The 144,179-nt window shown below is 43.0% G+C and overlaps 1 protein-coding gene across 2 annotated transcripts; it reads right to left on the bottom strand.

Annotated features, from left to right (window-relative positions):
* Positions 1-68,132: 68,132 nt before the first annotated feature.
* Positions 68,133-135,230, bottom strand: PLPP3 (phospholipid phosphatase 3). 2 transcript variants are annotated; one of them, XM_035121564.3, is made up of 6 exons: positions 134,525-135,230; positions 100,445-100,602; positions 88,696-88,979; positions 87,584-87,641; positions 77,563-77,739; positions 68,133-70,123 (listed from the first exon to the last, which is right to left on the bottom strand). In XM_035121564.3, the coding sequence occupies exons 1-6, from the start codon at positions 134,661-134,663 to the stop codon at positions 69,998-70,000; spliced, it is 942 nt and encodes a 313-aa protein (XP_034977455.1). In that variant the 5' UTR covers positions 134,664-135,230; the 3' UTR covers positions 68,133-69,997. The 2 variants fall into 2 exon arrangements, 1 of the variants encoding a protein (XP_034977455.1); XR_015951037.1 differs by lacking the exon at positions 68,133-70,123 and adding an exon at positions 75,671-76,314 and having other exon boundaries at positions 76,692-77,739; positions 134,525-135,180.
* Between the last annotated feature and the right edge of the window lie 8,949 nt (positions 135,231-144,179).

Here is a 144,179-nt window from a genome sequence, read left to right as displayed (position 1 = left end):
CTTTGGCAAGTCAATACCCACTTTGGCTGAGGATTCATTGAAATGCGGCTTGTCCTCATTTTGGTCACCTCAAAAGTAAAATAAGGCACAACAAAAGTTCTGTACCCCACCAATGAGAAATTTGCCTACATCGTCTCTCCCCTTTGCTCATTTTTTAATGCAAGGTGGGGAAGGGACAGTGGATATCGGGGAGGAAGGGTTAGCTAGTGAGTTGCAGGGAATGGTGCCTTGGCATTCTTTTTTAACAATCCACAGGAATACACATGTGCTGCAGTAAAACGCTGCACAGAAACGCTGGTGCAATTATATGTACCATTTCCTCAATATTGCTTTTTTGCAGCGTTTATCACTGCAAATGCACACATTAGTAACAAAGAAGAATGGAAAAGAACTAAATTAAAGGAATGGAAAGTGTCAGTGGATTGTTGCGGCTACTCTCTAGTAAAGATGCTCCAGTCTGCACTGTCTTTAAGAGTTTTATTGTGCATACTATTTACATTGCAGAGATAACAGAAAACGTGACCGCCTAGTCCGATTCAGAACCCGGCAATGGCTGCCGCCTGCTCTTCGGCCAGCATAAAAGCCTGGGCACCCCAAAATGCCGCCCCTTTGACCTACGTGTGGGCGTGTGCCTCAATTCGGGCACCGGAAGGAGAGGTCTCCCCTCTTGCTGGCTGGGGCGGCGCCTGGGCTCTGACATCTCGCTGAGTCCCTCATCCGCTGACCCTCGACCAGAGCAGTGCCAGGGCTCTGACACGTCTCTGAGCCCTTCCTGCACACTCTGTTCTTCATAGCGTTGCCAGGGCTCAGACACCTCAATGAAACCTCTCTCCAAACCACTCCATTCCTCATTCCCTCCTCCTGACTCGCTACTTGTGCTGTCGCTGGGCAAAGTGCTGGTCAGGATGACCGGGGGGGGGGAGGCTCCCTGTAGGGAGTCCCCCTGACAGAAAGCAACAGCAAAATGCACATTCTTCAATTATGGGATTAATTTTACCAATTTTCCTAGTTAAATCAGAATTTTAGAGCGGTGGGATGCAGTATCATAGAACATTTCAAGAATGAAACAGTGGAAATGTACTCAACATTATCACACTCATCTCCCTACTTCAGACATTAGATGGGAACCACAATTTAGCTGTGCTTCCTGCCTCACTTCATGTAACATCTGCAGCCACTTTGACTGAGCAGTTTGGTTTCCTATTTCATGAATGCTTCTGGGTTTGTTTGTGTTTTTTAAAAATCCAATATCAGCCCCATTTAGTCTCAGTTTGAACTTTATTCCAAGTTATCAAACCCATGCCTGATTCATACATCCCTGGGTGACCACAATCTCCGATAAAACGTAGCACTTTTGTATCTCCTCACCTCACATCCCCTCAAAGAACACTTTTTAATTGAGTGGATATGCAAATGTAAACTGGCATTCTCTCCTGAATCCCGGGCCTACCTGTCAGCAAGTCAGTATGTCAAGTCCCAAGTTCGACAGTCAGGAAACACGGCCTGGTGTTAATCCGCATGCCCAGTGTCTAAAATCTGGGAAACACAGTCCAGAGTCAAACCCGAAGCACAATCCCATAGAGGTTCTGAAGCGTCGAAGTCCCTCAACATGGGCAGTTGAACAAACACAACACAACACAGCACCTCAGCTCCGCTTCCCTCTTTGCATGCTGATTGCAGCATCTGGGCTTAACGAGGCATATGACCCTCACCTGTCCTGAGCCTACTCCAGCTGAGGAATCACATACAGTACCTCTTCCCAGAGCTAGTGAGCCCCATCTGACAAGTTAGGGAGCTGGGCTATGGGCCCTTTGCCTGCCACATTTTTCTAGAGCGGAGTTTTCCAAACTTGGGTTGCCAGCTGTTTTTGGACTGCAGTTCTCATCATCCCTGACTACTGATCAGGCTAGCTATGGATGATGGGAGTTGTAGTCCAAAACATCTGGAGACCCAAGTTTGGGAAACCCTGTCCTAGACAATCTCTCCTGCTGCTCCTTATGCCTCATAGCCCACTGTGTTTGGGAAGACAGGGGCCCTCTGGCTCTGGTGATGGGTCCTGCTGCTCTGGTTCCTGTGCACTGATCCCCATTCCCTGTCACCCTGCGAGTACTTCCTTCCCCATCCCCAGCTTGCGCTGGTGTGTCGCAGTCTTGGCTACAACCCCTTGCCAGGATCCTCTTCCTCTTCTTCTTCCCCTCCTCCTCCTCCCCATCACCCTCCAGTTTAGGGAAGTTTTTAATCTGTGATATTTTAATGGTATTTGTTGGAAGCCGCCTGGAGTGGTGGGGGCATAGCTGCCAAGTTATCCCTTTTTAAAAGGGATTTTCCCTTATGCTGAATAGGCTTCTTCGCGAGAAAAGGGAAAACTTGGCAGCTATGGGCGGGGGAAACCCAGCCAGATGGGTGGGGTATAAATAATAAGTAATAAATAATAATAAATAAATAACGACACATTCAGAGGATGATGCGATGTTTCAGAGCAAGAGCTTGAAAACCTGGACTCCTTTGGGTTGAAAGGGTGGGATATAAACTGAATAAATAAATAAATAAATAATAAAAGAGCAAGTAAGCAATGTGTGATGAAGATTACCCACCTATATCTGATGGGATGGTGAATTTTACCTGTCTGTCACAATATCTACCTAGATGTACTTCTGAGCGATTATACACACTTACCTTTTGCCCAGCTCTTTCCTAGCAGAGGTCTGTACTTAAAAGTTCTGGATCCGAGCATGTTTTTTTTGTCCCACAGCTTTCCCCACAAAAACACGCTCTATAGAGCTCAATTGGAGAGAGAAAAATCAATTCAGGTAGGTGTGTGTTTTGCAGATTACCATTTTCTCCAACTGAGCTTTAAACAGAGGGTTTTCATGAAGGAAGTTCCAGAGTTAAAAAACCTGACACTCAAACATGGAGCTTTAACATGCAGACTGTGCTTGGAAAGAGTGGGGGGAGAGCTAAGTGAAGCTAAGCCCAGACTTTAAAATCTGGAATCATAATACAGCTATGTTTTCAGAAGTTTCAGTACTCAGGTTTCATGTCAAGTAAGCAAGTTTTATATTAAGAGCAGATTTCCCCCGCCCCCAGAGCCACAAAAAAACCTTTGCTTACTCAAATTGTTAAAAATGAAGAGTGACCCAGAATAATTATCCTATCAAGTGGGTTAAAGTTTCACCCAAGGATTTCACAGAATCATAGAATAGTAGAGTTTGAAGGTACCCTGAGGGTCATTAGTTCAATCCCCTTCAATGCTGATATCTCAACTAAAGCATCCATGACAGATGGCCACCCAACCTCTGCTTTAATATATCTAAGGAAGGAGAGAGTCCACCACCTTCTGAGGGAGTCCCTTCCGCTGTCGAAGAAGCTCTTAATGCCAGAATGTTCTTTTGGATGTTTAGTCAGAATCTCCTTTCTTGTAACTTGAATCCATAGGTCCTACCACCTGTAAGTGCTGCCTTCCTGCCTGTTGGCCAGGTGCGTTGGAATGTGTAAGCAAATCCGAGGATGGGCATCCCTCTGACATCTCACATTTTGGACCAATACTGGAGGAAAGCCACACATGGTTTATTTTAACAGGAATACTATACACTGAATGGATGCGCCCGGAGGGGACTGCTAGCCTAATCTTGAAAGCCAACTATTACTCCCCTGATTTTTTTCCTTCATGAAACTACAGCGAATGCAGCATCCTTGGGACAGCATCTGCACAGCTGTCCTTACAAAGATAAGAAACCCTACTACATTTGCTGTTTCTATCATTGTTGACATTATTGTTTGTATTGCAACTATTTTCTGCTGCTACTCTTACTATTATTGTAATAGTAAGCTGTTTTATTACAGAAAAAATTCAGGAACAGACTGGAAAGAGAAGTTGCTGAATTGGAACTCATTACCAAGCTTAAAACCATGGAGCCACCTGGGATGAACAAAGACATTGGATTCTTATCTCATTATGCATGATCAAGCTTTCTTTAGCACCTCAGCCCTTGCTTTCCCCCCGCAGGACCAATTGCAGTCATCAGCAGTCGTTAACAGCCATCTACAGGTTTACCACTCCCATCAGCCCATCACCCATTCCCACCCACCCTCTGTATATACATAAGGGTCTGACTTCTGTTTCAAGTGTATCTGAAGAAGTGTGCATGCACACGAAAGCTCATACCAAAATAAAAACTTAGTTGGTCTTTAAGGTGCTACTGAAGGAATTTTTTTTTATTTTGCTTACTCAGACCAACACGGCTACCTACCTGTAACTATTATTGTCCCCGTCTGCTTCCCTTCCCTTCTTTCTTAATGGCTTCATTTCACCCCTTCCCCTCTTTCTAAACCTCCCCTCAACTATGAACTAAATTCCCTGATGGCATCTAAGACCTTGATGGAGGAGCACCATAATTGGACTTTTTGAGCCCTATTGGTGGCCAAAAGACACATGTTGCAACTAGAAGAAGTCCCTGTCCCACTTGCCTCCTCTACTCCTGCAAAATATGAGAAATCTACTTCCAGTAGATGGCTGAACACTCAGATATATTGGAATTCATACCTGAAATTGTTTGCATGAAGTACACGCCCAGCAGGCTCTGCCAGAGCCTATACCCACTTTCCGCCCTCCCTCCGTCCCCCCATCTAACTCCCTTCCCTCTTTCGTTTTTGTTCATAATGTATTTAACTGTATGATACTGCGCGACTATAGCTATGATCTACTGCTGATCTTTCTCTTTAGTTTTATTTTATTTTATTTTTACACTCCTTGATTCCTAAAAGAAAAAAAATGTATCAGTAAGATTCTCGGGAATGACTTTCGATATTCTTAACGCTTCCTGACATCTCCACATTTCAGCACCATCTCAAAAACAAACCAGGCATAAGGACGGTTCATCTGATAGTCAAGCAGTCTCTCTTTCCAGTAGCACAAGAAAATACAAGCACCTCACAGCTGAAAATCCAAGATAATCACTCATTGGCTGAGGATTTGGAAAAGTCAAGAAAGGCAAATAAACTGTGGCTAAAGATTACTGGAAAAGACATAGGTAGAGAAGAGGTTGGATTATATGTTTTTAGGTGTTTGCTAAGCTTCCCTTGTTATTCTGAGTCAGCATGCTGTGACTGCTACTGAGCAAATACCCCCAGACACAGCTGGGTGCCTTATTTTTACATCCTTGCTACATCCAACAATGATACAACAGTTTATTATTTCTGCGGAAGTGGTACTGAAGCAGAGCCATTTTAAACGCCCAATACTTTTACCACCTGGGGTCGCCAACATAATGCACCAGCGCACCCACAGGGACCTACCAGGATGCCATCCATGCTCTCTAATCCCCAACATGTAGGATGATTAACTCATCCAGTGTGAGTTTATCAATAGTTCTCCCCTGCACTGCCCACCTTGCTTGCTTAGGTGCTCACCATTCTGACTGGTCCCGCAGACTTGGAAGAGACAGAACAGTTCTCTCTGCTGCTAGCATCCAAGTCTCTCTCTCTCACACATACACAGGAGAGAGAGAGAGAGAGAGAGAGAGGTTTTATTTGGATGCTGCCAGCAAGATGCAGGGATTCTGATAGCAAGCAGCTATCTAAGGCTCTGCCTTAGTGCAGGAAAAGAAAGGTAGATATGGGGGTGAATTAAAAATGGAGCAGCCAGGACCTTTCAGCCTGGAAGAACAAGGAAAAAAAATAGAGCAGTCCACTCCTGAAGAGCTGGGAGTTTGTGGGGTGGGGATGGAGCTGGAGCTGGGAGAGAAATAAAAAAGAAACTGCCGGGGGGCGGCGCGGGAAAAATAGCAGATGGGGATTATTAGGCAGAGAAAAGTTGGGTATAGATAAAAACACAGCAGGGGAGAGAGAGAAAGATGGGTGTGAGCTGGCTGGTTCAAGAAAGGAAAAGAGTGTGTTATGAAATGGGCACCCGCAAGGGAATTTTTAAGGGTGCCCATGGGGCCAAAAAAGGTTGGGGACACCTATGTATTTAAGATTTTCTAAAGACAAAAGGGGGCTTAGTTTGTGCCAGAGTACACTATGCTTATTCTAAGTCTATTTCCAGCCAATACCCCTAGAATATGTGAAGCGTTTAATAGTGGAAGCATCCCTGAACATATTCAAAGTGCTTTTTGCATCACCACTGAAGGAGAGGAAATTCCCATACATCTGGAACAAGGGAAGGGTTTTTCATATCAGTGTTTTTTGTGTTGCTGTTGTTGCTTCAGGTGGTTTTTGACCAGATATCTCTTTTTCTAATGGGGGAGACAAGCACTGGGCACTTGACATGGCTGAGGGAGAGATCACTCTTATACCAACTCTTGAGTCAGTCAAACAGGAAAGATCCACCCAGCTTTAGCCCCTAATAGGGCTCAAAGAAAAAAAAATCAACAAAAGCAATGTATTTCACAAGGATGGTGATTTAACTGATCAAGCACTAATGATGATTTAGTGCTATGAAACAGAAAAAGCTCCTTTTACAGTGATAACAGAAGCAGGAAATTGACTCCACCTCTTGGAATAGGATGCATACAAAAATCTGTCAAATGAATGACTGAACGAGTGACTGAATGAAACATTCATGTGGTCAGATCCTGCGATTTCACCCCACACTACCCGAGGGAATGAATAAGTGTGGAAGAATTTAGCTAATTCGAAATGGGTCGAAAACCATGACAACGTTAATTGTGAGCAGAGAAATTAATTCAGCTCCAAAAGCAACCATGTATCTTCTAGATTGTCCTGAATATAATAGTGTCTCATTCTAAGCAAGGGAAAAGGGGTGGAAAGACATTGAAGGGAGGAAACGGGATTTTTAAAATTTCAATAATACCTCATTTTTGAATTACTGGTAATGGAGCCTGCTTACCATCACACAAGAATGCAAAGGCTTCTGCTTTCTACAGGATTATTCATCATTGCATAAGTGGGCACTTAAATACTTACCTGACCACCCACCACATAAGACAGAGTACAGAAAGACAGCCTTTGGGATAGTCAACAGCAATTACTTTTCTTAGGTTGATGGAGTGTAATTCATCACTGAGTCAGCATTCTTAAGGTTCTCAAGATGTTGATACACCTTCTTCTCAAAGAATGATGCACTCACAAAACATTCCACCTCAGTTTCTTCCCAGCATCATTGTTGGCTGTAACACATCAGTGTGTGTGTGTGTGTGTGTGTGTGTGTGTGTGTGTGTGTGTGTGTGGAATTATTAATCACCCTGCTTTTGTACAAAAGAACACTAAATCAATGCGTCGGAAAATAATTTAAAAGTACAAGCTAAAACAAAACAAATTAGCAAAGAAAACTAACGCCTATTAAAAACCAACAACAGCAGTTTCAAGCAGGTCACACAACAGAAGATTGAGAGATGCGAAACTGCACTCTCTTCTCGTTCTCTGGCTCCAATTTCTCCTGCCGTCCTTAATCAGGGGCCCCTCTGAACCAAGATTTGAAACCAGAATTGGAGGCTGCTTCCACAGTTACACGATCAGTTATATCATCCAAGAATGATTGTCATTTGTTTTTATGGGAGGAAGAAAATAAGGTATGTATGGCATTCTTTCCTTCCCCCTGCTCCTCTAAGTAGGGTGCACAAATTACAAAGGGAAATGAAAGTATCTTGACACACCTCTGTCAAACAAAAAAGGTGATCTTTTCCAGAAGCTCCAGATTAAACAGTGAGTCCTGCAGTTCAGCAAAACCATAGCTGCCAAGTTTTCCCTTTTCTCACGAGGAAGCCTATTCAGCATAAGGGAATTTCCCTTTAAAAAAGGGATAACTTGGCAGCTATGGCAAAACTGTAGTTTTACAACTTATTTATTAAATCAGGTATAACTCTTCAGCAGATGCTTCCCAAAATGGTGCATGTAACAATCACATATTGAAATCTCAATAGGAAAGCAAATAACCACTTCATTGAAAAAAAATCTATGTAAAGAAATTCAAATATTGAATATGAAAGTTTCGATCTGAATTCAAAATTTATATTTCAACATTCAAGCACACAAGACATGTGCATATCTGAGGGTTGACATTGGATTATGAAAGGTCACAATCTACTGAGCAACTTCTTTTCTTGCAGATGATGCCGTGTGAGCCCTTCCCCACATGCTCATTAAAAAACTTATTTTTCAACAGTATTTGCACTGACATCTTTCAGGACATTTTGCCAACAAAAGAGTTGAAGTTTCAACTTCCAAAGGTACTTCCAATATGTGCAAGCAGCAAATCTGTTATAATCAGACTTCGGAGGGGGGAATTATTTTTCAAAAGCAACTTACAAATTTAATTGATCAAGCACTAATGTTCATTGATGTAATATAACATTGCAGATTAGGATTGCTTTTTATTGGTGTACTTAAAAAAAAAGATTCGCAGAGCCTTGAATTCTTCTTAGAGTAAAGGAGTGATTTTGCAGATAAATACTTTGACATTTGCAGTTCTGTCATTCTTAAGTATTTGGCCATGTTCCTTATATAAGCGATGTCTTGTTAGTGGCATCTTTTTAGTCTGCTGCAGAAGTCTGGAGAAAGCATGGGTTACCATGCTGCCCATTTCCTCTGGAGGAAAAGTTTAACATATCACCAGTAGCGGTAGTAATAGTTCTTATTTTTACTGTTGTTAATTTCATGGAAGTGAGAGATAATTTTCACGTTATGTTCTGGGCAAATCATAATTGCCTCTTTGCTGCATTTTCCTAATGGTGGCATGGCATTGGTGTAGCCCCTCTCACATCTTTAAGCAGCAGGCTACACATGTACCAATGCCACTTTGTATAATCTGAGTGAAAACAGACAACCATAACCTGGAAATAGGTGTCAGCAGAACTTCCAATCATCACGATCCCTCCTTTCCACATGGTTTTAATTGCCTCTTAAAGAAAGTAGAAACAGTTATGAATAATCTAATAAGGATCAGCAGGCACCTGTAGAACTCTGGCCTACAGCTGTACAGAATCAAATTCAAGAAGCAAAAACAGAGAGAACTAAAGGAAGGCAACACATATGTGCATTATCCACACATCATTTCAAAGCCACAGCAAAGGGAATGCGCTAATGCCATTTTTGGCATAAAAGGTGCATGCCACTCTGGAAAAGGATCTCACATGAGTGTTTGCTTAAGGAACTTTCAGGATTCGCTTTCAAATGAGATGGTGGACCAGGAGGAGCGGCTTGTTAAAGCATAACATTTAAAAAAAAATACACAGGCCGTTCATCTTAAAAATGGCCAACAGAAAGGCAAAATTATGTAGCACTGCATGGCAAACGTATGGTGTTCAGAGTGTGGTGGAGAAATTCCTAATAGTTGATTTCTAAGCCCTGCTGGCTTGTGCCAATCAGGGCAGAAGTGGTAGGGAGAGTGGCTTGTTCTCTCTTTGTTCCCTTCTTTTGCAAACCATTGTGTTCAGCCAGTTTGGGAGTATATTGGAGGAACCCTGTGGATCCAGTCTCCTCTGATCACCTGATACTACTGCCTCTTCTGCTGTCAGAGCAATGGCAGTGGAAAACTATCACAGCAACAGGGATCCCTGATGAAAGACCTCCTCTTCCGACTGTAGACCTTCCTCTCTGACCACAGAGTGAGTTTTTGGCGCATCTTCCAGCCCCTCAGCCACCCTCCCAGGATTTCCCTTCACAAAATATACCTAAATACATTCTGGTGCAATATAAAACTGATCTTTGCTTCCTGAGTGACTTATAGTTTTGGTAAACGTTGCCTTACCCATGCCCCAGCCACTTCCTTGTGATAAATTGCCACCACGATAACATAACCACGTACAAATGTCACGTGTTGTGGCATCATTGGAGTAAGTTTCCCGGCTGACGCCAACAGCCACCATTGACATGGTTTGCGGGGAGGGAAATGCTGTACATTGTGGCACCACCTCTTGAGGACTTGGAGACATTACAGCCCAGAGGTAGAGAAACTCATCATGTGGAAGCAGGTGGGACATCTGGACCAGACACTTATTCTCAGATAATCTAGAAAAAGGAACCTGTAAAATATAAAAGCCATGTTTTTGTTTATTAATATATTTGTATGCCACTCTTCAACCAATTAGTTCGCAGGCAAATCTACAACAATATAAATAACCATGAAACAAAACAAACCCATAATAAAAACAAGCAAGGAAAGAAAACACCCTAAAGTGTTCAAACTCAGAATTTAAAATATATTTTCCTACCTTCTGGATTTTACCCATTTCACATCGGGCAGCAGGGGTGCCTCATTGGATGATCTCAGTTGATGTTGATGTCAAACAGGCATTCATTTATGTCACTAGATCTCAAGCTTTGTAGGGCTAGACCCTAGACCCTGAACTCAGAGATGTGCCTGCAACCAGCAAAGCTCTTTAAGCACTAATGTGATTCTAACACTTGGTCCCAGTTAGTAGTTTGGAAATAGGCTGAACTAACTGTAGTTTCTAAGCAAAGCCAATTCCTTGCCCCTCCCTCATTCACTTATCTCTATTCACTTTTGGTGTCCTCTCCTCCCAATATCAGCATTCCACAAGTGCCCGGGAAAACAGGTCTACCATTATGCGGCACCAAAATGCCAACAGTGTTGGTGCCAGTTGGACTTGGTATACATGGCTCTCCCTTCTAAACCCTTCCCAACCTCATTCTCAGTCCACACCTTCTGTGACAAATCTATCCTATCACTACAGATTGATCAAAATCTATAAGAGCATTTTCCAACTTTCAAACAAAGTTATTTCAGGCAGTAAATCATTGGATTGAATCCAGAGGACAGACTCCTACAAATTACCTGTATATTGAGCATTCATCCTGATTTGCTTTCACAAAATTTACAGAGGTTGCACTACATTGGGCCTTGCATTGAGTATTATTCCTTCTGATTATGGAGGTTATGCAACAATGAGTGTTTACCCTAAATTTGTCCTGATTTACTCGTGCAGTCTTAAGACAGCTTCCTGTTAATAATAATAATAATAATAATAATAATAATAATAATAATAATAATAGTTTATATCATTTATTCACCCCATGTTAATTCCTGTTAATCATTTATTCATCCCAAATGCAACAAGTTTGCTCTGGATCCAACATATTGTCCCGTCCCCCCAATATGTTACATATCCAGTAATAAATTCTTAAGAAAAACATTTAAAAAGACTGCTTAAAACTGCAGAGCTATGTATACTTACTTGGGAAATAAGCCCAGTTGAACTCAGCAGAGTTTATTTCCAAGTCAATATGCGTAGGATTGGGCTGCTAGTACTTTAAGCGCAAATTGCTTAAAGAAGGAATTTGCTTTTGTGTGGTGAAAAGGAGGTTATGTTCTGTAGCCACTGGGTGCAGCTACATTTGTGCAGAGGAATTCGTAACAGGAAATATGCAACACCTTTGGATTTCAAAAGAAGAAAAAGAAGCCATCTACGTTTTCAGTGCCCTTTAGACATGTTTTCCTTCTATGCAGCACCTTCAAAAACAGTTTCTTAACAAATTAGGTGACCCGTCCAATGTGCCCCCATCCCAAACAATATTTAATAAGGAGCAGGAGGCTGAGAAGTAAAAGTTAACAGCTGTTAAAGAAACCAATTTGTTTAGATAGTTCTGAATCACTGGTGTACAGGACATATTACAGGGTACGAACGGAGGGGAAACACTCCTGGTTTTGATTTGAAGTAGCCACATCAAACTGACTTCATTAAACTGGGCTGCAGTACAGTATGTAGGCGGTGGAATGGGGGAGAAATACAGGAGTGTTTTAAAGATGTCAGGGAAACATTTCTACAGCCCCCCCCCCAAACACACACACACACACACACACACACACACACACACACAGGTTTGAGGCAATAGACAACATCTGGGGGAAGGGGACCAGCTATATAGTGTAACCGATCCTTAAAAGCCAAGTTACAGGGAACCAGGCAGAGGGCCTTCTCGGTAGTGGCACCCACCCTGTGGAATGCCCTCCCACTAGAGGTCAAAGAGAACAATTACCAGACCTTTAGAAGGCATCTTAAGGCAGCCCTGTTTAGGGAAGCTTTTAATGTTTGATGGATTTCTGTATTTTAGAATTTCTGTTTTTTTGGAAGCCGCCCAGAGTGGCTGGGGGAACCCGGCCAGATGGGCGGGGTATAAATAATAAATTATTATTATTATTATAAATTATTATTATTATTAAAAGAAATAATAAAAGTGTGACCATCTCCTATATTGTTTCATACTACAGCTTTGTTTCAAATGTAAAGAACATTTTAATTTTTTTTACCCTCCTACAGTAAGGAACACTGTGTGACAGAAATGCCAGGCCTGAGCTTCCACATTCCTACATCATAGGAAACCATAACAAAACAGGCTTCCCTGAAGACACAGAGGATGGTTACCTGTAAGCTTCCACAGAACATTCTTTAGCAGGGCTTGCTGGTAGCACCCAGCAGTCTTGGGCACTGTGGGTAATTAAAATGGAACTCTCAGTCACCTGGGACTGCTTGGAGCACTGCTGCTGGACCCACCAGCAGGTGTGAGAGTCTACCAGAGAGGCTTGAGACCTTCTAAAACCTTGTGCCAATCCTGTTATCCAGGTCTGTTTGTTTGTTTTTTTTAAGTTGTATTTTCCTTCAAAGTATCTATTTACCTCCAGCTGTATCTGCTGCCATTGTTTCTCCCATCTTCAGCACCATTTTCACCCCTGACTGGTGCTGCTTTCCGTTTCCAGGATTTGCCACAAGGGTGATCCCAAGCTAGAGGACATGATTGTGGGATGATGTCTAGGGCAGCAAATGGACACGGTTGTGAGGGCAGAACTTTCTTCATTGGGCTGTCCCACCACGTTCACCCGCCCAATCAGTAAAACAAGATGGGCACCACAATGCCTGCTTAAGCAATCTGTCTGGGGATGCGATGTTTGCATTCCACAGGTGTGAACAAAATACTTCTGAGTACTTCGTACCCACAGCTACTGCTTCCCACTTCCCTGACTCCACCAAGGGCCCATGAGATGTCAGGGCAGAAGCAGGGATGAGCTCAGCTCTTCAGCGGAGCTTCCTTTCTTGCACCTGAGGAGAGCACCGGGATGATAAATCTTCATGTCCCTGGTGGGGAATTGACACTATTCACCTCAGCTAGTGGAATTTGGCACACACGTGGACACTTTCCTGCTAGGAACACTGGTACTTGCCACCTTTAGTGAAAAAGGATGTTTTATCAGAGTTGAAGGACACATTTCCGCCAGGCAAAGGCACTTGAGGTGGGTACAAAGCAGGATTGGTGAAACATGTGGGAACAGGGGAGAGCCCAAGGGGCCAGATAGAGGGGTCTGGAGGTCAGCATTTGGCAACCAGTTCTGAGGTTCCACATTCCTGCGTAGCATTTCCTTGTCATGGGAAACCATAAGAAAGGGTTCCCTGAACTCACACAGAGCCTAGTTCTTGAAGGGTGGTTGCATTTCAAAGGGAAAATCTTCAAAGTGCAGCCGGCTGCCATTTCTATCTCATCTTTTTGAACTTTGACCATCTTATCATTCTCACCGGGTAGACAAAGTTTCTTGAAGCTGAGACAGAGGAGTTCAGATGATACCAACACACACACACACACACACACACACACACACACACACACACACACACATTTACCTGGAAAGAATGCATAGGAAGGATAATGGGGTTGCGTGGCCTATTCTCGCCCCTTGTAATACCCAGTGACCATATCCCTGATGTTTACACAACTGAAGCATGTCAGAAGGAGAAGGAGCTTCATAGGCAAACTGATGATGGAAATATAGTTCTTCCATATGACACCATTAGGGCTCTTTCAAAGTGTCTGTATCTGTGACTTTATTGTTGGAATGTGCAGGCATTATCATCTATTTCAGCCCATCGGGCTGGAGAACTCAGAATCCCATAGGAGTCTGAGTATCCCTTGGCACCACCTGGAGCATGAATATGAGTGACTTGCTCACGAAAGTGTGGGGCTGCTACATTCAGAAATGAAGCCAGAAAATCTACCCACTTGAACTTTCAGTGGCATGCCTGGTGACAATAAAACATCACATCCCTCATTCGAAGCTGCTTCATATGTGTAATGCACTTGCTTACACATGTTTACTTTGAACTGATAACTTCCAGAGGGGTAGCCATGTTAGTCTGTTTCAGCAGAAAACAGAAAATATTTTAGTCTTTTAAGATGCACCAAGTCTCTTTGTTGCTGCTGCTGATGATGATGATAAGGAGCAGTTGACAGATGGGGAGGCAAGCAGCTCTTCAAGGCTTCAGAAATGCAGGCTGCCAGCATCAACACCTTCCCCCTTCCAGTCCCCTCTACCCCAAGAGGAACATGGGGCCCAATCCCACTCATGTTTGCTCCCAAATCATTCATACTGAGTGCAGCGGGGCTTACTCCCAGGTAAGGGGGCACAGGAGTACAGCTTTAACAGGCAGCAATTAAAAAAAAAAATTTTTTTTTAAATGATCCTCTCACTGTTATTTAAAACCAAAGCGCTTGAGCAGCCATAACATTTTCCAGATCACATTCCTACCTCCCCTAGTTTCTAAGCTCACAGGAATGAAGGTGGCTTATATATTTTGTTTAATCTGGTGCTTTCAAAATTGTGCTTCGTTAGTAGCTGGTGACCTGCCACATGCACTAACACCAGAATTGTAGGAAGGCGAAGTGATTCCCTCCTCCAAAAGGGGGGCGGGGAGTGGGCTCCCTAGGACTTCAAACAGCTGATTATAGTAGCATAAGGAAGCATTTTTATGACAGGTTTAAGAGTTGCTAAGTAACTGCCTGGAGTATTTTGAATATAAAAGTTTGTTGGGGGGGATGAGATTAACAGATAAAGCTTCGCAGGAGAAAGAAAAAGGTCACGACTATTTATTTTCAATGGAAAAGTTAATAAAGAAAAAAACAGCCCCTGCCTTCATATTTTGCCAGGGGACGGGAGTTTATAAACTTATGAAAGACTTATTAAGGAGGCAGTATACCGCTGAATGCCAGATGCTGGTGAAATCTGCTTGTAGGCTTCCCAGAGGCATCTGACTGCTCACTTGTGAAGTCGCATACTGGACCAGATAGGCTTTTCCTCTGATCTGGAAAGGCTCCACTTATGGTCAGCCAGAATGTAGGGGTACCACAAAAGAGCTTCTCATTTTCATCCTGAGACAAAAGGTATTTTGGAATCAATGCCAATGGAACTCAGCGGAACTTATTTCTGAATAAACATTTATGGGAGTAGGTTACACACCAATCATTTGCATCCAGTTGTAGTATACTTTCTATCGCACAGGCTTGAGGATTGTTCTCAGGCAGGCCTAAAAATGCTCTATCAAATCAATTTATATATTTATTCTTAAGAAGAAGGAAAAAAAACCAATCAAATTTGCTTGTAGAAATAAATAAATCATGCTCTGCCTTATTAAACGGCAGTCCTTAACGTACTGGCAGCGGCGCAAACCCTTTCTTCTGGCATTGCAAATCGACTGAGACAGAAAAGGGACTAGCAGAGAACAATCCTATCATTGATGACTAAATGTCATATGGAAATAAAAAGGACACTTGAAGCCTTTCTCTCGGCTGACAGGGAGACAGCCAGCCTTAACCCCAAGTACTCTGAATAGCAATTAACTTTACAATGGCCATGTTAGCAGTATCAAGCACTGGTACCCTGTGAGTCAATTGTAATGGAAAGAATGTATTTATATCTCTTTAGTAGAAGCCAAGAATATGCGAATCACATCACTGCGGATTCTGCATCAATTTGTTGGATTAGGCTTTTACTCTTATGCGCTTAGACCACTGTGGTCCTAAACAGACCTTGCAAAGGCTATGTTTGGATTTTGTGCAATTTTCAAATGACACAGATTTGGGCAGATTCACTTATGTTTCAAGGTTTGGGATCAAGAAGCCCAGTAACTTGAACCTTTTTTTCAAAGGGTTACAAGAATGTTCTTGTCAGACGGCAAGTGATAACTGCAACTTTCATTGTTTCCTGGGAACAGTCTGGTTATTTGCAATGCAGGTGGGAAAAAAAGCAAACCATTTAGAAGATACTGCATTGGAGTGGTTAATTAATAAATGAATTTATTATTATTTTTCTGTGCCAAGGATATTAGAAAGCTATTGATATGTTTTGCATAACAATCAGAACAGCTGGACAGTCTATATCAGGAGTAGCTAACCTGTAGCCCTCCAGATGTTGGACTCCCAACTCCTATCAGCCAATGATGAGAGATGATCAGACCTGGAGTTCAACAATATTTGGAGGGTTCTGGTTAGGGCCATGGGATCTAAAATAATTGAAATCTACAGGTGAAAGAACTACCCATTGTGTTCTGTATTGGCAGCCACTTAAGAGAGATGAAGAGTGTATCATGGAGGAGTAAGGTTTCAAAGCACTTTCCCGGTTATAAGTCGCTGATACACTACCATATTAGCACAATCTGTGCATCCCTACTTGTAAATAAAGCCTATGCAGATCAATCTGACTTCTGAGTAGACGTGTATATGATTATACTGTTGATTATGCCCAAGAGTTATCATAAAACTCTCAGTGAATGAGGTCTTCACAAAAGGATATATATATATATCTCCTAATGGAGAAGGTACTTTGTTAAGACAAGTCACCACTATGCTCTCAGTGGCTCCATTTCTTGCCAGCTATCTCCAAAACAAAAACAAGCAGGAAAACACCATTACAGATACCTACAGAGATAAGCTGAAACAACATATTCTCTGAGCAAAAGTGCAAGATGCAGAATGAGAGTTCATGATCTACATGTGCACTTCGCTGTGTTCTATTTATTTATAGATTGGCTCTGATGTGTTCCATCAAAGACTAGTTCAATGCAGCAGGCAGCTAAAGGATGGGAATAAACTTTGGTGTCCATCGAGTGTCAAATGTTTTCACAGGGGGACTTCAGATGGCCTTTTGCCAGAAGGTACAGACCTCTTATTCTTTGACTTGCATCCTTCAAGTTAGCTCCAGATCCAAGCTACAGATTGGAATGGGATGAATAGAGCTGAAGATACAGATTTTCTGTGTGTGTATTCAGAGAACTGGGAAGCCCTCGGCAGCTGCTTAAAATCTTAAAATGTGTGGATCCCTTTGCCACGTGCAGAGTGGTTAGTTGAAGTCTCTGATAATGCCTCTAATACCAATATGCCTACTTCCAAAAATGGCCACCTGACAGTGGAAAAGGATAGGGAAGATGATATCAATCACATCAGTGAGAGTTACAGATAGGGCCATTTGAGGCAAAAAAGTGTCACCCTGCTCTGCCACACTACCTGCCCTGTTGCCGCCACTACCGTGCCACACCAGCACTGATTTCAAGAAAGATCTCACGATATCTCACCAAAACCTTGTGAGATCTCTCACTCTCCTTGAGAATTCATGAGATTTCAGTGAGCAGAAATCAACACTGATGCTGACGCCACTTCTCCACCAGCAGTGGGGCAAATGGGGCCCCCACAGAGGTGCCATTTTGGGTGCTTCCATGCCCTGAGGTGGCTGCTTCAACCCAACTCATGGGTGGATGCTGTTGATCACCATCTCACCACACAATATCAATGCTGTGCAATATTGCAAGTGTGGCATTCATGTGTGAAGATCCTTGCACCACTAGAATGAGTTAGTTTATCTTCCCCCTACCGCTGCTAGCAAAAGCAGATCAAATTGCGCAATATAGCAAATATAGCAGAGTGTGTTCTCCATAATAAACTTAAACAATCTTGTTTGCTCAATTTCCAGAAATTTCACCAAGTTGCGGGATATGCTTCACTGGTGCAGAATTCAGATTGTCAAGCCGAGGAATCCTTTTTATTTTATTTTTAACAGGTTTGTGGATTTACCCAAGGTTTTTAAACTTCTCCTGCACTGTTGAAGAACTTTAGTCCTCCCCTGGAGAATACAGGAAAACGGCCTCTCTCCAATTCCATTAGTCATGAATGTTGGGTGCAACTATGGGTCCAGATTTAAATATTGTTTCTTGTTATTTTAATATTGTTGGCCAAAGCAACGGGATTGGACCCCATCCTCCTCAGAAAGGCCAAGGTTTCCATCATCCACCCATGTTGTTGTTGTTTAGTTATTTAGTCGTGTCCGACTCTTCGTGACCCCATGGACCAGAGCATGCCAGGCACTCCTGTCTTCCACTGCCTCCCACAGTTTGGTCAGATTCATGTTGGTAGCTTCGAGAACACTGTCCAACCATATTGTCCTCTGTCGTCCCTCTCTCCTTGTGCCCTCAATCTTTCCCAACATCAGGGTCTTTTCCAGGGAGTCTTCTCTTCTCATGAGGTGGCCAAAGTATTGGAGCCTCAGCTTCAGGATCTGTCCTTCCAGTGAGCACTCAGGGCTAGTTTCCTTCAGAATGGATAGGTTCAATCTTCTTGCAGTCCATGGGACTCTCAAGAGTCTCCTCCAGCACCATAATTCAAAAGCATCCATTCTTCGGCAATCAGCCATATGAACTAACAATAGAGTTCCACTCAACATTAAGTGAGCTGACATTTCTCAGAAGATAAAATTCTGAGAAAATTTCCCTGGATAATTTTCCCTCCCCCTCCCCCTAGCCACCCTCAAGAATATTCAGCAATATGTCCCCACTCAGTTTTACTGCCCATGAATAGTGTGGGAAATGGGGGGGGGGCATTTTCATTTATCCCTAGTTTTAGAATTGCTTTAAAAACAGTTTGAGTTTATGTTAAAATATAAAACGTTATTCTGGAAATTTTGCAACCTGCTTCTGAGAATGAGGACTTTTGTTTTTTCCGAAGTGAATCTTTATAGACCATTTAATAATCTTAACCAGGGGAGTTTATACAGATGCAGTTCAAAGAAGAATTCCTGGGAAAAACAACGTTCTTAATAAAATATTATTCCTTGAAAATCAACAGCCCTCTTGTTTTACTTTTTGCAGTGCAGGGCATGTTGGGATTTTAACATATTAAGAGTTTTTCCTTATGATGATACATAGCTGCCAGTCAAGTACATAAGGTTATGTGTTGGAGCAATCAGCTTTGACACTTCCATTTATTAGATGAACATTACAGGCCAATCACTGATACTTTATTCATTCATATTTAAATTTCTACATCACCCTTTCTCCAAACAGAAGGCCATGGTGTCATAAAATAACATGATCACCCCAGCACTATTACAAAATGTTCCATAATAAGTAGATAAATAGGTACTGCTCTGGTGGGAAGGTAAATGGCGTTTCCGTGCGCTGCTCTGGTTTGCCAGAAGTGGCTTAGTCATGCTGGCCACATGACTGCGGACAAACTGTCTGCGGACAAACGCCAGCTCCCTTGGCCTATAGAGTGAGATGAGTGCCACAACCCTAGAGTCGTCCGCGACTGGACCTACCGGTCAGGGGTCCCTTTCCCTTTAGTATCTCTCTAGTGCTTGCTACATTGTATGTGCAACACTGTATGTGCAACCCTAAGCTCTCTTATGGCTCTGCCTCTAGTCTACTGAACCCATTAGGAGGCAAGAGGGTAGGATGACAGACATGCTGATCTGATGCCATGCCATAGTAAGGCCTAACCCTGCCAACTGTGCCACTTATGGCCACCACGGCTTGCCGCTCGTGGTTCAGCACATACCTTTAATGATTAGTGGTCGTAATTAGAATAATAGAACAACAGCCCCGATGTGGTGCTCTCCAGATGTTTTGAACTAAGATTGACTAGGGCAGTTGAGCAGAGTTGCAGTCCCAACAATCTGGACCCAATCCACATTGGTTAAGGTTGTACAGAACCATAGATTTGGAAGGGGTCTTGCAGGCTATCCAACCCAACTTCCTGCTTGATCCAGAAAATCCAGAGCTAGAGCATCCGCAACAGACCTAGATGCCCAGGCTCTGCTCAAAGACCTCAGGTGAGGGACAGCTGCTTCCTCCCCTGCCTCAGTAATTGGTTCTGCTGCCAGACTGATCTTACCACCAACAGGTTTCTCCTAACATTCGACAGAAATCATCCCTCCTGGAACGTCAGCTCATAAAACATACAGTTAGATGAAGGGGTAAACCTCTGCAAGAAGCGACAATTGTAAATAATGCAGGATTAGTAAAATGTTTAGTTTATCCATTAAGAAGCTTTTCCTTCCAGAACAACATCAGCAGCATTTATTGTTAATAACAATGAAAGATTGTTGTTGTTGATATTGGAAAGAAAGTCTACTACTTTCGCATGGAGAAATGGAACATTTTACCAAGCCAGTGTAATTTATAATGTATAGAAAATATTTATATAATGGCTAGTTAGCCTATTCCACAAATGTGGAAGGGCTCTATAACTCAGTGGCAGAGGACATGGATCGTGTGGAGAAGTTCAATCCCTGACATCTCCAGGTAAGTATGGCTGAAAGAGGCTCTTACCCTGGAGATCTGCTGCCAGACAGTGTAGGCCAACAGTCTGGCTCATGGAAAGCACCTTCCTATGCAAGCTGTGGGTCTGAGAATGGAGGTGTCTTGGAGCAGCAGCAGGGATCCAAATACTGCTCTGGCAATTTCACAACCCCAGTTTCAGGAACACAGTATGTGAAGCATTTGCCTACATTCCTCCCCATGATGGATTAGCTGCATGAATACTAAAAATCTAGGTATTATTAGGGTTAGCCTTCCTTCATCACTTCCCATCTCTGTACCTCTAAAACAGGCATAGGCAAACTCTGGCCCTCCAGATGTTTGGGACTACAATTCCCATCATCCCTGACCGCTGGTCCTGTTAGCTAGGGATGATGGGGATTGTAGTCCCAAGCATCTGGAAGGCCAGAGTTTGCCTATGCCTGCTCTAAGATCATTAACTGTTGAAACCAGGGAAGGCAATATGATAATGCTGGATCCCCACCCCCACCCCTCAAAGCAAGTACTACTTAAAACAATGGAAAAAGATGACCATCAATTACAGCCTGATAATCCAGTCCATAACCAATTAGAAATGTCAGTCATGTTGTTAACACTCAGATTGTCATGAACTTAGCAGCAGCTTTATGTATTTTTCTAAATCCAATTTAGACTCAAAATATGTTTTATTAGCTGCAGACAAGAATATTTAAAATCAAAATATTTTTTTTAAAGAGTTTCATCTTTTGAAATGGCAAATGGCCATATTCAAGCCACATGTTGGCTACTTGTTTTTTCTTCTTCTTCTTCTTCCTGTTCACAAAAAGGAGAAAGTTGACACGTCTCAGTACAAACCTTTCTCTGTTTCTTGAGAAAACAACAATAAAACACCCATTGCCTTTTATCCACATCTGGCTGCAGCAAAAACAGTGACCCGTAGAATTCAAAATTTCATACTTCACTGCTGCAGGCTAGCATCCAGAGGTTATTCTTGCCCATGTTTATGAAAGATCGAGCCCTGTCAGGAGGAGAAGTGCTTATTGAGAAAACACATGGAGTTTCTGCTTTCAAAAAATCATGGAATTAGGCAGTGATAAGAGGGTTCCCTCCCCCTTATTCCCTGTGGGGGCTTGTAAGATTTAATGAGGAATAGCTGTTTGGTTAAATGCAAAAACAAAGTAAACAGACTTAGACTGAAATCCTGTGCAGACCTACCAAAAAACTGTTCAAACTCAGTGGGACGTACTTCTGAGTAGACGTGTAGATGATTGCAATGCTAGTTTTGAACACCACTAAGGGACAGCAAATGTTTGGTCCGAGAGATATTGGTGGGTGGTAAACTCTCATTATAATGCGAGTTGAGCGCGCAACCCCAGAGTTGGTCATGACTGGACCTAATGGTCAGGGGTCCCTTTACCTTTTAAGGGACCCAGGTGGCTCTGTGGGTTAAACCACTGAGCCTAGGGCTTGCTGATCAGAAGGTCAGCGGTTCAAATCCCTGTGGCGGGGTGAGCTCCCGTTGCTCGGTCCCAGCTCCTGCCAACCTAGCAGTTCGAAAGCACGTCAAAATGCAAGTAGATAAATAGGAGCCGCTACAGTGGGAAGGTAAACGGCGTTTCCATGTGCTGCTCTGGTTCGCCAGACGCGGCTTTGTCATGCTGGCCACATGACCTGGAAACTATACGCCAGCTCCCTCGGCCAATAATGCGAGATGAGCGCGCAACCCCAGAGTTGGTCACGACTGGACCTAATGGTCAGGGGTCCCTTTACCTTTACCTTTTAAACTCTCATTAATTTGTTAGAACTCAAAGAAATAGAGGTTGCCAACCCTTTGGGGCTCAATGAACAGGACTAACTTGGGTCCATTAATTTCAATAGGTCTACTCTGAATGAAAAAGAGATACAACCCACTTTTCTTCTTTCCCTCTCCAGGAACAATTGTCAAATCTTCCAGTTTCAGACACACAGATGAATAGACCTGGGTCCTAGCCAAGAAAGACAGCAGTAGAAGGCATTACCAAGGAGGCTGATGCTAGTTCCAATGTCAGAGAGCTAGTGCCCAGGGTACAATTAGTAGCAGTAAGTAAAGTGAAGTCAAAGTGAGTAAAATGCAGAATCCTACAACTCTGGGTATTTTGCTAAATAAGTTAGTTCTTATTTACAGCATCACATAGTTTTGTTTTTGTCTGAAATAAACTAGTCAACCATTGACTACCATAAAAAAACACCCAGAATGCACTTCCCTTTCAGAATAGGCTCCCCCACCCCAATCCTCCCATGTATATGGATTATATGAATGACAGTCCTGGTCACAAAGGATCTATTCTTCCTTCATAATTTGAATATGTTCCTTGGTGAGCCAAACTGAGTGCATGACACAATGTGAGCAAGTGAGCTTCACTAATACTCCCTAGGAAACTATTCAGACAACCCTACAACCCATTTAAAGCAGAGAGTGAGGCAAATGAAGAAAGGGGGGGAGAGACGGCTTCTTTTCAGTTTCTTCCTGCATTCCTGCATCACATTTATAATTGGTTCAGTCCACAAATTGCTGAGAAACTTCCTGTTTATGGTGCACATAACAAAAAAACCCAACGACAATATATCAGATTCATGTAATATCTGACCTCGCTTAAATGACTGGTCACATTCATGACAGTACAAAGGGATTTTCCTATGCATTGCATTGAATTAAAACACTGGACTTCAATGGCTTCAAAATGTTTTGTAAGCAATAGTCACTTTTCAGCTTCAGTTTGAAAACTTGGATAAGTATTTTGGCCTTTTTAATGTTAAAATTTGACTTTCCTCTTGTATACCCTTTCCCTCTAAGATACGGTGGCATTATGTGTGAGGAACCTCAGACCCAACGAGCAAAGGCAGCTCTTCACAGGCAACACTCCTCATTTGCCCCACTTCACATTTCCGGGGAGGGATACATCCTTGAACTTTGATAACACCTTTTGCTTCTCTGGACAAGGGGTGTATGGGTGTGTGAAAACTAGCCTAGTGCGCATAGATAAAACAGGCATTTGTTTGTCCCTCCCCTTTTGCTTCTGGCTTTGTCTATCATGGGCATGTGGCCTTTGGGAGGTTCCCCAGAAGGGAACGCGGCTGAAAAAGTTTTCTTACTCCTGTGACAATGCATAGGCCCAGATCCTGTCTCTTAGCCTATAGTTATGATGTGAGGGAAGTGGGGAGTGAGTGTAAAATAATGAATTCTTCATTATACTGCTTACCCCTGGGGGCGGGGAGTCTAGCTAGCTCTATTGAAATGTTTGGTTTTCCTTGGAATTTCTCAGATGTTTCTGCAGAGATGGGACTTCCTAAGTTAATTTTGGTGGCAACTCTGAGGAAACGGGGCTGCACTGATAGAGGCCTTCCTTTGACCTCCAAGCATTGAGGACAAACAGCAGAAAAGGGCCTACATGAACTTGCCTTAGATGGCTACAAGTTTAGATTTCTGACTATAAGGATACATAACAAAATAATTATGCTAATGTGTTATTTTAATATTTAATTATTGAATGATTATAATTACTCTTTTTAACAGTCAAAAGACTTTTAGAAGGCATGAAAGCAGGCCGGATATCCCAATGGCCTCTGTGCCTTGCAGGCTAACACATCCACATTTGGTATGCATCAGTTTAGCTGTAATGGCCCACATTCTGCCTTTCCCAAAATTGCCTTCCAAAACGTTAGCATCCCCTTCATGGGAATTTCGTTAAAACAAAAATTCAGACATTTATCAAAACAGAGTTCATCTTTTCACATGACTTTATTTCCTGGTAAAATTATTAATGAATCTCCTTTTCACCATCAGTTTTGATGATGATGATGATGATGATGATGATGATGATAATTGTTGTCTTGGGGAGACCTATTTGACCAACAATGTTAACTATTAGTGATCTAAATACTCCACCCTAATTTAAAAGGAAGATTTCTCCCCTGAGACCGGGACCTGGGCATTGTCCTTCCACCACCTCCTCCAAAAATTTAGGAGATGCCTTTATGAAAGCCTAAAGGATTCACACCTTCCTTGTTCTCAGACAGGCAAGCATATATAATCAGGTTTCCCTTTCCTCCTCAATTGCAATTAACCAGGCACTTTGCCAACAGCCCTGGAGCTCCTGCCTGGTGTGTTCTTTCTTCTGCTTCTGTGGCCTTTGAAGATGCCCTGAAGTTTAATCTTCTGACTTGGCAATTACCTCTTGCCTTCTAAACCTGATCTAGATCTAGTCTATCCATGATCGTGTATATTGCCTTTGGCCCAGCTGTAGTCCATCTCAGAGCCAGGTCCAGACCAGAAAACCCATGAAGTGAAGCCATTGGGTATTTTGCAACTCTCCCTTCTATTACGACTGCACATACATTCCTTATTTTTGCAAGGTGGTGGGAAAACACTGTTTATATGATCCCCCACCCCCTTTGGCTTCTTCTTCTTCTCATGGTAGGTGGTAGAGAGAACATGAGACACAGCTAACAGCAGGATTTCTGTGAAAGGTGGAAGGGAAAAGGATGCTGATGAGTGAGCACCAAATATAGACAAAACGTTGGTGGGCATCAATAGGTTTCTTCTGGTGGCAGATTTTCAAAGCAAAATTCTGAGTGGAATCAGTTCACAAGGGCAAGCTCTTTTGGGAATCCTCAGTTTACTGCCTACATTCCTCTGAGCCTTCGTTCCCTCTTGATAATATCCTGAGGCATTTGATAAGGAAATGCCTGTCTATTTCCTCTCATAACACACCCAAATGGTTTATATGAACTAATAAATTATCCAAAATTGCTGTATATTTCCCAGAACCTCCTGTTATCTGTAACTGCCTGCCTGAACTTGCAAGCATTGTGCTTCAAATTATATCAGACACCTTGCAAGTGTTAGAAATGGGTAGAGCACCATGTAGGTCAAGGATTGAGAACCTGCAGCTGCCAAGATACTGTTGGTCTTCAGGTCCCATCAGCCACAGCCAGCATGGCTGGTAGTCAGGGATTATGGGAGTTGGAGTCCAATAACAACTGGAGGGTGAAAGGTTCCACACCTTTGATTCCACCATTGATAAAATGACAGATTTACAACTTCCCATAACCACCACATCACTGATGTGTCCTTTAAAAGTTAGAAGAGTGCTGTGGGATGAAAATAGGGCCGTATCTTGCAACTAGGGTAATGTTTACAGTTCTGCAACTGGGGCATATCAGATAGGTCTTTTCCAGGAAAAAACTGGCATCCAATAAAACCCAAATGATTGGCCCCACTTGTGATTGAGGTACACTAGCACTGTGGCAAAGCCATAGGCATCCAATTGGCCACTGTGAAAACATGGGCCTTTGCCCTGATCCAACAGGGATTTTCTTGTGTTCTTATATGTGGTCTGAAAATATTGTTTATTTCAAATACAGTGGTACCTTGGTTTAAGGACACAATTGGTTCCGAAAGTCTGTACTTAAACTGAAGCGTACTTAATCTGAAGCGAACCTTCCCATTGAAAGTAATGGAAAGTGGATCAATCCGTTCCAGACAGGTCCGCGGAGTACTTAAACTGAAAGTACTCAAACCGAAGCGTACTTAAACTGAGGTATGACTGTATTTCAATCCCATTCTTCAGCCCAAAAGGCTTTTGTAAGAGCAATAACATGTAAGACACTCCCTGGCCACAGACAGGTTACATTTTTTTTACCTGCTTTCAACAATGTCCCAAATTCCAGCTTGTTCTTTTTAAGAAGTGCATTGAAAATACATGTGGCCCACCTAACCTTCCCTGTTTGGCTGTGATGCTATTTTACTACGGTGGTCAAGAGAGAAGAAAGAGGCTCCCTTAGGGTCGAAGGTTGTCAGAGCATATGTATTCCCTAGTCTGGCAAGCTCCGCACACGTCTGTGGTTAGAAGTGTGAATAAAAGGATCCAGCCTTCCAGACTGAAAGATTAGTGGGCCTCTGCTTATTTACACAATATTATACAGTCCTTGTTTCATACTTACATTCATATGAAGGCCAACAAATATTTGAAACGGAGGCCAGCTGTTTCGCATAAGCGTCCAGCGTCCTTCCCACTTGGTGCGGATTGAAAGGGATGGAAATGTCTCGTTCCCCACAGAATTGCAACCCACCCAGAAGTTCCAGATTCCTCAACGTCCCAGGGATTTGTTTTTGTTTGCTTTTCTAACATTCCCTTTTTTCATGGGCTCTGTGTGCTTAGCAAAGAGACTGAAAAATTGCAGGCAAGAGGTATGCAGTGCTCTTGAAAACCTTCACCAATTGAACTCCTCCTCAAATGCAGGTTCTTTTGCATCTAAATACAGCAGCTCCCCTGCCATATTGGTCAACAGGGGACCAGGGCCAAAGAGTGGGTCCTCTGACAGATTCTCCCTCACTAAAGATATGAGCTGGGTAACACGACTGATTTCCTGGGTTCTTAAAAATTTTCAACTCTCTCTGTTAACAAACGCTAGAGAGCTCTGCTTTAACTGTATGTGGTAGTGTTTCTTCCTTATACCACAGCCAGGAGTTTTACTTGTGTGAAGGATGCCCTGGGTCCAATTATCATCATCATCATCATCATCATCATTTGTATAACTGCCCTTCAACTGAAGATCTCAGGGTGGCACTTATTTCCCCAAGCAGAGGTTCAAAGTATGAGGAGGCAGTTCTGGAACAAAACTGGTCTTTTTATGTAATTACATGCAATAATGGTTTTATACTTGATGGCTACTCATGAGAGGCACAATTCTTAGTTTTCTGCTTACTATGTAGACATGCAGCTTTCCTATAGAAATCAAGGTATTGCTACTTTATAGGTGCATAAAAAGGATTCTTTATTAGAAAAAGAGAACAAGATACATTGTTTTTTCACTTTTAGAAATCAGGTTGGTAATTTCATAGCTACTGTAATTTGCAGAAAGCTGCCTTCCTTCCTTCGGCTAGGTTGTGACTACATCGATGAATACCCTGCTAAATCAATGCATATTGAAAGCATTTAGATGCTAGATTAGTTGGCCTGGCAATGTGAATTAAACGTGTGGTATCTACAAGAATTATATTGGCTTGGCACGATTTTATGAGATCCTTACATTGTTACTTATGGGTCTTAGCCCAATTTTATAGTATACATCTGTAAGCATTGGTGGTTGGTGTATCTGGCTCTTTTATTTCTGCCAAGTTTCTTACCTCCATGCCAGATAAATGAATAGATGTGTCAAAATTCTAAGTATTTCTGACGTTCTTTTCCAAATCTGGTCTGCAGATCAAATTAACTTGAGTCATATCATGTCATGGATAAATGTTAGGTGCACAGTGACAACAATATTTACCTTGTATCTGTTTTCGGAGTGTTTTGCACATGCCTGATATGTTTTGGATCCACTTTGTTTCAGTTCATATATGATCTATTAAATCTGAACCATTGCAGGCATGGTTAGCCTTTCTGAGGGGATGCAGCTTGCCAAATTTCAGAAAATTAGGTGCAGAGGATCTCCTTTAATAATATATATATATATATATATATATATATATATATATATATATATATATATACACACACACACACACACACACACACACACACACACACCCCGCCCATCTGGCCGGTTTCCCCCAGCCACTCTGGGCAGCTTCCAACAAAATATTAAAATACAGAAATCCATCAAATATTAAAAGCTTCCCTAAACAGGGCTGCCTTAAGATGCCTTCTAAAGGTCTGGTAATTGTTATTCTCTTTGACATTTGGTGGGAGGGCATTCCACAGGGTGGGTGCCCCTACCGAGAAGGCCCTCTGCCTGGTTCCCTGTAACTTGGCTTCTCGTAGTGAGGGAACCGCCAGAAGACCCTCGGTGCTGGACCTCATTGTCCGGGCAGAATGATGGGGTGGAGACGCTCCTTCAGGTATACTGGACCGAGGCCATTTAGGTCAGCACCAACACTTTTAATTGTGCTTGGAAACGTACTGGGAGCCAATGTAGGTCTTTCAGGACCGGTGTTATATGGTCTCGGCAGCTGCTCCCAGTCACCAGTCTAGCTGCCACATTCTGGATTAGTTGTAGTTTCCGGGTCACCTTCAAAGGTAGCCCCACGTAGAGCGCATTGCAGTAGTCCAAGCAGGAGATAACTAGAGCATGCACCACTCTGGCGAGACAGTCCGCGGGCAGGTAGGGTCTCAGCCTGCATACCAGATGGAGCTGATAGACAGCTGCCCTGGACACAGAGTTGACCTGTGCCTCCATGGACAGCTGTGAGTCCAAAATGACTCCCAGGCTGCGCACCTGGTCCTTCAGGGGCACATTTACCCCATTCAGGACCAGGGAGTCCTCCACACCTGCCCGCCTCCTGTCCCCCACAAACAGTACTTCTGTCTTGTCAGGATTCAATCTCAATCTGTTAGCCGCCATCCATCCTCCAACCGCCTCCAGGCATTCACACAGGACCTTCACTGCCTTCACTGGTTCTGATTTGAAAGAGAGGTAGAGCTGGGTATCATCCGCATACTGATGAACACCCAGCCCAAACCCCCTGATGATCTCTCCCAGCGGCTGCATGTAGATGTTGAAAAGCATGGGGGAGAGGAGAGAACCCTGAGGCACCCCACAAGTGAGAGCCCAGGGGTATGAACACTCATCTCCCACCACCACTTTCTGAACACAGCCCAGGAGGAAGGAGCGGAACCACTGCATGACAGTGCCCCCAGCTCCCAAGCCCTCTAGAAGCCCTAAGGACTGACTTTACGATTTAGGCATTGCTATTGGGAAAGTAAGATTTTTCTCTCACTCCACCACCCCTCCTAGATGTTCCCTCTGTGAAAAAGAGAGAGAGAGAGAATATGGGGAAATAATTCAGTGTATTTGAAAGCTTGACCTGTCAAACAAATTGAATGATTTCCCTGCCTGTCCACCACTCCCCTCTTTAGCTTTAGACATTCCTCCAGTCAGTTCAGTTTCATTTATCAAGGGGGGAAACCCAACCATTCCAACTAACACCACTGATTCTGCATCCCAGAACAAAATGCAGAGTGGCACCATTTTGAAGGAAAGAGTTTTTGCTTTCCTAAGTTGATGACCACTTTTTAAAATATATATATAACTCCTGTTCTTTGGTCACAAAACAAAACAAAACAGCTGTGCATTTATCTTTATGGGTAATACAAAGCAACAGAGCTACAGTATTCAGAAGTTTGGGCATTTACATAGGAAGAGCCTGCTGGACCAGGTCTATGGCTCATCCAGTCCTGGTTACAAGCAGATACAAAGAACAGAAAGAAGGATTGGGCCTTACAACTTATTTTGGCTTCCATTCTATGCATGCTTACCTGGGAGTAAGTCTTCTTGAACTCGGGGGACTTAATTCTGAATAGCATTGTGCTGCTAAGTAGATGGATGCTTAGAACAAAAAGCTTCCATTCCTCCCCTCCACCAACACAAAAACAGCAACACTACTGCCTGTACTGCGCTGAAAGAGACAATGGCACTTGATTTCTGGCTCCATTCAAGAGAGGGACAAAGGGAACAGAAAAGGTACGAGTCCCCTTCCAATCATCCCCAGCTCCCAGTCACACACTTCTGAGAACCAACAATGTCTAATCTCACTCGTCATCAGTCATTTCCTTCTTTGCAACTGTTTCACATGGTTCATATTGCACTTTGTTTTTATAGAGACAGGCACTACATAGACAGAGCACTACATAAGAAACGCAGCAGAGGTTGTTGGAGAGTGCTCTGACAGATGTCTGTTGATGATAGCATTGTGTTTGCTTTCATATTTGGAGGATAAGTGCTTGGCATGTGGTCCTTTTTTTGGATAAAGGTATCTGGGTGGCAGCTGCATTTTTGTGTTTGCTTATGAAAAGCCAGTGGGCTTGGAGGTAATATACCACACCACGGGGATTTATTTAACTATCGTGGGAAAATATATATGCCATTGGATGGCCTTAAAAGCCCTTGTTTTCCTCACCCCACCTCCCCAGTCATTCACAAGTTCCCAAGAATATGGTTGCTGCAGCACATCACTTGTCACCTTTGCTGGTTATAAGTGGGGAGATCTATCCATCTGTCAGTGGGGGAAGAAGAGCCTCAGTCGGGGTGCACTGGAAGCAACTGTTATCCCTGCCTTTGCCAAAAATGGCAAGTGCCACAATGGGTGGCCCTTTGCAGCATCAGGGAGGAAAAGGACATGTGAAGGTTAGGAGAAAGCTGCAAGGGATTGCTGTCACCTGCTGCAGTTGTCCAAAAGGGTCCTCACTTGCCACCCTGGACTCCTCAAGATATTTGGACTGCAATGCCCATCAGCCACAGGCAGCATATAGCTAAGGAAAGTTGAGGATACCATGTGGGCAAATAATATTTGAAGGAAAAGGTGTCTATCAGTGACTAAGAACGCTTTCTCAGCTGTGGACCACCCTGTGTTCAATGGGGCTTGCTACTAGGGAAGTCCTTACTAAAGATCTCAATGGAACATGAACTCTTGAACTCAATGAATTTGCTTCTGAATAAAATATGCTCAGAATGACCATGTGAGATTCAGAATGGCCAAGCCTTGTAAAGATAGACCTACAAGGAGATGATTGCACCTTTGTGCTGCCATGTGGAATTTCAGGCATGTTCCTTCCTTTTGTTTAAAGTAATTTTATTGAAATATGGATAAGGATATGGATAAGCTCCTGGAAGTTTTGTCATCCATCTGGAGTACAGTCGGCTATAGTCTTTATTGACTTGGTCTCTCTCCCCCCCCCCTTTCCTCTAACCTTATAAAAAAGAAGGTGGAATGGTCAACAGCAATAAGTAGCAGTTCTGTTGCTCACTCAACCAATCACTTTAGAAAATGCCTCTTTATTTTGATATCATAGAAATGACCCCTGTAGGATTTTAAAACTAACTAACCAACTAATCTGCCTGGTTTAATTTATGTCACTTGGTTTTCAGACTTGCTAACTGTGTTGATCCTGATGTTCTTATGATTCAGTATATACTTCATACTAGGCACACCAACTCCTAGGGGCTGAGGCAGTTTTGCCCCCCACCCCAAAGTATTTTTGAGGGGGTCAAGCCCACACAATATTCAGGGGGACATTCAGCACCATGCCCTGGCTCCTTGCAGCATTGCACACATGACATCATGACGTTGCATGGTGTCGCGCACAGGCCCCTTCAGTCCCTCACACAGTGTAAGGGTAGGTAGCATTAGCAATGTTTATCATATTTCAAGATGAATTCCTCAAATGAGTGTGCCCTTGTTTCTTTCGTTCACTTATCTGAGGTACCAGTTTACACTGGAAAGAGTGTGTTGCTTCTGGTGGGAAATACCATGAGCAGTCAAATTTGATTTGTAATGTTTTCTTTCACAGAGGACCATAGGGCCTATTTATAAGGCACCACATGAAAGCCTACCAAGGTACCCAGCAGTTGTCAGGCCCAGGGAAGCCACCAGAAGATTTTTCATGTGGCTTTTAAGCAATTATTACCTCCCACAGCATTTCTATTAATTTGTTCTGGGAAATAGTATTTTTCTTTCTTTCCTCATGGCATGGAGTATCTTCAAAACTCAGCAGATTCCTCTCTCTTTCTCTCTCTCCGTCCCCAACTGTTTGAGCCAAAAGCACTCAAGGAGCTCTCCTTGTTTTGATTTTGGCACCACCAAACAGAACATAGTTCAAAGCCTGGTTCAAGGATGAGGGACTTGGTCCAGGATAAAACACTCATTTTAAGCAGAGTTATGTCCTGTGGTGACAAATTGCAGAAGATTTGTTAAATGACGAATGAAGGACAACAATGTAGATTTTATTTTAAATTTCCCTATGCATGTGCAAATGTTGGGGCTGTGCTATATATAATCTCCAGGAGGCAAAGATGGAATACTGTGAGGAGAAATACATCATTCGCAGTTTGTAAAATATGGATATTGCTAAAAAATACGCTCTTTGTGATGCAAAGCCAGGCATAAATTGAAGTAGACCACCTAGAAGAAGAAGAAAATACCCTCAGCTTGTGTTACATTCATTGGCCAAGTCCGGAGCTGCCGCAGGTCGATTATCATGGGTTTCTGCAGAAATAATTCTGGGGGTGCCAGGTCTGTGACTTGTAACTACAGGTTGTTTACTTATGTCTGAACCCCATGCACTATTATATGGTGCTGAAGAATTAAGAAACAACGGTGATTTACTGTATTGTATGGGATTATACTGTACATTTCAGAACTTCTAACAAATCGCTTTGTTTGTCCATTTAACAGTAACAGAGTATGGCGCTAAAAAGACATACAGCTTCAGTTTGTCCACTGAACAAAAATACCTCAGGATTCTGAATCACAATACAACAGGATTCTGAACCAAATTAAAAACTGCTAAGGCTGGAATCTCATCTTTTATGAAGCACCTGCCTTGGCTATGGTGAACGCCAATCATAAGGTCTGAAATGTGTGAGACCTTTTTGTTAATGCCTGTCCATCCATAATATAAAGGAAAATATAGGACAAAGCGTGTCCTCCCTAAAAGAGGGCACGTGTTGCAGTGAGACCTGGAGACTGACCACCCGGTTGTGGGTGGGTTTATTGATCAGCCACAACACCCGATTGGTAGGTCCCTCGTTGCTGGGTGTAATCTGGCCAATGGGGTGCAGTCTAAACGGGCTGAGGGACTTATATAAACCCATGCATGTGACCCAGAGCTTCCTCTTTCAGCTTGTGCATCGGAACACCCACCCACCTCTCCGTATATTTAGGGCATTTTGTGATTGACCTTGCTATGCCGTCGTGTGTTGCCTGTTGTTGGGACAGGGGCACGGCAAGAATTTTCCCCACTTGGCTGATTGGCTGTTGCCATTTAGGTTTCGCCTGCCACGTAGCAAATTGTCACAACTTGTAAGGCTGTGGATAGGCACTGGTTTAGATGACAGGGATGGGAGAACAGTCTAACCAACCCTATGTGAAAGGTCTTCTGTTAAAGGAATCCAGGGACTCAACTTGGTTTGGTCAACCCCCGAGAGGGGGTTGTGCCCAGGGCCGTCTCTAGGCCTGGGCTGGGTTGTGCAATGCGCCAGGGTGCCTGGCCACCAGGGGTGCTGCTGCACCCTCCAGACAGCTGATGTCTGAGCCCTATGGCTCTGCCGCCGCCTCTTCTTTGGCCGCGGGAATCCCCTCAGCTGCTGCCCGCCAAGCCACTGTCGCCTGTGGGAGCAGTGGTGGTTGGAGCGGCTCCCGAGGTGCCTCCTCACATCTGGTGCCCGCCGCCCCACCACCACCACTCCCGGGGCACAGGCGGTGGCGTGGCAACTGCCTCCTGCTCCTTGGGCCGCTGGGAGAACAGCGAGAGAGCGCAGGTGGAGGCAGTGGTGGACCGGTCAGCCGGCCGGGGAACATGCGGCGCACTGCGGGACCCAGAATTCACCGCTCACGCTTGTTTCCTCCAGTGCGGTTGGCGGCCACTGGGCCATGCGGCCTCCGGGCCGGGGAGGTGGCGGGAGGTGGGGAGCTGCGGAGAGGGGTTGGTGGCATGACCTGGCAGCGTGACAAGCCTGGGCTGGTGGCGCTGGGGACCCTGAGCCAGGGCGAGAGAGCGCAGCTTGGGGAAAGGGAGGGGCGCCGAAGGGACCTTTGCGCCACGGCGCTAGATTTGCTTAAGACGGCCTTGGTTGTGCCCGTGCCTGAGTCCAAGGGAACATCTGGGGAGTGAACAGAGTCTGTTCCCAGGCTTTCCACCTACCTCAGGTGTTCACCCTTGGCTGACGTGTGATAGAGCTCTGGGTCAGCGCTACCTACAACGGTGTAGGGAGCTAGTTGAACCAGAGCCTATGCAACCACTCACTTTCTGTAATCAATAAAGTTGCAGCCTAAATTCTGCCAAAACCGAAAACTAAAATTTGAGTCTCTGGGTCTTAACATGCAAATGAGATTATGCTTTAAACAGGAACTGGAATCTTTCAGGGTCTTGGCCAAAATGGTCAATGACTTCTACAAATTTCTCTTTGGGATAGGTCTCCACCTTTTTCTCTATGGACATTCAGCAAACACAAACCAGACTATCAATTGTAGAGTATATAGTTGTCCTCGCCCTGCACAAAGTGCTACAGGATAATTCAGGCGCTTCAGGTTTTGCACCAAGTACCCATTGCTGGATTTTATGCTGTTCTTAAATTGCTTAAGTGGTTTCTGCTGCTGTGTTTTATTCTGATTTTCATTGGCTTCTTGCTGATTTTCTTGTGATTTTATTTTGGTTAGTGCTTTTATAGTGAATTGTAATTTGGATTTTATTGTTTACTAGTGGGGAGTGTCCCACTCTTCCTGAGTATTCTTAAAAGGCAAAGACTTTTTTAAAAAAATGCATAGTGCAATTTGTGAGTTTGGACCTGTCACATCAAAAATCCAAAGTCCCTTTTCAATCTGCCATCTTGATTCAGAATGTCACCTAGTGTCTAAATGGTGATTAAGTCTGCTGCTCCACCTCAGGAGTCCTCATGCCAAGTTTTGTGATGATATCTTGAGAGGCAGCCAAACCTATGCCAAAAAACAGGTGAAGTCACACAAAAGTCATGTTTTGGTCCACCATCTTGATTCAAAATGGCAGCTGGCATCTGAACATTGAGGAAGAGCGCTGCCTCCACCCCAGAAACCCTCATGCCAAGTTTGGTAATGATATCTCATCCAAACATATAGAGGACAAACAAATGGATAGACAGACAGACAGACAAACAAACAAACAAACCACTTTACAAAATATATAGTAGATGCCAATAAATAGTATAATAAATAAACAACACTCCTTTCTAAATGCTTTGTTTAAAATAAAACAAAACAAAAAACAAGGTAAAATAAATAAATAAAATAATAAGGTGTACAAAAGAGTTGGATTAGATTGGACTGAAGATTTAAATTCATTAAACTCAGTGATGCAGTGTGCTTCTGCTAATATAGAAGCAGTCACAGGAAGCATCTATTAAATTTTCATCACAAATAAATCCCAGCATCCAGAAAAGAGTCTGGCTGGAGGGGCTGGAGGAGGAAAAGCTGTCATTGGGTCAAGACAGCACAGGTTTTGAATATACGTAACCAATTATCTCTTCCTGTAGACACTTAGGCAACTGAAGGGGCAAACCCAACACACCCCAAATTCCTTTTATATACAGTATTCCTTATGGCTCCAATTGGAGAGTGCTTCAATATTTCTGATCTGAAGGGGGCAGGGCATTCTGCATCAGTCAGCTTCTTTATGCCTCATGCAGACATACAATACCAACCCCATTAATTTTACAGAAGCTGAGCAGGGCAAAGAGAAGAAAGGGAGCTCGTTCCATCTGGATACACTGTGATGTTCATCTTTGGCACCATGTACAAAGATACCAAGGAAACATAAAATGGTAACCACAACCATTTAGCATCCTGCACTTGCCAAACCACTTCTATATCCTGGTATGAATATTGTCGCCTCAAAGTTAGCAGGGAGGAGAAATAGATTAGAAGGGTTCTTTGCATCCATTTCCCAAATGCAACTTCATAACGTTTTTATTCATGTGGGACGGCGCTGCCATGTGCACCACATGGTCTCGTTGTTTTAGCCACTATCTAACGTGCGCCAGTAATGACTATTTGTGTCATTTCACACCCTTCTTCCTCTTTTTAATAAAAAAGGATGCCATTTAAAAACAACAACAACCATCCAGGAAATTGTCACAGGATTTAAATATTCTTATCTGGTAGCCTTGAATATTAGACTACGCCTGAGGTTTTTCCACCAACACACTCTGCTTCTAATAAACAAACCAAATTAGCAGGAATTCAAGATTATATCACAGCTTAGGGAAATGCACTTGTGGGCTTTTATATATATATATAGAAAAGTCTCAATGTATTTATAACAGATGAGTCAAACTTTCTACAAAATTTGGCTCCATTTCAGAGCCTGACATGATGGGTCACTGAGTTTGTTTCCTGTCTTAACTTCTACCATTCATGACTTATAAAACTGTGGAGGGTTTTACTAGTATAAAGGCCCCAAGGGGGCAGTTAGGTGCTGATTCATCAATGGAGCATTTTAAGGGACCAATCCTGCAAGGAATTAGATGTTGATGGTCTGTGCAACAGGGGAGAACAAGGAGTAACCAAACATGCACAAGCCAACCAAAGTTAAGACACAACATGATTTGGTATCTCACTTGGAATCAATGCAGCCTTGGTGTCAGCTACATCTTCCTGTTTGCTTCTTAAACTAGGAAACCTGAGCTATGTATTGAGAAATATATGGAAAAATTGTTTTGGCTCTTTGGGTTTGGCAGTACTAGATGTTCTGCCACTGGTACTACTTACAGTCATCAGTGGGCTCCTGCTGACACATCTGATCTATCAGCAATGGGCAGATGTCCTAATGTTTGGTACATAAATCACTTGCAGCGACACCCTGCTGTTAGTGCATGCATCTATTTTAATTCTAGTGCCTGTGCATCTGTGTGTGTTGAATTCACAGCATGGATCCACATTTGGGTTGCCATATTTCAAAAAGTGAAAATCAGGAGACAAAGGTTTAGGAAAATCACAGTTTTTAAAGAAAATCGGTAAAAACGACACTACCAACATGGATTGCCAAATGTCTGGTTTCCCCTGGACATTTTGCCGATTTTTGCCCGGACACTGCAGTACTGTATTCCGGGTATGTCCAGAAAATTCTGGGTGTATGGCAACCCTAACATTCTAGATCAGAATCTGGTGGCACCTTATGGACAAATAAATATATTGTGGCGTAGATTTTCATGGACATGAGTTTTCATCAGATGCATCAGATTTACTTCACAGAGATAGGGATCATTCCGATCATGTGATAGTAGTTCATCAGGTTCATGGCAGCAGTGCAGGCACCTAACAGGAGGGGGTTCTGGGCAGGGATGGAGGTGTCTGGTTTGGTTTGGGTTTTAATGTGAACCTTCCCAATGGTGGCTGCTGCCCTTTGGAACTGGTAGGGATACCAGTCACAGGTGGAGCCAGAGTCAATGGTAGGTGAAGCCAACTGATTCTGGTTTTGTCCCCATCCTCCTCCCTGTTGAGATTTATCCCACAAAATTGTGGAGATTGGAATTTAAGAATGGGAAAATGAGAAATGGAGAGAAATCAAAATGGGCAGATTCTTCCAATTCTTCCTTTTGAGGGCAGATTCAGAGCTTTGCATCCCAGACCTAATACAGCTCTCCTTCAAGCTGCTTTGGGTTTCACTCAAAGAAGTCATATGCAACACCGTGAGATCTAGTCTTTTGAGACATCAGAAATGGTTCCATCTGAAAGACTTTTAAGCTTGAGACTTGGCCTGCAACAGAAACTTTATGTGCACCATTGATATATTGCAAATGATTTCTGAGCTTTGCAGATGTGTCTTATAATTTTATACTATCCTTCAAACAATTTTATGGGTGAATTTTACATGCCATTATGCCGTATTGCCTTCTTAAAGTTGTGCTGGCTGGGTGAATTCGACTGTTTTTATTTCCATCTGCCCTCAAAAGGTGTAAGTCACATTCTGTAAAAAAACAACAACCAGTATTTGCCTCAATCTCTTGAGGTATCACAACATAAAAAGCCTCCCAAGCTCAGAGCTAATATAATTTGCAAGTCAGGTGTAGATAAATCATCCTAAACATCTTATGCTATAATACTTCCTACTCCTTCCCACAAGCAATGGAAAAGTTCACGGCAGTCTTTGCAAGGTCAATATCCTCTGCAGAGAGATTGCTGGATAGGATTTTGCGTTAAGTGCAGGGAGCAAATGGGCAATGAAAATGGTCAGTGGTAGGGAAAGCAAGCCGTATGAGGAAAAGTTGAAGTAACTAGGTATGTCTAGCCAGGAGGAGAGGAAACTAAGGCCACATTTAAAGCTCTGTGATACCACTTTGAACAGCCATGGCTTCCCTCCAAAGAATCCTGGGAGCTGTAGCTTGTTAAGGGTGCTGAGAGTTGTTAGGAGACCCCTCCCAGAGCTTCAGTTCTCGGAGGTGTTTAACAATCCATTCCTTTTCCCAGGGAACTCTGGGAATTGTAGCTGTGGAAGGGGAATAGGGGTCTTCCAAAAACACTCTGCACCCTTAAACTACAGCTCCCAGGTTTCTTTGAGGGAAACCATGACTGTTTAGAGTGGTATAATAGAGCTTTAAATGAATGTGGCCTGAAGGGAGACCCCAACAGGCCTGCAGGGCTAACACATAGAAGAGAATGATTATTATTCCCTCTGCTGCCCCAAAGGGCTTACATTCAAGGAGGATGCATCTTGAGTTGAACATTGGGGGGGGGACTCTTGGTGCTAAGAGCACTTTGACAATAGAAACAGATCTCATTGCTGGGCTTTTTGAACAGGGATGCTCTAGCTCAGGCATCCCCAAACTTCGGCCCTCCAGATGTTTTGGACTACAATTCCCATCTTCCCCAACCATTGGTCCTGTTAGCTAGGGATCATGGGAGTTGTAGGCCAAAACATCTGGAGGGCCGCAGTTTGGGGGTGCCTGCTCTAGCTCCTCACTGACTAGACACCCTCCATGATTTTATATGCTGGCAAGGTGAACATTGACCAGTATCCCACACAAATCTGTGTGTTGGTTCTAAAAGAAAACCAGTGCTCACCCCAGATCTAAGAAAGCACAGAACCCATCAGTCTGCCCTCACACAGCCTCGGCTTCCAGCATTTATGCAGCCTTAGGAGCCAACCACACTTTGTTCTCTCCCTTCTGTTCTGGGTGTGACTTTCAGCGAAGCCCTCTGCCTTCGCACTGCACTCTGCACTTTTTACTGTACTGAGGACTGTTTCCTTCCAAACACCCTGTGCTAGAAAGCAGGTCATTGTGCCTGACCTCTATGTGGGGTTCAGTCTTACCCCAAACAAAGGTGCAGCAGAATTCCCCGAAATAAATCCTCTGCTGTGTCTCTCTGCAAGAGTCCCTGCTCTATCTCTTTCCAGTCACGCCCATGGTCCTTACATTTCCAGGCTCTAAAGTTTGCCTCCAGTCTTAGTTGAGAAAAAGATGTGTGCTGAACCTAGAAGTTGCATTTTGTAACACAATCTCCTATATTTTTAAACTGGAGGGCGGTATGGTAATTCATGCCCCAGTGCTAGGAGCTAGCCTAGAATGAATGTTGACTTTCCCATTCTAACTCTACCATTTCAAAATGGAAGTGGACACAGATCCAGGCCATTGACAGTCCACTGCCTTACTTACACCATCCAGTTGTCTTCTCAAATAAAGCATTGCTATCCTACTGAGTCAGGAAGAAGCCTTTGGGAGCTTTTGGGCCATCTTGACTTGTTTGCATGAGTTCACAGCACAGGACTCTCCCCCCCCCCCCGCCACCCCCTTGTAAGTTGGGAGAGTGCCAAGTTTTCATTAAACCTCTTATAAACTCAGAGCTCCTGTGAGGCTCCATATGGCAAAGAAGCCATCTGTGATTCGTATAGTCTTGCTCCAACAAAACGACAACAGTGTGAAAAACTCTTTTCTCTGGTTGGCAGTGAACTGTAAAAGTAATGTTAGTAATAGCTTCTGCAGGCTCGGGGATGACATAATTGACATTGGCTTATGGCACGAGCATTAACTGCGAACTCTTGCCAAAAGTTCTGGATTGATTAATATCTTCATTTAAAAGCGTAGATTGTAATGGTCAAGGACCTTCTTAGCGTTAGCTTTCGTTTGGAGCAAGGGAATTTCTAGGTTGCTGTAGATGGACAGTGTCTTAAAAAAAAAAAATCATTATAATTGTTCCCCATTTTGCTGATCTCTTGCACTGCAAGAACACATTTGCTTTATCCATAAACAGGGCTTGTGTTTCTAATTGTTTTGAAACTTTACTGCCAGGCCCACCTCTCAGTCATATCTGTAGCACTTGACCCAATGTCTGCTGTTTAATCCAGAGCTGCAGCAAAAAGTAATAATACTGGGCCTGGAGCCATGTCCACATATGTTTCTTGGATGCCTGATATTTTCATTTAGCATCAGATGCCCTGAACTTGGAGGAGTGTCTGTTTACAGCATCTAGGGTTTTTCCAGCGGGCTTTGCTTTCACCCTCATCCCATCTTTTCTCCCCTCCAACCAATTCCGCAAATACAGAGCTCAGAAGCAGAGACCTACATTTAATTTTAACAAATGATTAAGGAGACTGATCTCTTAAAAACTATTCATGCTTGGAGGCAGGAGGGAGGGAGAGAGAGAGAGATCCTTTCCCAATCCCTTGGAATTTGAAAGTTGGAGGTCTTTGTTTTTTAGAATTTCTCGCTGTGCAATTTAAATATCTCAATGGGACCATAGAGCATGGAAAGGCTGCCTGCTTACTGAAGAAAATGTTTAGAAAAACAACACCTAAGAACAGCAAGGCTTCCTTTCCCACCTCTCCTAGTCTACTGTTTTTATAGATAGGCTGAGCTGAACTGCAGAAGCATTTCATAGTTTGTTTAGATAAGTAAGTGGCAAAACAAATTGGACCAGCTCCTAGAGGCTTTACACATGTTTTGGCTTTTTTCTCCCCCTCCCTTCCTTTTCTTTCCTTTTATTTAAACCCAGATGTCACCTGGAATTCTCCCAAAGAAATGGAAAGAGTAAAAGCAAGTGTGACATTGGAATAAAGGCTGACAGGTTTCCATTTAGGGGCAGTTTGCATCTTGCTCTGGAAAGTGACTCCTCTACTTGGGCTTCTTTCTACAGCACAGTGGATTTGTTTTCCTGACCAGTAGGTATGTCTTGATTCACCGGATCTGATTGACTGCTTGTTTATACTCATTTACAAAATTGTAGTGACTTTAGTTGCCGCAACATCACATAGGAACTCATGAGATTGTAAGTCAGGCATGGCCAAACTTGGCCCTCCAGATGTTTTGGGACTACAACTCCCATCATCCCTAGCTAACAGGACCAGTGGTCAGGGATGATGGGAATTGTAGTCCCAAAACATCTGGAGGGCCAAGTTTGGCCATGCCTGTGGTAAGTCATTCATGAGCGCTGAGAATTCAGTTAACTACCCTTAACTAGAATTCCCAGGATACCCTTGAGAGGAGTTGTGATTTTTTGAAACTGGTTTACGTATATGGCTTTGACCAGGCATCCCCAAACTTCGGCCCTCCAGATGTTTTGGACTACAATTCCCATCTTCCCTGACCACTGGTCCTGTTAGCTAGGGATCATTGTGGAGTTGTAGGCCAAAACATCTGGAGGGCCGAAGTTTGGAGATGCCTGGCTTTGACCCTGATCTCAGTTTATGGTGCACCGTAATGAGTGTGATATGAACTAAAATGTATGGGTTGCTGGGAGACTTTCCTTCCCTTGCTACATGAGGTATGGCTCATTCCCATGAGTCATCCAGAGTGTTCTGCTCATGGATTCTGCGATTTCAGCACACTAAGGATGAATCAGTTGTTGTCAATAGCATGCATAATAATAATAATAATAATAATAATAATAATAATAATAATTATTATTTATACCCCGCCCATCTGGCCGGGTTCCCCCAGCCACTCTGGGCGGCTTCCAACAAAACACTAAAATACAGAAATCCATCAAACATTAAAAGCTTCCCTAAACAGGGCTGCCTTGAGATGCCTTCTAAAGGTCTGGTAATTGTTGCTCTCTTTGACCTCTGGTGGGAGGGCATTCCACAGGGTGGGTGCCACTACCGAGAAGGCCCTCTGCCTGGCTCCCTGTAACTTGGCTTCTCGTAGCGAGGGAACCGCCATAAGGCCCTCGGAGCTGGACCTCAGTCTTCTGTGCAAACATACTCTTTACATTCATTTGTTCTTCGGTAATTTTCTTCAATGACCCAGTTGAGTTTGGAGAACCAGGCTGTAACTTGATTTTTCTTTTCTTATGTTTGGGGTATCAGGACTTCCAGGTTAGATAAGTATGGTCATTGGTGGACTTTTTGTAAAGATCAGCAACTATTTATTGTTCTCCACGAATATAAGAACATCAAGCAAAGAGATGTGTGGATTTTCAATGGTGCTACTGAATGTAAACTTGATTGGGGAATGAATAGCATTGATGAAATATTTAAATTTATCGAAGCTGCCTTTCTCATCTGGAGATTCCTTAGGGAAATTCTCTCTTCTTTTTCTTTGCATAGTTGTCAAGTATTCCAATAACAAGAAAAAAATGTCCGTTGATATAAGGTTTCCACGTTTTTGGTGGCTGTAGAAGATTTCTGTTGCAGAAGTCTGTATTATCCTTGGAGTCATCATGAAAAAACCCTGTATCTCCTTTCAAGTGTATCAATGCCATTTTTCATTTGTGCTATATTATTGTATTTTCTTGGTGCTGAGTAGAAGGTGAATCTTTGAATGGTAGCATAATTTTACTATGTGGTATTTTGCCCACAGTAAGTAAAATCTATGACTGTTTTGGAGTTACGCCTGTTATATCAGATGTTCTTCTTAAGAACATTGATTATTTCATGGTAAATCTTTTGAAACTTCTATTTTCAGTTATGTGTATTGCTATCCCTACTTCTTAATATAGAGTTAATAATTGGGGGGAAACGGAAATTTGCCTTCTCTACATGTCTTGAAATCAGCGTCCATTTTCCTGATGATAAGCATGACAGAGAATAATGAGCAGTTCCCTTGGAAAATGAGCTATTTCATTTTAGGGCATTGAAACATTTTGTTATTGGGTACTGGAATAAACAGGAAGTTCACATTGAGTCTCAAATGACTTGTGTGTGGGTTTCTAATAGCAAAACCTTTTGGTCAGCTTTTCATGGGCAGTGGCTCCCAGTGATGACACAGATTACATTTCAGCTTGTCCATGTCTTTCCTTTTCTCTCTGTCTCTGCAGGATAACTACAGTTTTGCAGAAGAACAAGAAATGAAGGGAGAAAATTGCCAAGCCAGACACTTATCTGCTTACATTTTCTGCTTTAGCTGCTGTTGGGATCAGAATACAAAGTAACCTAACTCTTATGTCATTACTGTTGTCACATCTTATTACGGCGCTAAAGACGGTGGTAGCTTTTGGGCTTTCTGCTAGGGAAGTTGATGCTTGAGAGCTCCTGACATAGCCCCAGATGATAACACACAAAGCACGTTGGTCAGTAGACTGACTTCACTAGTGAAAAACATTTAGAATGTTTTGGGTTCCACAGAGATCTTGCTGTTTCAAATTGCAAGGGTATGGCCACTAATGCAAGGATAAATGCGCGCAGTCAAGTTGACTTTCTGTTAGCATGGTAGTCCTGGTCCATAGAATTACAGAATCTAGTTCAAACCCCCTAGTTCAATGCAGGAATATGCAGGGACCAAATCTGCAAAGTTGGCATTATCAGCACCATGCTCTAATCAACTGATGTATCCAGGCTATGTGAGCATGGTATGAGTGTTTTGAAACATGGTAGGTGTGTCCTATTTCACTGCAATCTGGTTCAGCCCGGAGAGTTTCTAGTGTAAGCTAATGCATGTACTAGGAGCTCTGGGATGTCTGCTTCACAACATCACAACAAAAGGAACAAAGCGGAGTTGCTTGGCAAGGCCCTGGAGTTGCTTGGCAAGGCCAGGAGTTGGCTGATTACATCCAGGATGGGGTCAGCTAGAATTTTTTTTACGCATTCAGCATTCACAAGAGCAGCTCTTCTCCTCCAGCTGAGCCTGTGAACTTGCCCTGACTCTGACTCCAGTCAGTTCTTAGAACACACAACAATAATTATACACAGTAGGTGAAATTTCAGTCTGTCTCTGGGTTTCTGTAAACGCAGCAGTGGTAACTTTATGTGCTTACACATTGGTCTTCCTGGAAACTAGGATAGCTAGTTTAAAAAAAATGAGGAAAACAGAGATGACTCTTAAGAATGAACACTGAATCCTCTCCAGGTTTTGATTCTGGATTCATGCTTACTAGCTTTGATCCATTGTCTGCATGGAAACATCCAGTCGTGTAGCACAATTCTGATTCTGCGGCAAGCCTTGTCTGCACCAAGCTGCTGTCGCAGGGGTCTGAGCACCGTAGCAAATGCACAGATAGCAAATACTGGAGAAAGAACAAATACCAGAGAGAGAAATAAAAGTAGCAGTAGAAGGGAAAACAGAGAAATGGAGAGGGAAAGAAGAAAGCTCGGTGGGAGAGCCTGTCAAAATAGAAGGCTTTCAAAAAAAAATTATTCTTTTCCATTTATGCTTCTAGATGTTCACACATTATATTTTGCCAGATTTTTCTTGGCCTCTCTCAGCTCAGGTGCAACTTTATGTTGGTGGCCATCTCAACCCTTTGATGCTGCTCCACCATAAACAGCCAAGCGCTGCCAGAAGTGGCCAGACACCCCCGTGCCCTTTTCCCCAGGGTGTTACCTAGAGGTGTGGGAGAAGTGAGATTTCTCTAGCCATGGCAAGGGCTCAGGAATGGTGCCACAACTTGAGAGGGGGGTTATTCTCATTCCTTTGCAGATCATTCCAGAGGGGAAGGGAGGGAAGGAAGATGGTGCAGAAAGTGTAGCCACTACTTTTCTATGGAGCAGTTGTTTTGAAATTCCTGGAAGGTTATGTAAATAATTCTTTTTTAAAATAATAATAATAATATGCATGCTGTAATCCTTGGGAAGGGAATCAACACCAAGATTTGTGCGGTGGGTGTTCCTATTTTGCTCCTAAATTGATACGTTCTCGCTGGAGACATCAAGCGAAAACACCTCTGTCATTTCAAGATTCTTCTTCAGTTTATTGGCATACATCCAACTCATCACTCCCTCTAAGCACTGGTTTAATGCCTCAAATGCCTCCTCTGGTTCAGTTGGAACAGAGAAATAGAATTGGGTGTCATCTGCACATTTATTAATTTATTTCATAACATTTAACCACCACATGAGTGGTGGGGGGGGTGCAAGAGGGAACCCTGCAGGACACTGAAGGACAACTCCCCTGGTGTTGAACACTACCCACCCATGACTCCTTTCTGGAAATGGCCCTGGAGGTAGAAGCAGAAGCCCTAAAGCAAGGTCCCCCCCCCAACCTCCACCTCGCTAAGATGCTCCAGAAGGATACTGTGGTCAGCAGTATCAAAAGCTGCCGAGAGACTGAGGAGATTCACTCCTCCCATATCTCTCCTGATAAATGTCATTAGCAAGGAAGTTTCAGTGCAATGAGCAGGCCAGAAGTTAGGCAGGAATGGATTCGTGTAACTCCATCCTCCTCCCTTCCACTGCAATTTATTTGGTTTGTTTGTTCCATGGCATTTGCAAACCACTTGATTCTAATAAAATGGCAAAAGAATTAATGGCATTATCGTTAAAAGCAAGTATTTAAAACACTAAAAAAAATTAAAACAAACAATTAGCTGTGTCACTACCTCTGCCACGTACACATCATGTGCCTCCCTATATACACCCTTGTCAGCTCCTGGGTCAAGTTATCAGGAGCAACCCTGCCCACTTTCTTTCCATGAGTATTAGCAACCAAAGAAAAGGACCATCCAGTTATGGACCCCTCCAGGCACCTCTGGGTTTTTTGCTCTCATTTGAAAAATCACCCACCCCGCCAACCATTGCTAGTTTTATAGTGGAGTAGTGAAACGGCATTAGTTTCTGTTTAAGCCTCTAAGGGGTTTGCCTTTTTTATTATTTCACTGAACAAGGCACATTACTCTCGAACCAACTTAATGGTGGAGAATTAATTAACGCGAGGCACGGCTTGATAGCTGTGGTCTCTCCACAGCCGTGATGAGACAGGGGCCAAGTCAACTCCAGCACCACTTTGAGCTATTTCCTTCTGGGAATGTTTCAACGGAGCCAAACGTTTAGGCCTAGAAGCCATTCCCAGTCTACCTCCTATGGCTTGCCTGAGCACAGTGCCAGCCAATTAGTGAAACTGGAGAATTAAATAAACCATCCACCTGCTACAAGGTCATTCTCTTGGCCTTCTTCTTTCCAGAGTCCTGTTCGTTTTAGTACTACCCTGCAGAATCCCCAACAAGCTTCCAAGTCTAGCTCTGGCAGGTGTTTAAACCTGAAAATTCAACATGTCGGCTAGACATGTTCACCAATAAAAGGAGTGGGGGACCATTATGTCTGCTTCTCAAGTACCCAGGAAAATAACTGACTGCGACAAATGCTGCTGGTGGCAAACAGCATGTAGAGACATTTGGAAGGATGAAATCATTCTAAGAAATTAAAGAGCTCTTCATCAACCTGCTTCCAAAAGAGGAATCCTATCTTTCCCATCTACCTTAATTAAAACTACGTTATGTGCATTATAAAATCTTTAGCTTAGAATTCTGGAATTGCAGGGTGCCATGACACTAGCAGGACACCGAGGAAGGGGAAGAGGATCCTGGCCAGGGGTGTAGCCACCACATACCAGGGCAAGCTGAACATGGGGAAGGGGAGGTTGGGGACTTAGGAGGTACTCAGAGGATGGTGAAGGGGCAGCTGACAGTTTATAGGAGCCTGGAGGGAGGGATACATCACCAGAACCAGAAGCGCCCCTTTGTCTGCAGACATAGGAGAGCATCAGGAACAGCAGGAAGTGCTCTCTAAGAGACTGAGGCAAGTAAGTGAACACAGCCCAGCTCACTAGTTGTCTAGGAGGAGATCATGAGGCTCATTAGGTCTGGGAGGAGTTTTGTGGTCATGCAGCTGGATTGGGCCCTCAAGTGGAGAGACACAGCTGCTCAGCTGGAGGAAACCCAGATGTGTCAATCAAGTTTGAAAGGGATAAGAGGGACAAAAGGCAGAGGCTCTGTGTCTGCTCAGCTTTCTCTGTTGATGCATCATGGCTTGGCTGCTTTGGGGACTCAGTTAGGTTGTGGCTTTATGGCTGACCTCAGGTGTTCTGATCTTGGATCTATTGCAAAGGTGAGAACCTGTTTGACTTCGGACTTTACTTGTTATATTGGACCTGGGTCAGTATTTGACCTTTTAGACTGACTACTCTCTGGTGTTGCCCTTGGGACTGTGTGCACCAGCAGCGGGACTTGCCTCCAGGTACACTGGGGTTCAGGACATAGAGGTGAAATTTGAATACCTGACCCTGCATACTTTTGCATATGCATTAGCAGGTGTCAGAGGCGTCTGCAGCTACTCTTGAGTAAAGACGCTCCACTCGTCTTGTCTTTCAGAGTTTTATTGTGCATATTATTTACAGTGCAAAGATATCAGCAAACATGACTGCCTAGTCCGAGTCAGAATCCCGCAATAGCTTCTTCCGCGATCTCGCCCAGCATAATAATAATAATTTATTATTATTATTATTATTTTATTATTATTATTATTTATACCCCGCCCATCTGGCTGGGTTTCCCCAGCCACTCTGGGTGGCTTCTAACCGAATATTAAAAAAAAGTACAGCATCAAACATTAAAAACTTCCCTAAACAGGACCGCCTTCAGCTGTCTTCTGAAAGTAGAATAGTTACTTATTGCCTTGACATCTGCTAGGAGGGCGTTCCACAGGGCGGGTGCCACTACAGAGAAGGCCCTCTGTCTGGTTCCCTGTAACCTCACTTCTCGCAATGAGGGAACCGCCAGAAGGCCCTCGGTGCTGGATCTCAGTCTCCGGGCTGAATGGTGGGGGTGGAGACGCTCCTTCAGGTATACAGGACCGAGGCCGTTTAGGGCTTTAACTTTGAATTGTGCTCGGAAACGTACTGGGAGCCAGTATACCGTAGATCTCTCAGGACTGGTGTTATGTGGTCCCGGCGGCCACTCCCAGTCACTAGTCTAGCTGCCGCATTCTGGATTAATTGCAGTTTCTGGGTCACCTTCAAAGCACCACCCCCTGGCCCTACGGGTGGGAGCATGCCTCAATTCGGGCGTCGGAGGGAACAGTCTCCTTTCTGGCAGCCCTGTGTCCGACATCTCTCCAGACTCCTCCTCCCCTGGCCCTCTTTCATAGCGGCGCTGAGGCTCCGATACCTGACAGAGCCCTCTCTCCTCCCCGCTCACTTCCTCATTTCTTTTTCCTGACTCGCTGCTCGTGCTGACGCTGAGTGAGGAGCTTGTCAGGATGATGGGGGGGGGGCTCTCTGTATGGCATCCCCCTGACATCAGGGTTGGTTGTTTTGTTTGTTTTGATTTATTTATTTGCTTGCTGCACCACTTGGGGATTGCGAGACAGTACAACTGTTGATGTACACACTATAGTTTTAAAGTACATTTCTCCTCCTCAAAGAATTCTGAGCACCCGTAGGATGCTGGGAACTGTAACTTTGTGAGGGGTAGACCACAGTGGCCAGAATTCTTATAATCTTATAAGATATAATATGCTTGCCATGTCAGATCCCTTAGGCTCTGCCCCTGTTATTAGTATCCCTGGAAAAGACAAGTATGGATCCTTGCTCATGCAGACGTTACATTAGTATGCATAGTGTGGGAGGGGAATTTGTGGACCTCCAGACACTGCTGCACTCCGTCTCCCATCAGCTCCAACCAGTCAGTTCAACGACATCTGGAGGACCACAAATTCCCCTCCCACCCCTTTCCTTGTACAGTTTGTATGCATGTTGTGGGTGCCAAAAGACCTAGCTAATGCATAGCCTCCCAGATCTAGCTACAGTGGTGCCTCACTAGACGAATTTAATTCATTCCACGGGTCTTTTCTTATAACGAAAAATTCATCTAGCGAATCCCATAGGAATGCATTGAATTTTGTTTGATATTTTTTTTTGCCCATAGGAACGCATTAATTGAATTTCAATGCATTCCTATGGGAAACTGTGATTCGCTAGACTGTTTTTTTTTTCGTAAAATGAATTCTTCTAGCGAGGCAACCTCAGCTCGAAAAATCCTTTTGTTAAGCGGAAATTTCGTTAAGCAGGGCATTTGTTAAGCGAGGCACCACTGTATATTTTTTATTATACTTATTATCCATCACATTTTTGTACCCAAATGCCTCAAAGCAACTTACACAGAAAATAAATAAATAATGGGAATATTAAAATAATAATAATAATAATAATAATAATAATAATAATAATAATAATAAACAAAAACTAAAATACCCATCTGACAACATATTTAAAAGGAACATAGTGGCACTAAACCATAATCCTTCTGCACTGGTGAAAAATTGGGAGAGAACAAACCATCCAGCCATGTAGAAAAATACTATTGGGCAATGGATCCCTTCCCCTAAATCTGGTCAGAAATAGTCATCTGCTTCAGAATGTGAAGTGTTCAGAATATGAATAATGTTCCCAGCGAAGTCTTGGATGGTGCCATCTGAGTTTTGAACAGCTATTTTGTTTTGGGATGTGTGGTTTTTTTCAGAAAGGACAAGGGTTTTTCTTGTATTCAGAGCCAGAAGCTTCAACTTCATGTGCAGAAAACGCACCTGCTTACCATTTTAATGAATTCGAAAATCTTCAGATTCCCACAGAGTTAATTGTTTCAACCAAAGAAAGGCTGTTTTGTCTTCCCGTGGTCAAGAAAATGAAATGCAGGATTTAGGTCAATTTGCTAAATGAAACTATGTGAAAAGCATACCCGAAGCAGAGGTATTTAATTAGAGTTTCATTAATATGCATGGAATTCTCTGGAGGTCTCTTGGAGCTGAATCTACTCTCAGGCAGAGAGACTTTGGTAACAGAGTGGATCATCCCAGTGAGCTGGACAGCTCCGTTGGTGAGGAAGGCCTTGCTTGCAATGCATCCTTTTCAGACATTAACTTCTTTTTATTTATTTATGCACACTTGAAACCATATCTTTTTACAGCAGTTTATTTTCAGCTAAGTCAGAGAAGTAATGCTGCATTGTCTACCAGCTGTTATGGTTATGTTTTAAACAAACAAACAAAGTGATTGGGAAATGAATTTAAGGTTTGGAAAATTGGAAGCGGAAATTGACAGGTTTGTTTATATGCCGCCCATCTGACTGGGTTGCCCTAGCCACTCTGGGAGACACAGGATACGGTCTGTCACATAGTTGGGACCCCCCCCCCTTTTCATCACAACTTATAGCCCAAAACGTAGCAATTGCCAAATCAGGTATTTGCTAATTAATGTGTGGAGCACGCAGCAAATCAGCCCTGAGATGCAGCACACCAAAATAAAAGCATGAACATTAACCACAGACCTCTAATAATGTAGGCCACTGCGGTTCAGCTTAAGAGTTGAACAAGCTGCCTTCCCTTGTACTTCGAAATTCTGGAGTGAACCTGAATAACCTTGCTCCGACTCTGAGAATGTAATGTTTTTCTGTGTATAACAAACATGGTGTTGAGCTAAACTGTTTTGTGTTGCACTTTGGGAAAGCTCTGGCCTGCACTGCATCCTCCCTTTTAACAGCTTGTTTCCCCATTAGACCTATTTTCAGGCATTGGCAAAAGACACGGTACTGTAAACGGCAATGCGTATCTGCCTTCTGTTGCAAGGCTGCCAATGTCCTCAGTGCTGTAATTTTTGCGATTACAGCTGACGGAAGGCTAGTGCTGATTGACATATCACTTTTAGAATCATGGGACTGTAGAATTTGAAGGGACCACTGAGGTCATCTACTCCAACCCCCTGTAATGCATCGGTTTTCCCCCCCAATGTGGGGCTCAAACCCACGACCCTGAGATTAAAAGTGCCATTCCCTTCCGACTCTTGAATGGCAGATCTGAACACTTTGAGTGTTTGCAGAAAACCCAAAGCTGATTCATGGGGCACTTCCAGGTGACCTGTTTATTGAGCATCCATCCTAATTTGTTTACAGAGATCTTGGACAACACCGACCCTTTAATAAGCATGCAATTCTGATTTGATAGATGACGTTGCATCAAAACAAGCATTATCCCACACTTTCCACTGCATTTTCTCGTCACTTTCCTTATTGCAAAAGTCTGATCTTTTGGGAAGCGGGTTTGTTGTGCAAGAACTTCAAGTAGGTTGTAATTCTGCAGCCTGAATTTGCCAGTATGCGATTGAATCACACCTGAAAACAGTCTGCAAGTACCTCAGAAGGTTGATGCTGAACAGGCTAACCACATGCCAAGAACAAGACTCTAGTACCTTTCAGTAGTTCTTTAAAGAATGTGGCAATTTTTTTTCTCATTCCTGCCTGATAAGCTGCACCACCTGTGCAAATCCCCTCCTGGGAAAGGGACAAAAACCCTGTATTCTGCTGCCACTGGTATTATGGTCTGGGTGTGAGACACTCCCTCATCCCATACTTGCCTTATATTATTTATAACTTTTATGGCAAACTCCATTTTCCTGAGAAGCACTTCAGCAGAGCTTGTAATGTACAATCCTCCCTTTCTTTGTGTTGGCTGTGGGAGTTCACATCCTCTGCCTCTTCCTCCTCACACGTCTGTTCCCTGAGAAGGCAAGGCATACGAAAATAACATTAAAATGAGAGAACAAAGAATTCTTCAAGTCTTGTTTAAAAAAGAAAAATCAGCATTCGGGGGGAGGGGGGAAGAGCTACAATGCCAAGCCAGTAAATGGAGGAAAGTAAATTTTGCCAAACTTCAGGAAAGAAGAAAGTAAAGGTCTGATCATATACTCACATTCTTGAGAATTTTGCATCTACCAGATCTAGCACAGCCTTTGCTAATCTGGGGGTCTCCAATTGTCTTGGGTTACAATTCCCAATGCATGAGTCACCATAGACTGAGGCTGATGGGAGTTGTAGTCCCAAAGATCTAGAGGGCATCAGGTTGAGGATGGCTGACCTAGCAGTTCAGTGTCTATCATTTCTGTTACTGCTACTAAACTAGTCTACTTCCAGCTTCATCTTGGCTGGCACACACAAGGCAACCTGAAGCCAAACACAGATAAAAACTAAATAAAAAAATTCCTTCCAGCAGCACCTTAAAGACCAACCGAGTTTTTATTTTGGTATGAGCTTTCGTGTGCAAGCACACTTCTTCAGATACACTGAACTAGAAGTCCGCAGGCGCTTATGTAGAGAAAGGGTGGGGAGGGGGTATCACTCAGGAGGGTGGTGGAAATGGGTGATTGACAGACTGATAGCTGTTGACGACTGTAAACGACTGCAAATGGTCTTACATGAAAAAGCAAGGGTTTTGCATGAAAAAGTCGTTTACAGTCGTCAACTGCTATCAGTCTGTCAATCACCCATTTCCACCACCCTCCTGAGTGATACCCCCTCCCCACCCTTTCTCTACATAAGCGTCTGCTGACTTCTATTTCAGTGTATCTAAAGAAGTGTGCATGCACACGAAAGCTCATACCAAAATAAAAACTCAGTTGGTCTTTAAGGTGCTGCTGGAAGGAAAAAAATTTAATTTTGTTTCGACTACGTCAGACCAACATGGCTACCTACCTGTAAACAGATAAAAACTAGCATATTCCCTTCAAAATCTGCTGCTATTTGACATGTTGGTACTGTTTCTCTTTCCTCTTAATCCACTGCCTCTATTCTCAGCTGTCCAGTGGTGAGCTGGTTCATCCCTCTGTTTTGAAATCTTAATCATAAACAGTCAAAGCTGAGACTTTTGGGAGGGATTCACACATGCCATCTTGCCCCCATGATTGGGGGGGGGCAGGGTGGCCCAACATCAGCATGCCCCTTGGTGTGCCACATGACATCAGCATGCCCCGTGACATTCACGTGTGGCCACTGTGGAACTTTGGGGGACAGCCCTTTCATTGGAAATATTGGGGGCCCTGCCCCCTACTTGACACCCTTGGAGGGAACACCAGCTACCATCTAGGTCAGCCTTCCTCAATCTCGACCCTCCAGATGTTTTGGACTACAATTCCCAACTTCCCCAACCACTGGCCCTGTTAGCTAGGGAGCATGGGAGTTGTAGGCCAAAACATCTGGAGGGCCACAGTTTGGGGATGCCTGGTATACATGTGCAAAAGTATAAGCTGCTCTGTCTGAGCCTGCTAATTCCTCTAGCTTTCTTGCATGCTTCACTATGAAATTTCCAGTGCCTGATCTTTCCTTTTTCAAATTACAGAGGTACGTTGTGCTGTCCTAGACAGGAGCTTCCAGTCTTTTTCGATTCAGGGAAGCACACCAAGCTCTAGGTGAATTCACCTGGTTTGAATAATATGGGTTCTGTGCAGAAAACTCCAAGCATGAAGGCTGCTGGAGAGCTGCCCAGTATCTAGCTCCTGATGTTCATGGTGAAGTAGCCTTTCCTTCCTTCAGCTGTTGTCAAAGAGCAGCTCAAGGACCAGAGAGCAGGAGACATCTAGGCAGGATGCATACCACCCCCTGAAAGAATAATGGGAACTGAAGTTTACCCCTCACAAAGCTACAATTCTCAGCACCCTCAACAAACCACAGTTCGCAGAATTTTTTGGGTGGGTGTGATTTAAATTCATGGTGTGTACACCTCCCCCTTTGCTTCTGCTGTCTTATATTGTTACAGATTTGGGGTACCAGAGTTTGTGGGTGAAAAAGCACCCATAATTGGAGTATGTCAATGGAATTACAAAATGCTTGGAGTCTTCACTTGGGAGAGAGATGGCTTTGTAGTGTTAAAAATGCAGGTTAAGCTTGTCTCCCGGACCAGGGCATCACCTGGGGGGAAGTTGCTAAGTGTGACAAAGGTGTTGATGACCCATCAAAGGAAGATGTCTAAGTCTGTGAATCAGCAAAAATGTTGTCCTGTTAAGAAACAATGATCTGGAGCTGGGAGGGCATGTGATCAGATAGAAAGGGGGGGTTGTGTTTGGCAAGGCATTCTGGGAACAAGGAGGAGGAACGTGGCACTGGTGGGAGGAGGCTGCACCAACAGACCAGGGGCCATGACTGGCTGCTGCTCTGGACCCCAGCTTGCTGAAACTATGAGAGGAGCAACGAGGGACACTTTTGGTGTGTAATGTTCTGTGCCCCCTCTACTGAAGGCAAACTGGACTTTTTGTTAAAATGCACTGGCATGTTTCACACAAGACCGGAAAAGCTTCCTAGAAAAAAATCAGAATGGACACTCCCTAGCCAGCTGGTGTCATTCAATCCACAAATTTTGTACAAACAAGTGTTCCATAAATAGGTCTTCTGGGAGTGGACTATTGCAGTTTCATTTGCCCTCCCCAGCCCTCTTCCTACTTTGCTTGGCCCACAGTGACCACAGAGGAATAGCTACCCACCCACCCCCCACTGATATCACTGGCTTCTAGTTCACAGAATTCCCAGTTGCCTCCAACTTCTCCCTTGTAGCTTCCCAAGAGACTCCCACCCAAAGGTCAGGTTGATTCAGAGGTAGAGCAATTGCAAGTTGATTCAGGGGTAGAGAAATAACAGTTCAGCAGCTTGAACTGTGTGTGTCTTTAAGAAAGCCATACACCGTCTGCGAGTTCTCTTGAGTTTTATCAGAAACAAGCTCTCTTTCCTGGCCATAATCAGACCCATCAGGCAAGGGTGGAGCTTTCAGTTCAGAGCCAGCCATGGTATATAAATCACCTTGTGCTAAAACTTAGAAACTCTTGCTAGGCTCCAGGAGTTCTTTTGCTGTTTTTTTTTTTTTGCCAGAGCTTCTTGTCAGAGCAACCTGCTGCCCTTGATCCAATGCTGCTCCTGCCTGTCCAGATGAAAACCACGACACACGCTTTCAGCTTGTGGCAAACTGTACTCGTGCATTATATATAGACTGTGTTTGCTAGGGCAAGCAACCTAGGGAAGCTCATTATTCCAGGTCCCTTTCATCCCTCTATTTTGTCATTAATTCTGGTACAATTATATGCTCACTGCAAATACTAAACCACTTAACGGAAACAAACTGTGCACTGTTCTTCTGTTCTTTGAGAAACAGCAACTAGGAAGAGAATTAAAATTTGCTACATTACCAAACGTCAGAAATATGAGCGCATTCAACTAGAAACTGCTGAAAAACATGGATCCTGTCAACCTAACCGTCCACTGTTTTCCAGGGGAGTTGGAATTCCATGAGGAGTTCAAAAGAGGCCTAGGAATGGTGTAATTATGGAAAGAATTCTACTTCATGCTTTTACCCATATGTGTGTGAGCCAAGTTTTCTATTGTTTTCTACTTCGTTTTGAGAACTGCGCTCCTCCCAAGGCAATTAAAAGTGCAAATCTGTTATTCGTTAATGCGTCCTAAGGGCTGAGAGTTTAAACATGCAGCAAATTGAAAACTTAAAAAGCTGTGGTTCTCATTAACTTTGCCACGTTATACATTCTATATTAAGGCCTTCAAAATTAACACCACCTACAGGCCCCCAAACACAAAAACCCCAAACGCTATCTGGGTACACACAGAGCGTCAGCGATTGTTGTGGAAATAACAGGGCTACGTAACTTTTCCAGAATGTTGGTGTTGAGATATACAGGCTAAGCAATAGTCAAGTAGGCAAGCAGCTGGGCCTGTGATTACTTTTCTGACAGAGTGACACATAGTCTGGGCAGACATCATAACCATTGGATATTAAGTTGCTGGTGGTGCTGGTGGGCAGTCCAAGGGACTTACTGAGAGATAGGAAAAAGAATTAATTGTCCATAGCTACTCAGCCCTTATGTGATGGAGTTATCAGAGTAGCCCTGTATCCTGTCTAGATGCAGCACTTTATGGGACGTAGACCCACCCCTAAAACTAGCTTTTCCCCTCTCCTGAACCACCAGGCACCATGTAGCCTGAACATTACAATTAGAATTTGCTGAGTGAAGATAATTTACTGAACCAGGCTGCTTTCAGATAGTCACTTTTTTGTGGGAAGGATTCAAACGCATACTGGAAATTTAGGTTTGTCCAACTGAAGTGGATTTATGTGTTCTGCAACAAAGCCATTACAAAAATAAATAAAATGAAAACCCTTGACTTTTTGCTGTTAAGAAAGTGATGGGGAAATGTGCTGAGAAGTATGAGGTGAATGAATGGTTAACAGAAAGATGTGTAAACACCCCACAAGCAAAATCCGGATGAATGCTCATTGTTGTATAACTGCCCTGTAAACAAATCGGAATGAATGCTTACTACAACGCACAGAGTAACCACAACGTAAGCTTTGAAGTAAGATGAATGAATCACAGAATTGTAGAGTTGGAAGGGGTTTCCCAAGGGTCATCTATTCCAACTCCCTGAAATGCAGGAATCCTGCCCACAGCCATCCCTGTGTGGGCTTGAACCACCAACCTTCTGGCTAACAGCCAGACCTCACCTGGAATACCGTGTCCAGTTCTGGTTACCAGTAGGTTACTTTGCACTATCCTTGATCTAGTGCCGGCATCAAGCACCTGAGTCCTTGAGACTTCCCCCCTACATTCCAGAGAGTCTGATAATGTCTCCCGGAAGATGTTAAATGCTGCTGGCACCTACTTTGATAAATTCCCATGCGCTATTCCCCTGAAGCTTGTAAACAGCCCTTCTTCCACCACCCTTCTTTCTATCTTATACCTCTCCCAGCATTGCAAAAGGTGTTTGTTTTGACTTGGGGGTGCTAAATCCCCAGGAATACACCTAATGCAGGCCAACAGTTCTTTATTTAATTTCTCCTTCCACTGCGAAAGCCCTGAGAATAACTACCATTTCCTGCTGAAGAAGGAAGCAGTGTTTTCCTCGACTGTTATAAATATTACTTCCTTGCTTATATGTTTCCCAGTAATGGAAACAGGAGAAGAAATCTTCCCAGCCATAAAGTTTGTTGGCTTAAAAAAAAAAGTTAAACCAAACTACGCCCAGCTTCCTTTCGACAAATCTGGAATGTTTATGGGAAATGGGAGACCGAGGTGTAACCACCTCAGTCCATATTGCCACATGTGTGGTCAAGCAATATAAATAGGAGGAGCATAATGTGGCAAGACTTAGTTGCCACAAACATCCACTGAAATCCATGGGATAAAAATTAGTCGCAATTTTGCCTCTTGCCATTGCTGGCACTGGGTTGTGTTATGCTGGATTTGAGTCTGAAGGGTCCATCGCAGCAAATTCATCAGGTCACAGAGAAAATGATGATGCTGTGATGCGTTCATTTGGCTGTCAATTTTTGTTTCTCCCCAATTTTTTGTTTCTCTTTTCCCCCACTCTTAAGTTCATTTCCACGTCAGTTCACTTTTTTAAAAAAAAAAGTCTTCACAAACATTTATCTTCATAGGCACATTTTTCTATGCAATGTGATCTAAAACACACATTCCTGCAAAATATTTCTATCCCATGTAATGTGTGTTATGTGATTTCCGCAAATATATGCATTTTTAATGCACATTGCCTGGCTGGAGAACTACGTGGCAAAATTCAAAGAAGTGCAAATTTCAAAGGATGGCTATGTCCCAATTCATCCTGGGGGGGATGACAAGTGGGGTGCCACAGGGTTCTAGCCTGGGCCTGTTGTTATTCAACATTTTTATAAAAGATTTGGGTGAAGGAATTGAGGAGATGCTCATCAAATTTACAGATAATTTGTATTTTAATATTTTGTTGGAAGCCACCCAGAGTGGCTGGGGAAACCCAGCCAGATGGGCGGGGTATAAATAATAATAATATAATATAATAATAATTAATAATAATTTATTATCAATAATTATAATAACACCAAACTGAGAGGGGCAGCTAATGAATCATAGAATCATAGAGTTGGAAGAGACCACAAGGACCATCCAGCCCAACCCCCTGCCAAGCAGGAAACACCATCAAAGCTTTCCTGACAGATGGCTGTCAAACCTCTGCTTAAATACCTCCAAAGAAGGAGACTCCACCACACTCCTTGGCAGCAAATTCCACTGTTGAACAACTCTTACTGTCAGGAAGTTCTTCCTAATGTTTAGGTGGAATCTTCTTTCTTGTAGTTTGAATCCATTGCTCCGTGTCCGATTCTCTGGAGCAGCAGAAAACAACCTTTCTCCCTCCTCTATATGGCATCCATTAATATATTTGAACATGGCTATCATATCACCCCTTAACCTTCTCTTCTCCAGGCTAAACATACCCAGCTCCCTAAGCCATTCCTCATAAGGCATCATTTCCAGGCCTTTGACTATTTTGGTTGCCCTCTCTGGACACGTTCCAGCTTGTCAGTATCCTTGTTGAACTGTGGTGCCCAGAACTGGACAAAGTACTCCAGGTGAGGTCTGACCAGAGCAGAATACAGTGGTACTATTACATCCCTAGATGCTATACTCCTATTGATGCAGCCCAGAATTGCATTGGCTTTTTTAGCTGCTGCATCACACTGTCGACTCATGTCAAGTTTGCCTTGTTTCAGAAAGTGCAAATTATGTTGGTTTGCCTTTAAATTGGGGACTGGATCAAATTTCTCCTGCATTCCTAGCCATGTGTTTTGCATTACCCACCCACCCACCCCACACAAATATTGTGGCATGCAGGTAACAGTGCATTTTGCAAAGCCTTGTTCTATAGGAAAAGGAGACCATTCCAGGGAGGTATCTCTCCTGAGTTGGTGAGAACCACCCTGTCTTATTAGAATGTATCTTAACTTGTTAAGGGCGCTGGAAACTTGCAGAGACAGCTTTCAAAAGATTCCAGGACAAAAGCCAAAACGTGGTGCTTTCTCCCAAAATGGTTTCTCTTCCAAGCAGGGCAGGCTAAGGTACATAACGTTCAGTGCATTTAAGAATCAAATATATGTTACATCATTTTGGATTACTCCAAGAAAAGTCTCTGTTTACTACATTACCTCATTTGACAGAAGAACCTTTCCCAGCCCTCTGAAATGCAGTTTCCTCATGACATTTGGAAACTGTCCATCTTTGGTATGGTGCTATTTGGTTTTCACTAAAAAAAGAAAAGAAAAGTCTGTCTATTTCCCTTGTAGTATTTTTCTTTCACCCTCCTCCTCCCTCTTTAACACAAGGAATTCTGTGACATTTATCAAGTTCCATGGCACATTTGCATTAAAATCAAAATCAGGCTTGTCTTGAATGAGTATCTTCTGTGATCTTCAAATGCTGAAAAGAAGAGGAGGAGGAGGAGGAGGAGGAGGAGGAGGAGGAGGAGGAGGAGGAGGAGGAGGAGGAGGAGGAGAAGAAGAAGAAGAAGAAGAAGAAGAAGAAGAAGAAGAAGAAGAAGAAGAAGAAAAAGAAGAAGAAGAAGAAGAAGAAGAAGAGATCCCAGATTTGACTCCTAACCCCATGGCTCAGGGCCTGTTCTATGTGCTTCAGTGATCCAGGGAAAGCAACATGTAGTTTCTTCCTGAAATCCAATTACAGCACACCCAGTTAGATCCGGCAGTACTGATGGAAAGCAAAGAGGAGGGGAGGCTGCTTCCTGCTAGGATAGAGATGCAACTCAAACCAATTTATAAGTGGAATCCTAAACCTAGTTGCAAGGAAGTAAGACCCAAATGAACTCAATAAATGAATGAACTTAATAAAAAAAACCATCAGCAGAAGCACTGCTCAGGGACTTCCACTTGCAAAACAGGGCTTTATCCACTCTCCATGTCCCATGTGCACCCCCCAACAATTGGATCTGGGGGCTCAGGAGAACCCCCAGTGCAATGCATGGGGTAGGAGAGGGGGAATTGTCCCACACGGCCGTCATCACACAACATTGAATCCGTTAGTTCTGAGTAAACATGCTTTGGATCGAACTGGAAGTATAGCTCCATTCACTCATTCAGGAACTGGGAGAATCAACTCATGGGGGAACATGTGCTAGCTCCCCCACCCCATAGGCTTTGTAAGCTGAAGGGTGGCTGCGCAGAGCAAGCAATGTAGAACCCTGTGAAATTAGTCTGGTAGTTTGCTGAAGTGGATATTGTGGTCCTATTGATCCTATTTATAATGGCACCATCTTTTATTGTAGCATTGCCTTGAGAAAGTATTTGATTTTGAAAGGCAACAGAGAGATTGATTAAATAATCTCCCTCTCTCCCTCTCTCTCTCTCTGTGTGTGTGTGTCTGTATGTGTGTGTGTGTGTGTGTGTGTGTGTGTGAGAGAGAGAGAGAGAGAGAGAGAGAGAGAGAGAGAGAGAGAGAGAGAGAACACACTGTTCCTTAATTTCTATAGGATGACATAAAATTAAGCAACACTGACAAAAACAAAAATGGTTTTGGAGTAAAATGCACACTGGTGGGTGCTATTATTAAAAGCAACCACTGTGCTCCATTAGCTTTCAGTGTTAGCAGCCTGAGTCTTGGAGCTGATGAAGAAAGATCTAGAAACACAATGTTCAGTTTCATAACACCCTTAATTAAACTTATTCTTGCTTTCTCTTCTGGGTACATATGTTTTTGCTTACTAATTATAATGATATACTGTCAAAATAACATAAATATTTAGACTGCCTTGGTGCACTAGAAACCTATATGCTGCTTCATGGTAATATGAGCTCAACCAGTCTGAGGCTTTCCAGGTTGTTCATTGCATCAATTTAATGCTTTCTTAACTTCCAGACGCACAACATTTTTATCAGGTCTTCCATTACAACCACTGTGTGGTCACTGTGAGATTGACAACATGAGACAAATGTGGATTTGACTGCAAAATCCACCCAACAGCAGTTGGGATTAGCAGTTGAGATCCCAATATTGAAAATCACTCCCCACCTTTTTACAAGTCCTGAATCTTCTTTATGCTTCTGTTAATTTTTGCTTAATCTGATACCTCTATACAGGAAGAAACACAGGACACAACAAAACACAAACTACAAATCTCATGTTATAAACTTATCTCCAACGCCGATCTGAGAACTATCCACAAAATGTTTTTAACTGTGCTGTGTGACTACTCTTGTTCACCCATACTTCTATTGTTTCTTGTTAAAAGAATAAATTGAATTGATCTTGATCTCTGATAAAATATGAAGCGGTTTGAAGCGAAAATGTACAGCTTATTGATATGTTTGTGTGTCACTGAAAAGACGCCTTCAGCATATATTTCTATAGATTTCTTTTTTCAAGAACTGAAGTTCTTTACTATTGTTCCAAAGGTCCTAGCATCAGGAACAACCAATTTCACCATGCCTCCTTTCATTTTCAGCAAGTGGACACAGGAAAGAACCCCAGAGATATTGAAAAACGTGCTTCCGGGCACATCAGTCCATTTGACCTCGCATGGCTTGCTATGACTGGAAGTAGCTTTCTGGGGCCATGGGCAGAGGTGCTTCCCAGAACCTGCTCACCTGATCCTTAATACTGATAAACTAGTGATTGAACTTCTGACCTTCTGCAGGCATAACGTGTGCTCTGTCACCGAGCTGTTTCTGCTCTTTAGTGAAACTTGTGATTATGCGGTTGCGCAAGCATAGGGTCAGGAACTGCCTGGGCAACATTGCCGTGCATGAGGCAGAGGCTGCCCTTCCCTGTTGACCTATGCACCCTGTACTTCACTGCCATGGCAGATCTGCATCCACCCTTCATATGGCAGTATCTTCTCCAGGGCTGCACATATAGACTGCTAGCTTGCAGAAGGGCCATAGCCCAGTGGCAGAGTGCATGTTTTAAATGCAAAGGATCCAAGTTCCAGGAGTGACTCGCAGGGCTGTGCAGGTGGACCTGCATTGCGCTCCTGACTTTCCACTGTTGTACCTCACTGTTGCTGAGACGGGGAGGGGGAGACAGCAGGGAGCTCAGCATGGTGTGGGTGCAATGCTGGGAGTGTCAGATTGTTTGCACCTCAAGACCCCACATCAAGCTGAGCACCCCACTGAATTGCCTCTCTCGGTAACCAGCAGCAACACATAGCATTGGAAAGTCAAGAGAACAACACAGCCCCACCCACACAGCTCTGTCAGATGCCACTGTCAAGTTCAATCCCTACACAGTAATACTTGGTTTAAGTACGCCTCGGTTTGAGTATTTTCAGTTTAAGTACTCCGCGAACCCATCTGGAACAGATTAATCCACTTTCCATTACTTTCAATGGGAAAGTTCACTTCAGGTTAAGTACACTTCAGTTTAAGTACTCCATGGACCATCTGGAACGGATTAATCCACTTTCCATTACTTTCAGTGGGAAAGTTAGCTTCAGGTTAAGTACGCTTCAGGTTAAGTACAGACTTCTGGAACCAATTGTGTTTGTAAACTGAGGTACCACTGTATCTCCACATATGGCTGGGAAAGACTTTTGTCTACGGCGCTTCAAATGACTTCAACTTTCATCCAACCCTGCCAGCTTGGCCAATGGTCAGGGATGGTGGAAGGTTGTCCCGCAACTAATTGTAGTTTCCTATACCTGCCTGTCCTACCTGCACACAGGTAGGCAAATCCATCCTGCTAATTAGGAATAATGGCAAAATAGTCACTTTGAGGCAGCTGCATGGTCCTATTGGCACTAGGCCCCGAAAGCAGAAACAAGGATCATAGAGGTGAATCTTGGGGAAATAAGATTTTTAACATCTCTTTTTGTCCTGGTTGAAATGCCAGGTGTTTTAAGACCTTGAAATAAAAAGACCCTGTTTGCAAGAGGAAGGGAACCTTTGAATCTAACTATATATATTTTAAGTTTCATTGTTGTGTAACAACAAATCTACATTCATAAGCTTAAGATGGAGATAGCTGGCAACAGAAGGATTGTAAATCTTCTCTGATTGTTCTGTATTTCTATGGCAGGGAAGACCAGTTGAGGATGAATTAACAGAAGCATTTCCCATGATCTGAAAATTAACAAGGCTGGTTTAGCTAGGCTCAAACATTCTTTTCTGTTACTATTTTTTCTTCCAGATGCTACAGTCCAAGGAAATTATTTATGAGAGGGAAAGGATTTGGGGAACAGCTAAGAAAGTGAGTTGTAATTGAGAAGCTTGAAGAAATGGAATGCGCTTCATTAACAAATTAAAAATGACAGCTACCTGTAGTTAGCCATTGTTTTTCTGTTGGCTCCCATTGTGTGTTTGATTAGAGGCTGTTTGTTTTGTCTCAGTTATAGTTTTACCAAAACGATGGTGCAAATAATAACTAAGGGGATGTTCCAAACCAAAGATCTGCCAGGATGAGCATGTTAGGATGTGATGAATCTCTGGCACCACCCCTCTCCCTCATCCCCGCTCAGCTGGATCCTAGCTCCATTCTTCTCCATCACACAACCTGGAAACCCAGCAGAACTTAATGCTGGCCAAAAAGGGTGGTGTAAGTTAAACTCTGTTTTAAAGGTTTGTTCCCCCTCTGACAAGCTCGGGCTGGCTTAGCTGGCAGTAGTCTCACTCCTAAATGGGGTTAGGATCTGGCATATTTAATACTACCTTAACTTAAAGCGCTGGCTTCCCATGGTTAGGATTGCCCCATTGTGATAATGGGGTATTTGGATTAAGCGTCCTCCTATTCCTAAAAGGCCATGAGATTCAATCCATCTTCAGCACTCCCACCTTCAAGAGGTCTATGATTACCTGTTAAAAGTGTATAATTACAAAAGAATCTCTTTACCTTGCTTTGTTCCTAAACCTGTTACTGAGAATTAATAGCAGTGCTCTTATTAACCTTTAACGTATTTCCTTTGTGCTTAGCAATCTACCAAAATAGTATCCTTCTTTTGTTTCTGTTTACTTCCTTTAGAATTCTGGTATGGAACTCCTAGGCAATTTTAGGTCCGTTGCCTACGTTGAACAGTCAAAAGATATTAAAAGTCTTCTAGCATTTCCTCTTCCCCCATGGAGTTATATCTACTATCTAGGACGTGACGGGCTCACTCAGCAGTAAACAATTTGTTAAGCTTCTTCACAGTAACGACATTGTCTGTCATTAGTCTCCATCTCTGTTTCCAAGTAGACCTGCTGACTCCTTGTCAGTTCCTTCATAGGTATTTAAAGACCATCTTAATGTTCATCTTGATTTCCTTTGCTATTTGTGGTCTGTAACTATGGTCGTCATTCTCACTGCCAACTGCCTTCTACTTTATTTAACTGCACAGTTCATTTTCAAGGTTGCAGCTGAAGAGGGTAATCAGGAAGGACCCATTCTGTGGGAAGAGTATAGACAGACGTATCTTCAAAGGCAATCATTCTGAAGATGGTGACAAACTAAAATCTGTCCCCTGGTTTCAATAACTTTGCTTCACCTTGGGCCCAACCTCAAAATATTGCAAAATCTTATGGAACGGATATGTTTTTATACCGTAAGCCCCTATCTATTGCATAGCCATCACCATTTTTGTACTGTGTAAATAACTTTCTGCTTTTGTGTGTTCTAAACCTGTTGCCAATCAGGTTCGATTTTAGAAGAGGCAACATCATTTTCACATTTCTTACACTATCCATCATATTATTAGCTTCTGTATGCGCCTCTCTCCTTTGTAATTCTTTCCTCAAGTAGTCCTACCTCTTAAATATATCCTCCTCACAGGAAAGATGTTCGAGTGCTTTACATCTTAGCCTCCCTTTTATATATCTGCAGCTCAGCAATGTCTTTTCAGCAAGGTGGGGATAAGAGCCACATTTGGTATTCCACAAGTGATATACAGTGGTACCTCAGGTTACAGACACTTCAGGTTACAGACTCCGCTAACCCAGATATAGTACCTTGGATTAAGAATTTTGCTTCAGGATGAGAACAGAAATCGTGCTCCGGTGGCGCGGTGGCAGCAGGAGGCCCCATTAGCTAAAGTGGTACCTCAGGTTAAGAACAGTTTCAGGTTAAGAACAGACCTCTGGAACGAATTAAGTTCTTAACCAGAGGTACTACTGTACCAATAGTTAATAGAATGGTGTTTTGATACCTGCTGCTTTACTTTCAGTTCCTTTCTTTACCTTCATGTTTTCTAAATTGAATTTTCCCCTTTTCCCAACACTAAACAAGTTTTCAGTGAGTGTTCATTGTGAACCCTAGATCTGTTGCAGCCAGTTTAGTGTCTCTGTGGGAGAGATAATTCATTTGTGATTCCACCTCTTGCTATGCTTGTTTTTTATTGAATGGAACATTAAAGCTAGCACCTCCCTTCTGCAATTTGAAGCAATACAGGCCCTAGTGACAGTCCAAAAGTAATTGGAAGAAAATATCTAGCTCAATCCTGTAGCTTTTCTTATGATAGCATTGCAATCTCTGAGCAATGGCACATTTTGAAACATATTTAAAAAATGTATTTTGGGGGTACATTGGTACCCATAACTATTTCCCCCGAGTATTTCTTATTGTGTGTGATTTCCCACACTCATCCAGTTTGTATACACGGGGAAGTGTTGGGGGAGAAAATGGGTGTTCTTTAATTTCCAGGGTAACACTACTGCATGTCAACCTCACATTTTGACTGTTTTCATTAATGACTATAAGAAATCAAAACGATTAAATGTTTTAGCCTTAATAGAACTGTTTGTTTTTGCAATCTTACTTGTTTCAGATCTCAATCAGACCAAATAGTCATTTCACTTTACTGTTATAATATTGCTTCGGCACAAATCTGGTGCAAGTATTAATACAAAATCAAGTTTCCTGTAGGGCAGTTGTTGGAAACGATCTTGAAACCAAAACCAAAATAATGTCAGTTTTCACTTCTTTAGGTTCAATGTAACATATACATATCTGGCAGGCTGATGGGAGAGACCACCCCTTGCGCGTATCTGTGTGCCAGGAAACCGGAAACCATGAGTTTGAATCTTGATTTTTATATAGAAGTTTTCTTGGATGCTTCCTAGCTTTTGACTCTTGCATTCTTAATGCCTGTTTGTGGTTGAGAAACTGGATTTGCAGATATTTGCAACAGTACCCAGATGAGTAACAGAACAACAAACAAGGCGCCAACTTCTAGTGTTATTTGGAGAACCTGTAATGGATGGGGCAGCGGGGGGGGGGGGTCAGCCTTCCTTTCTTCTTTTGCTTAAGCATTCCAGGGTTGATTAGTGCCCTTTCCTTTAATGAAATCACCTACCCTTATTCTCTGGTTTGGAGCTAACAACAGCAATTACATTAGTGCCTTATAGCCTCAGTGTTGAACAATGATCATGAAATGTATACAATGACATATTATTCTGCTCCAGCGTGCACAGACTACAATGATCCACCTCCTCGCTGAGGATTTCCTAATGATTTCTACTCCATATGCAACAGGAACATAGCATGTTAATTTTCTTTTGCTAGTTTAAAATATTGTATTGCTAAACATTGGACTAAAAACAGGAGGACTAACCAGCTAACCAAGTTTTAATCAGTATCAACCAATGTATATAATGATGGACCTAGAAGGTGCTGGAGAGGCAAGGGACACTCCAATTGCAGGCATGCTTGGGGGAAGCTGACTATCTGGCCCCATTTCAATCCAGCTTTGGGCTCAAGTTCAGCATCAAAACTACCTCACTCACCCTGGTTGACCTTTGTTAGGAGAGCAACAGAGGAAGGGCAGCCTTATTGTTTCTCCTTAACCTCTCAACGTTGGATGCCTTTGACCACTGTGTCCTCCCAGAGTGTCTTTGAGGGTTGTGAATTGGGTTTTACCATGGTTCCACTCCCACCTCCAAGGCCAATTTCAAGAGTAGCAATGGGACACTACTGTTCAGCATCATGTGAGCTTACTTGTGGGGTGCCCCGGGGCAATCTTGTCCTCTGTGGTTTTTAATGTTTAAATGAAACATGTCACCATGGATTTGGTGTGCAGTGTTATCAGTATAGTGATGACACCCAACCCTCTCTCTCCATTCCATCTCAAGTCTGGGAAGCAGGAAGAAGTCCAGTTCAGGATGACATTGCACACCTTTGGAAGAAACAGGTGTGTAGCTTAGGGGGTACTCCTTGATCCATCTATATTGGAATCAATCCATCAATTGAGCCCCAGGTGGCCTCTGTGACCAGCTTTGGTTAGTTCATCAATTATGCCCTTTGCTAAGGTAAAGGTAAAGGGACCTCTGACCATTAGGCCCAGTCGTGACTGACTCTGGGGTTGCGGCACTCATCTCGCGTTATTGGCCGAGGGAGCCGGGGACAGCTTCCAGGTCATGTGGCCAGCATGACAAAGCCACTTCTGGCGAACCAGATCAGCACACGGAAACGCCGTTTACCTTCTCGCTTGGAGCGGTACCTATTTATCTACTTTCACTTTGACGTGCTAGCAATCCATGTTCTGATAATGTTCAGATTGGACTACATGAGAGCTACCTTTGAAGACAATCTGGAAGCTGCAATTAGTGCAGAATGAAGCCATGAGGCTGCTTGTGGGTACCTCTGCCAGACACATACTATGCGCTCTTGAAAGTTCTCGAATTTGCTACTGAACCCAATTTAAGATGTTAACACTGGCATACGAAGAAGAGGAGTTTGGATTTGATATCCCGCTTTATCACTACCCTAAGGAGTCTCAAAGCAGCTAACATTCTCCTTTCCCTTCCTCACCCACAACAGACACCCTGTGAGGCGAGTGGGGCTGAGAGACTTCAGAGAAGTGTGACTAGCCCAAGGTCACCCAGCAGCTGCATGTGGAGGAGCGGAGACGCGAACCCGGTTCCCCAGATTACCAGTCTACCGCTCTTAACCACTACACCACACTGGCTCAGTGACTTGGGCCTCCAGTGTTTGAAGAAGCAGCCCCTTCCACATTGACCTGTCTGGGAGCTGATCATTAGGGGAGCTCCTATTGTGCTAGACACACACACCTCATTCCGTGGTTTGAGGACAGTGGTGCATGCGGCCTTCTCTGTGGTTGTGGAGGTGCATCTAGCACAATTGACGTATGCTTTTCAATGATTGCTCAAGACGCGCCTCCTTGAGTGCATGTTCCTGTTATTCTGCTATTTTGTCATTGTGACTTTGATTTTAATGTCATTTGAATTGTGATAGTTTTGTAACCCACCCTGCAACCATGGGGACAGTATAAAAGTTGAGCTCTTCTCTTATGGAGTCTCCTGCACAAACCTTGCATGGTGCTGTCTAGTATACCACTAAAGAATTGGCTCACCTTCCTCCATGCTGTTGAGGCCAATGCTCAAAACAGGGCATCGTTTGGGCTATACGTTAACAGCTCTGCAAAATATTCAACAGGTACTACTGAACTGTATTCTCCATAACCTTTCATCGCCATTGGTATGTAGATATGCACAGAACACTAAACCCTTTTTGTGTAAAAATTTCCAAGGAAATATCAGTCTTGCTATAATCTTCCATTTCATTTAGGCTCCAAGGAATAGTCAAAATGGAGAATATGGGTGCACAGCATTATTAACTTGTGCCTGAAACATTTATTTATAAAGCACATTTATACAGCATTTTTTTGTGTTTTTTTTCTTTTGCAAATACAAACTTTAATTTTGTACTCTACAAAAAGTCTCGCATATTCCTCTTTTTACAAAAAAAAGAAACATTACAAAAATACAGACAATTTAATATGGTTTTTATACAATTGTCTTTAGTTGTTACTTTCATTAAAATATTACTACCACAGACCTACAATATTTTAGTCGACTATAAAAAATTAAGTCAATGCTTTTTTTGTTTTAAGCAGCAACATGTAAATAACACAGGTCAAAACACAGTTTATGATCATAGTGGATATATCTAAAATTGTTTCAGAAATAATATTTTACATAGTTAATTTTTAATGTTTTATACATTATTTATATAATATTTATATATATATTTATATATATTTATATTCATAAAAAAAATCATAGCTTGCTAGAATTGAAATGATAGGACGGCGTTTGCATGACAAAGATGTGCAAAGGTCAGTCTGCCCTGGTTAGAATCAGCAGTTCAGTCCTTTTAAGGTATTTAAGAACTGTCTTTTGGAATTGCACCTGAGAGCCTAGAAGCAGGTCTCTTCTGGTTTGCTTTCTTCGCGTGCCCTTGGTGTTGCTGAGAGCAGCATTTAGCCTAGTCTGTAATGAATAGTTGAAAATGATCCCTTTTCAAGCCACGGGAATTACAAAAGGGATTTGACCGAACATCAGGCTAAGGCGGTCCCGCCCAGCAGTCCGCCCATTAGCTGGAGGAGTTATGTTCTGAGTCTCAACCCCAGAGCCAATAGTGCTAATGTAGATGAACAAGGCTGACCACAAACAAGGTATCCATATGTGAATCCAAAATGAAGTGACCATTCAGAAAATACTTTTGTTATTTGAGTCAATGGTAAAAGGGGATTTATTTTTTTTAATTAAAAAAAACTAGGCCACCAAGCATAATACTATGCAGGCTGGACAATTCATACAGTACTGTTGACATTAGATACTAGAGGCATGGGCCCCATGTTTCTTGTGTTGTCCCTTATTTGGCACATCCAACCTGCTTTCCAAAGTATTAGTGATGATAATAATTGTGACCATGGAGAATGTCATATAGAAAGTGAGGGATAGGTGAAAACAAATATGGAATGACTCTTTACAACCAGGGATACTGGTGAAGCAGGCTGGGTTGCATTTAGAAAGTGGATTCTACACCTAACTGGATATAGAAAAGTACTGTCTTGCAGCATTTGTGTAGTGGAAATAGGCACTTTTCGAACATTTTACTGGGTATACATCTCCGAAACCAAAAGTAAGTTCCGAATTGGAATGGAGATAAAGAAAACCAATAAAATAAGAGGTTACACTTAGAAAGTGATCACAAATCATGAATCAGTGCTTATTTTTCATAGATAGTGCTATAATCTAGTTGGCAAGGATTTTTCTCTCCCGTCTCTCACTTAATAGGAATTGAAAACTGTCATAGCAAATAAAAGAAGCAGAAGCAGAGATGGCCAGTTTCCTAGAAATCATTTAGTGTTCATTAAGCTATGAACAATTCAGCATTCACTACAACATGAACACTCAGCCAATTGCACATTTAGAATTCCTGCATCGTGTTTTGACTTATTTCGTAATTGTTGCCTTTGACTTACTTGAACAACACCCATTTTATGCAAATGTTGTGAGTGTAAAAAAGGCCACAGAGTCAGACCTTATTGGTCAGGCAAGAGTCTCTCCCTACATTCTACTGTCTGATGAGATTGAGAGCAGCAGGTAGTTGCTGTCAGCAGTCATTTTGCAAAAACAAAACAAAAACAATATATATATATATTTGTCAAATGTCTACACCATGTTGTGATGATTGTTCCGATCAAGGATATCCACAGGTGAAAGTAACTCCTTCCGGATTGGAGGTGGGGGCAGAGAAATCTTTGTTTTCTCCTTGAAGAGGTCTGAGACATAGAACACCTGTAAATAAAACGAATATAAGCATTCAATATAAATATTCAGATTTTTATACCTGCTCCGGTTTATGTAGAGGAAATCTGAATCCTCCATTAATAAACATAACAGTTCTGAAGTTACACTATCCTGCTACAATGAGAACCAGACTGAAGATCTTCTAGACTGGTCCATCAAAAAGCAAACAGTTACTTCACAGGAGCCAAGCACTGCTAGTTACCTAGCAGGGACAAAGGCCCAAAGCACAACTTTGCATAAATGTCTAGTGCCCCTGGTGAGGATCTCACTGGTATCAAATTCGCAGCATGCCCTGGCATTGCAAAGAAAAAATAAATTATGCTTTCAAAAAGGGGGAAAGGGACAAGAGATCTATCTGGAATCTGGAAGAAAATACCTAGAACTTGGGACGCCTGGGATGCCTCTCTTAAGAGTGCCCCAACAGGAAAGCGAATCCCAATTAAATGTAATTGGACAGCGTGATTGAGCATCACTTTCTCACCTACTTTTTACTTATATGGAAAATGCCTTTCCCTGCCTCTCCTTTTCCACTGGATCTCACCCAACACCCATTGGTTTCTTTCACTATTTTAATTCAAATACATTCACTGTTTGGAAGGGAGATGTACTGAGGGGATGGGAATCTTCTTAATACAGAAGTCTTAAAAAACATTATTTACAGTTAAACAACAACAACAACAACAACCCGGCACACAATCAATAAGCTGTCAACATGCATACCAAGAGTTCACACAGCTTCACTTCCTCTGGTGATTTAAATGGACTAAAATTAAACTTCCCTTTGGAGTCAATTCTCCGTAATTCTTAGTCAGTCAGGGTAGCTTGATATTTCCTTGCCTTCCCACCCACCCGCATCCCCTTCCCTACGCCCTTTCCTCACAGCTAGAAAATTAAAGCTTAGTCAGGATGACTGTTCTGTCATTTTAAAGAAATAGTGTCAAGGAAGAGATATTCCCAACTACCTTTCCCTGAAATAATCAATGACGTATCCGCTCTTACGGATGTGAAAAGTCTCCCACTTGACAATTCAGAGAGGCAGCCACACAATAGGAAAGCCCTGGGAGGAAACTTTGACATCCTCCCTCAGCCAAAGTCGTATCAAGTCCAGCATGACTGATGTACTTTCTCCCTTGCAAAATTTAACTCTGAAGCCAGAAAGGAAAAGGGCCAGACAGAACACAGGCTCTGCCGACAGGAGAGTAAGGCTCATTTCTGCTATTCAGTGCTAGAGCCTTGGTACAAAGAAATCCCAGCTATTAAACACTTATAATATTTGTATACAACAGCAAACACACAAGCTGCTACAAACTTGTTCACTGGCTGGATTACAATTGGTTTACTACCAAATTTCTAATTTATTGCGCATTGTGGTCAGGGCCAGCTCTAGGTAGATCCCCGGTGGCGCGGTGCGCCAGGGCGCCAGGCCAGTAGGCAGGTCGCCGCGCGGCGAAGCCGCACGGAAACCATGCTGCGCCGTGCGAGGGCGGGGCGCCGGAGCGATCTCCGCCCCTCAGCACCAGGGCGCGCGACCTGCTCAAGACTGCCCTGATTGTGGTGACTGGGCCCAGTGTCAAGAAGTGACAGCAATGGGCTGGGTCAGGATACAGTGAGTCGTGGGCTCGCTCATCCCCACCCCCAAAATATCCTGTTTTCTGCAGGCTACTGCCAGTGTAAATCCATTGGTAATACTTTGAGTGTGTGGAACATACTGGACGAATGATGCCAGTGTCATTTGGTAGGCAGACTGGAGATTCGGATTGCCGTCTAAATACTGTATATGTTGACTGGAGTCAATGGAAAGCCCAAGGCAATTCATTACCAACTAACAACTACCTCTCCCTTTTGCCCACCAGGAATCTCAACTCCTCTTCTGTCTCCAACTGGAGTTTTGAGGACAAAGTTCCCCACAGCAGTAAATGAGGGTGGTGGCTCACCAAAAAAGGGGGAAAGATCCCATGCTTCATAGCAGGACTCCTGTACCTCCTCCATTTCCATCTAGCAGTATTCACATGGTCCTTTGTGGTTGCCAATGTGATGCCCTCTAGATGTTGCCCAGCAACTCCCATCAGCCCAGCCAGTTTGGTCAATGGGTAGCGATGATGAGAGTTGCAGTTCATCTTGGAGGTACCACATTGACTATCCATGTACTAGATAAGACTGTTAAATTGGTACTTTCTTTTGATATGAGTAGCTAAGGAACCCCCAAATTCTGCCATCCGCCCCAAAAGAAAACAATTTTCTGGGCTGTCAGTCAATAACTACTATTTTGTGATTTCCCCTCTTAATTTTAATACAGAAATATCTGTGATAACATGTTTAGGATATCTGAAAATAGCCTTTTTGGTCTTGGTTAAATAGTAGACTAGTAGACACCAGGGTTAAATAGTAGACACCAGGGTTAAATAGTAGACTAATTTTTTTTTAAAAAAAATTGACTTTATATAGTGGTTTCACATATAGTTTCATGTAATGTCATCTCTCCTGCAATTTATGAGACTCCTGTCATTAAGGGTTCTAGGAAAATCAAAGTGTTTGGCAGGTCCAAGTTGTTTCAGGTTGCAAACAGAGCCACAGGGTTGGAACTAAGCTCAGTGGCCCTCAGTGGCACTTGCTTCTTAATAAACCTGCATACAATGGTGCTGTCGCTGCAGCAGTGCCTCAATGACCCTGCCTGTTCAACTCCCATAGGCAACCCAAATCAATCAAATGGTTATTAGATCTGCAGTTACATGTTAATACCATTATACTATCTTCCTTGGAACAAGAACTTTGTCCAAATGAGGAGGTAAAATACTAACTATTTGTTGAGGTTTGACAACACAGGAACTTCTATCTCAGGGAGTGTTTTCTTCAAATTGTACTAGTTTGTGGGAACTTGCAAAAACAAGGTACAGAAAGGATAATGAGTTAAATAAAACAGCTGATCCATGAAATATGCCCATCTATTGACAAATGTAATTCCGCGAAAATCCATCACTCTGCTCTGCAGTTGAAGTAACCAATGTGTGAGAGGCTCTTATTCTACTGGCGAATGTGTCCAGCAAGAGCATTATTGTTTATATGTTATGACCAAAAGCACTGCTTTTATACTGCTTTGAAGCTCTAGCAGGGTTAGAGAAGTTGTGCTCCCAATTCAACTTCCCGAGACTTCCATTAGTTAGGCTGCTAGGCTTCTCAGAGTGAGAAATCACAAAGTATTTGATTGTTTAAAGAGACTGCTTGTTTTACTGGATGCAAATGTTTGCATTCAGGCTTCCAATTGTCTTGCTATGTTCCCAGATCGGTTAGTTTGACATCTAAATATTAGCATTGAAGCAAACAGTTATTTCTTTGAGGAAACAGAACTCCACTCAGGGGGAAAAAAATAGATGGTTGGCTGCAACCAAAGAAAAATAAATAGTGTACCAACCTCTTTCCCTAGCTTATTTAAATTTCATGTTCTCTTTGAAGGCAACACTAGGGTTCCTGAACCAAAACTACAGTTCCTTTTCCTAATTGTCAGCATATTAAGTCTCCTGTTTCAAATGAAGCTATATTAGAGATGGATAGGCATTCTAGACTTTCTTTTGGTTCTGGAGAAAAAGGTGCATTTCTTACCCATTATAACACTAGCCCTTCATAACGAGAGGAAAAGGAGCTGTGAACTCCTGGCAGCAAATGTTACGTCTGACTGTCCTACTGAAATCAATGAGATTTAAATTAGTCAAAACCACTTCCAACTACTTGCTTTTGTTGGACGGTGTGCAGTACTTGTGGTTCATGCTCATATTCTATCACTACTTGTGATGGAGAATTGTATTTTTGGGGGGGGAATAGGCATACTTGGTGTTCTCTGTGGGGCTTCTAGATTTTGGAAATATTTAAATCTTCATTTAATTTTAGCACAACTGCTAAATGTCTGTACCCATTCATCTATAGTATGGCAGAAGCAAGGTTTGGAAGGCAATTTTGATGCCATGCCTCTCATGTACCCACTTCCTAAGACTGGATTCAATCACGATGATATCCACATTCTATACCGAGAGCTCCATGACAAATCAATTTGTGGCAGGAGTGAGTAGCGGTTGCACGGTGGAAGTGGCAGATGGGGGATTAGGTTCAATCTGGCCTGTATTTTCTAACTGGATAAATTATGGATGGAGCGTCATCTTGGCTTTCTTAGCCTTTGCTCCGTAGTTCATGGCGTGTGTGGCTTTAAATCAGATATTTGGGTAGTAGCCTTAATTCCCATTTAAACTGTATTTCACTTTTAGCAAGGTTTGAGGTTATAAAAACACTTTGAAAAATCATGAAACATGATCTCCTAAGGTTAGAACAGTGTGTTAAACCTTCCTAATGCTTCAGCTGCTTAACACAAAAAAAGAGGTAAATGCACAGAGTGTTTTTGCTTGGATTTATGCCACTTCCTGTGGAAGGTGCTCTCCGCCCATAAAGAAAACTCAACAGCAGACAACAGGGAATGTGCTATATGATGTTGTAAGCTGGTAGCTTAGCATTTCAGCTGATCGATGCCCTTCTTAAATTCATTATCTTAGAAGAGACTTTACTTGGATCCAGAACATTTTAGCAAACAACTTAACATGAGATTAGGTGAATAGGAGAAGGAAATGGCCCCTAAGATTTGCATCTTCCCACAATTTGCCATAACACAATTATAGCCACCACAAAAGTGGTTCATAAAAGACATTTTGATTTCAGCCATTCTGATTGCATCTAAACTCCAAACAAAACAAGATCTTGTATGGTCTTGGATGAAGCAAATACTGCAAACCCCTTAGAGGCTAGCCTCAGCTACCGGCACCTATTGCCAATAATCAGAAGAACTTAACCGCAAGAACGTGTCCGGGTCAAAGGACGGGACATAAATTTTAAATAAATTCATAAAAGGATATAAAGTACAGTGAAAAAGGTGACGCTAGGGCCTTTCTAAATCTAAGACTCATAAGCAACACTCAGGTTGCTTATGAACATTTAGGGCATCCCTTAGGAGCAGGAAATTATGGGAAGACGTAGGGAAGCAGTAGCCACCCCTCTCTTAGTTTCCTTTTCTATTGCCATGTCTGTTCCCCACCCCCATGGCTGGACAAGGGCCGGACTAAAAGTGACCAATACCCTCTGCACATCCTGATGGACTGAAGCATACAAAAGGGCAGCAGCCACCGGAGGGAGAGGGATAAAAAGGAAGGGGCGTACATGTGTGTGGTGTTTCTCAGGCAGCTGCTTCCTCCGTGGCCTTTATCTCGTCACAGGAAAGTCAGCCTATAGCAGCCGAACTCTCACCCCTCCTCTGGCCTAGTAAAACATGCCATCTGTTTACAGGTCAGGAAAACAGGGCGAGATTTGTAACTTGTCATTGGACAGGAAATGGTGAAAAGTGTCCTGTTCACGCATCGAGACCCTTATTGTCTGTCAGAACCGTTTTTGCGGCGATGCATTGAATTCATCTGCATCCTACTGCACCCCAGCATTGCATTGCATTGCATTCTTCTTCTTCTTCTTCTTCTTCTTCTTCTTCTTCTTCTTCTTCTTCTTCTTCTTCTTCTTCTTCTTCTTCTTCTTCTTCTTCTTCTCTTTCCTCTTCCACCCTTTAGCAAAGTTTTTAGAGCAACTAACAGGAGAGCTTAGTCAAAGCCTTCCATATAGCTACCTCTAACACCGGGCGATAATGTCTAGAGCAAAGCCACATGACCCAAATTGAAGCCTGAGCTGAAAAGAAACTGTTTCCTTGTGCGAAAAAGTTGCCCAAAGTATTTTCTGAATATATCCAATACCTCCTTCCAGGGTGATCTTTTGTTTGTTTAACCGCCGACAGAAATAAATAAGAACAAAAATGCCATGGAAGCTTTGAAGAATGTCGTTGCTCTGTCTCTTCAACTTAGTGGCGACTATCACTTCTGCTACTAAGTAAAATGTAAGCAGGAGATGTTCACCCACTGAAATTGCAATTGAGGTTCAATGTGTATGTGGGAGATGCAGGACTGGGGATGGAGCGCTTGCTGGAAAACAAATTGATGGCCTGGGGGCATGAAGGCCGCTTATGCATTCTCTCTCTCCCCCCCCCCCCCAATTCTCTGGCAGTTTTATTATTATTTTTCTTTCCAGCTAGGTTGTGAAATTGGAAGAGAGGAGGGCAGGGCATTTGTAGGGGAGAACTGGTGGTTTTGGGAAGAAGTAAGCACCTGCCCTCCCATATAAAGGGTAAAGGGACCCCTGACCATTAGGTCCAGTCGTGACCGACTCTGGGGTTGCGCGCTCATCTCGCATTATTGGCCGAGGGAGCCGGCGTATAGCTTCCAGGTCATGTGGCCAGCATGACAAAGCCGCTTCTGGCAAACCAGAGCAGCACATGGAAACGCCGTTTACCTTCCCGCTGTAGCGGTTCCTATTTATCTACTTGCATTTTGACGTGCTTTCGAACTGCTAGGTTGGCAGGAGCTGGGACCAAGCAACGGGAGCTCACCCCGTCGCAGGGATTCGAACCGCTGACCTTCTGATCAGCAAGCCTTAGGCTCAGTGGTTTAACCACAGCGCCACCTGGGTCCCTAGAAGTAAGCACCTGCCCTCCCATATATGTGCTCCCAATTCATGTTATTGCATAGTCAAACTGCATCTTATGTGGGAACTCAGTGCTTGGAAATCTCCAGGTTTATTTACTTCACAAAATGCAGCTGGCCCTGATTCAGAGCACTGCATGGTGCTGATTGTGGAGTTGTGACCCTTTATCCCTATGCTGTGAAGCTCTGGTACCGTTCTCCTGAAAGTTGCAATGTCTCAAAAAGAGACGTTAATCTGGGCATGTTTTCTAGAGCTAAAAACATTTCTGCTTAGCTTTTCAATCTGTACTTGGGTACTGAGAGACTACATTGTTCACAGAATGCAAACAGTGGTTTGGAATCAGTGGAGAAGAAAGAAAATACGTATCTATTCAGCTGCCTTTTCAGATGTTTCGAAACTCGGGATGGGTGGGGGCTGCTGTAATGGTTTATACATTCACCTGTGTGAACCACCCTGCTAATGTGTCCAGTCTAGTATGCATTAAAGGAGAACTCTTTTCGTGCACTAAACATCACCAATCTAATACTTAGAGGGAAATTGTTTCACATGAACTCCACATGTTACATGTGAAAGATACTGTTTGCTGTGCATTTATATTTTAGGTTTCTAACACTGCATTCCACATTTATTTTCCTTATTTAAGTCTCCATCCCTTTCTCCCTTCTTTAAGTCTATCCTTCCTTGGTTTTAGTGCCAGCAACACTCTCCCCAGTGAGGTCCACCTAGCACTGATACTACCTTTCTGCTGCCAGGGTAAAGCTTTTCTCTGCTCTTAGGATGGGCTTTAACACTCAAATAGTGCATCACTGCCTTAGGATAAGATACATGTGGTTGTTTAGTGAAACAATTCTATGGTATGGCATGTCACTTACTATGCAGTAAGCCACCAGGGCCCCTTGTGCGAAACCAGCCAAGACGTCTGTTGGATGATGTTTGTGGTCAGAAACACGAGAAAGCCCTGTGTAAAAGGCCATCATAATCAGTGTGAACTGCAACAGGGGACGCAGCAGGCGGGCTCCTCTCCAAGTGAACCTGGCTTGCAGGTACAGCTACAAAGGGGGAAAAAAGGAAGGAGAAAGACATTAGGATGCTGTCCTCGCAGCAGACTGCAGTGGAATAGAATTGGTGCCAGGTTTACAATACGGCAAACAGAAAACAAACCTATCTTCAGGGCAGAGCAAAATAGCAGCCAAAAAAAGAAGTGTTGTGTAGCAGGGAGGACCTCTGCTGTCACTACCAACACTCCGAAACAGGTGTCAGCAGTAGGCAAAAGGTGGTAGATGAATTTCAACAGCCACCTTGTCAACCAAATTTGGGCCCCAAGTTCCAACCTTCATCTCAGTCTTCGTAACTTCTTTTGTCTGTCATGGCATCCAACTTTATTGAGTGACCCACAGTCCTATGATTACAATTACTGGAGAATGGTGTGCTTTCTTTTTCAACTTTTAACACACTATTTATAATTGTATAAACCTTTCTTATGATGTCTTTCCTTGATCATTTTTCCCACCTCCAGATTTTCCCAGAAGAAAAGTCTCCCCCCCCCCCCACTTTATAATTTTGGCTTCCCCACTTCTGAACATTTCCCAGATCTTGCAACCCCCTTTTTATGATGAGGTAACTGGAACACTGCTGAATATTATTGCAAGTGCAGCTGCAGCATGGTTCATAGCATTAAGATTCAGACCATCTTATGGTCTTTTCCCTAATTTGCTTTTGAATCCTAGCAGTGTTTGTGACCACTTTGTGACTTGAACTTTAAAATGCCTTGGACCTAAAATTCAGAGTTCGAAATGATACTTTTGCTTCAGCAAGGGAAAATGAACAAACAAATCAACAGCCAACCAAGGACTTGACCTGAAATAAAGTAGATGAAATGATGTCAAACGGGTATTGTCTCCTGCCTCACCCCTCCCCACTTATCCTGGTCTGGTTTCCTCTTGAAAGTTGTGGGCACAACCTATTCCTCGAGTTCCTGTGGGAAACTTGGGAAGCCAGAGAGAGAGAGAGGAAGAGGCAGCAGGAAAGGCAGAACCGTCTGCCCACAAATCAAAGGAGCTGGAGGCTAACCCAATCGGAAATGCAGGGTGAGGGTGAGGGGAGTCTGAACACGGCCAAGTCCTCCCACTATGGCTGCCTTCCCATAACACAAGGCAGGGAAATGAACGTGACAAGGTCACAGCAATGTCTGTTTGTATAATTGATGCAGTAAAAGTTTACAGTTGGAGGAAAAGCGAGGCACTGTAGTCTGATCACTGCTTACAAATCAAGACATGAATTAGGATAGACTCATTCTTAAGCCAATAAACCATGGTTTCTCAGTCCAAACTGGGACATTTTTATATAGTTGCTTTGTTGAACCTGCCATTGGCATAGTGTTCAACTGTCACTAGACAAGACACTGCGGAATAGAAGTTAAGGGAGGAAGACAACTACCCCCACATTATGGACTCTGAATTAACTCAACTGTGATAACACCAACCTTTGTTTCTGCATTTGTGGATGTAATTCTTAAAAATTAAAATTTACCCATCTATGCTTTCATGAATGCCTGGTAGCTTGTTTCTATGGGTACCCACATTGGACTATTACTAGCACAAGCACTGGTACAAGCCACTCTGTATATTTTCAGAAGAAAACAGTGCGTGCCAGTAGTCTGAGAGAAGAAAGGTCGGGTCTAAACTTAAGAGAGCTCCTGAAAGCAAGAACTGCAAGCAAGGCAGAGCTTCAATAGATACAGCTGTTTCCAACATGGCATTTCAGTTCTGAAAGAGGCTGTAGCTATTGGAATCATAGATATGTTTTATCTAAGCCTGAATGTCTAAGAGCCCATTCAGTCATTAAACAGTGTAGAATTATCCTTCAACATAATGTCAATTATTTCCCTTTTGACGAAACTTTAAATCACCATATTTGCTGAACAAAATTTAGTTGAAGCATGTGGAAGGTGAACTAGCCCGGTTTTGTGTTCCTTTTTCATAAAACCCACCCAGTGCTGTCATCTTCTGCCCTCTTTACATCCGAAAGGTTTTCATTATAAAGTGAAACCAAGCTAAAGAAAACAAACACTTAATGTAAAAAAGCAAAAAACAAAAACCAACAACCCAACTGAACTGAAGTTGTTTTTACAGCGGACAGAAAGAGAATTACAAGTGGTTTTTACTAAAGTCTCTATATGCTGCTAACTCAGTCATGGGAGGTTTACGGAGGCGCCAGTGTGGTGTTTATCTAGTAACATGAAATGAACAACTGCCACTTGCAGACCAATAAGCTGCAGTAGGAAAAGTAGCGGCCAATAGCGCTGAGGAGATAAGTGTGACAAAACCAAAGAGGGAGGGAAGAAGGCAAATGACCTCGTGGCCATATGTAGCCGGGGTTGCTGGAAAACTTCTCACATATAAGAAATCTGGCAGCGGCAACATCACCACAGAGTAGACCGCACTCAGGGCAATGTGCAGCAGTTCTGCGGCCAGGGGACTTCCAGTGATGTTAGTGGGAATGTCTGTGGTTAGTCAGGGATCCCAAGCAAATAAAAATGAGGGGCTTGTGTTCCCTCAACAAGTGAGGAGGAGAAAAAGATTAATAGTCGCTTACATTTTTTACTTTTCAGAAGGTTTGAACAAATAATAATAATAATAATAATAATAATAATAATATCACATACAACATATGTTTGTTGTAAGAAATTTCATTCCATTTTCAGACAGTGGCTCAAAACAGTTAAATCCACCATTTTCAACATTTATAATATCATGTGTGAATGAATTCATGTCTCATCAGTGCTGTTTTTCTAGAAAGAGGTGCTGGAAGTCACCATGAACGACTCCCTTGTTCTCTTATAATGGCAATGGCACCCACCCGAGAGGTGCCGGAACTGAGTTCCGGCAAGTTCCAGCTGGGGAAAAAAAGCTCTGCGTGTCATGAAGTTTACCTGAGTAAACTCATGCTACCAGTACCAGCTGTGTGAAGGCATCTTTGTTACTTCATAGTTCTGCTCCGGGGTGATTTTGCGTAGTTTGACAACACTTTGGGAAGTTGGAGAGGCTACTGGACAATCTGTTTGGGGTGGGAGAAGATGTGGTCAACCACACACACTCCCCTCATAAGCCCTTGACAGGTAAGCTCTGTTTGACACAACTGTAACCGTGACCCTTCTTCAGACTCTAAAGTGTTAGCTCTAAAGCTGTCAGGGTTGCCTAACCTACATCAAAAATTGCTGTGGGGATGAGTAAGAACACACTGTAGAGTACATTGCTGATTGAGAAATGCTTACATAAATGATTAACAGTTTCTGAAGTACAGTAGGAAATTTTCAAATGAAGGAGTACCTGCTTCTGGCCTCATTTGAGCAGATGGGTTAGAGACACACAAAAGAGAGTAAAGGGGGAAAATGTTTCCCTTTTGTTGAGTCTGGGGCTTTGAAATCAGTCACTGATATTTATCTAATGACTAACAGATTGGCCATGATCCCACTGAAATAGAGTCAGAAGTTTGCTATTTGGTGCTCTTGCAGACCATCTGGCTGTTCATCTGGCTGTTAGAGTAAGTAAAGCACAACCCCGGGAACTAAAACAAGTAGCATTTAAGGTGGCCACCTCAGGAGTTTATTTCCTAACCCCGCATGGCCCAACGACATAAATGTCAGTGAAGTTATATAAGACATTAATCCAGCAGCTGTTTTCAAATTTGGCTGGCACAATGCAACACCCTGTGGGCAACATTACCTGGCTTATTCTAACAACCCCTGGAGTCGGGACACATTTATTTAGAAAGCTAAATACTACCTAGATCAGGCTTCCTCAACCTCAGTGCTCCAGATGTTTTTGGCCTACAACTCCCATGATCCCTAGCTAGCAGGACCAGAGGTCAGGGATGATGGAAACTGTAGTCTCAAAACATCTGGAGGGTCGAGGTTGAGGAAGGCTGACCTAGATGGTGGCTGATGTTCTTCCACATAAAGAGGAGAAAGTAAATGTGTGGGTATTGGGGGACTGGCCTTAGTAGTGTCTGGACTGGGCAGAGAGAGCAGCAGCAGGAAACTAATGCAATTGCTTAATGGAATATCATTAAGTCAACAATGAGCTTTGGCCCAGCACGTCTGAACACTGCTGTGAAGAAGCTTCACTACGCCATTGTGGGTTTTCCTTTCTCAGAATTCCCTAATTCAAAGACTCTGTCATCATTACAGTGAAGTAAGCAAGGCACCTATGCTCTGAATTCACAGGATGCCAGAAAGAAAGTGACAGTTCATTTTGTCATCTCTGCTCTCTTCCTTGTCAAGCCGTAAGCAGTCTCTTAGGCTCTTCAGATTACATATGATTCTCCACAAACTCTCCTTAAAAAAAACCTGATTGCTGCAACCCACCTATCTGCCCACCTGGGAACGCAGCATACAGATGGGGGGGGGGGAGACACTTTCTATGTTGCTGTTCCCAATTATCTTCACCTGAAGACCCATGTGGTTTTCATATAAAGTGTCCTAGCTTCATAGCAATACAGTTTAGGTCAGCCAGAAATCTTGTCTTGTGCTTTACTTCATTAATATCTTACTGTTTTTCTTTCTCTGAATCTTTCCACCCCCATTTTCTTAATAAAAACATTACTAAACTGCGATCCTGGAGTTTGCCATCTCCCTTAAGGGCAGCTCTATGAAAGCTTTGGACTACAGCAAAGTGAAAAATTACTTCAGTTCTCCTCTCTCAAAGCATGGTGATTGGAGATAAAACGTTCCTTCTGATCAGAAGCTCTTTAGTGATAGTCATAAAAGAGATCCCCCTCTCACCTCTCAATCTATCATTTTCCAAATATGAGACACTTGGGGGGGGGGAAAATATTGCATTTTTAATGCCCAGGTTTCCAAAACATTCCAAAAATCCTTGGAGGTCCCCACTTTGGTTTGGGGAACTTTGGTGGGATGGCTACTTGAAGGCAATTGATATTAAAGCCCTGAAGCAGGTTGATGTTTGGCAATGGACCTGGCAAGGCTGCAGCTGGTGGATGGTTGACTTTCAAAGCAGCCCACTTTAAGTTTGGAATTCAGGATTCATCTGAATCCAATGCACACCCCTAGTACACAATGCAGATTCCTGTTGTAAATCAACTAAAACCATAACACACAACTTTTCTTACCTCCTGTGAACTAACCATGCATTAAGGAACAGAGACCAACCCACGGCTCTCCAAATAATATACGAGACTTAAAGTAGATGCGCAATGCATATGCTTCAAATGTTACAATTTTAACTGGAACAAAACAGGAGTCTATAATAGAGTCATTCAACAAACAAACCAACCAACCCCCAAATGTATCAAGCAGTATGAAGAGCACAATGCTGAACTTTTAGAATCCAAAAAAAATGCAACCCTGGCAAATTTAATGAAGATCCACTCCCTACAGGACTGGAGTGCAAGAGGGAGAACCCTACAGGCAAAACTGGATCAACCGTGACAGCTTCTTCTACCTGAAGTCAAATGAGAGTAGAGGAAAATTAGCACCTTGTGGGAGAGTTTGACATTAGTCAGCACTTCAAGGTGGTTTTTTATTGTGTTTTTTTGTACGAAAGCAGCAGAGCAGGTTTTTATGATATGGTGTGCCAGGCCCACAAAGCCTGTAAAATTGCTTCTCTGCAGGTTCAGAATCAGCAATTGCCTGGGTGGGGGCAGTAGCGTACAGCGGTAGGGGCAGAGAAAGAGTCCCATTTTCAGTAAGTTGAAACTCACACAGACAGCCTCCAGTTTTGCAGAAATTACATGCTTGTCTGCACATGCCATTTTCTTTAATGAATCCAAAACTTATAGTGACTCATTTAAGTCAAAGGTGACTTCTCTGAATGTTTGGGGAGCTCCCTGCCACATTCTAGTCACCTACTTTCTGCAGAAACCATTTCCAAGGATCAAATTGGAACATTTCTGAGCCAAACTAGCTGGGCACATTTCACGAACAACTTTCCCCCTATTGCCTGCGCCCCTCCTTTTGTTTGACCATTATTTGGTAGAAAGAGAGTGAAAGGTGTTTAAATGATTGCAGATACCAATCCCAAATGTACTCAGGACTGCGATGCTCTCCCTTGACAAGTGCCCCTTCCCAGTACAGCCAAAAATAAAAAGAGCCTCTTCCAAGTACATTTTTGGGCAGATATGCCCATCCTATTTCCTCAGGTCAAAATACACTCAGAAAAAAGGGGGGGAGAACTCTTCACAATCCCAATGGCAACTTACTCTCATATCAGCCATCCTCTACTAGAGCAGTGAAGCTGTCATTTAGCCAGTGAGAATTGGCTATATGATGATATTACCAATGTAAAATGAAGCAAATTCAGAGTGAGGACATTAAAAAAAAAACTGTGTTAGATTTTGTTTGTCCTGAATGACATCACCAACAAGCTAATTCTCATTGAATACATCGGGGGGGGGGGAATGGTGCCAAATAAGCAATTGAGTAGCACTGTGAATATAAGCAAAGGAGCATAGCACAAAAGATGCTATGTCCCCTCACCTCAACACCCTCAGGGGCTAAATGCTTATAATGACAGCACCAAGTGTAATATTTCTGAGGAGAGCATTCCACAATTGGGGAGCGACCAGAGAAAAGACATGTTCTTGTCTAGCCACTCTTTGCAGCTCCCTTGGAGTAGGGACTCAAAGAAGGGACTCAATATGATGGCGGGGTCCAGATAGGTTCATGTGGGGAGACGTGGTTCATAAGGTATTCGGGTCGTGAGCTGCATAAGGCTTTATAGCTCGAAACCGGCACTCTGAATTGAGTCCAGAAACTAATTGGCAGTGAATGAAGGCGGATCAGGATTGGTGTTATATGATCAAACATCCTGCTCCCCGTCAACAAGTTGGCTGGTGGATTCTGCACTGGCTGCAGTTCTGAACTGTCTTCAAAGGCAGCCCCACGTATAAGGCATTGCGGTAATCTAACCCAGAGCTTACCAGAACACCTTCTAGGTTAGATTACAGTTGACTTGCAACTGCCCTTAGCTCAGACTACCGGCCATGTTGTTTGGGATTGCTGGATGTTGCAGTCCAACAAGACTTGCAGAGCCACAGGATAGGCTCCCCTGCTACAGAACATTCAGCTCAGTCCAATACATTAATAGAAGTCTACCATTTTGTGAATTCTCCATGAATTGCTTTGGTTACTATACTATATAGGGACCCAGGTGTGGCTGTGGGTTAAACCACAGAGTCTAGGGCTTGCTGATCAGAAGGTCAGCGGTACGAATCCCTGCAATGGGGTGAGCTCCCGTTGCTCGGTCCCAGCTCCTGCCCACCTAGCAGTTCGAAAGCACATCAAAGTGCAAGTAGATAAATAGGGACGGGAAGGTAAACAGTAGGATGGGAAAGTAAACGGCGGGAAGGTAAATGGCGTTTCCGTGCGCTGCTCTGGTTCGCCAGAAGCAGCTTTGTCATGCTGGCCACATGACCAGGAAGCTGTCTGGGGACAAACACCGCCTCCCTCGGCCTATAGAGTGAGATGAGTGCCGCAACCCCAGAGTCAGACACGACTGGACCTGATGGTCAGGGGCCCCTTTACCTTTTTACTATACTATATAGTGCCATATAATCACTATTTTGTTTTCACCTCAGTCCAAACAGTACATGTGGTTTTCATACTGTTCCTCTAATTTTAAAATCAGTGAACATAAATGGTCTCTAAAGAGGTCCTGGAGAGTTTAGCGGGGTGTAGACATACAGGGTGGGAAAAGGTGGAACCATTTCATGGAAAATGGAAGTGGTGATAGGTAAAACAAACCATTTATTCTGAAGTCCTCGAGACCAGCTCCATTGCTATAACCAAAGGACACACACACACTCTACTGCTATGATCATTCTTATTTTTTTTAAGGAGGAGGGGGGGGGCAAAAATGAGCTTTAGCCTTTTTCATGTTGCAAATCCACCCACCTCCAGTTCACTGGCAATGTTATTTTACCATCACTGAGAGGAAATAGTGTAAATGTTTACGGAATAACTTTGAAACATTTAAAGAAAAGTGAGAGAAAAATATGGGGAAATAAATTCATGCAGACTCCCAAACAGTCTGAAAGGCATGGTAATTAAATTGTGGAGGCTGCTCCCATCATAAAGAGTAAACGGGAAAGGGGAGGGGAAACAGCAGGGAACTGTGTGTAAATTTATGTTTTGGGGCAGCAAAGAGAAGCAATTGTGTTGCAGAAAGCCTACACATATATCTACTTATGTTTAATGTTTTTATAAGTTCAGGCCTGGGTTCTCCTCCCCCACCTGCCCCCCAATTTCATATCTAAAGTTACAGGAGATTCAGGGCCCACAGATCTTTTGAAATAGTCTCAGAAGAAGAAAAAGCTTTCCCCTAATTACATTTACCACAAATCACTCCCTAAATCTCTCTCCCTTTTCCTTCCAGAGAGCTTAGGGTAGTTCCACCCATAATTGACCTGTGCCGTGCTCTTTTCACAAGCTCTATCAAGCATGCTTCCAGCAGCTACAGTCAGGAAATACTCTGGCATAACAAGCTGAGGAAAGGAAGGGCAGAGCCATTTTTCATTGACAAAGAAAAACAAGACCAGCCCCATAGTTTTGGATGAAACTATGTGGGCTAGTAAGTCCACCTGCCCTGCTTCCTGAAGTGCTGCTCAGAAAGCAGATAATTTTTTATTTTTATTTTAAAAAAACACACTAATGAAGCAGATAATTATGATTTTCAATCAATGTAGGTAAATGACAAATAAAGCAGCCTAACATTATCTCAATTATGTTGCTTGGCCAAATGAAATACACGCAGGCTTACATTCCTTGAGCTTTGCTTGCGCTTGCTTTTTCCAGTGAAACTGAGATCGAAACAAGTAATGCAGATGTGGTTCTTTTTTTGGCAGGATAAACATTGCAAAGGAACAAGAAGCTGCTGGTCTACGTAGCTCATTATTGCTTACACTGCCTAGGAGCCTTTTCCAACTATACCTAGAGAGGCTGGGGGATTCAATCTGGTCCCCTCTGCTTGCAAGGCAGATGCTCTGCCTACCTCTCAGCTATGGCTGTTCACACCAACTTCTTGAAACCACAGCATCCGCAGCACACCTGTTTTATAGGTCATAATCCCATTTCATAGGTCATAATTCCCAACTCGAAGATGAGGAACAAATCAGGCTGATGTCTGATGTTACTCTCTGGTGCACATTCAATACGCATTGCTACCCTTGTAAACAGGGCCGTCTTACCCATAGGTGCTAGGGGTGCGGGGCACCCAGGCACCGGGCTGTCAGGGGCACCAGGCCGAGAGTCCGGGGCCTGAGAGTTGAGTCCGGGGAAGAGCCCGCCCGTCAGTCGGAGCGCCACAGCAGGCTCTTCCGCTACGGGAGGCTCTGCGCCGTGAATTAGGGGATGATCGAGCCAGCCAAATGCTGAGGCAGCCGGTCAGCTCTGCCCTCTTGCGCACCTGGGACTGGGCAACCTGAGGGGGAGGGCGCGCCAGGTGGATCTTTGCATCCCAGGGCCGCATATGCTTAAGACAGCGCTGTTCATAAACCATGGCTTATGGTAATGTTGGGCAGTAGCATTCGGCCCAGCGATTTTCACATTTTGGGGAAAGGGGTTTAAAGAGAAAAAAGAAAAGAAAAAGAAAAATTTAAAACCTCCCAGTCACCTTTCATTAAGGTAAGCCAAATGGCCAGATGTACAAAAAAGCTCTTAGAATTGCACCCTCAAAAAAATCATTATTTTTAATTAAACGATTCAAATTTGATTTCTTTGGTCCGCAGGTGGGGGGGGGGCTGTCACCTGAACACTACCACCCAATGTAATGTCAAAAAACAACTTTGGCCCAGCATAAGCATTTACTCATTTCTCACACTGCCCTAACATGCATTGATAAAACATGATTTCTTAAAGATATATGACCTCCTACTTACCACCAAATAAAGCATGGTATAGAGGGAGAAGGAAGCATGTCCAGAAAAGAATGATTTCCTGCAAAACAAAAGAAGCAAAGTAGCACACCTGTTTTTGTAATTGGAGCAAATGGCAAAATGCTTTGGTTTTCTGAATAACACCTTTGCACAGTCATCAATAAAATCAAGTATAACTCTCAACCCCTAAAATACCAAAACAGGAACAGCAGCTTAAAATTACTTAAGGATATGAAATTAAACAGTCCACACGGCCTGTCTATATTTACTTATTTTTATGTCTCTGAGATGTCTCCTCTTCCCTACTCATACACACTCATAGAGATGGCAATCTTAAATAAAATTATGGCATGCAGCCATACGGCCCAGAGCACTTACGTAGCAGGTTTTACCATCTCCTAGTGCATAATCAGTTGGTCTTGTATATCTTCTTGAGGCAGTTTAGAACAGCATTTTTTAAAAAAGTTATAATTTAATCTGCCTTTCTTGATATGAAAAGCTTTCTGAAATTCCTTTGCTTTTTTGTTTTGTTATTAGTGACAAAACAATAGGTGCTTATCTTTATAAGTGGACTCAGATTTTTGCAAGTCTGTGTAGCCAAATCTATTTGCTACAAGGCTACATAGCTTATCTGAGTTAAGTTACACCTTTCTCAAAAAAAATGCTTCTTTTGTAAGGAGCAGTGATTTTTTTATTATGTTAAGTGTATCAAATTCTTTTAGTTGTCCCCACCACCACCACCACCCAGCAGGTTTTTATAATCTTTCTCACCTTTCCATTCTTAAGTTCTTACCTTGGACAATTATGCATTGTTTGTTTAAGGAAAAATACTTGCAATTCTCTCATTGAAACAGGACTTACAGTGATATTATTACACCCAGTGCAAGGGAATAAAAATCGGACAAATGACTTGCAAACTCGCATGGAGGTATCGAGGCTAAAGGAGAGCTTTGATGTCTTTAAATTTACTGCTGAGAAAGTCAACCCGCTTGCTCATTCATTCAGGTTCCTCTGCCCTTTTTTCAATGTGTTCATGTGTAGGCAAACAAGAGTATCATTTTTATTCAAGTCACAACACACCATTTCCTTTGGAAAGAAAGAAAGAAAGTTCTCACCTGGCTTCCTGAACTTTGCTTTCATCATCATTAAAGCACTGGTACTCTTGGATATAACCCTGAGAGCAGTTGATGAGTGTAAAATTCGGCCGGCAAACCGCAATAAAATTGGGCCTCAAACGTCCAACAGACACTTTGGCGATGTCTGTGAAAGACTGGCTGATGGCACATCCAAAGGCAAAGCAACCCACTTGCTTGTAGAGAGCTGCCACATACGGATTCTGGATGAAGGATCGGGATGTTTCTTTTAAACAATGGATCCGATAAAACTCTCCTATTATGATCTGTAAGGGAAAGAGATGTATATTTTTAAGTAAGAAATTATGCATACTTCATGAGCAGGCAACATGTCAATGCGATTTTATTGGACCAGAGAGTACAGGTGTAGCTTTTTTAGATATCCCATCAGAAACAATCCCACTTCGCTGTTTGATTAATCTGGGGGGGGGGCAGCATCATTGTGCCTCTCCGTCTTCACCCACTGTTGAAATGGGCACATCATATACACTTGCGTTCCATTGCATCTGCTTGCTGAGTTCGTGGACTTGCATTGTTATGCTGGGCCAGGTTTCTGTGATTCCCTCCTCTTCCCCCTGGTAATTATCTAGGGTCTTTATTTGAGAAAATTATTCAAATGGCACCTAGTAACTCCCATAAGAATGCAGCCAAAATGACAAGGAAGGTACTTATTAGTATAGAGACAGACAACATTCCCCAAACAATTTACACGTCCCAAATTTGTTCCTAGAGACTATCTTATAAGTACACCTTGGAATGCAATAATAAATCAGAAGGCTTTGGGGGAATCTCTTACAATTGCAAAGGCTGCAAAACGAGAGCAATCATAGTAACTGTTATTCCATGCCTTAGCTTACAGGCAATGATGACAAGCCCCGTGATATCATTAGAAAGAACTTGTCTAGCTGCTTTCATTGGACGATCCTATCTACTTCTAAACACCAAAGGAACAGAGTCAAATCTAAGTAATGTGGGTGCTTTTGGCATCTTTATATGTGTGTGTGTGTGTGTGTGTGTGTGTGTGTGTGTGTATGAGTCATTGGGCAATTGCACCTCAGACAAAGCTGGAAATAAGCTGCAGGTGTAGCCAAAAATAGCAGGTAATTCCACAAGCACAACAGTTCCTAAACTGAGCTTTTCCAAGTCTGTCACCTGAACGGAGAGCTCTAAAAACTCTGCTCTAGTAATTGCAGCAAAACCTTAGTGATGCAAGACACCTGGGCCAATTCACATGTTTTTTGAAAATGAAGTCACTACAAGGGCACTTTCCCCTCTCTCTATTTAAACAGAGCTAGTTCGCATGTCACATTAAACCATAGTTAAAATAAACTATGGCTTAATGCAAATGAGCACACAGTGCTAAGGTGTGCTGCTGAAATCACAGATGCTTTGCTCCTTCCCCAATCCTCCTGGGAAGCAAGCTATTGTCTAGCTTGTGTTATCTGATCCCAGGCTCGTAATTTCCCTCCAGACAAACCACAAGCAGAAGCCAAGGTTTTCCTCTTTGACTGACATTAATGGCTTCTTTGGGATAAACACATCATGAGGGGTTGGGAGAGCCAGTTCTGGTGCCATCACAAGACAGCAACAGGCCCAACCCAGTCCTCTTTGTTGTATTAGCCTGAGAGCTGACACAGCAAGACAACGTTTTTCTGAGGTTGGGGTGGTGGTTCTTTGCTCCTGGTCAGCACAAGTGGTGCGGTGATGTGACCATGATGATCCATCAAACCCTGTCACTGGTGACCATGGGTTTAGATTGCCCTCTTAGGCCTGTATGATCTTCGAAACATTAGACTCAGCTATACTGGCAAAGAAAAAGCGCTTTATATGTGTTGTATGGATAGGTTAGATCAAACCTATCCATTCTGAAGGAAATCAGCCCTGAGTGCTCCCTGGAAGGACAGATCGTGAAGCTGAGGCTCCAATACTTTGGCCACCTCAAGAGAAGAGAAGAATCCTTGGAAAAGACCCTGATGTTGGGAAAGATTGAGGGCACTAGGAGAAGGGGACGACAGAGGACAAGATGGTTGGACAGTGTTCTCGAAGCTACGAACATGAGTTTGACCAAACTGCGGGAGGCAGTGCAAGACAGGAGTGCCTGGCGTGCTATGGTCCATGGGGTCACGAAGAGTCGGACACGACTAAACGACTAAACAACAACAAATGTGTTGTATATCCATTATGACACGGTGACACCAGATAGCGCTGTGGAGTTCTGTTTTCGCCAACCTGATTTCTCATACAAAGTTTACAACGCTTTTAACTGAAACACTTCTTTGATGTGTCTAGATCTGGCCACTGTCCAATAATATTTTGTTAATTTATATCACACTTTTCTAATCTCTGGACGGATGGAAGATTAGGCTCCTTCTCAACTCTTAGGTGAGGTAGGTTGGAACTGCATATACATTCCTGGGGGAGCATAGGTTGTTCTCCAATACATCAGCATTCCTCAACTTGTTAAGCATGGGAACCTGGTAGATGGAGCAAACAGTTTTGTGGATCTCACAGATAGCAAGCTTATTTCGCTTGTGACTCCACTGGGATCATTCAAAGGGGGGAAAGGAGGGTCACAAGTTGCTGACTGCTACAAGAACAGTTACCCTGGGTTGTGTGCAGGGCACAAGGCAGCGAGCAAGGAAGAAACTGGGTTGCTTTACCTTTTTCTAGGTTACTGAGGGTGGGAATATGCAGACATTTTCTGCTTCAGCTATTACATTTTAGATCTCATCCTAAATTGTCTAAATGTGCACCTTTTGCATGTGATCAGCATAGTTACAATTGGCCAGATTCCAGGATTAGCTGTAGTTCCTTGCTTGACTGCATAAAGAGCAAAATGGTTCTCGTTATAATTTCCTAAAACTGTGGGAAACGCAGTTCATACCTGCACACACTTTTCTGTTGCTCTTCCTACAATGCAGCATGTTTCTGGGAGCACGACCCAAGAACCCTTGAACCACACACTGTAAGTATTTCCTGTGCCACATCTAGAGGGAATGTTCTAGACCTGACACTAATGCTATCAATCATCATTATGAACTTGGTTTCCTGGCTTCTTATAATCTCAAGCTTTTAAAGGCAGTTTAATGAAAATCAGGCTGTGAAATCAATTCCAAATGTCACACCTCTAGGAAAGAGGCAAAAAGCTTAAATTGTTCTTTGTCACATTACCCAAGTAGGTTTTTTGAGCTCTGGTTTTACATTTTTAGGATTTTATTAATTACTTCACTGTTTTTATACCTCTGTAATAAAATAGGTTCCTTTCCTCCCACTCCCCCTCCTTCTACATGTTTTTCATTCTGGCTAATAGAAGAATATATACATTCAATGGCCAGAAAAATGCCCTCATGCAAATCAATCTCTGAAACAGCCAGTAGTATTACTCTCAGCATGGAAACATTGCCAAATACAGACACACACACACACATTCTTTCTACTTTACTTTTCTCCCCTTCACCACAAAATCTTTGTGTACCAACTAGTATCACTAAAATGAACCTATAAAGTTATTTAGCTTAATATACTAATTAAGCAAAACAAGGAAATAACTATGAAGAGCAACTAAGCCTGCTTCACTAGATATGGAAACACAATTTTTTTAATATTGTAATGCTTCTGGGGGATGGAGTATTGTTGTTTTTTCAAGATTGTTGCCCAGCTACAAACGGCATGCAGGCAACATGCTAAAATAAGGATGCTAAGAAGGTCCAGAAAGGATTGCTTTTCACATGTCACACCACCCAACAGCTTCCTTGCAGGTTTATCCACAAAAGAAAAGAAGGAAATGGATAGCTCTCTTATAGATATTTTATAGAAGGGGGGTGTCTGTTTTGTTGATTATAAGATTTACAAGAATAAGAGTTATTAATAGATTTACAAGAATAATAGTTATTAATAATGTGTCACAAGCAAAAACTTAGTGTAGTATTCTGAGTATTTTGCTTAGAACCGCATGGGGGTGAGGCAAAGGAAGACCCCTAGAGGGTAGCAAGCAATCCAGTTTACAGGACCAAAAAAATGCAAAGTTTAAAGGCTGCAGACATAAGAGGTACTGAGGAGACTAACTACAGGAAACTGGGTTGCCTGGTTTGGGAAGGTTTGTATTGTAAGGTGCAAAACCTGAAACTGAATGAATATTCAGAAATGGAGGTAGAATGTGACAGTTGGGTGGGGATGGGAAAGAGGAGAAAGGGACAGGGATTCACTTAAATTATAAGCATTCATGGCTACTTCATGGAAGAGTGTCTAGAAGAAGTGTGGGCTTGCTAGTTGAGTTTCTTTTGTTTAGTCGGCAGAAAAATGGCACATACTGAAGAGTTGTGTCGTCACATTTCCCCCCCAAACGGAAATTAATATTGCGGTCCCTGGGGCTTCACCCAGGCTGTCTAGGTTTAGGAGCTAACCTGCTCCAGAATCACATGCAGGCCCTGGAGAACACAAGTGCTGCATAGCTGATGGCTTATCTCAACTTTTGGACCATCTTCAAATGCAGGCGATTGGCCAGGGCCTATGTTTGCATGTGGGGAGAATAAAAGCATCTGAATCTCGGCATCTCCTCCTTTGGCAGAATGCAATTAATTTGCCAGATGGCCTCTAATAGTTATTTACAGCCAGGGCCTCTCACCGACAACCGTAGCATCAGTTTCTTTTCCCTATTGCTCATTGACTGGAGGATGAGTCTCTTACAAATCCCCTGTGGCTTTTGTGGACACTTGGGAATGCATTTCCACCACATATGCACAAGCAAAAGTGGCCTGTAGGAGCATAGCATTCAAAAAGTACAAATATGTATATGTATAATATGAGATGCACATGTGTTCAGCCGCTTCTGAGGAGATTATATGCTTCCCAGCTGTCCTGGGATGTGGATGCAAATGATCAATGTAAAAAACAAAACAAAAAACAACTGGAAATCTGCATTTTACAGTGGTTGAGCCTTTCGCTCCATACAAACGTGGGTCACCATAACAAACTGAATTAGGGAAAGAGCGTAACAATAAGTGCTCCACCATTTTATCCCTAACACATGGAGCCTCTTAAACCATAGATGCCTGTCCTGAGATAGACATGGGAATATTTTGACCAGGGCCAACAAAGTCTAGGGATTAATATTTTCTCTCACTGCTGGTGGTCCTGGTAATTGCACAGATGTAGCAGACTGTAAATTGGAGACTTCAGCCCCCCACCAGCACAACAGTGTGTAGTCATGACCCGTCCTGCTTTAGCTGAAATCAGGGCCGGACCTTTAATGAGAAGCCGAAGTAGGATAAACTTGTTCTTTTGGCAACGCTGTCCTTGATTAAAAAGAAAAGGGGGGGGAGAAAGCTCAAGCAACTAATTCAGCACAGATGTGCAAAAGCTGAAACTTCATCCTGAATAAACAAGTCTTAAAGATATTAAGCTCCTCTTCTGACTTGTGTCTCCAGCAAGTAGTATGCATGTGGTGTGAACTGCTGGAAGCGCTTAAAGGGGAGCAAAGCTGGTAAGGGACAAAGTGCAAAATGGCCCAGTATTTGGAAAGCATGGCTGCAAATCTGTTTTCATCAAATCCTTGAAGGGTCTCTGTGCAATTAGTTTCTATTATTCAGTCACCCTTGCAATCTCTCCTGACCACCGCCAATCATGCTTCATTTTCAAGTTACTGTGAAATCCCCCCCCCCAAGCATCTACTAGGATGGGGAGATTTAAATAAATTAAACACACTTCTCCCTGTTTTGTTTGCAATGATTTTGACTCTACTAAGTGCAACTGTTTCTATTTTTGCTTCAAACAAAACTTTTAAGAGGCTAAAAGTCAGAGAGACATGAGGAAGTAGGCTAACTTTCACTTTCACTAGGTCACTGGTTCAAATTTACGGTGCACTGGTAGTGCCTTTACTCTGCTAAGGTGAAATTCACCTCTTTAGAGAACAGAAAAGGCTCTGTATAATTGAGGAGATACATGTTTACGTAGAAACAAGTCCTACTATGTATAACAGGATACATTCCCATGTAAGCATGCATAGGATTTGTGTACTTAAGGAGCAAAAGGTCACATGTCTCCTTTGTACAAGATGAACTTTTCTTACAGGAGACGAAGTCGGGTATAGATGCCAATAGGGGACCAGGCATTGCTTATTTACTGAAATGTGAAGAGAGAAGGGCCATCAGTCACAAATGTGAGACTTTACTAGTTGGCCAGTAAGTAGAAGTTTGCATAGAAGTTTGCAGCCATGACTTGTGGATAACATGAGGTCCTGAAAGGTCAAACCAAGCCACATTTTCTAAAGTAAAAGAAATACAATGTGGGATAAGATTTGGGAATATTTAGGGGAGGTCTGGAAAGCACAATCCCCTAAGGCAATTAGTATCTCAAGGGTCTTGTGCATTCATATCCTCCCATGTACTGATGGAGACAAAGGTCACAGCCTCTGGTATTTACTTAACAAGAACTTTGTGGGCCTTGCAAGCCCCATAAAACATGACCTAGACCTTTTGCTCTAGACGAGGGAGTCTATTGATGACACTATATAAAATAAAGGGTTAGCAGTGTGAAAATGATTGTCTTGCTTATTGTCCCCCAATGCCCTTATGGAGTGTTTGAAAAGCAAATACATCAAATTTCAAGGGAATAATTAGTACTCAGTGAATTTAGGGTGAATTCCAGTTGTGCTACAATAATCCTGGTGTCTAAGTAATGCCTTCTGGGTGGTGGTGGGAAATATATGTATGTGCAGAATGAGAGTTAAAAGCTCACCTTGGTGAAAAACTGTTTTCCTAGATGGTATGGTATATATGAATTTAAACAGCTTTATAAATTGAAAATTGTTGGTGCTATGGAATAGAACAGGAATGAGGATGTTGTGTCCCTCCAGATGTTGCTGGACTACAACTCCCATCATTCCTGACCAATCCTGATTAGTTGCTGATGGAAGGAGTCCAAGAACATGTTGGGGGGACAGAAGTTCCCCACTTCTGATAGAGAGAAAGTGAACGTTTACTTCATGCATGGCGTTTTCTTGTTGTTTCTAGGTCTGCCTGTATGCCTGCATAATGTAGCTTCTGGTGTGTGGCAATTTTACATGTATATTTATTGATATGATACTAAAAATACGACAAATTTTCCCTATCTTCTCCCATCATAAATAAAAAATAAAAATTCTAAATCCATTTCTTTGCATGCTTGATAAGATTGGCAATTCTCCACAATAAAAGTGCTGTATTGTTTTGTATTTTCCATACCTGGTTGCTTTTGTTGGGAAAGCAGCAAAAATAGTAGAGTTGGCTATTTTACGTCAGAGTTGCCAGGGTTTTCTTTCTTTCCCCACCCCCACCCCCGCCCCCAGTTTTTAATTAGCCTGCCATTTTTTGTTAGAAAGTTGACGGATTATATAGTCAGCTGATTATGTTTCCAGCCACATTTTCAACACTAATAATACACACCACTGGCTTGCTCCTGATCAGAAGCAGATTCTGCAAGGAGCCCAAATGACGGTATGTTAGGCAATAACATGGAAATGAAAAGCTTTTTCACTTTCATTTATGGCCTTTCTATAATGGGAAAGTTCCCCTGCAGGATAAAATTCCTTCTTGTTTATAGGTTTATTCATTTTCTCTTTGAATGCAAAAATAACTGGTTATTGGGGCTATTTAGTTGATAGAGCACTTAGTAGGAACAGACTTTGTTGACAAATAATGGCAGGAGGAAGTTTTAATAGCCGTGAAGCAAAGAAACCTAGAATGGAAGTGGGGGTTGGGGAGTCACATAAAGGTTGGGCAGACCTAACACAATGGTTGGCCAACCCAAGCACACAAAACTCTGGGACGCCACAAACAAGGGTTTTGCTATAGATTGCTCTCTGCCGTTGTGTTGTATTTTGTTTTTATTTTATTTTACATCACTTGAAGCATCAGGAACTTGGCTTGTAGACAGAGGGAGAAATGAGTGGGACTAGGCTAAAAGTCACAATCAATAGTATATGCGATCTGCGTGTTAAAATTATGTGACTGGTGAAATTACCTTTCTTAACGCGTCGGGCCTTACGCATGGTCTTAGCCTGCTATACAACTTAGAATTTTGAAGAATGTCCTCAAAGTCCTGAAGGACAGAACCTACAACTGTCAGGAGTAGGCCATGTTCAAACAAGAGAAGTTGTCAAAGGAAATACTTGCTGGCATATATTATTATTTCCACTCTTCATTTGGGAAGCTCGAGAATGGTCTCCTCTCTAGATGCTAACAAATCTGAGACCCGTTTAAAACAATTATTCTGCAAATAACAATAATTCTATAAGAATGTTATAATGATTTCTGGTATAAAAAGGAAATTCCAATCATGAGAGAGAGTGCAGGAAGAACATGTGCCAGGCTTCCCCTCCCCAACATCCTTGCATGTGCCAGTCCCCTGCTCCCATTCTACCCTTGAGCTTCCCTGCTTTCAGCAATAAGGTCTGAGGTGAGTCCAGCTCATCATGAAGGGCTCCCAATCGCATTCAGCTGAACAAATTTTCAATCCCATTTCTTACCTCACCCCTCAAACACAGAAATGTCACCAATGCAGATGTTGTGGGGCAGGAACACTCTTACATTCCCTGAGCCAACTGTAATTTAGACCTTCATGGAAACTATGTGTAAACTCTTGGTTTACTTAGAAGTACAACTCTTCTTTCCTATGCCTTATTTCACATGTAGTACCAAACCATGGTTTAGTGCTAGGAAAATAAACCTCAGGTTCAACTGCTCCCTCTCCTCCTCTTCCCTCATTACTTCCTGTTTTCAACAAACCACAGCTTGCCGATACAACCACACCGTAGCTTCGACTTGCCATGCAAACCAGGGTTTATTCCTAGTTTGTAGAGAAAATGCAAACCAGAGTTTGCCAGGTTGGAGGTAACAACAAACTACAGTTTTCAGCCCAACACACAAACACAAGGTTCCTCTAGATTTGTTTTCTTAGCACCAGATCATAGTTTGGCATCATATTTGAACTGAACTTCTCAGTTCGTAAAGTGGTCATCAATGCAACCATATGAGCAACCTCCATTCATAAGCCTGGGCTGAGAATATGCCTCCATTTACTGAAAAAGAAATATCCAGTTGCCCCCTCTCCATGAAGCAGAATCTTTTTCAATAATGAGAACATGTTAGCAGAGATCCAAAAGAAAAGAACATGCAAACAGAATTATCTATCTTAATGCAAAGAATGCTGGGAACACAGACGTTGTTGCCCCTTCCCTTCGGCCTCCCAAGTTTCAAATTTCCTTTCAAAATCTGCCTCCTTAGTAGATATCAAAACCTAATACTGTCTGCAAAACTGTTCCAGGCAGTCAGTGGCTGGCTGCAAAGCAGAACATTCTTCACAACCCAACATGAAATACGGGATATGTAAATACCACAAAGCGTACCAGAATGCAGACAATGTACACCAAATCCTTCAAGACACTAATTTTTTGCCAAACAAGCACGTAGTTGCTGAGCTGGAAAATGTCTCCTACTTTGGTTGTTCAATGAAATTTATGGGATTTGGCTTACTTGTATGGTTTTGGAAGGAACGTTTTGTCCCCAACACGGACTTTGTTTCCAGCGTACTTCTGGATTGGATAACTAATCATGCTCTTCATACAGTAGAGGCCGCCTAGCAACTGTTGTGTTCTCCAGATGTTGCATGCCACAACTCCGGCCGTCCCTGACCATTGGTTTTGCTGGCTGGCGCTGAAGGGAGCTGTAGTTCACAGCATCTGTGCTGAAGAGCCCTCTTCAGATATTATGGCTCACAGAGTTAATTTTAGGGACTGGGAGAGCAGGGTTGCGCCCCAGTGGCCTCATCCCTGGCTGGTGCAGCCTTGTTGCCATTCACACTGTCTGAACTAGGGCACCTGCAGTATATGAATAGACTCTTCACACAATTTACCACCCTGATCATTCAGGCGTTCTAGACCAGGCATCCCCAAACTGCGGCCCTCCAGATGTTTTGGCCTACAACTCCCATGATCCCTAGCTAACAGGACCAGTAGTCAGGGATGGTGGGGACTGTAGTCCAAAACATCTGGAGGACTGAAGTCTGGGGATGCCTTTTCTAGACTATACACATGGCCTACACATGTAAGCAGGCTGCCTGCTTCAAACTTTCAGAGCAATGCATGGACAGCAGCAAGGCCAGACCACCAAGGTCATGGCTAAGGCGGCAGTGGGAGCAAGCACAGCCTCCCCACTCACACAATGATAAGCATGTGGTGGGTGCAGTGTTAGAAACTCAGCTATATAAGCTAATCGCCAAATGGCACCTTAGGTCTGGGTTATGGTATGTCTAGGCACCATTCTCCCCCCAGCAGTGGTGTTTGTTACTATTATTGTGGTTCTTATTATTATTATCTCATTTCTACACCACTTTACATTTTAAAGGGGGGGGGAATCTCCAAGCGGTTTACAACACATTGAAACATCAAATAAAACAATCCAGTATAAAAAAAATTCAAGCTTCCAGAAAAATATTTCATATCCTTCTCTAAGCGACATTTTGCTTTTCCTGTATTTATTTACATAATTTATAGAGCTGCTCCATAGCAGAAGAACTCTAGGAAGCCAATGTGGTGGGATGGTTAGAGTGGTGGACTAGGACTTGGGAGATCATGGTTCAAATCCCCCACTCAGTCATGAAGCTCACCTTGGAGTCAGTCACAGCCTATTAACCTACCTCGCAGGGTTGTTGTAGAGATTAACTGAGGAGGAGTTGTACCATGTAGGATGGGATATAAATACAATAAATGAGCTCTTCTGCTTACCTGCTTAAGAAAGCCAAATGAAGATGTCAGTCGTCAACCTGGCATCCAAAGATCTCCATGTGCTTGCAATTGGACTCGTGCCAGACACAAAATGCACCTGGCACCTGGCTAATTTCTATCACTGGATAATATCATAGCTTCTTGAATCAACTAATATACAGATTAATTTGGTCTGCAGTGTGATTTGAGTGTGGTGGCTATACTGAAAGCTATTTTCTCAAAGCCAGTGAGCCCACCATACCTGCCAAGTCCGGGACGTAAAGATCCGGGATCGGCAGCGCGTGCATGACCGGAAGTTGCGTGACGCAACTTCCGGTGGCGCTTCGCCCTTCTATGGGCACCAGAAAATGGCGGCGCCAGCGCCGGAAGTCACTTCCGTGCATGACCGGAAACACGTAAAAGCGACTTCCGGCGCCGGCGCCGCCATTTTCTGGTGCCCATAGAAGGGCAAAGCGGCACCAGAAAAATGGCCGCCGGGCAGAAGCCGATTTAAGGGACAATACCGGGATTTTTCACTAAACGGGAGACCGCTGGGAAACGGTAAGAAAAAAGGGGTTTTCCCAGCGGAAATGGGATACTTGGCAGCTATGGAGGCCACAAGTCACTTCCTTCAAAAGTTTATCATTTTCAATGCTGCATTATCAGCAGTGCACATGACCCTGACGGGGTAACAACCAAAAGGCAGGTCCCCACTTTGGTGTGTTCAGAGGACTATTCCATAATAAATTGTTTGAAGATTTCAGTTTAAGGTACGATCTGGTTTGGGTTAATTCTACAAAGACATCAACCTTTTTCAGTAACAAAGTATTTAGAACCACTAACATTTGATTAGTCAACATCCTAACTTTTATTTATGAAAAATCAATATAAGAAAAACAGAACAGAAAAAATAGGCATGTTGTTTGGTACTGGGTGTTTATTTTTATAGTACAGGGAGCTGAAATGAAACCACAGTGGTTTTGTCCTACTTACAGCAAGTATGGCTATAAGAATGCCTGCAGCACAAAGGACAGCATCGTTGATGGTCTCTCCACTTTTCAGAGGGTAGCGAATGCTTTCATCGTTACAGTAAAATCCCCGCTTATAGGGTGGGATTGTGCTTGTTTCGATTATCAGAAATGGCAGGCCAGCTAGAGGGAGAAAAAGAAGGGGAACAAAAGAAAAAAAAGTGTGGTCAGAAACACAAGTAAGAATTAAACAAGGACCTTAGTAGTCATGATTATGGCACATTGGGAAATGTTACCGGTATTTATTGGGACTTGCACTGGGAAATCCCATACAGATACTAGGGGTGGGGGGTTTGCATAAACTTATTCAACACAGAACTATACTTCCCCTCCCCCCAAAGAAAAAGACTTATGCATTTAAAATCAGTCAAATTCACAAGATTCTCTTAAACAAGATTCAACTTGTTTAAAATGTCACCAGCCCTAAATCTCCCAAAGCAGATAGAGGTCAGAGGCAAAGCACAATAATAGGAGCCCAGGGTGAAACCAACTGTGCTCTTTGGTTCAATTGCTTGAAAGAAATTTCAAAGCCACATCATTATTATTTTTAAAAAGCTAAATTTCAATCACTGAAAAGATTTTTAACTTGGAAGAAAACGGAAGGTCATTAAGGATTTAATATTATTTCTAGTTGCTTTTGATACTAGCTTAATACTACCGTACAGTATATAGGTTTCCATATAGCTATTAATTGTGGTCTTGGTGCTTGTCATGCATGTAGGTTTTGCACAGTGTCCTCTTAACATTGTCCTCATCAGAATGCTGCCCCATATTTTTTTCCCATTTACTCTTAATGTAGAAAAGTCTTTTTAAAACAAAAAACTGTTGAAACACTAAATGCAAATTAAATGGGGGGGGCATTTTGATTTCCTAAAGGTGTCATGTGAACACTACACAAAGCAGCACTGTGTGGAACGACCCTATGCAAAAAGTCAAATTTTAAAATATAACTTTACATTTTCCTTTTTTGCTGAACTGCAGCATACATAGTTAGTGAGATCATCTTCTACTACTGGCACCTTCATAAAGTGAAGTGATGCACTGCTACCTTCACAAGCCTAGTCAAAAGCTTGACTCATTGTACACAGAAGTGTGTGTTTTGCAACACACTCATAAAATAGTGAATAAACGTGTCAAGAGGCATCAACAAACCTCTGATTTTGCAACTCAAAATTTAGCGTATTTGTACAGATCCAGGCCATCCTCATTCCACTACCTAAAACCTGTTGGAACAGAGTCAACCTGGATACAGAATCTGTTTTCTGAGCCAACAATATATGATATGAATAGCCTTTTTAGGAAAAAAAAACAAAAAAACTTTTGCATCCCAATAAAAAATTGCTGCCAAAAAGCTAACACTGCATGATGAGATCTGGTTTCACATCCACTAGAAGCAGCAGTTTAATAGTCAAACTTTGGGGATTAACCATACCATGGTTACGTGACTTATTGTTATTGCTCCAGTTCCTCTTTTTAATCGTTTTCATATGACAAGTCTGTAAAACACATGTTCCCTCAAACAATAAAACATATCTGAGAGCTAAATCGGGCTTTTTAAAAAAGAAAAAGAAAGAAATAGGGGGCACGGGTTAAGGGGTAGGAAAGACAATAGCGTTCCTATAAATTATGTGAACTCTAGAATAATAAAGATTTGTTTTCCCCTTCATTCACCGAACAGCATGGGAGTAGTATTTCCACATTTCAATTATTTTCAGGACTGCCACCACCATAATACGAGCAAGACTTGACCTAGATTGTATATATTTTCTTTAAAAGCATACAGACATGGTTTTGAAAATGTGAGGGTTTTGGTTTTTTCCTCCTGCAAACTTGTGGTTTAGTGGGATATTGCCAATTGAGTCTTGACATTTTTCCAGCACAACAGTAACCTCAGATTCCCTATTTTCATATGAGAAACATAAACATACCCTCAGGAGCCGAACGGATATTGCTCACAAAACCCGCGGCATGCCTAGACTCTGAGGACTGGGCTGGAGGCCATGCTTCACCAAGGTCACCGTCCAGGCCAGGGCACACATTGCCGTCAAAATGAGCACCGTGGTGTCAGAGCCCTTGCTAAGGTAGTCTTGTTTCCAAGGAAGATCTCTTGGAGCACAGACTGTTTTGAGGAATTGTGTCACCACCCGCAACTTCTGGCACAAACCCCATCTTCTGGAAATGGTTGGCGCTGAGGTTCCAGCATGGGCTGGTGCCAATGGCCACCCTGAAAAGGGGTTTACAAAAGATACTACTAGGAATCTTAAAAGTGTGTGTGGGGGGAGTAATGCCACAGATGAAAATCAAGGATGAAGGGGAGGGGAGGGAAGGAATAACAAAATGGAAATAGCTCTAGCTGCGCGATTGTTTACAGGAAAGGCTCCAGGCCTTAATTTCATTTACACCAAAATGGTAAATATGAAGTATAAGATCAGTCTGCGGCAGTTCAACATCTCATACTATAACCCACCTCAATCAGTTTCCCAGGCCAGCAACAACCTACTATGGTCGTACCAGCGAGACATCAGGTTCTAGTCAGGCAAAAACCATTCACTCAGACTCACTGCCAACACTGCTGAAATCAAACTTCAACAAGACTTGACAGTGTTTCAGTATAAATGACGGTGTCAGTTTTTGATAGAAAACAAAAACGAAGTTCCAACAAAATTGGAAAAGGTGGATTCTAGTTCCCAGCTGGATTTGGTGGTTGAAATATCAGTCTCTGGGCTAAAGTTTAGTAATCTGAGTTCAAGAGAAAGGTGACCATGGATTTTTCTGCTGTAGCCATTTTAGAAGCTTATCTCTGACACTTAATCTCTTTAGGCCGGTTCTCAGCATTATTCTCCACATATCTGTAATTGTTTGGAGTTTCACATGTTGGGGTGCATAACCAGTGTGGGGTGTCTGCCTGCTTTATACCTGAAAGACCCCCTTGTGATTTACAGCCCTGCAGGATCCTCTACAGACAAGCTTAGCTAACATGTGGGTGGTGGGCATGGGACGAGCAGGCATGCCACACGTCTCTTCTAACAACTGTGGAGACCTGGATAGCTTTTTGTTGTTTAGTCGTTTAGTCGTGTCCGACTCTTCGTGACCCCATGGACCAGAGCACGCCAGGCACTCCTGTCTTCCACTGCCTCCCGCAGTTTGGTCAGACTCATGTTCGTAGCTTGGAGAACACTGTCCAACCATCTCATCCTCTGTTGCCCCCTTCTCCTTGTGCCCTCCATCTTTCCCAACATTAGGGTCTTTTCCAGGGAGTCTTCTCTTCTCATGAGGTGGCCAAAGTATTGGAGCCTCAGCTTCACAATCTGTCCTTCCAGTGAGCACTCACTGGATAGCTTTTAGGATCCTATAATTCCCATCCTTTCTCCTCCATGAAAGATACAGCTAAGAAGAGGTGCTTGCTTAGTTTCCCAATGTATCCCTTTGCCTCTGTAATGGCACAAGGAACCTGGGATGACTCTGGACTTTACATGCAAAGGCCAAAACAGCAGCCCTATGGACCAGACCAGAGTCCAATATCCTGCTTGCCACAGTGGCCAACCAGACAAAGTTCAGGACATCCTCTGGGTAATCAGTGGATAAATGCCTTGGAACAAAAAGCTCCCATATAGCCACAATTGATAAAGCCATTATTTCATCCACTCCAGTAATTTCCAATTCCTGTTTGGCCTCTTTCTGTGTTTCTAAGGGGTCTGCTCAAGTCCTTACTAAAGCATGCTGTTGGAAAGCCAGATTCAGCAGCATCTTGAATAAGGGTGGTAGGAAGGCTTTCCTGTTATTGTAAGGCAGTGTTAAAGTAACTGGTACCTGCTCCATTTGGCTGTTTTAAACTCTATGACTCTTCTTTAGTACAGTACTTGAATGGCGTATCCAGATTTGCTTTAATCTGTAACTTTAGAATTACACTTGCAATGAAGAGCAGGTACGAAATGCTTTAAATAAGTAAACGATAGAAATTGCTTTTCGCTTCAGTGCCAGGTCAAAACTTATTTGCCCAGATGTTTTAAACTTCAAAGGCTGAAAACTGAGGAGCATCCTGCCTGTTCCTCCTGCTTTTTAAAAACTCACTCATTTTTTTATTTAAAAAAATTATGACAAAGATGCTGTTTTATCCTTAACTGTATTATATTGGAGTTGAGTGTTTTATTTCTCTTTATCTGGATGAAGGGCAGTCTGAAGCAGTCTTCACCAACCTGATGTCCTCCAGATGTGCTCCACACACTCCTGCCAGCTCTAGCAAGCACAGATATGCTCTCCAAAATAGCTGCAGTCCAAAATATCTGGAGATCGCCAGGTTGGTGAACACTGATTTAGAAGCATTTCTAATGAATCAATTAATACGTAGCTGGACTATCACAGGTTGAGGGCACTAAGGAGTTCAGCTAGGCCCTGTAGGAGCTGCTTTTTCTGCAGCATACACTGGAGGAGGAAGGGAAGGAAAAGGAAAACGATGCCGCTTTTCTTTGGAGGAAGTCAAAATGACTTTCTGACTCCTCGCGGCTGGTGTCCTATGCGAAGCTGCTTCAGTGGAGAGCTGACATTGCATTCTGCTTTACATTTTAATAAGGGCTACTGCAGCTGGGCTGGATCTTGGCAGGCTTTGAACGTTAAATGTAAAAGAAGCAACATTGTTTTATTAACATCTTCCTCAACAATCAATTAATTTTTCTTTACCTCCTAGGAAACCTAACAACCTCAGAGACACAGGAGGTGATTTAAAAAGGGGGGGGGCATTGACTGAGCAGCTTGCAATTGATAGAAAACCAAAGGCCTCTTGTGCTGAATTCAATGCTTTGAAACATTGAACCTTTGAAAACCTAAGAGTTGGGCAGATCTGGGGAGCGTGGAGGATATAAGACAGGATAAGCTTTCATTGGCCACCCATTGATAAAGTCGTGTGGGATATGTTACTGTGGTGACCCAACCAGGCGGCTCTGATCTTCCCAGCTGAAGTTTCACCTTTGCACTAAATTAAACACAGTTCCCTCTCCCACATTCAAGTTTCTTCTTTTTGTTTTGGAATGAAGCATTGAAGAACCAGCCTCTTCAGCCCCTTGTAGACATATTAAGACAGAAAGAAATACAGTCCAGCAAAAACACCTCAGCTAATTTTCAGTAACTGCTACCACTCTGTTGTGTGGTCTCTAAGCCTTGTTAACTAAGGGAACAATCTTAATGCCATTTCTGGTGAAAGCAGGGCTTGGATCCTAAACTGGCCCATTTGGTGAAGAGGGGTCCTATATTTAGATGCCCTCTGAGTGACCCGCAGGGCAGAGTTGGAGTAGATGTGGCCAGCATATAATTCATACATTACTTTGTTTTTACAAATTGAAGACAATGAGTTAAACAGAAGAAAGAGTATTCCACTGGGGGGGGGGGGACTTTTGCATTACAGCCATACCTCGGTTTAAGTACGCTTCGGTTTGAGTATTTTCAGTTTAAGTACTCCGCGGACCCGTCTGGAACGGATTAATCCACTTTCCATTACTTTCAATGGGAAAGTTCGCTTCAGGTTAACCGCTTCAGGTTAAGTACAGACTTCCAGAATCAATTGTGTACTTAAACCGAGGTACCACTGTATCTCTGTTTTTACTGTGAGGCAACTGACTGTACAGTAGTGTAGATGTGAGTACAATTCATCATTTAGAACAAGCATAGAGTGCTCTGCAACCAGTATGCAACATTGGTGGTTAAAATCACATAGATCTTGCTTGTGCCAACATACCCAAGGTAATGCTGCCAATTTGGGTTGAGAAGCCAAGGGAACAATCCCCTGAAACCATTCTGCACTGTGCTCAACTCTGCATATAGACAAGATTAGAATCAAGCAGAAATTCTTGGGGGGGGGAGGGTTGTGTGTACATGTTTAGTAAAACAAGGAACAATTTTGTCACACTTTGGTATAAAATCACAGAAGAGATGGAAGGGACCAACATACTGTAAATTGTGAGGTCAAAAGGAAAGGAAATTCAGAGAAGTACAAATGGAAATAAGTACCCTTTTAACAGTGGCCACTAATAAAAGAACAGACAACTTGGCACTGGGAACTCAGTGACTGACCTTATGGTGTCTATCTTTGAACAAAGGAACTTCAAAGGGAAGCTGGCAATGTAAAACCATTGAATTACAATGCATCAAGAGATTCAGTGCGTGGTGGACTAAATTGACACAATGGATTTTTATCACACTACATTTGGCTACTGGCTTACCAAAGCCAGTATGTCTTTGTGTTGTCAACTATTGTATTTTGTGAACCATCACTGTTAATAAAGGTGATGATCACCATGCAATTTTTCTGCAACTCAGCAGCACTTCATGCTAGATTCTAACCAGTGTTCAGTATGTACTGACCATTCAACCTAGAGTGTTCTTCACAACCAGGGCTTTTTTTCAGCTAGAACTCAATGGAACTCAGTTCTGGCACCTCTCAGGTGGAACCTGTCATTCTAAGAGAACGAGGGAAGCATTCATAGTGAGTTTTGGTACCTCTTTTTCTAGAAAAATAGCACTGTCCATAACCTTCGATGAAACGAACAAGTTCTGTGGAAAACTACACTGGCCTTTATGAATTCACATATATCAGCAACTGGTGTGTGTAATGAAAAAATAGCTACCAAACGTATTGCATTAAGTACAGCTAAGGTTGAAAAAGTCTTAGCTGGTTGACTGTCCGGGCTCCTAAAACCATCACAATAAACTTACCATTGGTACCTTCACGGTTTAATATTTTTGCAGGTTTGGCTCTTAAAATATGATGCTGCAGCCTAGGAATTTAAAATGAGTGTCTCAGCTCTGATCAGGAGTATCTAGCAGAAATCTGAACCAATGGTCTTTTGTTACAAAAATATTATTTTGGTTGGCTTAAGCAACATACCAGATTTTTTCACTCCAAGTACTCACTGCAGATGTTTGAGTGACGTGTAATTTGCAACAAGAATAGAGACCTTGGGAGTACCTGAGCCTTATTTGCTCTACAGTATTAACAAAATCAGCTTCTTCTTATGGTTTTCCTTCCTACCATTTTTTTTTGGGGGGGGGAGGCTGTTCTGTTTGGGCAAGCAAAGTGAACTATTAAGTAAGTGAAATTTTCTCAAGATAGGACATTAAGTCCCTATTTATGCACTCTTTCTTAACATGCACGCTACAGTTTCAATTCTTGACATTCCAAGAAAATTGTGGTGCTTATATATTGAGAGAGAGTGTGTCTTCATACACTAGAACAGATGGGGTATGAGAAAATGTGATGGGTCCAAGACAGCAATATGGCTGGGCATGTTAAATCCAGGCTCCTTAAAAAGAAGAAGAAGAAGAAGCATGAAGGATCGTACATTTATTTCCATTCTAAGGCGAGTGGATTTCTTTCTTGATTTTGTAATTATCCTACCAGCAAAGCCACAGTTTTTCACTGTTTTCTATGTTAGCTTTGAATAGTTCAAAACTTGTTCAGGTAAATTGGGGGAGCCAATGTGGTGCCTCTCAGAAGTTGTTGGACCGCAACTCCCATCAACCCAGCCAGCATGGCCAACCAGGAGAGATGATGGAAGTTGCAGTCCAACAAGATCTAAAGGGCAACATGCTGGCCATCCCCAATTAAATGTTGTTTCCCCCACACCTACACAGCTTCCACTACTACCCAGGAGTCACTTGCTTTTTCATTAGCTTCTTACAAAGCCTTAACCCTGAGAATCCACGTAGAAAGCCCAATCCAGCTCTCATGAAGAACAACTAGCAGCTGTGGTTAGTTGTGTGCACTGTACAGATACATCCCCATAGCAACAAAAGATGCATCTTGCCAACTCAAGGGGCTCAGATGAACATCCAAATGACACCTGAATCCATACCTAAAATGCACACAAGTTTTTCCTTCTACACATGCATCTGCTTGTTGGGTCAAGACAAAAGATGCTTAAAAGATAATTTCCTCTTAGCCTGTCTATTTCATTTTGAGACTTTTGAGAAAATGCTAACTCTAATCCTTTTCCCAACTCACAACAGTAACTTTTTATGCCCTGCAAACTCCTAGAGCAGGCATCCCCAAACTTCGGCCCTCCAGATGTTCTGGACTACAATTCCCATCTTCCCCAACCACTGGTCCTGTTAGCTAGGAATCATGGGAATTGTAGGTCAAAACATCTGGAGGGCTGCAGTTTGGGGATGCCTGTCCTAGAGGTTCCAAATACCTACCCTAAGCTGCACTCCCCACAAAGATACCAGAATACTGAAGAATGTTCCCTCATGGTTCACATCTTGAGAAGAGTGGAAGTAGCCTGAAAACAATTAGGTGGAAAGCTAGTCTCTTGTCTGCTGGGTTTCCATGTCTGAGTCTCTACAGTAATGCCTCTTAAGGCAGGCTCATCGCATCCTGTTGTCGTACTTGTAACCCAGGGCAGGGAAACATTTACAAGCCTCGAATTGTCACCAAATAAAGGTTTCATGGAGTCTCCGGTAACTTTTCCTTCCTATTCCTTGTATGCGCTTTTCAGAGATGCAGTCCCAATCTGGACTCTATTAATAAATCCTCAATGGAGCAGGCAGTAGCAGAGCTACAGTTCATTTGTTCTCTTGGGGCACAATGTGTATAGTGTTCGTTCACAAATAAAAATGGAGAAGTCCCAGCTTCCCTTTTCAGAGCTCTTGTAACAATGCAGTGCCCTGCTGTCAGGCAATGTGTGAATAAATTGGAGAAAAAAAGGTTAAAGAAACCTAAGGGAATAGCAGCCTCTTTTTCTCACTTTCATTCCTCCCCCCCCCCCCCGCTACTACTTTTGCACTTTATTGCGGTAGGTTTTCGACAAAGGCACCCCTGTTCTCTGCACTTTTTTCCTCCTTCAGGGCTTGGTGCCAAATAACGCTATTCCCCTTCACCATGGTACTGCCATGAGAGTAGGCTGGTATGTTTGCCTGAAACTCACCAGGTTTTTCATGGAAATGGTTTTCGCTCAACAACTCCCTTTGTCAAAATAGACATGAAAAGGGAGAAGCGCTCAGATGAAATCTAATCATCAGAACTGGGAACATAGCACTGGGCAAACGCCACCAAGGAGAGCCCAAGCAGCGGCTTAAGTGGGTAGTGCACGATATAGCTCTCAGGGTTCATTAAAGTACGTGTGTGATCCCTTTCGCAGGCAGTAACATTTTGAAATTTCTCACGGTCTACCTTCTAACACTGCCAACATTATAAACCTATCCAACATAGAGCAAGAACTGTAAATAACTTTACAAGAGCCCCAAGAGCTAAATCAAAGAACGTTTCCACATCACTGAATAAATTGGTTCAACTGATACTGATCTGAAAGCTTCAGCAGTCCTCTCTTCCAAGACTCTGAGCATCCTAAGATATACATGTGCATGTGTGAGAGAGAAAGAGACTGACTGACTGACAGACAGACCGACCGATGGATGGAAGGATGTCAGGTCACTGTCGTTCGTTTCTACCTCCCCACTCCCTAGCTAAGCTTAAAAGCTGTTTTGCAGAGGCGGATTTAGGGGAACGCAACTGGTTCCGTCACAGTGGGCGGTGAGTTTCAGGCACACCGCAGGGGAGCCACAACTAAGTTACTGAATGGAAGGTGAGATGCCGGGGGGGACGGACGCTCAATTTTAGTGTCGCACAGGGTGTTGGTGATATTTGAGACACCAAAGTCCGCCACTGTTGCTTTACTTCAGAATATACATATGCATATTTAGTTCTCAGAGTGCAACCTGGGAAGGCTAGTCCCTTTTTAAATCCTGCCAAAATGAACTTTTTGTCACTCTTCAATATGCTTCCCATTTTGTTTTATTTTTTTAAAGCCTGTCAAACTTCACAAACGGAGCAGGGGTCTCTCTGGCAGAAGTTCATTAGCTGCCTATGTCTTTCCATTGGTGGATCATAATTAAGTGTAGAATCTGCTGCCAGATTCTAATCTTCAAAGGGAACGCCAATTAAACCAGCTGCTTGTAGATTCACAGGTAGATAAGTTGTGACATTTATGGAAGCAGCCTGCCCAACACCATATATATATATATATATATATATATATATATATATATATGAATTCTTAGTGCTCCACAGGGATATATACAACACCATCTGAGATTGTGAGGCACATGAGTAAGCAAAAAAAAATTGCTTCAGTGTGAGGTATCTTTAGATATGATCAATCTATGGTAAATCCCAATGAAATGACTAATCGGAAGGATGACAATGGCTACATTTGTTCTCTATGGACTAAGAACATGAAAAAAGCCCTACTAGATCCAGCTAAAGGTCTAACCAAGCACCCTGATTTCCAAATGGGTCTGGAAAAGCCACCAAACCAGACATGATGGCAAAGAAATGAGAAGAGTCTTAGCTCAGGGGTAGACCATCTCCTTAGCCTACAGAAGGTCCCAGAAGGTTCAATCACTGGCATCTCCAGTTAGGACTGGGAGAATACCCCTGTCTGAAACTGTGGAAATCTGCTGCCAGTGTACACAAGACTGAGCTGGGTGCACCAGTGGTCTGACTTGGTAAAATGCAGTTTCTTATGTTGGTGTACAATAGCCCTCCCTGGCTTTTGTTCTCCACCAGCTGTATTCAATGGCACACTCCCTGTGAACATGATCAACAGCCATTGATAGGCCTATCTTCTCTAGATTTCAGTAATCCATTTTTAAAGTTATCTAAGTTAGTGACCACTTCAATGAAATACCATATTGAAACCCTATGCTTCCAGGCTCAACCACATTGACTTCAAGAACACAGGAAGTTGTATTATTCTCTACTCGGCTTTGTTTTCTCACAAGTTCAAACAATTCCCCCCCCCCTTCCCAAACCAAACTTGCGTGTTTGTTAATCCAATTGTTTCTTTAATTCATCCTCCATTTCCCAGTGTTAATTGCCACCTCCCCCACTGAGAAGGCAGATGGTCTCCCCCATCACTAGCAGGTTTTCAGTTTGAGGCTTCGGACAAATTGTGACAATGTGGGATACTGTGGGAACTAATTCATTATGGAGCTATGAATTTCCGACACTGGGAAAAATATGCATCGCAATGCCAAAGCAGGACATACAAGCCTCAGAGGTGGAACAGTGACATTGGAGGGTACTGCAGCTGCAAGCTGTTCTGAAGCACCAGGAATCAGCCAATAGTAGGTGGATCGCAGAAAGAGGGCTGATAAAGCCCTGTGGATGGTGAGACTCTAACTGGGAAGGGGACAGAGACACTAGTGAGAGGCTGGTTGGCAGAATGGGCAAGAGCTGAAACACAGGAACCTCTGAAGAATATACCTGACAAATCCCTCTGAAATCCCAGATTTAAGAACAGTTAAATGCTGATATACTGAACATGTTCTTCCGCATTATAGAAAGTGGAGGGAGTGCTATATTTAGAGCTAGGTTCAAATCTCCGATCACAAGCACAAGACTCCTTTGCACATAATAGCAAGCATAGATTTCTACTGAGAGAAAGGGCACATGATGTAGCCACCTTGCTAAAGCTAAGAAGATATAGGTCTCATCCAATGCCTGGATGGTAGACCACCTAAGAACCCAAAGTACATTCAGAGTGTACATATGGGGAAGCATTGGCTAATTATGGGTCCCCAAAAGATGCACTTGTTTTACTTATTTATTTGTACTTTTAGCCTGCCTTTCACAGAGTGGCTCCACAGCAGATTATAAACATCACAGCTTAATAATGATGATGATGATAATAATAATAATAATTTTATATGTCGCCCATCTGACTGGGCTGCCCCAGCCGCTTTGGGCGGCTCCCAACAGAATTTTAAAAACACGATAAAACATCAAACATTAAAAACTTCCCTAAACATGGCTGCCTTCAGATGTCTTCTAAAAGTCAAATTGTTGTTTATTTTCTTCACATCTGACAAGAGGGTGTTCCACAGGGTGGGCATCACTACCGAGAAGGCCCTCTGCCTGGTTCCCTGTTACCTCACTTCTTGCTCTGAGGGAACCACCCTCGGAGCTGGACCTCAGTGTCTGGGCTGAATGATGGGGGTGGAAATGCAAAATATTATTTAAATCATAAAGCAACCCCCCCATGCATGCTACATATATTTGTAAATGCCTTTCTGATGCACACAAGTTTTACATTTTTAGGTGTACACATTGAACTTCTCTCTGTACATCCAAAAAGAAGTAAAGGGGGATTGTGGCTTGGGAAAGTCCCTAAAAGTGAGTTTCAACATCCCATTGGCAAAACAGGAATATAAATGCCTTTCTTTAGAGGGATGCAATGAGGCTGAGTGACCCCAGACTTGTACAGCATTTTATTAATAATGGAGCATATCTACTATATATACACTGTGTTGATGGTGCCTAGAAAAATATGTACAACAGTAAATGTTATCAATGGCAGAAATCTTAAACAAAGGATTCTGCCCTGACCTTTCCATCTTCATAATACACAATATATGAATCCTTGAAATATTTGAGTGGGACTTCCAAAGTATGAAGTTCAAAGCCAAAGCCGCCCCTGCACAAATCTGTCCATTAGTTTTTATGCTGTCTGAATTATGCATTTTCTAGGAGAGTTTCCACCTAGGGGGAAGTCAAAGGATCTTCTTCCTTATCAGAGCTGATGCTCTCTGAGCAAGTGTATAGTATTTCTGCAGCTGACCTACATCAAATGCATTCTTCTGATAACTCGTATCAATCCATATGCTGCATTTACCAACCACTTCAACAGGGATCATCAACCCAATGATGAAAGAGAAATACAGCAAGGAAATCTGTTATCTGGCTTGCGGGCTGTAAGTCATGAGAACTGCGTGCTGACAGGTCACACTGCCATTGTCCTTCCGCAGTACTCCAATCAGTCTGCTTTGTGAATAGTTCCAACTGCTATCATGGAATTGGCCCAGCCTCAGAGCTAAGAGAGGCAGACTACTCTTGAAGCCTGTAAACAAAAATACCATGGGAGATAGGGAGCAAGAGAATGGACGCGTGATAACGTCTATCTCCCTACAGATTAGTGTTGCTATAGACCGGACCTTGGACTCCCAGCGGAGTTGGAGGGGGTGCCATTCGATGGATCAATGGAAGCTCAGCACGAGTTGGAATGTTTGTTAGCCCTAACATTAAGCAAACAATTCAAACAATCTTGCAGATGTTCTGCAGTCAAGGAAGGGAAGAAAGAGTGCATATGTATATAGCAGGGCAAACCACTTGCGTGGGGGGTCACTACTCTTTCTTTTTTAAGACAGATAATTGTTAAAATAGTCGAGGAACTTCTCATCTTTATTCTATTTGTTATTTGTTATAGTCTTCCTGTCGTATGAACAGAAAATAGAGGGTAAGAATGACGATCCTGACCAAAGACACTCAGTAAACCATTAAAAACTTAATAGTCTTTCATGTCTGACACTCTGGTTTGGACAGAGCGCTAAACCATAGTCCAATATTATGGGGATCTAAATTATCTTTAGAACAGGGTGAAGAACCTCAGGCCAGGTGGCTGAATGTGGCCTTTTAAGCCTCTCTAATCAGACTAAGCCATGCTGTGTGCCCAGGCCGTACTGTTCGCCTGTCTTGCTCTGTTCCATCCTTGAGCACTTTTGCCTACCTGGAATGGGTACTTGAACTGTGATGATGCTTCTTGCTTGGGTAGACGGAGAGGTATGTAGTGGCATGTTCTGAAACCTCTGACGTGCGTGGCTGAACAGCAGCCTATTGTACAAAGATGTTGCTCCACCCAATTTTGCTGCCTCTGGACCCACACACCGCAGGTACGTGGCCCCTGGAAAGCTCCACACTTGGGAAATGCAGCCCTGAGGCTGAAAAAGGTTGCTTTCCCTGTCTTTAGCATCAATAGAAGCTGAAAATAAGGGGTGAGGGGAGCTAGGCCACCTCCTAATACAAAAAAGGTTTTAAACTGTGCACAGGGCATCAGCTTCCTGCATTGCTGGGGGTTGGACTAGATGACCCTCAGGGCCCGACTCTGCGATTCTAGGATTCATTTCTAACTGCTTTTCCAACATTGACAGGATAGAAATTCATTGCGAGTTCATTTTTCCTTTATCCAGTGGACTCAAAATCCACATGATAAGTGAAATTGCGCAACCCATCAGCATCTATCCAGCAGCAAAAAGAAAAAGAAAAAGAAGGCAGTTGCCCAACAGGGGACTTCCAAACAATGTAACATCACTTAACAGCTTTTATCCTAGTGTAGGGGTCAGCAGTCTTTTAGAGCCCATGTGCAAACTGGAGACGCTGTCATGGGCACTACATGCACACGCACACATCAGTCAAGCACACACTGCTATCTATTCTATTGGTTACAGTACAATGCTTCTTCTTAACCTAATTCAGCACAGCGTGGGGACTGTGTCCTGGAAGGCTTCTGTGGGTGCCCTGCACCCATGGGTGCCACAGGGGTGACTCCTGTCCTAGTTGCAGCTATAGCTAGAGTCCCAGAGAGTGGTGATGGTGATATGATGAGGTCCCAGAGAGTGAACAGCAGTGCAGTCCTGGGTTTCTAGTAAACGTGTTAATTCAGGGTCCTGTTCAGGTGAAACACCTGTGAAAATGTGGGCAGAATTTTTGCACTCCAGGTGTGTGTGTGGACTAGGAGGACCCCTTCCAACTGTACAATTCCAAGAGTCCTGGCAAGATTGTTGGGGTCGCATATGCCTGGCCCCTGTCTAACTCAGAACACTACACAGAATTGTGAATAAATAAAGATACCTTCAGACGAGTTCAGATTGAACAAAGAACAAATCTTTACAGACCTTCAAAATTTCTGCCAAAGATAACACTTAATATCTGTATGTTTGTTCATTTTACTCCTTAGATGCTCCAGGAGGAGGGCAGTTAAAGCTGCACATTCTAAAATAAATTAAGATCACAGAAACAGCTTGCACTGCATGGTTTGTTGACCTCATAGCACCTTCAGAGCAATACACCCTTCCGTCTTTTCTCTTTTGATTTAAATTAACATTTCCGCATGCTTCAAAAGAAGCAAGTCTTAACCAGTCATAAAAGGGTTTTGTTCACCATTAAGATTTGCTAAAATAAACTAGGAAGAAATGGGGAAATATGAGGCTGGCATTTTATTGCTGGCTCCCCCCCTTTTTTTTTTGATAGCTTGCAGTTTTCTCTAAATTGTAGTCTACAAGCGAAATTGTTAAGCTCATGTAGTACCAAGTGCCATATTATGAATTTCTGGCAGCTTTTGCTAACCTGGTGTCCTTCAAATGTTTTGCACTGTAAGTACCAGCAGCCTCAGCCAGTCCCAAACATCAGGAGGGTACCAGATACAGTATATCAGATATATGTTGTCTGCTCTACAAGCCATTTTGCCATGAGTACAGAACTTTAGAATAATATAACTATACCCAAATCAGGGATGATGAATTTATGTTGCTGGACACAACTGCTATTACCCCAACCACTGACCAGGTTAGCTGGGGATGAGAGTCCAATAACATCTGGAGGGCAATAATCATTTATTGCAATTTAGTTACTTGTTCCTCCCCAACACAATTAAACTTCTCCCTCCCTGCTTACATCCACCGTGCTTCAAGTTCTGCTACCTGGATTCAGGCATAGCTGCCAAGTCTCCCACTGAAAAATGCAGGATCACTAGTGGTGCAGCACTGGAAGTCGCTTCTACGCATGTCCGGACAGGGCCGTCTTAAGCATATCTGGCGCCATGATGTGAAGATCCCTCTGGTGCCCCCCCCGCCCCGTTTCCCAGCGCGGTTGTCTGGCGGGTGCAGCGCGGCTACCGCGGGCACAGCAGCATGGCGCCCCCTGGCGGCCCAGTGCCCTGGCGCCCTGCACCACCCAGCCTTGCCGTAGGGCCAGCCCTGTGTCCGGACATGCGTAGAAGCGACTTCCAGTGCCGCGCTACCCATGTCTGGGCACCAAAAATCGGGCGGTGCCAGGACCCCAAAATGGAGCCTCCCTGGCAGGTAAGAAATCCAGGGAATTTATGGGATTTTTTCCCAATCCAGGCTGCCAGCAGGAAACGGTTTAAAATACGGGGATTTCCCACAAAAACGGGAGATTTAGGTTGAAAAGAAAGGCAAATGCATTTGCCATGATGCAGCAGACCTTAGCCCGTCCCTCTGCAATCAACAGAATGGGACTTAGTCAAGAGTAACCTAAAGCCAAGTGTAAGTTAATCATGTCTAATGTTTGCTGAAATGTGCCCAGAATGCAATGAGTCAATAATTTTTTTATAGAAAACTAGCATGTGTTTGGAGGAAGGAAGGATCTGCACCAAAAAGCAGAGAAGAGAGAAGCTAAACTGTAAAAAGAATAGAGAGAAAACCCCCTAAAGCTGAGTCTGTAAGCTTTCAAACAAAACCATGCTGTTCTGAGTACTACTTCATTGCATCTATCCAATACATTTCTGCTCCTCTCCCAGAGCTCCGGATGCCTCTTCGACCCAAAACTGCTCTTGAGCAAAGCCAAACCTCAACTTTGCCACTGAAAAGCTTCTTTGTTTGCCATCTCTTTCCAATTCAGCATATCCTGTGACTGAACCCTGCAGTACAGTATAATACTCACAGGCCTTGGCAGCTGGAGGGTCTGCTAGCAGGTCTATGGTTCCCATAATAGCTTTCCAAACTTCAATGCCGGAGTATATTTACTATTAAGGAACTCTTTCCGGTGAGAGGCGGGGGACAGGGTGTGCAGGCAGGGAGAACAGAAACATTAACAGAGTAGGAAGAAAGAGACAATATTACAGAACGACTTCAAAAACTTTTATCCTTAATTACTACCAGAGATCTAAAGGCATTTTCACCCCAGGTTAAATGATAAGAGGTAATCAGCCTCTGGCAGCATCTGTTGAAGATGCAACAGAAAGATGGAAATAGTTTGCTTTGTTTCTTTAAAGATGCCACTTTGGGTAGCAACCACATGTTTGGCCCAAGGTCTGTGCTGAAGTCCTTTGCTTTGCTTTTTTTCTGAAGTAACTTTAAAGTCCTTATCATTTCTTGCAAACCTGATAAATACATGCTTTAGGGTTTGAAAGCCAAACAACACACAGTTCAAATTTCCCATGAGTTACTAAAGTTGCCATTTCTAAATGGTATTTTGCATTACTGGGTTTGACTATCACAGAGTGAGTGCAGGCCAAGAAATGTCATCTTCTTTTATAGGAAACTAAATATGAGCATTAATTAAGGTCAGCTAGCTCAACATATGCTTTCAGCTTGGAACTCTGCTGAATTACTGTTCCAAGTGTGCAGCCAGCACTCATGTATGTTCATATACTGAGAGAGCTTTAGGATCTTTTGCTGGAGTAATGACATGTGCTTGTTATGCCCACAGGAAGCTCTCACACAGAGGAATAAGGAAAGCTTGGCTTATTGTATGAAATAGGAGTGACAGAATATATAAAAATGCTGCTTCAGACAGCAAAGTTGCAATCTAAGCAGGCAGCAAATTCTACAATACACAACAGCGTGTATATGAACATACACGAGTGCCGGATGCTCACCTGTGAGTCCAGGTATAACACTACATGCATAAACTCTGCCTGCTTCCATTCCAGATACCTGCTACTACTTGGTGGGGCTGCACATGGAAGGGCAACTGTCACTCTCCTGCATATGAAAAGTCCTTAAAACAAGTTGAACCATTGATCCATCTATCTAGGACTCATTTAACAAAACTACAACAACTTTGGTTCCAAGTGGAAGACCAAAATCAGAAAGAAGCATTCACAGGTGAGAGCGGGGATCTGCTAGGATGGTTTTGTAAACAAAAGCAGCACTAACATCATTTTTACTACCGGTAATGGTTAAATGTAAACAATTGTCCAAGCTAAGCTAGGGCACATTAAAGTGGGCTTATAAACAGATCCTTCTAAATACAGGCAGGCGGGCGTTGCCATGCTAATCTCCTAATCCTTCCACTATGCTATCAAAACTATTGGAGGAGCATGTGAGCTATGCACCCCAGTGGGTGTGCTGAATCAGTTCACTGGAACCACTCTCTCCAAGCATTTCCTACTCCCACTGCAACTAATTTATCAGCTGATGCAAAGCCTATTGAAATTGATGTCACATACCAGTTCTCACTACAGAGAATTCATAGCTGCCAAGTTTTCCCTTTTCTCACGAGGAAGCCTATTCAGCATAAGGGAATTTCCCTTTAAAAAAGGGAGAACTTGGCAGCTATGAGAATTGTGCTTTTGAATCTCCCCGCTCTAATAACTACAGAGAATCAGGAACAATCCCAGCCAAGGGGAAAAATCCAAGTCACATCCAACAGTTTTGATCGCTCTTGGTATCCACACCATACTGCCAATTTTGCAGTGGTGAAGACTCACTGGGTTGCGACCAACTGAAGAGGCCCTTATCCAGGATCCAAATAAACAGGAATTATGTGGTTCATTTAAACAAGAGGTAAGATTCAAAATAGCATCATGTGGCAGGCAGTGATAATTATCAGGATTGCAGGGGGGGGTGCGATTTAAGTCTTGGCACCAAGGGGACAGTGTCTCCCAATGCAAATAGTACCTCCAGATGAAAGATTTTCTATGGGGAAGCAGCATGAAATGAGAGTGTTAAAAATCCCTTTCCCCACTGGCTGCTATCCTGATAATTATTAGCTCTCCCCCCCCCCCCGGCTATTATCTTCATTAAACAACAACAACAACCATGTGGGTTAAATGCAAAGCCTCGTTTAATGCCTAATTTGGCCCTCAGTCTGATCACCTTTAAAGGCTAATCATGCACATGCCAGGGAATTAGTTGAAGACGATGCTTGCTGGTGTGCAGTCTGCTCTGTGATGCCAGAAAAAGAAAAGGCTGGGTTTTGGAACACATTCCCTAGGACAGACATAGCCAAATCTTCAGAAAGCTTCTTTGTAACCTTAAAACGTGTGAGGATATTTCTCTCTCCCCTTAAATGGGCTCCCTCCAAAACTCTATTTGACTTTTCCATGGGTTTGTGTTTGTGAAAGATTCATGCCAAATGAGTAAAAAAAAACCAAAAGGGACGTCACAAAACTTATCCTTTTAAGGGAAAGGAGGGTGAGAGCAAGTATTCTTTCTCAGAAGCTGGCTCACACGCTACTCTAACCCTTAATGGCATTTCAACAAAGGCCTTGAAATACACAGAACCAAGCGCTCCTTCACACACAAGACTTTTGTCCTCAATAGGTATCAGCTCTGTGTAGGAAGGAAGAACTGCACACAAGGTTTTACACAGTAATGTGTACCTGTGACAAAATAGACATATAGCAATGTGCATTCTTCACAGATGGTGTACAAGTTTTTGTTCCGTATTGTGACAATTGTAAGTGCAGGAGGAAAACAGCGTTTTCTCTTATTGATGTCTAATTTGTCCCTTAGTCCTTGGTTCTTGTTTTTCATGAGACAGTCATTAATGTGAATATTTACCTGGTCTCTGGGGGCCCTTCCTCTACTTGACTGAAGAAGCATAAACATCATAATGAGACAAAGTTGGACTTGTAAACTTCACAAGATTTATTTAATTGAGCACTGACTTTTCCAACTTCTGAAAAGTGTTGTCTCATAGATGGTAGAGCAAAACTTTCAATATGATCAATGCAAACAAGAGTGTCTTTATGGATCCTAGAGTGAAACTATGGCTTCCATGTCTTTCAGATTAGTTATTGTGCCCTTCAGACTTTGTTGGACAATAACTCCCATCAGCCCCAGCCAGCATAGCCAGTGGTCAGGAATTATGGGGGCTGTCATCCAAAACATCCGGGGGGGGGCATCATGTTGCTTATGCCCACTTTAATGAACTACAGGTAAAGCATTAGTTGCTCTATCTTAATCAAACAGCAGGTGGTACAAAGTGTGCCAGGAACAGAAGAGTCAGTTACAGTGGTACCTCAAGTTAAGTACTTAATTGGTTCTGGAAGTCCGTACTTAACCGGAAGTGTACTTAACCTGAAGCGAACTTTCCCATTGAAAGTAATGGAAAGTGGATTAATTCATTCCAGACGGATCCGCGGAGTACTTAACTTGAAAGTACTCAACCTGAAGCATACTTAACCCGAGGTATGATTGTATTAGGATACACCCAAATCATTCTGTCAGGAAATTCATGTCAAAAGACAAAATAAGGGAACAAAGTAGTGTCACCATCCAATCTTACTAAGGGGCAGGTGGATCCTACATAGAACCATGAGCAAGATTCAAAGAACAAGGTCCACCAGCAGGACCAAGCTAAACCTCTGTCCTACCTTACCATTCTTCTCAGACCACCACAGACTATTGCTTCAGTAAAAAAGGAACAGAAAAACAAACCCACAACAAAGAAGAAAGTTCAGGCACTAAAAAGATTCAGCTCACCAAGTTGCCAGAGTGGTTTGTACATCAGTTACCCTTTGGTGATTTGTGGCTTGTGGTTTGTCTGTCTTGTTAAAATAGGAGGTACTTGAGGGAGCAGACTCTGCCACCTCGGGACTTGCCAATCTCCTTCTCTCTTCCTTGTTTTTTGATAAGCAGCTTCCCAAGTTGTGATGAGTCTGTCTTCTTTCCCCTGCTGCTCAATGTGCATGCATTGATCAAATGAGTGCTAATCAGAAGGTAAGAAGAGGGAAAAGCAATTTCCCTCTTTCTTTGAACCAGGGCAAAAAAATGAGCGTGGTTGCAGTCTTGGTGTATTTTCCTGAGTTCAGCAGAGTATTAACCCAAATCTTCAGTGGGCCAAATTGGACATGACCACCATTCATGTGTCCACCCTATTCACATGGAAAGCTGGGGATGGAGCTGGCAGTTACTCAAGCAGTAAAGGGGCCATTAACGTTTTGCCTCCCATGCCTTACCTCCTGATAGCTGATTGCTCCAGCCGGGTGTCCACCATTCCTGGCCCCAATACCAGAAGTGAGCTACGAATGGGCAGAAATGGCTGAAGTAGTGAACTGGAGGGATATAAGGCATGGCAGGGTTAGAACTTTTCTAGATGCTTAATGCCCCCCCCCAAAAGCCCCACTACCTGCCATCTTCTGCTAGAGTCTTCATATGTCCTTCCAATAATTGGGGGTGTGACATGTGGGAGAAGGATTTCCACACAGGCCTCAGTGGACCTCAAGTAAAACTGGCAAATACTTGGGCTTGGATCCATAAATCCCCCCCCCCCACGGAACAAAGTCCACTTATGATAGATGTGAGACTACTCCCAAGTGATTTAGTGAGTTGCATCAATTATCTGTAATCAATTAAAATTCTTTCTCCCCCCCCCCTTTTATGAGGGGGGAGACTTTCTGGGAACGAAGCATTTATCCTCTGGGGATCTGTGAGGGCTGCCTGAGTGAGAAATACAGTTAACTGCATTCAAATGACCAGTTTACCAAAACCTTCTGGGATTATGGTATTCTTTTCTCAATGCTTTCCTCAAAACCATGGCGACAGACTCTCTTTTGCTAAGGAGATCTTAGCTTGAAGTTCTTGGCCAGTTGCCATGGATACCAGGCTTATACAATGCCTGCACTGAAAAGCAACAGTGGGAAAGACAGCGAGCTCAGGCTTCTGTGCAAATTATGGACAGCAGGGACTGACCTCTGCTAACAACTTTTGTGGCTGGGGTGGGTGGGTTGGGGAATGCATCCCCTCCCCAGGACTGAAACAACTTTCAAAGAGCTGGAGCACACACATACTTCACGTTCTGTCCGTTGTTGTTGTTTTTGAATTAAATGCTTAACCAAATTCATTAAAAGGAGGGGGAATCTGCCTCCATTAGGTCTGGAAACAGAATTAATTTGCATGCTTTGGACGCTATTATAGCACAGGCAGAATCAGACCCTTGGGCAACTCAATGATTTTCTCTTTTTTAAAAAGGTTTTCAACATGATTGCACTAAGGACCAGTTTAGAAGAACAGCATTTTGGGATTCAAACATGAGATGCAGTTTTGCCACTCACTTGCTGTCAAGTGCAGTGGGTAGCTAAAGGGTGTGTGCCGCAGCAGCAGCAATCTGTCAAAATACTAGTATATTACAAGGCAAACAGTTATTAAAGCCGCTGTTTTCACTTGAAGTTCCAACTGACAGGTGTTTGCATTATTTGTTTATTTTAGTGGGAAACTTGAAAAGGAATGGAAGGCGATCTCTCTGAACCACCACTAATACAGGATCATCTCTAGACAAGTTTCTCAGACTCTGTGACCTTGCCTGCCTTCTACTTTCTGCCCCCCCCTTACACAACCCAGGGCCACCCTGTTCCACAGCAGAGCATGCAGAGATCCTTGAAGGCAGACAAAACAACTGAGCCCATTCTCCATGCTATCAGAGGAAGGTTAGAGATGCACCAATAAGCTCAGTTGTTGGTTTTTTGGGTGGTTTTTTATTTATTTATTCTGGTACTCCCTGCAATATAGGGACATCATAACACTGTACACCCTTCCATTGCTGGTGTCAGACTGTAATACAAGAGAACATAGATAAGCATAAATGTGCTTGAAACGTTGAAACATATTACCAGAGGCTGGAACTACACTCCCTTTTGTCTAAAGCAGGCATCCCCAAACTTCGGCCCTCCAGATGTTTTGGACTACAATTCCCATCATCCCTGACCACTGGTCCTGTTAGCTAGGGATCATGGGAGTTGTAGGCCAAAACATCTGGAGGGCCGCAGGTTTGGGGATGCCTGGTCTAAAGAGAGAGGCATGGGAGGGGATAGGACACCCTGTTTTGTCTAGCACTAGGTCAATTGTTTTGTCTCATAATTAGGGCAAGGACCACAAGTTGCCCAGGTGTGAACTAGATGCTAAGCAATGCAGCGGTGGTTATATGAGCTGCATCAGTGACACAAGATTGCTGTGACAATGATTTTATTTCACCTGCAGGGCCCTTTCCAGCAATTCCAATGCAGCTGGGGATAGGTTAGAGTGTGCATATGTGGGGGGCGAGTTGTGTGAGAGTCGGGTTACGTGTATCTTAAGTGTGTGACAGAGGCAGGGAGGGTGTGTATCTGTGTATGAGGCATACAAAAACATGTGTGTTTGAGGGGGGGGAGGGAGGATATGGTGGTGACGGTTACTGTTAGGCTGTGCCCACTGGCATGTAGTCGGACTGGCTACCCACTGCTGCAAGTGTCCCTCAGAATCAAAACGATTGCCCACTTCTACTCAGCATTTTAGCCTACCTATCCCTTTTAGGCACCTGCTAACTTAGCATGGCAGGCCAGTTCATTAAAAACAGCAAGCATCGGGTCAAATGCACCAGGGTGACAGTAGATTTCATTTGTGAAGTCCCTGAATTCATCTTCCAGGGTCTCTGTCATTTCTCTGCTTATCTGTGTCTTCCTCAACATTCCACCACCCATTTAGTCTCCCAGGATTCATCAGAACTGCAGCTGACAAAGCCTTCAAAATATAGGACCTTCCATACAACATTGTAAAGTGTGAGTTACCCTACTCCTTTCCTTCCTTCCTCATCAAAATTGTTATTCCTTGAAGACTGTGCCATAAACCTTCTTAAAGCTCTGCCAAAAGGTACGTAAAAGACTCATCTGATCTTTGGAGTCTGGAAGGAATGTAATGAAAGAAAGGGAGAGGTTTGCATCATCCACTAATGTCAGCCACAGGTTTCTGACGTTTCACCAATAGGTTCTGATTCCATCATTTTAGAATCACTCAATTACTTCACCAACACTCCTTTTAACACAATGCAACTTTTAATGCAATGATAACGCAATCATGCACTGATTAACTTGTCAGATGTTGCTAAACCTTGTCAAGCAGCACTTTGCCTGTAGGCACTGATAATGCAGAGGAGAGCTAATTCGAATTGTCCCAAGACAATATATTGAGGAAGTCCTCTTGCTAAGCAAAGACTCTGTGATGAAATCATATACAATATATACACACAGCTCATTATTTTGCAGGTTGACTCAATCAACTTCCCCAGCAAAATCAAGAACAAGTAAGAATTTTCAGGCTGAGTCATATCAATGGTCCATAAAACTTATTGACAAGAGATCAGACAAGATGCCTAAGGCAGGTTCACAATCAGAACATAATAATAGTGATATACATTCCTAATAGTTACACTCCAACCCAAGGTATGATCAACCTGCCAACCTGGTGCAGTCCATTCATTTTGGACTACAATTTCCATCAGCTCAAGCTCTAACAAAAATCTCAAAATGGAGATTGAGTTTGGCTTTTGGGGTTAGCTTCCACTGACAGGCCTAATACCCAGTCAATCAAATATCTTTTAAAAAGCTTATTGGATAACATAAGAAGTAGAGTTTTATGGGTCTCAAGACTGAGAAAGTGACTGATTCATTTGATCTACTCCAGTTTGATTTTCTTTTTAATTACAAGTTGTCACTAGAGGGTCTTTCCCCCTCAACCATGAGCATAAAAACTGTCGGCCAAATCCATCTAAAGGTGGCTTAACCCTCTGTTTTATCACTTGTCTACTTTTTCAAAGCAATCGCAACTTCTGGCAATTTCACATGCTTCTCCTCCCGATTAGAGTCCTTAGACTTGTAACTAGTTGAATCATCCACCAATCAAGTGAAAGCTATACCCTTCTGAATTTCTTTTGACAGCTGTCAAAACAAAAGCCTCATGCACAGAAGCCTGATTAAGGGGCTTAGTTTCCCACCAGCAAAAGAGCCTACACATTGTGGGAATGTATAAACTCTGGTATGCTGAAAGTTGCAAGGTATGCCAAGGATTAAAAAAACAGAATGAAATGAAAGCAATGTTTGAAATATGGCACAATGCGGAACCTCTGCAATGTAGGTCTTCAGGTGCTGATCCCATTTCACCAGGTCAATTTCAACAACAGTGAAATTGCAGTACCTTTCCTTAAAAAAAAAAATTCCTTCCAGTAGCACCTTAGAGACCAACTAAGTTTGTCTTAGTCTCTAAGGTGCTACTGGAAGGAACTTTTTTATTTTGTTTCGACTATGGCAGACCAACACAGCTACCTACCGGTAACTTTCCTCAAAAGTTCGTGTAAGTACATAAGATGTTATCACCTTCAAATATGCAAACAGAGCTGCTAGCTGCTGAACTAGAAACAATTCACTTTAATGACCCTGCATAAACTACCCTGGGTGTTAATGCATTCTCCCCAGTGTTTCAGTGGTCCATTCTCCTTCCAGCAAAAAGGGGAAATCTGGATGACGGGGAAGTTGTCATCATTCCCATATAAGGTCTTACTGCATCAGAGCTACTAAAACAACAAGGACTTCATTTTCTCCTAGTGGCAACCATATTGGTACACCATTCAGGCAATGCAATATGTGTAGAGAAGTAAGCTGGTTGACAGAGGTACAAAGTCTGTTTCATGAGCACTCAAACACACCTGTCTTTTAACACTGTAAACACCTGTCTTTCCAACCTGTAAAAATGGAGATGTTGATAATGGATTGCCCACTGGGATGTTATCAGAACTTATTATAAGGTGTGGTTTCAAATCAGGCATGCAAATATCATGTCACCTTGGAAACACAGTGCCATAGGAACCTGCCTTAAAACAATTCAGACCATTGATCCAAAGGGGAAATTAGTATTGTTTGCAAGGATTGGCAATGCTCACCAGGGTTTCAGAATTGGTTTCCCAGGCTCACCTAGAGGATAAGCCCCTTTCCCTTACATCTTGAGTGAATATTGGGAGCATGGGCTATTTATATCCTGTGGTTCCAGTATATCTGGTACACAGAAGGGTGAAAACACACTGGAAAAAATGGCAATGGCAGGAAAAAAGGGAAACTGGGCAACATTTTGTTATGATACAGAACAAGCATTTGCTGATGTAAATGGAACCAGCAATCCATGCTGAATCAAACATACCAAATCTGTCATAATCTTAGACTGCGGCTGCCAATGTTTCTCCAGGTTGATCACAGCTTGAATAACTGACAGTAGGGAAGTACAGCTGCAGGCAACACTAATCCAAAAGCCAAAAACACTATAAGAACATCAGTAGCAAGTGGGGAGACCATTCTGTTCCATAGAGCATAGAGAGGGGGCCCTGCGAGCTGAGGCTGATGGGAATTAGAGTCCAACTTCTGGAGGGTCATAGGCTCCCCAGCCTTAGAGTAATCAAAGGGCTGTCTCAATAGAAGATTTCTTATGCCTTAGGGTGAGATGCAGTTAATGATGAAACATAGAAAGGGGCTAAGCAGAACCAATATTTCATATGCTCCAGGACCAACTATGAGCAATGGATATATTATGTGATAGAAAGCAAGCTAGATTAGTGAATTACTGATTTCATAAGACTTAATTATGAGATCTTATATACTTCGGTTTGCAGACCAGTTTCCTTTCTATTCTTTCTTTTTTGGCTGTTAAAACAATTCAGGAATCCAAGATTCTTAAAGGAGACCCGTTATTTCACAACATCCCCCATATAGCATTTGTCCTCTGTTCCAGGCACCAACACTTTAGGATGACATTTACTTTGGAAGTTATTCTTACAAACCACTAAGTCCAGCAGAGTTCACACAAGCAGAAGAGATAGCAAGCACATTATCAGCTCATTATCCCCTGCTTGCTCTTGTTGGCTGGTATAATAAAATAAAGCTCAGTAGCTGAATCTGGGATAGCAACTGTGACATAGATATACAGAGTTGCCAGTACAAATACTGCCCTTCTAAGAGGAGCAAACATTGAAAGTGTTTCAGGAAGCCTAAGACAAAATCAAGCAAGATGCTTTATATTACAAGGAGTTGTAAAAAGCCTGGAGAATATCTATCGCTACCATTAATACCTCAAGTTATTCAAGATATAAATAAAAGCAAAACCATGGGAGGCGGGAGTCTAATCTAATCAATCATCTCTCACACAACTTCTCACACAAGGTTGTAAACAGTCCTAAACTAAATGGGCAAATATTTCTATGACAAGGTCTATTTGGAGAATAATCCTGGTAGGAAACAAGGGCTTCAGAAACAAAAGATATTCAACCAATTCATCAATAGAAAGTGAATAAATTCCTTGTCTGAAAATTCATTAAGGACTTTAATTATTTTTAATCAAAATCCAACTTTTCCACCCTTCAGATAAACTGTTTTCTTAATGATTAGGTAGAACATGAGAAGAAACATTAATTCACACTAGTAATAGTTTGCAAGTACCAGTTGTAGCCATTTCTTTCTGACATCCAATCATAAGAAATTTAAGACACAGTTTTTCCTGCTATTAGTTGGCTCCACATAGTCTATACAAAACAATAGTCCAACACAGGATTTATTTTTATAACCATTATTTTTCTTTTTTTCTTCTGCATCTGTGAATAAAATGGAACATTCAGGTGCTTTCATGAGACACAGAAAAGGAATTATTGCTAAGATGGCAAGGAGAAGAAGACGGATACAAACCTGATCCATCATTTCAAATTTATCAGTATAATTATGCAAGTCATACATGTCTGCTCAGGATTTACAGTGGTACCTCTACTTACGAATAACTCTACTTACGAATGGAGCTCCGTCCGCCATCTTGGATGCGATTTAGATAGGATTTTTTTCTACTTACGAATTTTTAGATAGGGTTGCTTCAACTTACGAATTTTTTCTCCCAATGCATTCCTATGGGATTCTACTTACATTTTTTTTTTCGACTTACGAATGTGCGTTCGGAATGCATTAAATTCGTAAGTAGAGGTACCACTGTACTCCCAGGTAAAATATCTGTAGGATTCTAAGTACATGTGTATAAGATTTCACTGCAAATTCCTGGTATTCAACCAGCCTAGCGTCTCTATACCTGGGTTCTATAATACTGAAAGCTAAATATGTTCTGGCTTAGTAATAAAGGAGAACTAATTTGAATATGCAAATTCATTTACCATCTTTACTTCATTTTCGCTCACCACATTATTGTTCCTGTTTTAGAAATTGGAGGCTGAGGAATAGCAACTTGCCTAAGGCCACTCAGTGTTATGACTCAGGTGGAACTTTCAATAACCCATTAACTCTGATCAAAAGTTATTTAACATAACACTAGATCTTCTCCAACAGGCTCTCGTTTTCCTTAAGTAGAAAGCACTTGTTGTTTCAAACAGACATGTGAAAAGCAAAGTGTCAAGTTAGGATTAGATCAGAACCAAGTGCTTTTGCAATCCTGCAGGAATATCTCCAATATGTAACCTGCGCTGAGGAAGAAATGCACTTCTAACAATACATCATCTGCAAAGCTCCCCAAGAACCTTTGTTCTTGACATGCAGCTGATAGCACAATCCTATCCATGTTTATCTAGAAATAAATCCAAAAATCTTCAATGGGACTTACTCCAAGTAAGTGTCCATGGGATTAAAGTCTGAAGCACAGAATAATTTTGCCACACCGCAGGTATTTAAGAAGCTCATTCATTCCCATCACTGATGGTACACTATGTAACTGTAGTACACTTCCTACACATATATGGATGACTGAATGAGTTGAGTCTTCTTCAAGTGTTCAAAAATAATGGAGAGCTCAAACTAGGAAGAGGAATGGGAGTGTGCATGCTGGCCCAACCCCCAATGTCTTCAGGTGCGCTAGGGGCACCTAGTCCATCCATCTTCCTGCGCTGAGTGCAGATGTCTGAAGGGAGCTTTTACATGCTTGGCTAAATGCTCTTAGAAACATTCCTAAAAGCAAAGTGGCATACATTCTGCACATCCTGGGATTGTCAATGTGTGAAAGAATGCTGGCAGTCTCCCAATGCAAGAACAGCACGTGCATCTCTCGGAAGATATGCAGTTGCCTGTGTTAGGTATTAATGGCATGGTTAAATGTAGGGCAGGTAGTAAATTCCCTTGTTCTTCTCAATCTGGCACATGTATTACTACCACTCTGAATATGTTGTTTGATATGTCCAGGCCTACAGTCACTGTTATAGCAGAGTGAACAAGTGAAGTGGCCAGGGAGGGGGGGCACCACCACAAGCACTGGCTACAGAGCTGTGAATATCTGCTAGCAGGTTCTCACACCTGGTCCCCACACCATCTTGATAGCAGCTGGGATAACTCATTTGGCAGAGCAGTGTTTCCCAAACTTGGGTCTCTAGCTGTTTTTGGACTACAGTTCCCATCATGTCTGACCCTGCTAGCTAGGGATGATGTAGTCCAGGCATCCCCAAACTGTGGCCCTCCAGATGTTTTGGCCTACAACTCCCATGATCCCTAGCTAACAGGACCAGTAGTTGGGAAGATGGGAATTGTAGTCCAAAACATCTGGAGGGCTGAAGTTTGGGGGTGCCTGATGTAGTCCAACAATAGCTGGAGACCCAAGTTTGGAAACACTGCAGCAGAGCAACAAATTCTTCATCTCAAGCTTGTGGGCCCCATATATTGGGCAAAAGATTGCTGCATTGCAGGAGGTTGGAACAGAAGACCCTTGTGGTCCCTTCCAACTCTACAATTCTATGATTTGTGCACTCCTGGAAAGCTGACAATGCTATCCCTAGGCAGGGATAAATAGAGTTAGGCCATGCAATCTGATCTCTTGCATGCTCTATTTGCACCTCAAAAAATGAGCTGAAAAAGATGCAGAAAGGGGTAACCAAGGGGGCTGAAGGCTACAACTTTTGGGGCTTTTATCTTGGAGAAAAGATGGGGCAGGGAGATAATGGGGTACATACTTCTTCACGTAGCACCTTAATTGAACTAAGGAATTCACTACCACAGCATGTAGCAACGGCCACCAATTTGGAAAGATCTAAAAGCAAATTAGACAATTTCATGCAGGATAAGGCTTTTAATTCCAGAATCAGAGGCCATATGATACCAAATACCAGTTCCTCAAGGGTTTCCCACAGACATCTGGTTGGCCACTGTGGGAACAGAATTCTGGGATAGATATGCCATTGGTCTGCTTTTGTAGGACTCCTTTTATGTTCTTAGGATAAAGGATCCTATGTTTCTACTAATCACTTTTATGCTGTGCATATCAAATAGTTCATTTCCTCCAGACACTAGAGGATGAAACTTTTTCCACAGGTCCATATTCATGTGGGATTATAAAGCAAAATGCTATTATTCTCCCTCTCTGCCTAATATATTTGTGCCTGATAATAGAGAACAGATGAAACGATAAACTGCAAAAATTAAACCAAACTGACAGTATGAAGAAAAATGTGCTCTAAGCAGAAACAATCAGTGTTAAAGGGCTGTGGTATCTGGATAATTAAAGTCACATGCTGTTGTGTTCTTCTTTTCTTTCTTGGAAATCCATTGATTTTGTAACATTAGTATAACTGAAAGATTCTTCAGCGTGTAAGCCATTCATAGAAAAGTTGTTTGCAGTCCTGTAGCTTTCTTCCAATACCGGACCCTGCTAGATGTTCATACAATGTTACAACTAAATATTCACAGCTGGGAAGCTACTTGGGAGTACAGGGGCAGAATGACAAGATATGGTGCGTTGGCTTCACAACTGAGGCAAGTGCTTCATTGAAACTCTCTTTAATTTTCAGTGTGTTAAAACTCACAGCCTGATCCTATTTGGGTTCAGTCATAAGTAAAGCTCCTAGAATTCATTACTTCCAAGCAAGCGTGGATAAAATTTCACTTTGTGAAATTTGTAATAAGCTTAATGTGTTTCCAGAGGGGTAACTGCTTTCAAAAACCATAGTCTTGTGGTATCTTGTTTTTATCTTTTTCTTGTTTTCCAGAAGATTCCAACTCTTTTTAAGAAACTGATTATGGCATAAGGCAAGCTTTCATGGCAATATATGATTACTGAAGCACTAAAAATATTCAATAGTAGATACATGGAGAGCTCTAGTAGTCAAGAGATGTGTTATTATCGTTAGCTCTCACCTTGTTAAATTGATCCTTGTGAGTTTTACCTACCTAGCATTTTCTTAGTGAACTTCAGACATCCAAGTAAGTATTGCCTATAAATGCTTTTATCATATAAACTAATTAGCCACTAAGGTGCCACTCCATAGTCATCTCATTATGACATATCTGTACAAAGATGCACCATTGATGTCCATATTTCTCATAGAGTAGAGTGGACTGTAAATGATGAAATCCAGCTATCAAAACTCAGCTCACTGTTTCTTATGCACATTTTCCTATAATTGTGACCACCACCCCCCCCCGCTGTAACCACAATACTGCTTCCTCTTTTTTAATGCTCCAAAAATTAATGAGCATAGTTTACAATGCATAGCTGGCATAGCACACAAATGTTAGGTTACTCTCCCAATAACTTATGCTCAGGATTGGAACTCAAGTCCTTGACTCAATGTGCCATCATGAATTGTCTTTGGTGAATTACACACCATCCACTACACCACAGTGCCCCCTAGACTCTGTTTACAGATATATCCCTTTTCTTTTTTGCACTTTGCCCTATAAACAGGTTGTTATGATGACAGAGGAGAAAAATAATGATGCTTTCTTGTGTGTTAGAAAATTTTCATTGAGCACAATCCCTCTTCATGTTGCCTCTTTTAGAGTGAATGACAAAACACCAACTAATTTGAACTGAAATAGTATGCCTGTGAGCTACATCAAGAAGATTTCTACATTCAAAAACTCTTAGAATTTCTTAAGTGATACAGAATGGTTACTGATCGGTTCACCAAACACCAATGGATTTCTCCTCAAGAGAAATGAGCAGCAGACACAAAGATATTTTAAAGATGCTGGTTCACTAAATGTTCATCATATGATACATAAGAGAACAATGAGAGAAGATTCTCTTTTCTCAAAACAAAGCCTTACACATATGCAGCATCTCAAGTGCCGCGGAACACGCCAATATTCCACTTACACTGACGTTCTTCTATAGTAGAGCTATTCAGCTCTTGGGATCTAATTGCTCTTAACACGCACTGTTATTATATCCACATCAAATTGTGCAGATTGGACAGCAGTCAGCATTATTACAGATCCCAACAAAGCCACATGCTACTAGCGTAAACTACAGTGTCTCATTCCATTCTGTACCAGCTGGGATTCCCTTCCACAGTCTCTTAATGCCAATGGCTATGTTGCTTCTCACGTTGCATTTTTAAGGGTACCTAAACATTTGAAGCAGGAGTAAGACTTCGAAAAGACGTACAGTCACTCATCATAAAACCTTCGTCTTGAATGTGAAATGGCCCTGATCTGGATTCAGTCAGGTGATCAGACATCCTTATTTTGTTCTTTCTCTAAACATCACAACCCCTCAAGCATAATAAATTACTGGAGCCAGGACACTCGGAGAACTTCAAAAGGGAGTAATCCTTTCAGTGTCTCCAAGCTTACTTAGAGTAAGAAGCTTGAGACACGCATTTTTACTTTTTCCCTATGGCAAGCTATTTAAAGGGGCAAATCAGCACTGTATCTTCACTATCAAGAGAAAACGGGAGCGTATGTCAACAGCACTGTTTGTTTTGTAAAGTTCTTTGGAGCACTGACAGTCTGAAGAAAGGAACAATCTTTTCAGATAGAGGGCATCTTTCTGTCCTGGATGGTTTGCAGTGTTCCTAAATCAGACAGATATTTGTCAGGAGCAGATAGGATACCCAGACAGCCCTTAACACACCCTTTGCACTATAATTCCCATCAGCCCCAGCCAGCACAGCCTGTGGGAATGCTGTCCCAAACATCTGAAGGGCACAAGGTTGGCTGATATCCACCGGAAGGTTTCAGCCCAAGCTTCTGCACACTCGCCACCTTTTTGGAATACTCTATGCCTCCGATCAAGAATGGTGGCATGAAAGCCACCATAAGCTAACTAAGACACCATAGTTACATGCTAGGATTGTCACCTTTTAACATTTCCTCAGACAGGGTTTCTGTGCCATTAACAGCTGAATGGTAGACAGAAATGTCAAAGGTGAAGCCTTTCCAGGCATGGAGAGCTAGCGCTGCTGGCTTTCCTGTTCGGTTAAAGAAACAAGAGCCCTAACAGAGAGGAAAAGTTTGTTCTTTCTTTGTTTCCTATACCCTTTCAGACAACTACAGGAAAACCCTCATTTTAAGGAACACCCCCATTTTAACCAAGACACTTCCCTGGAACTCCACAAGGTAGAATTCAAAGCAGGTCAAGTACCGCAGCACATGCTTTCCACTCTTAACACTGACAGGTCACAGATGTGTGTTCCTCTGTGTGTGTGTACCAAACAGCACAACCAAACTTCACCTCTCCTCTCTTTCCTGCAAGCCACATTTTTACCCCTTCCCTTGGAAAACTGGGGACTTTTCAGCCACAAACTGGTTTGAGAGTAAAATTAGCTTCAGGACAACTGCTGCTAGCTGGATCTTTTCTTGAGGTCGTTGTAATTCCTTTCTCCTTTTTTCTTTTAAAAGGCACACAAAACACTCCCTCGCTCCCTTTCCCACTACAGAAAATCCTTTGGAGGGCACCTTTGAAGCCTATTCTTTAACCAGGAGCAGCCAAGTGAAAAGCATGCCTTGTTTCCCTGGCTGCTCCTCAGGGGCCAGCTGGGATGGGAGATGCTTTGTTTACATATGAGGCTCAACTCATTTGCTGGGACATCCATTTTATTTGGACGGGCACCAGGGCTGGTTTGGGTTTCCATAATTTTCTGTGGTTTCGCTGGGTGCTTTCCTAGAGTAAAATGAAGCCCTTAAAAAAAAAAAAACCTTCTTGGCATCAACAACGCCCGGCTGCCCTAGCTCGTGCATTTTGTACACACAGTACGGCATAGATTGCTACTTAAGAGCTCTTTTGCAACGCAGTGGAGCGCTTTGCTTTGTTTCTGCTTGCTTTTTCCTCCCACATTTTTATCCTTTGGCATCATAACCCATCATGAAACCAGAAAAGGTCGGGGGAAAGAAAGAGAAAAAAAAAGCTTGCAGGATGCAAGATGGGGAGAGGAGAGGAATCTATTCCGAAGAACTGTCTTCTTGCAAAGCAGAGAGCGGCTCCAGAAGATTTGTTATGTCCCAGTCACAAAGTTTTGTGGTGTTTTGTTGTTGTTTTTTAACGGAAAAAGCAAGAAAGGAGAGTGCAAAAGTGAGCAACCAAGAGAGTAAAGACGAAGAGTGGAAAGAAGAACGGGACACTGGTTAGTTTTAGCAGAGAGACTGCTGGAAGGAGGAAAAAAATAGTTGTGCAACCCTCTCTGGAACTGCTTCTTATAAAATCTGAAGAAAGTGAATTAAGATGGGGGAGAGGGGGGGGAGAGAGTCGCTCGAGTTTTAAATCTCACCCATGAAGAGGCAGAAGAGGTCGAGGCAAATGAGCAAAGCTTTCTTGCTGGGGCTTTTACTGGGGTTGTTATTCAAGGCAGGGCTGCCGCCGTTCTTGCTCTCGGGAGCCATCGCCTTGTCGTACTTGTAGTTCTGCATGGCAGGCAGGGGAATCGCCTTTCCCAGCTGCGTCTCCTTCTCGCCGCTCGGGGGTCGCGCTGGGGAATCCGGGCGCCGAGACCGGGGCTGCTCGCTGCCTGCTCACGTCGGAAGAGCGAGCAGGAGGAAGGGGATTTGCAGGCGGCTGCAGACTTGTCCTTGTGGCTGCCTCGGCCAGGGCCCTTCGGCGTCCGCGGGGAAGTTTTCCTCCTCCTCCTCTTCCCAGGCAGCAGAAAGCGCGCGAGTAGCAGCTCCCTCGTCGGCTGCGAAGACCATGCAAAAAGAGCACAACAAGGAGGGAAGCGAAAGTTTTTAAAAAGTTGCGAAAGTTTGGCGCAGCGTGATCGGGAATCCAACCAATCCCGGCTGGCGGCAGGAGCGGAGCTTGCAACTCGGCCGGTCCCTTGCCAATGAATGGCGAGAGAGAGAGAGAGACAAGCAACTTGCACACCCGGCCGCGTCGAAAGTCAGGCTTCGGCTGAGCTTGTGTGATCTGACGGGGTTACTTCTGCACTTTTAATTCCTCTGATCCTTTTCCACTCCTCTCTCTTTCCCCTCCTTTTTTTTTAAAGGTTCCTACGGGCTATCCAAGTACAACCCCCTTCCTGAAACTGACATATACATATGATAATTAACCCCACATCCCCCCCCCCAACCAGGATGAAAAGAGGCAAGAAAATCCTCCATATGCCCCTAGCGCCCCTTGCGTTCAAAACAAGCCTGCTGAGCTCAGTGAGGCAGGACGCAAATCTTGCTAAGGTGGAGTTTCTCTCTGACGATGCCCTCTCTTCCTCCCCCCCCCGCCGCCCTCCCCAGTCCCCGTTTTGCTTGGAAGCAAAGCTGGAAAAGTTTGCTTTGAAAACTTCCGCTGCCTTTTGGTATATCCTGGACGGAGCGTGGGATTTAATTCTTAGTGGGCTCCTGCAGATAACACTCTTCGAAGCCTTAAGAGTAAAACAGAGTTTGCGAGAATATTGGCTTTAGTAGAACTCAACCCTGTTTTTCATAGAGCTCATCCCTGGGACATATATGAGCCTCTGAGCATGTGCAGAATTCCGTTCCCGGAACACTACAGCCAATCTGCAGCCACACACAACACAAACACGCACCCATATCTGGGATTTAAGGTGAAGGAATTTCTCTTGAGAGGGGAAGACTTTTAGACCAACTCACTAACCCTGTCTTTAGAAATTGACCTCTAAGCATAGTATAGCTGCCAATTTGTGAAGATGTGCCAGTTATGGTCTATTCCAAAATCATGGGGTTAGCTGCACAAAATTCATGTGATTCGTGACTCATAATTTTCAGATACAGTAGTACAGTATGCAGTTAGTCTTTACCTCCTTGCTTAGGAGAATATTCTTTGTCTATGGCATTGTAACTCTTGCATGGATTATAGTTCCTTTACCCATCCCTCTTTATATTTTCCACCTAAGAGTTTATCTTGCTAAATGAGGAAGGTCAGGACATGGGCATAGCCAGGATTTTTGTTGGGGGGGGCAGGCTTTTGTTAGGGGGCGGCAGAACCTCAGATTTGTATTGATTTTGATTGACTTGGGGGGCAGCTGGAAGAAGTGGCTGTTCAGTTAGCAGGCATCCCCAAACTTCACCCCTCCAGATGTTTTGGACTACAATTCCCATCATCCCTGACCACTGGTCCTCTTAGCTAGGGATCATGGGAGTTGTAGGCCAAAACATCTGGAGGGCCGCAGTTTGGTGATGCCTGGTTTAGCAATAATGATAAAGCCACATGGGGGACTGATGTTCATTACTTTCCCTGCCTGCCTTTCTGACACCAGATTCCCATCCCTCCAATGGCACCCTGTGGCAAGTGATCAAAACATGGGTAAACATGCAGTGTTAGTCAGTGATAGTGCACAGGCACCTCGTTTGTGGAACTCCTTGTCCCAAGAAATTAGGTTATTGTGCTCTTTGTTTATGTCCCGCCAGCAACTGAACACTTACCCTGGACATATCAACATAAAGTTAAATCCATCTAGGGTAGAAATGGCCCTGGGGGCCAAGTCCTGGGTCTTTTGCACCGCCACATATCTCTTGCCCACTTCCCCTCTTTTCAAACCCTTTTTTTCTTTACTAACAGAGTGGTTACGTGCACTGGAAAGGACAGTCCTGATGACACCCCAGCCATTTGTTCTCTTAATTTGTCTGGAGGTAAATTGTGTCATGGGCCCCGAGCACAAAGTCTATTAAGCAATGCCCCTGTGTACAAGTGAGGTCACATTGACAAGTAACAACTGTCTTCAGATTAAGTCATTCTGTGGCATGAGTCACAGAATGAAGTTCTTGTGAGTAGCTTGGGGAAATTCAACAGATAAAGCACACACTGCCACACAATCGCCCCCTAAAACTCTCTTCCCACTTTCGTTTTCCTGAAGGCTTTCCTGTGCCTTTAAAAGCTGGCCATCAGAAGTCCAGCTGCTGTGTACTTCTGAGATATTTTACCTTCCCTCCCCACACACTTCTCAAACCATGGGTGTAGTTAGGCTTTTTGTTAGGGGCAGACTTTTGTGGGGGGGGGCAGAACATCAGATTTGTATTGATTTGGGGTGGCAGCTGCCCCTCTGCCCCCCCCCCGCCGGCTATGCCCATGTCTCAAACTATTTGGACTCGTCTCTGGTTTCTTCTTCCCATCTCCTTTAATACCTAACTTTTCTTGGCTACATAAGCAGCAAGTAAGGAATTTGTGCATTTATTTATTTACAAATATTTCTAAACAGCTTAATATTTAAAAAAATCTTTAAGTGGTATACAAAACCCTCAGTAAAACAGTATAATAAAAACACAGATACAAGCATAAAAACAGTAGAACAATATTATTATTATTTTTAAAAACACAAACAGTATGAGAGAGAGGGAGAGCCACAATAACCTCTTAAAGTATCTGTAGCTGGCCTGTCACCATCCTTCTGAGCACCTTATCCCCAAAAGGGAGTGTTTGTGGATGAACGGTACGTAATTGTTAAGTACTCAGGGTCCACACAGAGCTTTTATTTGTAGGAGTGGCCACATCACCATTTGCGTGTTCAGACCTTTAAACCTCCCCCTCAAAATAAATTCAGACAAGACTCAAATTTTGGTTTGGTTTTTGGCAGAATTTAGGCCCCAATTTATTGATTACAGTAAGTGAGTGGTTGCATAGGCTCTGATTCGACTAGCTCCCTGCACCGTTGCAGGTAGCGCTGACCCAGGGCGCCAGCCTAGGTCAGCCTAGGGTGAACACTCGGATAGGTGGAAAGCCGGGAACAGGCTATGTCCACCACCCAGGTGTCCCGCTGGACTCAGGCATGGGCACAACCCCCTCACATGGTTGACCAAACCATTTTGTTCCTGGATTCCTTTAATGGAATACCCTTCACATAGGGATGGCGAGAGCGTTCCCCCATCCCTATCACCTGAACTAGAGCCTATCCGCAACCTTACAAGTTGTGACAATTTTCTACGCTGCAGGTGAAAACCAAATGGCACCAGCCAATCAGCCAAGTGGGGAAAATTCCTGCCGTGCCCCTGTCCCAACGACAGACGACACATGACGGCATAGCAAGGTCAAGCGCGCAAGCCCTAAAAGTAGGGAGAGGTGGGCGGGTGTTCCGATGCACACACCAAAAGAGGAAGCTTTGGATCATGTCCATAGGTATATATAGGTCCCTTGATCCATTTAGCCTGCGTCCCATTGGCCTGATTAAACCCTGAATCAAGGGATCTACCAATTGGGTGTTGTGGCTACCCAATCATACCCACCCACAACACAGGGTTTGATTGCCAGGTCTCACCTTTTTGAGGGAGGACCCGATTTCTTTAAAGATGTCAGGCGCCAACCACTCCCTTGTGCTTTCAAACTGAGCCTTGGTCTGTGAGAATCCTGCCTAGCAACAGCAAGGTTCCAAACAGCCAGAAATGGTTGCATGGACACAACAGAGTAAGAGTCTCATACGGCTATCATTGTTTTACTGGGTAAAAAACTTATACTAAGCATTCCCCTTTGACCTAAAGTAGAAGCCCATTTCTTAAAACACGCAGGACAAACCGGGAAACGTTTTCAGAAAAAACACCTCAGCAAAGTCGATGGAAGAAGGAGATCCTGTCAGCATGCCAGAGTCTCTCATCAAACATTTAACTTGATCAAAATATTTTGTATCCCTAATTCAGCACAGACCGCCCTCAAGCCTTCCTCTCCTACAATACCAAATTTCAAGTCAATTGGCTGAGCCTTTTTCGAACTCTAAGCCATAGAACATACTGCCCCAGCCCCCATTTCTCATTATAATGGTGAAATGTGATTCTGATGACTCGCTCAGGGCTGGCCCAAAACAGTCTGGCGTCACCCTCCCTGCCAGGGAAGTCAGGGTGAGTGAAGATCTACATCAGAAACAAGGGTGGGAGATAAGGATCTGCTACTCCTATGGTTCTCCAGCCATTTGAGGTGGTCTCCTCACCTTGCCTCATGGGTGGGTCGGCCTTGACTCGCCCTTAACAAGAAGACCACAACTGGGACTCTATAAATACCTTGTTAATGCTACATGAATGATTATTATAAAAGCAGGGTTATTAACAGGAACACTTCCATAATGTTATGATAGCTTGAGACTGTTAATATGTGATTTATTTATTTATCTTTTGTCCTGGAACAGCTTTTATCAGTTATCGGGAAATTACAGAGTTTTTTTGGGTTTTTTAAATCCCCTTATCATTATTATTCACTCCGCTTCCGTGTAACTGACCACTTATGTGTGGCTGTTCACTTTCAATTTTTAAGGAGTACAACTGTTTGCATCATTGGTACAGGAATGGGGGATTTTCCCACCACAAGCCTAAATAAATAAATAGTGTGGGGTTTTCCATGAACCAACCTTTTTTTTTTTTGCATGAGCCAACCTTATAAGCATAGCTGCCAAGTCTCCCGCTGAAAAATGCGGGATCAGCAGCTGTCCGGACATGCGTAGAAGCGACTTCCGGTGCCGTTCTACCCGATTTTCTGTGCCCAGGCATGGGCGGAACGGCACCGGAAGTGTGGACATGCGTAGAAGCGACTTCCGGTGCTGCGCTACCCATGTCTGGGCACTGGAAATTGGGCAGCACCAAGACCCAAAATGGAGCCTCCCTAGCAGGTAGGAAATCCAGGGGATTTACGGGATTTTCCCCAATCCGGGCTGCCAGTGGGAAACGGTTTAAAATACGGGGGTTTCCCGTGAAAAACGGGAGACTTGGCAGCTATGCTTATAAGTGCCAGAGATGTGCACGGACCAGCCTTCCTTGAGTTGGTGCCTTTCAGATACTGAAGGACAGCAACTCCCTTTGCTTCTGACCATTGGCCATGCTGGCTGAGCAGTGCTGGATTAAACCCTGTGGAGGCCCCTAGGCAGTCAAAATCTTGGGGGGGGGCCTTGTGTGCGTGCTCTAGTGGGATAACATTGAACTAAGAAAACTTGATTGTAATTTTCTTTCACGATCAAATCAATATTATTTCGACCCGTTGTTGCAGGTCCCTTAAAAGGCATGGGGCCCTTAGGCCAGTGCCTATTCTGCCCATTGGTAATCTGGCACTGGGGCTGGGGCTGATGGGAGCTGGGCTTCAAGGCAGCTGGAGAGTGCTATCAAGTTGGGGAAGACAGGTACTGCCATGTTGTTGTTGTTGTTGTTGTTGTTGTTGTTGTTGTTGTTGTTGTCGTCGTCATCGTCGTCATAAATGGCCGTGTTTCTAAATTGCTAAAACGTGGAATTTCAGAATTCAGCACAAATTAGAGAGGTAAGTCCCAGTACCAGGGAAATCAGAACATCCTGTGCTATCCAGACAGATACAGTGGTTATGGAAGCTCCAGGATGAGGTATGTCAGATGGTTTGCATAATGTAGTATGTGTTGGTGCAATCATTCATATTGGCGCTGATCTGTATGTATTTGAATTCACACACAAGTTTTGTGTGCCTGTGGAGAGATCTGTCTTCATTCAAAAAGATCAGCCCCTTTCATTGAAACAAACGGGAAAGGCTTCTGGATCATGAATATACTGGATCAGGCCATTCCTTTTCATGCATACTTGGAGAAAATGGATGTGACTAACTTTGGGGCTCAAACTGTAGTCTGTAGGTAGAGGAAAGGCTTTAGAGATCCACTTTGCTGGATAATCCAGCTGGCGCTGCCCCTTAAGGAATTGTGGGTATGGGATCATAGAGTTGGAAGGGGTCATGAGAGTCACCTAGTCCAACTCCCTGCAATGCAGGAATCTTTTGCCCTATGTTATGCACCCTTGTGTCAATGCGCAGGGAAAAGCCCCCCCCCCCCCCCGTACGAACAAAAGTTGCTCACACAGAAAAGGATTCTATAGCATCTTGTATTTAAGCATCATTAATGTGAAAATGAGTTGGGCAAGAGTTCTAGGGAAACACCAGTGATTGACCCTCTTTCCTCCCTGCAGAAAAACCCCTCTTTATGTCAGGAAATATTTGTAAAGAATATTAGTCACACTCATGTCTAACATTAGTAATAGTCATAGAAGGCCCATGGATTTCATTGAGTCTGCTATAGGTATGACTAATATTAAATATCACCCTAATGTCTTCTCAGGCTCTATATAGCCCTTCTCTTGTGCCAAAGTGCATATGCTCACCCACCCTGTTTTTCACAATTCTCTATCACAGCAATGACTGACATATGTCTGCCACTGTAAAACAGCTGCCTGGTGCCAACTCCTGATCCTCCTCCCTTTCTGTCTAGTAAAACGCAACAAATCCCATGTAGCTCTCTGTCATCCATTCATTGTATATCTTTTGCTGCCAAAATCTAACAATGCATGTTTGCTAAATAAGAACATGAATGGGTGGAGAGTTCAAGATTAGCTACTAAAGAGTTTTCCCTTGAGTTTTCTAGCCTGGAAAAAGACAAAATGGGTTTAAGCCTTTCTACTTCCCCCTACCTCAGAAATCACTCTCTTTCCCCACCATGCTTCTGAGGCAGACAGGCATCTGTCTGGTCTCCGCTTCCGCAGAGACTCAATTTTTAAACTCAACTACGTATTTTGTAATCTAGAAATAGAATTTGCTTGTCTTGTATTTGTTACTGCTAGTGCTGGAATCAAGTGCAAGACTTTGTGTAAGTACATACTATTTTATGCTTAATCTGCTGTTGGTTGCATGATTCTTTTAAATAAGATAGAGGAATCCAGTCTGTTACCACAGCCTGTATTAATTCCAATCTTCTTCTTCTTCTTCTTCTTCTTCTTCTTCTTCTTCTTCTTCTTCTTCTTCTTCTTCTTCTTCGGCGATTACTTGTAGCCGAGTAAGATTGTCTTCCATAAACACGATTTTAACAATGGGTCCATAAGTGACTGTGGAGGCCAATTCTGGATCCACATGTCCTTCCATTGGGGACATTGGGGGACATTGGTTTCCAGGCGGGAATTGATCACGGTGTGGATTTGTCAAGCATGCCTTCCTCTTAGCACATTTCTCCCTTGCGTCTTAAGATTGAGTTTCTTCAAAGCCCATGGCACCTTTGGTAAAGGCTGTTCTCCAACTGGAGCGCTCGCAGGCCAGTGTTTCCCAGTTGTCAGTGTTTATACTACATTTTTAAAGATTTGCCTTGAGACAGTCTTTAAACCTCTTTTGTTAACCACCAGCATTACACTTTCCATTTTTAAGTTCGGAATAGAGTAGTTGCTTTGGAAGACGATCATCAGGCATCCGCACAACATGACCATCCAACGAAGTTGATGTTGAAGAATCATTGCTTCAACACAGGTGATCTTTGCTTCTTCCAGTACACAGATATTAGTTCACCTGTCTTCCCAAGTGATGTGTAAAAATCGGAGACACCGTTGTTGGAATCTTTCGAGGAGTTGGAGATGGTGTTTATAAGTGGTCCATGTTTCACAAGCATATAGTAAGGTTGGTAGACTACTACGTATATAAGACTACTATGTAGCCTAGTCCCAAAGTTTCTACTTCATTGCTGCAAGAGATGGCGTTTTAAACTCTGCTAACTAAGTTTAAACGTTCTGCTCACATATGTGAGTAATGGGAAAGAAAAATTGTAAAATGTATCCTATCCTGCCTATCAAATCCACCCAACACCAATGAAGTTACCCAGTTTGGCTCAGGATTCATCCTAATCTGATGGACAAGTCATCTAGGGGACCATCATGCTTTCAAAACGTAAGGCAGGGTGGCACTGAATCTGTATAAACACTACAATAGCTCAGTGGAGAAACAATGAGCTTTCCCATGTTTATTTCACTCATGTCCCATCTCTTCCTTTGCTACAGCTTGATAGAATGGCTGCTGTTAGATAACTGAGGGAGGACAGACCCCAATGGATATGCTTTCTCAGGAGTGTCAATAGTGTGGTTCTGAAGATCCATTTCTCCTTCACGGATTTCTGGTACGGAGTAGTATTTCTTATTTTTTAAAATAAAATAAAAATCTTACTATCAAGGAAATAAGAGATTGTTGGGAAAGAAGGGACTTGAACCTAAGGAAGCAGCTGCTGCCACAAATGATTGGAAACCGCTGCGCAAGACACTCTTCCATATGTCTTTCTGCGCCATAGCGTGTTCATACATGAAAATCTTGTTCGCCGATCCACATGGCAGGCTCTGAATTTCTGCTGCATTCCCTTTGAAGTTTCACCCTTGTCAGCAAAGCCAAGGTCCACCATGTTTAATCTGAAAGAACAGGGCGGACGTCCTTCTATCTAAGAGTCAATCCTGCATCGCACTGAATGTTAGGTGAGTGACAGTCCACAACTGATTCTGAATCGAAGGTTAGGGCTCCCTGTGAGTTGAGGCTTCCATTTGTATTTGTCCTGGATTCTTATTGAAACAATGCCCTCCCCTCCCTTTCTACAGAAAACAACAACAGAAAAATGGAGGGCTCTGATCACAAACGAATACCTACTTTCTTGGGAGTCTACTCTGAATAAGTCAAACATTGGGTCAATCCTTAGTTCTTAATGCCTATTTGAAGATATGGGATGCAGCCTGCTATAGAATTATAGAATCAAGGTGATGAATCATTTATATCATTTATGAATCATTTCTTCTGTGGCATCTCAAAGCGATTCGCAATACAATAAAAATATCGAATGCAATTAGACAAAACCAACAGAATCACATATAAAACAATTAACGGAAAGAGGAAAGCCTTCAACAAGTGTCATAAAGGTAAAAGAAATGTGGTGTGGTGGCCCGTGGGATCATATTCCACAATTGTGGCACCACAGACCAAAAAAAGAGAGAGTCTCTAAGCCCGTGCCTAACTTCCTTCACTGGTGGGCATCTCATCAGGGCTTCCAAACAGTCTTCAAGTTACAGGCTGGCATATAGGAAAGTATGCGGTCCTTTAAGTAACCTGGTTGCAATGGTTTAGGGATTAGAAGGCCATCACTACCAGCACATTAAATTGGGACCAGAAGGACACTGGCAACAACTGCTGCCATTGCTGGTTAAAATCTGCTTTGGGAAAAACCCAGAAAAGATTATTAGGACCCATGGGAGAGAATGTTC

This window comes from Zootoca vivipara, chromosome 7, assembly GCF_965207765.1.
Source record: "Zootoca vivipara chromosome 7, rZooViv2.hap1.1, whole genome shotgun sequence".
NCBI lineage: Eukaryota > Metazoa > Chordata > Lepidosauria > Squamata > Lacertidae > Zootoca > Zootoca vivipara.
The sequence above is the reverse complement of the archived record's forward strand: the minus strand, read 5'-3'. Positions and strand labels throughout refer to the sequence as shown.

What these genes read in the sequence shown, in the direction of transcription:
- PLPP3 (XM_035121564.3), bottom strand. Translation starts at nt 134,663, where the DNA reads ATGCAGAACTACAAGTACGACAAGGCGATGGCTCCCGAGAGCAAGAAC. An exon ending in AGCAAAGTTCAGGAAGCCAG is followed by an intron (nt 87,642 to 88,695) that starts GTGAGAACTTTC and finishes TTTGTTTTGCAG; the next exon opens with GAAATCATTCTTTTCTGGAC. An exon ending in CCCTGGTGGCTTACTGCATA is followed by an intron (nt 70,124 to 77,562) that starts GTAAGTGACATG and finishes TTTTATTTACAG; the next exon opens with GTGTTCTATGTCTCAGACCT.